At 36.1% G+C, this 118195-nt stretch overlaps 9 protein-coding genes and 3 pseudogenes across 9 annotated transcripts; 7 read left to right on the top strand and 5 right to left on the bottom strand.

Moving 5' to 3' along the window:
- Positions 1–687: 687 nt before the first annotated feature.
- On the bottom strand, positions 688–5091 carry LOC138323525 (large ribosomal subunit protein bL12-like). Its single transcript, XM_069268181.1, has 5 exons — positions 4954–5091; positions 3064–3238; positions 2900–2968; positions 1153–1284; positions 688–892 (listed from the first exon to the last, which is right to left on the bottom strand). The coding sequence occupies exons 1-5, from the start codon at positions 5010–5012 to the stop codon at positions 776–778; spliced, it is 552 nt and encodes a 183-aa protein (XP_069124282.1). The 5' UTR covers positions 5013–5091; the 3' UTR covers positions 688–775.
- A 64-nt stretch (positions 5092–5155) lies between these two features.
- LOC138323524 (translation machinery-associated protein 16-like) lies at positions 5156–8981 on the top strand. Its single transcript, XM_069268180.1, has 2 exons — positions 5156–5301; positions 8359–8981. The coding sequence occupies exon 2, from the start codon at positions 8372–8374 to the stop codon at positions 8945–8947; it is 576 nt and encodes a 191-aa protein (XP_069124281.1). The 5' UTR covers positions 5156–5301; positions 8359–8371; the 3' UTR covers positions 8948–8981.
- Positions 8982–12471: 3490 nt separating this feature from the next.
- On the bottom strand, positions 12472–15704 carry LOC138323527 (proliferating cell nuclear antigen-like). The gene is made up of 6 exons (XM_069268182.1): positions 15287–15704; positions 14768–14865; positions 14226–14293; positions 13626–13770; positions 13261–13434; positions 12472–12916 (listed from the first exon to the last, which is right to left on the bottom strand). The coding sequence occupies exons 1-6, from the start codon at positions 15505–15507 to the stop codon at positions 12840–12842; spliced, it is 783 nt and encodes a 260-aa protein (XP_069124283.1). The 5' UTR covers positions 15508–15704; the 3' UTR covers positions 12472–12839.
- Positions 15705–15728: 24 nt separating this feature from the next.
- LOC138323526 (calcium uptake protein 1, mitochondrial-like) lies at positions 15729–33274 on the top strand (annotated as a pseudogene).
- A 4974-nt stretch (positions 33275–38248) lies between these two features.
- LOC138323528 (calcium uptake protein 1 homolog, mitochondrial-like) lies at positions 38249–43205 on the top strand. Its single transcript, XM_069268183.1, has 6 exons — positions 38249–38340; positions 38603–38797; positions 39588–39728; positions 40311–40419; positions 41998–42087; positions 42679–43205. Exons 1-6 carry the CDS (start codon positions 38290–38292, stop codon positions 42828–42830), a joined length of 738 nt encoding a protein of 245 aa, XP_069124284.1. The 5' UTR covers positions 38249–38289; the 3' UTR covers positions 42831–43205.
- Positions 43206–45865: 2660 nt separating this feature from the next.
- On the bottom strand, positions 45866–55659 carry LOC138323529 (heterogeneous nuclear ribonucleoprotein H3-like). The gene is made up of 10 exons (XM_069268184.1): positions 55532–55659; positions 54023–54107; positions 53434–53592; positions 53059–53202; positions 51843–51981; positions 50203–50426; positions 48523–48812; positions 47955–48090; positions 46734–47012; positions 45866–46310 (listed from the first exon to the last, which is right to left on the bottom strand). Exons 2-10 carry the CDS (start codon positions 54105–54107, stop codon positions 46126–46128), a joined length of 1641 nt encoding a protein of 546 aa, XP_069124285.1. The 5' UTR covers positions 55532–55659; the 3' UTR covers positions 45866–46125.
- A 115-nt stretch (positions 55660–55774) lies between these two features.
- LOC138323530 (MOB kinase activator 1B) lies at positions 55775–61507 on the top strand. Its single transcript, XM_069268185.1, has 4 exons — positions 55775–55958; positions 58321–58487; positions 58837–59064; positions 59668–61507. Exons 1-4 carry the CDS (start codon positions 55945–55947, stop codon positions 59907–59909), a joined length of 651 nt encoding a protein of 216 aa, XP_069124286.1. The 5' UTR covers positions 55775–55944; the 3' UTR covers positions 59910–61507.
- Positions 61508–67700: 6193 nt separating this feature from the next.
- LOC138324380 (lipase lipl-3-like) lies at positions 67701–77906 on the top strand (annotated as a pseudogene).
- A 2004-nt stretch (positions 77907–79910) lies between these two features.
- On the top strand, positions 79911–84705 carry LOC138323531 (lysosomal acid lipase/cholesteryl ester hydrolase-like; annotated as a pseudogene).
- Positions 84706–86208: 1503 nt separating this feature from the next.
- Positions 86209–93005, top strand: LOC138323532 (lysosomal acid lipase/cholesteryl ester hydrolase-like). The gene is made up of 8 exons (XM_069268186.1): positions 86209–86618; positions 87461–87575; positions 89650–89863; positions 89969–90209; positions 90458–90613; positions 90804–90875; positions 91397–91468; positions 92699–93005. The coding sequence occupies exons 1-8, from the start codon at positions 86511–86513 to the stop codon at positions 92951–92953; spliced, it is 1233 nt and encodes a 410-aa protein (XP_069124287.1). The 5' UTR covers positions 86209–86510; the 3' UTR covers positions 92954–93005.
- Positions 93006–98344: 5339 nt separating this feature from the next.
- LOC138323533 (histone H2A.V) lies at positions 98345–102069 on the bottom strand. The gene is made up of 5 exons (XM_069268187.1): positions 101937–102069; positions 101714–101791; positions 101473–101586; positions 99507–99636; positions 98345–98917 (listed from the first exon to the last, which is right to left on the bottom strand). The coding sequence occupies exons 1-5, from the start codon at positions 101937–101939 to the stop codon at positions 98856–98858; spliced, it is 387 nt and encodes a 128-aa protein (XP_069124288.1). The 5' UTR covers positions 101940–102069; the 3' UTR covers positions 98345–98855.
- Positions 102070–107906: 5837 nt separating this feature from the next.
- LOC138323534 (DNA damage-inducible transcript 4-like protein) lies at positions 107907–114401 on the bottom strand. The gene is made up of 2 exons (XM_069268188.1): positions 114013–114401; positions 107907–111553 (listed from the first exon to the last, which is right to left on the bottom strand). Exons 1-2 carry the CDS (start codon positions 114242–114244, stop codon positions 111084–111086), a joined length of 702 nt encoding a protein of 233 aa, XP_069124289.1. The 5' UTR covers positions 114245–114401; the 3' UTR covers positions 107907–111083.
- Positions 114402–118195: the final 3794 nt, after the last annotated feature.

A 118195-nucleotide genomic window follows, 5' to 3' on the forward strand; every position in this document is an offset into this window, starting at 1 on the left:
TACCTAAGTGTCGCCCTTGCGTTGCAGGTGACACAAAAACAAGGTGAGCGATACTGGCCCTCTAGGCCTCTTGTTTTGTTTTATGTCCTATTGACGGCCAGGGTCATGTAATAATGTGCCAGGTTTGATGGTGGAGGAGAATCCGGAGAAAAAACCACTGACCAATTGTCAGTAACTGACAACTGCTGCATAGCCTTAAAGTGAACAGTCGGGCAAGGATGGCTAAAGTCGGTAAAAATGGTGTGAATGTATCCAGTATAATTTCTTATGAAATAGAAAAATTAAATCTCTCGCCAAAATCTGTCTGCGTACGAAGAAATTAATTTAAAGTATAGGAATCCTTAAATGTCCTCCCGGCTGACTATGTCCGTGGTTACATTTACACGCAGCCTCGCTTTCAATGCTTTCAACTTTCCTTTACTTTAATGGTCAGAACTGGGAAAGTAAGCAGAACTTGGCCGTCGTATTAATATGCAAGAACTTTTGGAAGGCCAATGAACGCATTTAGACTGGTTTTCTTTGCCCGACTATTCACTTTAATATTAATAATAAGACATTTTTCTTCTGGTTTCAAATGTCACTTTTTCAACACAAATTCCATTACTTGTATATAGACCACTCTGTTTCATTGTCCTTAAGAGTGGTCTATAAAATGACCTAGTTAGTACAAATAACCAAAAACAAATGTCACTATACAAATTAGTTTTATACACAATAATACATTTTAATACCAAAATGAAAACATATTTCAGACGTGAATATTAAATCCAGACGATTACAATACTTCCACTGAGGCTCCCACAGCCTCCAAAGCTGTTTTCATCTTCTCCGCTTCATCTTTCGAGACACCTGCTTTCACCACTTGTGGTGTAGACTCCACAAAACTCTTTGACTGAAAAATAGATATAAGAAGTACTGGGTATGATGTGCGTATAAGGAATGAGTAAATAGTACTTTTGTAATACTTTACCTTTTGACTATATCATCATAATCTATAAAATGTGCATCTTCATTATAAATCAACACCCCCCTTCCTTCCATAGGAGGAATTATTTGGAGAATAAGTTGATTACCATGCAACTTTTAATGAAATGATTCAACAGACTTAGAAGATACCTTCATGAAAGACAAACTTGCTAAATGAGCATATACCTGTACTAAATTGAGGCCACAAATGCTTTTGATTTCTTTGATAAGTGCTATCTTTTTCCCAGCATCAAAGGCTTTTAGTTTAACTTCAAATGATGTCTGTTCCCTTGTACTTTTCACTTCCTCCTCTTCTTCCTGTTTCAAATAAAATGTGTAAGATCATTATTTAGGAAGCGTAAAATTGCTGTCAATAATAACATAATTATTAGGGTTTAACCTCCTTCTACTTAGTAACAGCCAGGGTAATTTAAGGATCGCCTTTCATGTGTGCAGTATGTCTGTATGTTTTTTAGGAGGCTGCAGAATATTCATGTTGTGTATCCTTCTGATAGTGTGTTTTGGGAGGCTGCACTATATTCATGTTGTGTCTCCTTGTGATAGTGTTTTGGGAGACTGCAGTATATTCATGTTATGTCTCCTTGTGATAGTGTTTTAGAAGACTGAAGTATATTCATGTTGTGTCTCCTTGAGATAATGTGTTTTGGGAGGCTGCAGTATATTCATGTTGTCTCCTTGTGATAGTGTGTTTTGGGAGGCTGTGGTATGTTGGTTTTATGTCTCCTTGTGATAGTATGTTTTGGGAGGCTGCAGTATATTCATGTTGTTTCTTCTTGTGATAAAGTTTATTCATGTTGTGTCTCCTTGTGGTAGTGTTTTTGGAGACTGCAGTATATGCATGTTGTGTCTCCTTGTGATAGTGTTTTAGAAGGCTGAAGTATATTCATGTTGTATCTCCTTGTGGTACTGTTTTGAGAGACTGCAGTATATTCATGTTGTGTCTCCTTGAGATAATGTGTTTTGGGAGGCTGCAGTATATTCATGTTGTCTCTCCTTGTGATAGTGTGTTTTGGGAGGCTGTGGTATGTTAGTGTTATGTCTCCTTGTGATAGTATGTTTTGGGAGGCTGCAGTATAGTCATGTTGTGTCTCCTTGTGATAATGTGTTTTGGGAGGCTGCAGTATATTCATGTTGTGTCTCCTTGTGATAATGTGTTTTGGGAGGCTGCAGTATATTCATGTTGTGTCTCCTTGTGATAATGTGTTTTGGGAGGCTGCAGTATATTCATGTTGTGTCTCCTTGTGATAATGTGTTTTGGGAGGCTGCAGTATATTCATGTTATGTCTCCTTGTGATAGTGTGTTTCTGGAGGCTGCAGTATATTCATGTTGTGTCTCCTTGTGATAATGTGTTTTGGGAGGCTGCAGTATATTCATGTTGTGTCTCCTTGTAATAGTGTGTTTTGGGAGGCTGCAGTTTATTCATGTTGTCTCCTTGTGATAGTGTGTTTTGGGAGGCTGTGGTATGTTAGTGTTATGTCTCCTTGTGATAGTATGTTTTGGGAGGCTGCAGTATATTCATGTTGTTTCTTCTTATGATAGTGTATTTTGGGAGGCTGCAGTATAATCATGTTGTTTCTTCTTGTGATAGTGTGTTTTGGGAGGCTGCAGTATATTCATGTTGTGTCTTATTGTGATAGTGGAACTCTAAAATTTTGACAATACAATGCAATTCTTGTACAGAGACTTTATTTTGTATCATCTAGGTGACCCACATGTCAAGTATGAAATATCTTTTAGTATAGGAGATAATGTCTGGACAAGTTTTTTCTTAAACTGAGGTCAAAAGTAATAATATGATATCATATATTATATAATCATAGATAATTTAATGATGTGGACAGTTACAGACCACTTTTGCCTTAATCCAGAATATATGTGTAAACCCAGTTAACAACTGATAAAGCAATGTACCTTAACTGCAGGTGCTGGGGCAGCTCCAGCCATGGACATGATTGGAGCATCTTGAATCTTCAGGGTTTTCTATAATATGAAAAGAACATGTTATTTACATATTTGAAGAATTAAACTCTTAAAAAAGGATATGAAATAATTATTTCACTTTCAATCAAGATTACCTTCAACAACTCATTCAGTTCTGCTACTTCAAGTAGAGTCAATTGCCCAATGTTATCCACTAGGTTTTGGATCTTTGGAGAATAGGATTTGTCTTCATGTGGACTAGGTAATGTACACCAAGATCGGCTCTGCATGCAACTACATGCCTGAATGATTTTTTGCTGGCGACGTAATCTGCAATCAGATGTAAATATATTACTGTTAGTGTTGCGAGTCCGTTGAGACTTATGATCAGTCATTAACATCAATGTCCTATACGTTAAATATTTTTTAATGATTACATTAACAATAATATCAATATTCTGTTAGTCTATCATAATATAATATAATCCTTAACATTTTTTTTTTTTTTTTTTCTTTTTTCTTCGGTACCACATCCTTGATACTTCAGAGGTTATATCCACCTCTGGACTATCTCATAGTAAAACTTAACAGAACAGGTAATTAAATTTAGTCTTTTAATATACTGTAACATTAAAAGAGACGTATTACATGACACTGGTTGACTGTGTAGCTTTGAAGATGGGCATCATCCTCTCTGTATTCTTCAAAGGAAATCTTTGGAGGCCTGTAATTGGTTCAGATTTTTTCTCCTGAGCTGCTCTCAGTTTTACAATGAGATAGTCCAGGGGTGGATATAACATCAGTGAAAATAACCCATGGAATATCTAGGATGCTGTACCAAAGTTCATCACCATCTTACTTTGCTTTACTATGAGTCCTTCCACACAAAATCCATTTTTGTTGTGTGCTAGCATTATATACAATGTATTTAATTAAATGATATCTTTTTTTAATAACCTTTCTAAACTAACATCAACGCTCATCGTCGGAAACCGAAGTGAAGCGTAGTGTAGTGAAATCAACCATGAATCTTTGACGATGCATCCTTTATCATGAAACAGTGCTACCCGATTAATATTAGAAACTACAAGAGATCTCTAAAAATTCCAATACAAATTCGATCAACTGTATTTGTGCATCGATGTTTGCTTACTGTAAAATACATACAGGAGTTTAAAAAATAAGCATATTAATATAAAAATAATATACTTATTAAAGTTGCTCCACCGCCGACACAGTATAAATGATATTCATTATTTGAACAATAATTAGTGTTTAATCGTATATACATAAGTCTAATTAACACAAAAAATAATATAAAATAATTTATTTTGCCTTTGGGTCATGCGCAATCAGTACTTCATTTCATATAGTATATAGTGCCACGGAATTTTTTCGGGATGCAATTAATTATTTTCTTATATTTTTAACTTGAAGCAAAATTAGAAGCTCAAACTTTTCAAGGGCGGTAATGGTGTAAAGTAAGTAACTTTTGAAACTGAAGAAAAAATACTAAATCGTCTGCTGCTGTTTTTGATAGTAAAAAAATACTATTTGTCAGCGGTGGAGCATCTTTAAGTTATTTTCTGTATTCATGTCCTAGTTAAAGTATGTTATGGTCATAATTTCCAAACACCTGAGGTTTATTTTATTCGGGTTAACCACAGGCTTCTGCTTCTGGTTTTGGAGAAATACAATCACTTTCCCCTACTATATGAATAGGTAGATAATGGTTATCAATCATATTTTTTTCAAATCAGAAGCAGACGCTTGTTGGTAAAGATTTAACAGCTGTTACATAGCTTTATTGAACTAATTTTTATTACTTGTGGTATTTACACGAGAAAGTTTGATTTGTCACAATGATAACAAAGTGTAAACTCACTGCGAGTCGGTTAGTAAAATATTGTTACGTTAGGTAATGCTCAGAGGTCATCCACCCAGACATTGCAAACTGTGAGGCCACGGACTTGGATAACAAAAACTTATACCGAAATAAATACATAACGTATGTGATAAGTTGCAATGTTATTTTTAAAAACTACCTGTGTATCTGTTTTGACAGACGAGTCGACAGTGAGAGTACCCGCGATGAGATGAACATCTTCACTAGCAATTATAGTAACGATATGCAAATTGTCAATTTTATTTAAACGTTTGGCACAGGACGTGCAAAAGTCAGCTCACGCAAACATTGAAGTGATTGTGATCTCAATATCCGACCGTCCTGTAATGTAACGAGACATTTCATTGGGCATTTACATTGGAGATCTACATCCGGTAAACGCACGTGTCATGTCAGCACTACAACAACCACAAAATCACTGCAAATGAAAATTAATTAGATCTATGTGTAACATGCTTATGGAATCGATTGTTGGGTAACGTTAGAGGTAATAGCTAACTATACATATGACTTTCAATGTTTATGTTGATATGTGAATCGTCATGGTTTAAATCAATACTTTAAAATGACAAGCACAGGCCTAGGGTGTCTGCTTCTGCGTTTTGTAATCTGGGCCGTTTTCGATTATACGTTTTTTGACGGTTTGGTTGGACCTAGTTGTTCGTTTATTAATTAAAGACGGACCTGATGATTTTTATATTGTTTTCAGACGAGCATTGACAAAGCCCACACAGGCCTGTATAAAAAATGCAGGTCCGTCAGGATTTATACTTTAAATAATGACTTTAACCAACGGTCGAACCGGTTGTTCCGAATAAACGAAAACGGCCCTGGTGATTTTATATTGTTTTCAGACGAGCTTTGACAAAGCCCTCACAGGCCTGTATAAAAAAATGCAGGTCCGTCAGGATTTATACTTGAAATAAATGACCAACGGTCGAACAGGTTCCAAATAAACGAAAACGGCCCTGGTCTCGGAAACAATATTCTAACCACAGGCGTCTGCATCTGGTTTTGGAAAAATAAAATATCCTATCCACATAGGGGTAGGTTATTATATTTTTATCAAACAGAAGCAGACGCCTGTGATTCTAACTTAAGCAGGTTCATACTCCCGTATATGCATTTGAAGAACATTCCTGTATTTGAGAGTTTGAGGGATATTTTTTTATCTGAAAATTATTTCGCCCTTTTTTTATTCAAATTTTTAAATCAACTTTTTCCATTTTCATTTCACATAATCCTGCATTTGCAGGACAAAATTATCACTAAAATACAGAACTGTTACTCAAATGCAGGACTGTCCTGCATATGCGGGAATGTCCCCAACCTGTTAAGCTTACCCCTGTCAAATATATGTGATTCGATTTATACAGTACATATCGAAAGAAATTTATATACAGACCTTTCACTTCAGTGTTCAACAGCTAATATCACACCACCAACACACCACCCATAATCATTTTGCTAAAATGCACTATTGCCATAATAACACATAATAACAGACTTAATAAGTAGTACCATGTGATGTAAACAACTAGCATTCAATTTTTACATACAGTAGTAGTAATATAAGAGGAGAAAATGTAGGTAAGCAGCCAGACCGTGATTTCTAACTCATGACCTTTGAACACTAGCCAAATGCTCTAACAATGCAAGTGTATATATTTTTAGCCCACCATCATCAGATGGTGGGCTATTCAAATCAAGTGTATATATTTTTAGCCCACCATCATCAGATGGTGGGCTATTCAAATCGCTTTTCGTCCGTGGTCCGTCCTTCCTTCCGTTAACAATTCTTGTTACCGCTATTTCTCAGAAAGTACCGGTACTTAAGGAATCTTTCTCAAATTTCATATGTAGGTTTCCCTAGGGCCCTAGTTGTGCATATTGCATTTTGGGATCAATCAATCAAAATGGCCACCAGGCAGCCATCTTGGATTTTGATAGTTAAAGTTTGTTAATGCTATTTCTCAGAAACTATGGAAGGGATCTCTCTCGCATTTCACATGTAGGTTCCCCTAGGTCCCTGGTTATTCATACTGCATTTTGGGACCAATCGGTCAAAAATGGCTGCCTGGGATTTTGATTGTAAAAGTTTGTTACCGCTATTTCTCAGAAAGTGCTGAAGGGATTCTTCTTAAGTTTCACATGTGTTCCCCTCGGGCCCTAGTTGTGCATATTGCATTTTTAGACCGAACGGAGAACAAGATGGCTGACAGGCCACCATCTAGGATGTTGATAGTTGAAGCTTGTTACCACTATTTCTCAGAAAGTACTGAAGGGGATCTGTCTCAAATTCCATGTGCAGGTTCCCCTAGGTCCCTGGTTGTGCATATTGCATATTTGGACTGATCGGTCAAAAAGATGGCCAACAGGTAGCTATCTTGTTTTTTAGGTCATCTGACCTAATCTAGGTACCTACTTTCTAGGTCACAGGGGTCAAATAGGCTAAAATCTTTGAAAGACTTCTTCTCAATAACCATAAGGCCCAGAGTACTCATATTTGGCCTGTAGCATGCTGGGATGAAGGGCTACCAAAGTTGTGAAAAGTAATGACCTACTTTCAAAGTCACAGGGGTCAAATAGGCTAAAATCTTTGAATGACTTCTTCTAACTAACCAAAAGGTCCAGGGTACTCATATTTGGCCTGTGCCATGCTGGGATGAAGGGTTACCAAAGTTATTGAAATGAATGACCTTGACCAACTATCAAGGTCAGGGGGGGGTCAAATATTATAAAATCTTGAATTTTGAACTTCTCAAATTCTGCCAGTGTGATTTAGCTGATACTTGCATGAAATGATCCCTGTCATGGTCGTGACCAACTGTTTTTATATCTTATGTTGATCTGAAATCCAAGATGGACACCACTCCCGCCATCTTGAAAATATAGTTTGAACTTATTCTCAAGTTCTACCAGTGGGATTTTGCTGGAACTTGTCTGAATAATTTTAAGGATACTGACATTGTCCCAACAAAGTGTTGTTATTTGTCGGGTTGACCCGAAAACCAAGATGACCACCAAAGCCGCCATCTTGAAAACACATTTTGAACTTTATTGAAGTTCTACCCATGCAGTTTGACTGAAACTTGCATTAAATGATCCTTACATGGTCATGACCAAGTATTTTTATTTTTTAACCATGACACCATATCTAATTAATTTCCTATACAGCTATTGCCAAGGTAGTCAGATGACCGTTAAGGCCCTTGGGCCTCTTGTTGATAATTGAAGTTTGTTACTGATATATTTCTCAGAAAGTACTCCAAGGATCTTTTTCAAATTTCGTATGTAGTAATATTTCGTAAAAGTTTGAAAAGCAGAGAAAAGATCTCTCTTTCCTTTGTCAGACATAGATCATTCTTTGGTGGGTGCCAAGTTCCTTCTGGGATCTCTTGTATAATGGAATAAGTGAAACCCACTTTTCATTGTCTAGTTGTAAAGAAGATAATCCGTAATTAGAAAAGTCATAAAGAACATTGGTGCAATACAAAATTTACGTTATAGATCTATATTTCATTTTTCTTTCTTCTTTAAACAGGAATTTTAACAAAATGCCTAAAGCCCCGAAAGCAAAAGTTGGTCAGGATAAAAAGCCTATTCATCCCAACAGTAGGAAAGCTCAACAGCTGACAAGGAAGGCTTCCAGAGACCAACGACTTGGAGCAAAGAATTTAAACACACAAAGAACAGAATTGTTAGCAGACAGATTGGTGTGGTTCCAGCAAAATGTTGATGTGGAAAAGAAATGCTTGAAGAAATGTGAACTAGCCAGTCTTTGCAAGAAATATTTGTCAAGATTTGAAGATGAACTTGATCAGATAGACATTATACAGAACATTGGTAACCGACAAGGGAGACAACATGCCTCTAGGGAGGCAGCAATATCATTGACATTGGCTAAGGAGAAAGAGGAATTTGCATCAAATGGTTTAGAACTACCAGACCTTGTTAATGCAAAAAACTTTGAATATTTTAAACAGTGGAATGGAGAAATCAAATACCTGCAAAATATAAAATTAAGAAAAATAGCAGTTCAGGATTTAAAAGAAGGTGAAGATGATTGTGGAGACGATTTGGAAGACCAAGACATGCAAATGGATGAACATTATAGTGAAGATTCCGATTAATTTCAAATTGAATAAAATTATTTGATGTATTGTACATTTACCATTACTATAGCATTATTCTCTGCAGTTATTGACTACACTAACAATCAAATTGCTGCATGATGCATTGATCATCCTTAATACTCCAGGGGTTACTATAACTGTCATAATATCTACCCCTGACTATGTCAGCGAAACTGAAGGCTCTATCTGTGAAAACAATGAAGAGTTAATTTGGTCCTGTGATGGATATCAAAGAAATCGAATAATAGTACATTGTGGTTGATTTTGTTTAATGCTTTCAAGTCAGGCGTTGTCTGTAATCTGAGATTGAAATTTTTTTTTTCTTCTGAACAGCCTTCAGTCTTACTATGAGATAGTCCATTAAGTGGATATAACAATGAAAGTAACCCCTGGAGTATCAAGGATGTGAATTGCTCTTGAAAAATTTGGGTTAAGGGTTATTATGGTACCAAACCTTTGTATATTAGCAACATACCATATATTATATTGAAACAAGGCAATGTAGAAAATTCGCAGCAGGACAAAGAGAAGAGAAGGTCGCTGTTACGTAATTTAGCTTCTCCTCTAATATTGGGATTTCGAGATTGATTAGTCCTACCATCCAGTGATTATGGTGTCAACATTTGACGGGATTTTCGTGCTGTTGTAATTGCCAGAAGCTGGGACTAACCGGCGGTAAATTGTACTTTACACACATTGCTTTCAGGTCTCAAAACCCCGGTATTACATAATTTTAGTAGCCTGGCCACCTTTTAAACCGAAACTTAGAGAGTAGTAATTTTATCAACTTAGTAACCTTTTTTCAATATATCACAGATTGATGGATAACTAAGTTAAACTGCAAGTCTGGTGATGCTGGGAGATCCATCAACCGGTATTCATTATATTGTGTACAAGGCAAATGATCTTCTATCTGAAGTCTCTAGTCTATATTTTGGCACTGCATATTCATTTGAAAAACTATTTTTTAACAGTTTGGACAAATGGTTCCATTGCTGGCTCGATATTTTAACAAAGTGATCATTGATGTCATGTTTCATACCCTGCAATAACTACAAGTGCCAATTACAAACTAGGTTACTATACAATAGATCCATATTTAAAACATAAATATTAGCAAGAACATTACATATTATAAGGGTTTCTATCACTGGATTGCCATAGGAAAATTGAGGACAAAAAATGACACTGGTAGTTTTTTTTATATACCTCAAAAGAATCAAATAACTGAACTGTATGGTTTTCAAGCTGAATGTCGCTCTGTCAGCCTGCGATTGATTCAAATCTCATTTCGTCTGTGGTCCGTCCTTTAACAATTCTTTCCACTATTTCTTCAAAAGTGCTTAAGAGATCCGTCATAGGGTTTCCCTAGGGCCTAGTTGTGCATATTGAAATTTGTGACAGGTTTATCAACCAGCTGCCATCTTGGATTTTGACAGTTTAAGTTTGTTTCTGCTATTCATCAAATACTAGGAGGATTTCATAAGGGGACAGTCATAGCAATCCCGGTAATCTTGTCTCTACTTTTCTGCCATTTTCCTTTGAAAATATGTAATGCGCATCAGAAAACTACACAAAGTCTTTATATAGCAGCAACACCCTTAACAGTCAAATTCAATATGGCCACTGTATGTAACCGGTGTATGCGGGACTATGCACGCACACCATTAAAATCTCTTTGGTTTTTTCTATTAATGTTACTTATTTGACGTAGCTGCGCAACCATCGTGATAACATCACTCACACTGTGGCCAAGTTATCGAGTGTAGCGACAGCGTGCCAGGCAATAACGACAGTCCACTAATGTTTTTACCAACCAAAACCATTCAAGGTATTGCTGTCGGCTGTAAAATCCTAAATGGCTGCTTATTGGTCATGTTGTTTCTTTATCATTCACAATATGCAATTCGTAGAAAGCTAGGAACTCATGCATGAAATTTCAGGGGAACCAAATGTACAACTAGGGTCATAGGGAAATATACAAAAGCAGAGAGTTGGTGTGGTTTGTGCATAATGTAAATATGGCCTTCTCATATTGGAGCTTGTGATGTGAAGTTCTGTAAGACTGTTCCGAATATAGTTTTGCTTTTGATTTCCTTTTATGTACAAGTCTCGGAACAAAGATTTATACAAACTAAACGTTTAGGCATATTGGGGCCCCAAGGGGATCAAAGCCATGATTTATAGAAACTATGTACCTAATCAAAAAAGGATATTTCTTACCAATATATATGTAATAGTTACAATTAAATCCATTGAAAAAGAACACATATAAAGGATTTACATCTATTTCCCCTGTCCCACTAAAGCACAAGAGAAGCCTACAGACGTACATAGAATCATTTATCCAATTCAATGGCTGCCTCTTGGTCCACAGATGCCTGGCTTAAATCCTTGAATGATTTGCTATGATTTCACTACATTAGGCGGTACCTGGCTGTGGTTCAGAAAAGTAAGCCTGTAATAAAACTTCTGACTAACTTCACATTAATTTTTTTTTAATAACACAGAATGATCAATAAACACGGAAGTAATTTAGGCTATAACTAATCCGTTTCCGGTTTGCTAGAATTAGTACATTTCACAGTCTGGTAGCATGAAGTCGTGTTTCTAACGCTGATTTTCCAACCAAGAGATCTCCGATTGCTGTGAAATCATTAATTTTCGTGGATTTCGTTTTTTGACCAAAATCAACTAATTTACATCCCCACGAAAAAATATATATATATCTATACCAATGTCATGTAAGTTTATGCGTTCATACATTGTAGGATGATTATTTCCTCACTAAATAAGGTCCATGTCGGGGACAAACACGACAAATTAAAAGTTGGAAAATATTGTTGAAACAAAGATAGTGTTCAGAATTTCATAGACTTCATCAACATATACCAACAAAGACTTCATCAACATGTACCAACAAATAATTGATTGAGTATATCATGACTATCAATGTGACACGATAATTGTTTGTTGGAACACATCTGTGAAAACACTGGCTGAGTACCGACTCTAGATTGTGATTGTAACTGTGTTGTGTGGTAGAGCTTAGTTCCGCTTGAGAGATCAAACAATACAGGTGACAGTGTCGACTATGTATTTTAACGGTAATATGTAAGGTCTTCTCCACGAATTTAAGTGCCAACGAAATTGTAAAATTTTAGAATCCACAAAAATTGAGCCCAACGAAAATAAAGGATTTCACAGTACCTTGGCACTAAATTTTGCAAATATTTTTAGTTCATTGTAAACTTTTAATAAATATATGTACAAAACTTGTCCATAAAGGCCAACAACCGTAAATCAATGGTTTTTGTTAAGAAATTTGTGAGTTGTTAGTAGACATTGAGCATCCCTGCTGAAACTTTCGTAGATTTCGTAGATGCGATGGGTACCAGAGCTCATCAAAGCTGGCTGTGATATGATATTGTGTTCACACATCAAAACCACTTTGACGACTCCAGTTTCATCAATTATCGGCGCCATTTTCCCCCTGGTAAATGAGAAAATAAACAAGAACATTTTTATACATTACATATATCAATATTTATTAATTGGTTTATCTGTTGATAAACACAAGTACAAATTGTGAAAACTGGCAATGATGAATACCAAGATAATTGGTCAAAACTAGACAATATTTCAACAAAAACAATTCTTGGGCTTCGTTTTCCATAAATTTCCACTTCAATGATAAGACGGTAAGATTCAAACTCTGCAGTGAAAAGTTAAGCACTTTCACAAGTCTTATTTTTGTTCATATTTTTTCACTATAAATACAGAGTTTAAATTCTGTCAGAGAAAATCCCCCCCCTCCTCCATTAATCACAGTTCCTGTAATGTCCAATGTCCATGCATGAGTAAGTGTAACAACAGCTATTGATCACTTTCATTCATCCTGGTCCTCTATCTTTGGAGCAAGATAAAATCGGAGGTAGCCCATATCTGCTATTTTGTACTCCACCACTGAAAAAAACAAAACAAATGTCAGTGTTTTGAATAACAGAGTTCCTATCTAATTTAAATGATTACTGGATCATTAATACGTACAATAATGAGGTAATCAAACTTTAAAACAAGCTAATTTGATGAATGAAGTCCCCATGCATGTGTCTCAATTTTTATCACACTTTTACAAAAGTATTGATTCTCAAGTATGTTACACTTCATCTCTCTAGGATGGACCCACATACAAGGTATACAGGGAAGTTCTAAGACCTTATGTCAAATAAATAATTGGAAAACCAAAAGAATGCAATGCAATCCTACTCCAAAAACTTTCCCGTAGACCAACATGTAGAAAAGCATACCTAAGGGTACATCTTGTGACATTGACAACGTCACTTGTGGTGACAGTGCAGTGGCTTTTGTAAAGAAGTTTAGGTAACGCAGAGCAAACGTCAACGTAACAGCTTGGTTCATCTCTATTGTTACATTATCCTCATCTTTGTCTGCACTGGAGTTCTGTGCCAATTTCACGTTACCTGTTAAAGGAAGAATTGCAATCAAGATGATATTAAAATCAATATTGGTATCATAAAGTTGTTGCCCTTCCTCCTTCAACAATCTTATTGAACATATGATTTAGCTTTAATTGCTATATAAACCAGGGCACTTTTTCATGTCAATAAAATTCAAAACTAATTTTGTCTGAAATAGGACCTTAAAATCATACCTGTGCCTAGATCTCCACTTGCAGAGAATTTGACGCCTTCTTTTGTACAACAAATAATAATTGATTCTCCGATTTGACTCAAATCTCTGCATATTCTTTGAAATTCGGCTGAAGGAAGCTTCACAACACAGCTGTATTCTGTATCCTGTTCAAAAGGAAAAGGTTTACAAATCTTATGTTAAATTCACAGCAAGACATTATTTTTTTCATTTCGAAGGAAAATAAAACAGGCCGGCAAGTCTATTATAAAATAGTAATTTGAAGTCTTAATGAGCAGGGGTTTCAATATCAAGTAGTACCCAGTCCTTTTTGCCTGTTGAACCTGGCTGTGGTGCCGCCTGATTTGGGCTAAATTACATTAGATAACATACAGATGGTAAAGAAAAGTACTCCCTGAAATTGCAATTTTATCGTGTCTCCTAAGATAATCAAACCCCTGAATGAGTGATTAAGAATGGTCGTGAAGTTTCTTTTGCACAAAAATTCTAGTACAAAGTTAGTGAGTTGTCTCCCTTTCATTAATGATTATTGAAATATTGTTACAGCATTCATGCAATTTAAACGTGTTCTGTAGATTCAAGAATCTTTCAAAATACTTACAGGTATACCCAATTGTTCTGCATCCAAATGAAGTAACTTAAGGGCATAATCTGATACCTTTTCATTATCTGAAAACAAATTCCAAATTGAACATTTCAGACATCTGATAAAGATTTTATAACTAGAATTAATAGGACACTAGATTGCTGTACCAATAATTTAAACCCTTTACTAGTCAATCGATTGGATAATTATTTTTAAGAGAGTAAGGCTTTTAATTTTGCTTGTTTTTGGCTTTACGTTTTGTTCAAGACCCCGTCGTGCAAGGACATGACATGACGTTTAGGTGAAGGAAAGACAATGATATTAATATCTGGTGGTTATATTTTAAAATCAACACAACCTATCTTCTTGATGTATCCATTTTTTGGTGATCAATTTGATACATCACTGCTAAAATAAAACGTTGATTCATATCATTAGCCAGATATGCCACACTTCGTATCCTTACTGGAAAACCAATGATGAAATGCTGTTGGTAATAATCTCTAATTAGGCTAATTTGTCTAAACCACCAAAAACGCTGTATAACTTATACTCACTTGCCGACTCAAAGACAAACATTGCAGTATCGGGATTGTCCTCTGCTTTAACGGTGATTACATCGTCATTCCCCGAGCACTTAAGGATTTTTGACATACTGGAATAAAGAAGAAACTGTCAAGGTATGTTAAAGAAACAAACAAAACAAAGTAAACAAATTGCATATTATTGTATAATAATTTCATGTGTTAATGGAATAATAAATTCACGACTTAATATGCAATTTCAAAACAACCATTAGGCATTATTAAGTGGAACTGGATTTGATGAGATTTGTCTTCACAACGGACAACAATTACCTTGAACATTGCGCGGGAAATCCAATCTGACAAAGCGAAAGTTGCAATTCGATATTGGCGATGTAATGTGTCTGAACCTATACAATACTAGATACAGATACACAAAACAAACAAAGCTGCTGTTTAAGCTAGACATAATTCACCAAATATTCGATAATAGAACAATACAAGAATGTAGCGGGTCATGACAACTATGCTCATTGTTTACATTTTACTTACCTCGCAAGGTTCATACCCATGGACAAGTTTCTGTCGCATCGATACGTTTCGAAGCCATCTGAACGAAGGTTGAGTGACACAAGACTGACATGAGAACTGTCCATAGCTTGTAATGCTATTCCTGTACTGTTGCAGTCCCATATTGCTTCTGTGAGTAAGTCTTTTATGGCGTCAATAATTTTCTTCCAAAGAGAGCCCTGAGCAAGTCTTGCCTCAAACATTTTGAAAATCAAATTTAGTATGTAAACTTTAAAAACAAATAGTCACAAACTTCGAATAATTATTATCGCGAATAAGCTTCAGTGTTACAAGCGATGTCACGGATTAGAACTTCCACTTTATCCTGTGTCCTCCTGCTCCCTCCGTGTTGTGAAATGACCCTAGCTGGCGCCAAATTATAATGGCGGGAAATAGCTCGTTCAGCATAATTGGAAGAGAAGGTCACGTGACTAAATCTCGAAAAGTCTGTGACTTTTACGAGACTTCGAATTAGTCGCTAAAATGTTTGACAGGAAGGCGAGTTCCTGAAGTAAACAAAACTTGACAGGTTTGAGAAGGTATTACATTTTCCAGAAATCTTCTAATAATTACACGTAGATTAGCAATAATAGCACATTTAAGAATATATATACACACAGGAGATATATTTAGCCCCGCCTCTTTCTGAAATCTTGGTACAGCATTCGGGTTTCATGTCTTTGAACTCCTTCGCAGTCCCAGCAGGCTTCCATTTCTGACAAGAACACCTCTGTTCCTCGTTCAATGCAATGTTTTCATACTAGCATATATGCGGATGAAGAAATTAAGGCACATGGAGGGTCTAAAATGCAACACCTCAGAAATAAATTTTGTTTACAGAAATATTCAGAAATAGAGTTCAAACATCTTTTTTTCATTGATATAAGGTTCATGTAATGGCTTTAAACAGTGATATTTTGCCAGCCTAAAACACAGGGCCTCGTTACTATTGATGATATATATAAGATAGGTCACGTCTATTTACATACATTATGTAAATAGACGTGACCTATCTTATATATATCATCAATAGTAACGAGGCCCTGTGCCTAAAACGCATTACTGTGCTGCAATTGAACAGAACTAATTTCATTAATTGTTGGTAATATACCCTGGCTAACTGTCAGTCTTACTGTTGATAAGTAATTTGTGAAGCTGCTTGTAAATTTCAGTAAAATAAGAGAAAAATGTATATTTCTGGAGAAGACATAGAACTCGTGTGAATTGCATTGATGGCACCAAATAAACATGCTATCGTGTTCAGTTGTGAATATGCCAGGTACTCCAACAGTTTGTTTGGCAAAATCGGACCAGCAAATAGCGCAGGAGCCTAGTGTAGTAAATGCAAATGGCTGCTATTAATGGCGGATCGAAAATATCGCATATAAGAAGCCATCTCAATTGATACAAATGTTTTTATTGACACCATAAGGTACTCTGAACATAACAAGAAGACTCTTCAGGAAAAAAATAGTAATGCGTTTTAGGCTTGCAAAATATCACTGGTTAAAGCTATTCCATGAACCTTAAGTACCTTTTTTTAGTTACTGAGCCAGCAGCGATACTGTAGAACAGTAAATTGTACTCAAAAGCCCATGCAGCAATAGCCTTTCTGGTTTTATAACATACATAATGTGTTTAATAGCATTTTAGTTCGACGTCGTATTACAGATTTTTTTAACATTTCCATTATTTTCATATCTAAATATTGAGATTTAGGGAACAGAGAAAAAAATCACCAGTAATTATTTAGCAACTTTAAAGTTTTGTTCGGGGCAGTTGGGATTCAAACCAGGACCTTCTGAACACAAGCCAGAGTGGTCTACTAATTGATCTACCTGGTTGCTGGCGATCAACCTAATCCAGAAGGGGTACAGCACACTGACTCCCCTCCCATTTGGTCTTCACCTGAAGAGAAGACTCGCTATACACAACCCCCTGCTATCATGTAACCACCAATGCTTGAGACAGGACTTGGTCACAATCTTCTTGATACAGATCCTTAGTCTCCCTCCGTTTGTTAGAGGATCTGAGAACATCCCATTTGAGGTTACGTTCGGATGACATTGGTCAATCAAATTGCTACTTCAATATGCCTAGACGACACAAAATGGTGTCTAGAGCTGTCAGAATCTATTTAGTAATGATTTTGCACACAGAGCACAGTATAGCTACACGATATGCATGATATAATGTTTCTAGTAGATTATGTCAGATGGAGATCATATACTGCCCGGTATTTGAAATCAAGTACATGAAGTATAAAGGTCACCAGAGTGGGATGCTGTCAGATACTCTATTGAACAGAGTGAAACCAGTGATTTTCTTACTCAATAATTTCAAGGGCCTGTACCTTATCTTTCTTTAACATGTAACTGTTAATTTGGGTATCTCTTTGTACTGTGCTTCTTCAAAACCAAATCTTTCAACATAACATTTTAGAGAATTTTTCTCTATTTGGGAAAATATTTACCAAACAATTGTGAACATACAGCAAAATTTCTCTAGAGGAAGCAGCCTTTATTTTGCCCAAAATGTACCTAAAAAAGTCACTGGAGACTAAGTATCTGTATTTCAATCAGATTGAGATTGGTCACAAATGATCAATCCCAATCCAGAACCATTGCAGAAATGCAAAATAAAAAAATCTCAATCAAATTTGGTAGATTGATGTTATGTTTTCTATATATCTATTTTCAGAACAAGCTATGCCTTAAAACAACTTTATAGCTAAAGCAAACAAATCAAGATGATGAGGTCTGAAGTGCTAAGATATTGTGTGAAAGCATTGCGAGGGCCACTTTCTCATCATTCATCCAAAGCAAGTACTACACGTAGATATTTTTCCAGCAAACGATGGCATCAAATAGTTTATTCTCAAAACAGAATGATACTGGGGCGCTGTGGCAGAAGCACATCACTCAGAAACATGTTACATTCAAGAGGTATAGCAACTACATGTATCAAGTGTTCAAAAGATGGAACGTCGGCTCACAGTGAGTTTGGACAAGTCCCACCCTCAGAGAAAACTGCAAGCCAAAGATTGGGACGGATCCTGGGAGTTTTGGTTGGAATTGCTTCCTTCATTCTTATATCTCGTCCGTAAGTATTAAATATAGTGCAAATATGCAAATGATTAACAGTATTCGACCCAGTAAGCACCCAGGGCATTTGAAAATTGAGAAAAAGAAATGAAAAAGTGCTTAATAAGACAAAGTTATTGCAAACTTATAAAGTTTTGGTGATTTTGTTATGCCCAGACAATTGAAATTTAGGCCTCAAAAGCGGGAGGGGTGCTTCTAGGGACATGAGCGCTTATTGGGTCAAATATGGTATGTGTTGTTTTAGATAAAATGATCCTGAAAGCATGCATATACAACAGTGATGTTGTGTTTTGAAATTTTCGTTCTTTATCAGGGTTCTCGTTAAAAGTTGGTTGCCGGCAAAAACAGACGTGTATTTCCTTGTTTACAAATGGCTATTTTTGTCAGAAATAAGTATTGGCCCCATTTAGGCTTGTGGCCCTCAACTACCTATTATAAATTTTCAACCATCTATTCAAAAACTTAGTGAGAACCCTGTTTATTGTTCTAGATTTTCATCACTAAAAACCACAGTTTACGCCTCCACTGGAGAAGTTGAAAAACAGGAATCAGGGGAAGTAGTAGAAACAAAGGAAGAAGATGAGGAGGAAGAAGGTGAAAGACAGAAAAGAAAAAGAAGAAAAAGATTGGTTTCAGGGACCGCAGGGTAGTTATTTTATAGACATATTTGTTGTCTTTTTCCAGTTGTGAAAAAAAACAAACAAAACATTGACACATTTATATTATATTTGTATAACAGTATTAATTTTGGTGAAAATGAATAACAATATCGTTAATCACATTTGCTCTTTCATCAGATTTGAAATATGCATTGACCAAGCTGTTATACTCATGAAGAATCAAGGTGGCCAAGCAATAAGGTTCCCAATATTCTTTAATAAGCCTCCAATTCCTTGGCTTTTGTTTGTTAGAGTTTTACGGCCCATCAACAACTAAGGTCATTTAGGGCCAAAATACAAATCAGGCATTAATATCAGGATATAAACAATGATTGCATCTAAAAGATCAGGATAAGTAAATATAAGTAAGAACTAAAACACAGATTTCCTGGGCATGTTGGCATGAGTCAGAGTGGTGTTCTATCAACAACCATTAATTTCTTGGACATTTAGTATGAGTAGTTCAGGTGGATTGATATTCTGCTATCTGTCATCCAAATGACCCATGACTGGGAAGCAAGCTTGTGAACTTATGTGGGTTTTTGTCTGGAATTACAAGTTTTATGAACTATCAAACTGGGTATGTTCTTGAATAGACAGAAATTTAGAAAGAAAATAGCATAAATTATAGATACCCCAGAAAAAAGGGATGTAGAAAGTATTGTATATTAAAAGTCAGTTATAACGAACCTCTAGGGACCAATGACATCACTTCGTTATAAACATAGTTTGTTATACACATATTAAAAATAATACAAACATGGTATAGTAACATTTATGCGGAATGAAAATTACTACAAATGTTCGTTATAAATGTGCTTTACTGTATAATTCTTGTAAGTTCACTGCATCTATGTAAAGAGTAATGAAAATGATACTGTATATTTGGTATTGCAGATTATAGAATATGAAAATCGTATACGTGCTTACTCGACACCAGATAAGATATTTCGCTATTTTGCCACACTGAAAGTACACCAAGAACATGGAGACTGGGAGGTATTTATGACACCTGAGGACTTTGTTCGCTCCATAACACCTGGAATGAAACAACCTGAAGGTAATTATCCCACAATACCTTAACATTTGGCGTAGCGCCCAATAATGGCCGCCATCTTAAAAACACATTTTGAAAATCTTCTGAAGTTCTTGTATGATTTCTATGAAACTTGAATGAAATAATCCTAAGATGGTCTCGATCAAGTGTTTGGATTTTTGACCTCAATGGATGCCATCTTAAAAAAACCACATGTTCTTCTGCTCAGTTTTTGTGCTGAAAATGTGTATGAATTTAAAAGTGTTTAAAGGACAGTTGTCTCTGAAAATCGATTAATATGAATCAAGAGGCATGTTGGAGACAATCAATTTAAACCTTGTCTTTATTGATAGTTCAAAATGATAAAGGATTTACATTTAAATTGTCGGTATAACTTGATTCAATTAGGTTGATATAACACTATATTAACCTCAACAAAGGTTTGTAATTATAAGATATTGTGAATATATATGTTCTTTTTGGCAGGTTTGGGGCTGGATCAGTTCCTGAAGTTTGATCCCCAGGTATGTACCAGCAGACTTAGAGTTATAGAGAGCTGCTATATATAGGCTGTGGTGACTGTCGGTTAGCACACTGATGTACCAACACATCAACTCTGATACATTTACGTCAGAAACAAACTTTTTCACTGCAAAATCAAACAAATCATACAAAAACTATTGTCTTCATTCAAACTTTCTGATGTCATAAATTTTGTTTTAATTTCACTATTTTTGTTTTCTTTTTATTCTTTTGTTTATAAAAGTTTTTCAAAGCATCAAGTAAAGACTATTGTATTGTTGTGTGGTAGGTGTATATCAGTGGTGTTAAATCTAGACTATATACTGCTACTAAACAATCTAATCCTGTACAACACTTACATTCAAACAGCTTATCACATCATGTAAGATCAAAGGAGATAATCAAAACATCCATAGACATAAGTTCAAATTGATCAAAATTGTTTTGTAATAAAAGAGAAACTTTGAAATCTTTTATTTCAAGAGTTAGGAAAGAGTAGTTCATTGGCCAATGATGACAAGTTGATTAAACCTAGAAAGTTGCTGTTAGGTTCTCTTCAAATGGTGGTTGCTTTTATGAACTTGTAGCAGACTTCCAATACCTGTATAACAACTGTGACGTGAAATTCAAGCCTTTGAATGATCCGGATTTTAAAAATATCATCACTTCAAGGAATAAACCAGGCTTCTACTTGAATAATAAACTTATTTCAAGATGAATATTAATTCTATTAATGAATTATAATATAAATACATGTACATACAGTTTACTTGAATGTGTGCCTGTTGTGAGGAAAATCTATACTTATGTCCCCTGACTATGGCTTAAAGAATGGATAACAATACATTCAGGGTATTTGGTTTGCCAGTTCTTCACTTAGGTAGAAGTTAGAGAGCTTGTAAAATTTTACTGAGCCAAAACTTCAGTTAACAAGCTAGGATTTTAGTGAGCTTGAGCTAGGAGTTGGTGAGCTAGGATTTCATTGAATTATATCATCATTGAGCTTGAACTTTAGTGAGGTAGAAGTTTGTGAGCTAGGATTTCAGTGCGCTTGAACTTCATTAAGCTTGAACTTCATTAGCTTGAACTTCAGTGAGACAACTTTTAAGTAAGCTAGAACTACAATGAGATCAAACTTAAGTGAGGTAAAACTTAATTGAAGTGTAACTTCAATGAGCCAGGCAGAATATGTGGGAGGTAAGATTGTGCTATCAGATAGACAATAGTGCTACTTAACCTCTATCACAAGGAGATTAACACCACAACAGTTTTCCCAAACAGTCCAACATTATGAGATATTTCAAATCATTCCATTTGGAGGCTATTATTAAATTATGATAGTCATATATTAGACATTCAATAAAATAAATCCAAGCTTAGAAAAACTAGAGAATGTAGAAACTAGAATCCAGTCAGTAGAGTAGAAGTATAGCAGGATGCATCCTCGATATTCCAGGGGGTTACTATCACTGTCACTATAGCCATCCTTGGACTAGGTATGTCTAAGCAAAACTGCAGGCATTTCTGCAGGAAAAAACTGACCAATTACAGACCTACATAGACTTCCTTTGAAGATTTCAGAGAGTGATGCCCAAGTTCAAAGCTGTACCGCTATTCGATTCTTTCGTTGTTGTACATCAAAGGACCAAACTACCTGTTTCATCTATTGTCGCACACACAGAACCTTCAGTCTATGATCTAGTTCATGGGTGGATGTCACAACACTGATAGTAACCCCTAGAATAACGAGGATGAGCAGGCTGTAGGCTTGTGTGTACTTACTGACCTTGATATTTACTCTCTATCTACCACCCCTGCCTGTAGAAGGACGATGTACACAGCTTGGTAAGTGGCGATTGGTGACTGTAGCCTATAAATTACTAATCAAATGATTCTTCTTAAAACCTACAGTATATTTATACTAACTTATATCGCTTTTCTCCTTATTTATATTTGTTTGCATTTTTATTACAAAAAATTATTATTATTTTTAACTTCAAATGTAAACAAATATCAGAGTAATATTTTTTCTTGCTGTATTTGTATCTTTGTGTATATATTTATACATAATTTGTTTTTCTTTGAGACTTTAGCATTATCAGCTGTAGATAGGAAGCAGTGCCAAACTTGAGTTATTATTAGATTTAGGTTTGCCTATCATTTAAATAGATTTTAAATAGATTTTACAGTCAATTTTATAGTGTCATTTCACTATTTAGATTTTTGCATCACTTTATAAAAACATCTGCAGTGACATTTTGTTTCAGACAACACAGTTTAATAAGAATATGGAGAAATTGGGTTATCGGGTAACGTTATTTGAACTAGGGATAGCAAGAATCATGTTGAAATTTTCCCTCAATTAATTCCTATTTTAACTAATGTAGCTATGTATGTACTGAGTATCTTGATGACATTTTTGTGTGTTTTATTTCCTCAAAAGCTGATATTACTACATATATGTTCCACCCACCAAGTTTACAAAAAAGCATGGATAAATATATGGATCTAATAATATCATTGAATGTTGTACAAATAAACTGAACAAAGATATTCAATTTGTATACTAGATATTTCAATGTTGTACAAATGAACGGAACAAAGATAAACAATCTGTATACCAAATATTTGTGGGATTTTAATTTTTACTGCCCAATTATTGATACATACGTATTTAATATTTATTTAATACACCCCCCTCCCCCTCTCTCTCTCCCACCTTCCCGGAAACAAAGGTAATGTTCTATTGTGTTTCATGTTCATTTTAACACACGGTGCTAAACAAGAATTTCTTAAAATGTTTTTCCGTGGAAACGAATAGGAAACTGACATGTTGTGTTTTGTTAATTTTATTCAGGGGTCAAAGGTGAGTTGTTGACACCGAGTTAGTGATCAATACTAAAATCAGAGTGGTCATTTGGCTAACCCCGTTGATGCAATAATTTGTCATTCTCACATTTAAGTTGGTTTTGATATTCTATTTATATTATCCTATTTATTACTCAATGTTCTTGAAATGTTACCTATTGTTGTTCATGTGTTTTTAATCAGAATTTATTGTATTTAATACACACATATATATATTAAATTAATTATCATCTTACAGCTTAAAGTGACTTTTGAGTATATTGTTTATGGCACAGACAAGGTTTTTCTTATGTGCTTTTTTTTACCAGAATGATATTATTTACATACATCAATCAATCTGATTCAGTACTTACATATTTAAGGCCTTCAGCCTACATTACATGTATAGTGATATGATATTGCATTTTAATATATATATATATTTTTTTTTTAATAAATACCGTAATTAAATAAGTAGATCAATGGCAAGTTAAGCTAGTAACACAATAAATGGAAATAAATTTACCTGCTGGTGGGGAAACAAATTTTAATGTGAAAGAAGTTCTTTTGTTTTTTTGGAGGGGGGGGGGGTTGGGGGGGAGTGATGTATTGAGGTAGAAAACAGTGATGTTCATAGATATTAGAAGTTTTGAACATATAATCTAGCTGAAACATACATTATATTTACTATTTTTGCAATTATGTACCGTAGTAGAACTGTACAAACACTTGTGGATATGGATCCTGAAATCAGAAGAAAATAGTAAATTATATATAAAAATATGTTCTTTAATACTCTTTACAAGTGAAAATCACATTTTTTTCTTTAAAAATATCGTGCTACACAATGATGACATGTATGTGTATGCATATGTATACATTTTAAGTATATGTATGTCATTGCTAATAACTGATATGAGTCACCATGCTGTTGTACAGAAACACACTTACTTTAGGCAATTTAAATCTGGACATGTAAGAAACAAGACATTGAACCGTATTCTTTGACATGCTTTTTGTCCTGACAACTGTAATAGAACATACATGTATTGAAAAACCTGTTGTGGCTTGTTAAAATTTTGACCTGACCAATAGACTATGTATCAGTAACATGCTACTGTGGCCAAGTGTATACGTAATAGACTGTGTATTAAAACATGCCACGATGGCCAGGTGGTCCAACATAACATATTAGCCTTACACCTATTGACTACTAGTTCAAAACTAGTTGAGGTTAGAAAGTTTTAAAGCCCCAGTTTAACAAGCATTCAATAAGTTAAAAAAAAAAAACTTAAAAAAAAAAAAAAAAAACTCTTCAAATGATAACATTTCCATTAGGAATATTTGTATGTGAAACTTGACCCATGTACTGACCACAGATCAGTGGTTATTTCCTGGCTTTGCTCCACCTAAACCTGGCATGTCCTTGAATGACCTTGACTGTTAATTGGACAAATTGAACTTAATCCCTTATCCTAAACCCAATCCTGTATAGAGAAGGAGTGCGTTTTTTGTCTGAAAAATCTTACCAGTTGACCCAACAAACATAATTTTCAAACCCAAGTTTTTTTGCCCTGACCAATCTATCTGTTGATTACTTCTCTATCTCTATATCATTGTTGTTGTTGCTTCAACCCATTACTACACTGGGTTGTGAAGGGAGTATATTTTTATCATCATTCTCCCATGCTGCTTTGTAGATAGCACTTTTTACTACATATTCTTATTCTGGGAATGACAGATTTCCATCAGTAAACAGTAAATAAACTTAAAAGAGTAGGATTCATTTGATGAAAGTAAATTTGTTATCCTTTAACACTATCTTGGCAATGCTTAGCTGAAATGTTTCCAAAAATAGCAAATTGTTCGGAAATTAATCAATGTCTGTCATTCCCACGTTTTAATTATTGCATGATCGCACATTTTTTTGATATTTTTTCTTATTCATAAGTGTAATGCCATTTCAAACTGTTTTACAAACAGTTCAGTACCAGCTAGTATCTTGGTTGTTTTACATAGATAAAATTTTGTTCCCGTAATGAGTATGTCAAGTTTCCTCTCATCATCACACTTTGTAGATAGACATACAGATCTTCTCACCTCTGTTCTATAGACAAATGTACACCAATGTAGAAATTTCACTAACCTAATTTTAAATAGTTTAGTACTGAAACAGCAGATAATCTACGCTATTTGGATGTAATCAACTACCATATGTAGTTTCATCTTTGTGTTTAGAGATATCAAGATGAATTTCCTTAATCTCTTAAAAAATTATTTAAAAGAAAGGTTCAGCCATTTCTCTAATAAGATTAAGCTTGAATTTTTTCATTTTGTGTTTTTGGCTTAAACCTACTCATAATTAAGATATTTGGCAACGTTTGTGGGAAAACCATGAGAGAATAGAGTTACATGTAGTACATACAGTACTTTGAATTTTGCATAACAGAGTGGGTTTTTTTTGCATTTATGAATGCAAAAGAACACTATTATACAAAACGACATATATGAAAATACCAATTTGTTACCTCTGAAAAACAGAACAGCAGCACTTTTTGTGATACATTACATGATTTGTTTCTTCTTTACTGTGAACCCTTTCGTTTCCTTGTTCACAAGTGTAAAACTTATCCATATACATATATGTAGCTTTCCTTAAGTTGCCTTTGAAGTACTCATGAAAATCATTTTCTGGTCCTCGTCCTTAAACCCTGTTCATGCATACCTCAATCCTGTGATACTGAATGATACTAAATCTTGGACAACTTTCTCTTGTGACACCAAAGAACATTACTGACAGTTAAGAACTCCTCAAAACATCAAATATGTGACAGGTTGAACCTTATTTTAGCCTGTTCAGTAGACATACAAGTGCATGTACCGGTATTTGTGGCTGGACAGCATTAGGCTTGCCGTATACTAACCAGCCACTCTCTTGCTCAAGAGTTCAGAAAGCTAAGCTACAAAAAACAACTTGTGGTTTGATCATTTTTTATTGAGAGTCAACAATCATGTCTTCTAAAATTGAGTTGACGTTTTTATGTTTGTCTTACCTGGTACCACCTTAGGACCGCGGTGGCTGAGTGGTTAAGATGTTCCGACATATTACCAAAAGCCCTCCACCTCTGGATGTAGGTTCAAATCCCATGTGTGGGGAGTTGCCAGGTACTGACTGCTGGCCGGTGGTTTTCTCCGGGTACTCCGGCTTTCCTCCACCAACAAACCTGGCACATCCTTACATGACCCTGGCTGTTAATAGGACGTAAAACTAAACAAACACCTGGTACATGTAGTTATGTGACATGGTGAAGTTTGCTGCTATAGTCTTCTGATAAGCAGTATCAATGTGTACGACAGCTGTCAATCTCCACCACATTTGACATGTGTTAATCCTCTCCAAACAACAACATTACAACTCAATGGAGTAAATTTGTTTTCTCATACAATTTATACCATATTTTACTCATTCACTCCTGTCAACACATTTGAACACTTTTAATTCAAAGACTGGCACAGTTTATTATGAATTTTTAGGGGTGAACGATTTAGCCAATCGAATGACTATCATTGCTGAACAATGGTGTGTTTTTTATTTTTTTTTCCAATGTTGATTTCAATTAATTGTTCCTATTGCTCATTTTCATTTTTGAAATGGTGATTTAATGAATTGAAAAAAATTTTGCATTAATTTACCATGATACAAAATCTAACAACGTTTTTGTGGAAACCGTTCTCCCTCGTCCCCGTTTAACGTCCGTGACATCACTTGTTTTGGGATGACAAAAAGACTGTGTGTGATTCACCTTGTGTGTTATTGGTGTTTTTGTTAAATTAATTCAGTGTTCAAAAATCTGCAAGTCTTTGTCGCCATACTCTCATAAATGGCTTTAGTGATGTGAAAGAGTATTGATAAGAATAATTAAATAATGATGTTAAAAAAAATTTTCATCAGTTGCATCAAACAAAATGAAATTTTTCTGTACTGTCATTTGAAGACCAATAAATAAGGTCGAGAATCAACATAAGAAATTCCTTGAAGATTCATAAATGTTGATTGCTTTATTAACTTTTTACCACATTGTCCCATCCTGAAGATAGATATACTTTAATTCTCTTACCTGTTTGACAAATACAGCACAACAAGGCCGAGTGGAAGATGGGAGAGGATAGTATCTTTTATCAGCTTGGGGAGAGTGGCCTGATTTCTTTCTCCGACTACATCTTCCTCCTCACAGTGCTGTCAAGTAAGTATTGGGTAGTAGGAACAAACAATGCATGGATAGACAGGGATTCAAACCTAGGACACTTGCCAGAATGCTCTACCAATTGAGATACCTGGCCAAACAAACTTTATATTTCTCCTAAAGATATATTGGAATTGCATAATATTCTCAGTAAATATCAATTTTGTTTAAGGGTGCGCTCTATGGTTTCTTAGATAAACACCCAAAAACTCAAAATTTCCACAGTTTTATAATTTACAAAGATTTGGCTGATTACCACGACAACTACAGCTGAAAAAATTAGAAAACATTGTCATTACACAACAGTAGAATTGGGGATGTATGTACATGTACTAAATATTTCAAATACAACAATTTAAAAAACAGTTTTGAAAATTTGACATACATTATTGTGTTTAGGGGCCAAAAAAAGGGCCCAAACCATGCATAGTCATTTTACTGAAAGAGTTTAGGTAAAATACATTAATACATTTTGTATTTGATAGCGGAAAGCATTATTAACTGGACATTGATCCGATGGTTTGAGTTACAGGAGCTTGAGCAATTTGGTTATTTTGTACAAGTTCAATTTTAGTTGTACCTTTAATTTCTACAAATGTATTTCTTTTTATTGTCACAGCACCACCAAGGAATTTCCAAATTGCTTTCCGTATGTTCGATCTGGATGGAGACGGCAATGTGGACGTGGAAGAGTTCCACAAGGTAGATAATAAGTGTAGAGTTAGATAATGACTCTCGGTTTTGAGTCCCTTTCATATGCCTTAAAGGCCCACTACGTTTTTGTAACAAAAATTAAACAGACCCATGTAAGATTTTCCTGTCTCACTCTCAGAGGGCTGAAAAAAGACTCGCTAGCCAAGGCTTCAGATTAGATTACACTCCAAGAAGATGAGATAGACTGTTTTTCCTGGTCGTACACAATATCTAGCTGGACTACACAGATATGTCACATTTTGTATCTAGGTTCATCAAATCATCCGTAACCAGACAAGCATTGGTATGCGGCACCGCGACCACGCAGTGACTGGTAATGTAATGAAGGGTGTTAGCTCAGCATTGGTCACTTACTTTTTTGGGACGGAGGGAAAGAAGAAACTGACTGTGCCAGTGTTCTTAGCCTTCCAGCAGCAAGTCCAGAATGAAGTGCTCAGAATTGAGGTATTTACCCAACCTGGAAACATCTTCAATGAAGACTGTATTGATAAATTTGATGAATAATTATACAAACTCAAAGACTGTATTGGACCCTATTACCGCCTAGGAACCATAAAAATCAAAAGAAATAAGGGGGCGCTTATAGAACCAAAATTCGTTACTAGCCTTTCATAAAGGAATTTGCTCAAAATAAGTTATAATCAATTTTCAAAAGAAATCAGTAAAGAAACCTACACAATTTTCATATTTTCAATCTGCATTTAATTTACGGTAAATGAAATTAAGGTATTAAAAGGGGGAAGGGCATTTATAGGAATGGCACTTATTGGGCCGAAACCGGAATACATCAAAAGAAGAAAAAAAGTTTATTTTAAGTGTTTTGATGGTGCCATTAACACTTTCACTACACAGGTATTCCCATAAATTTAACCGATATACTGGGATAACTCAAAGTGTTACCATGGACCTGTTGACTTTGAGTTAGAGAGGTTTTTAACTGTATGTGTGATTCACACTATTTGAATTGACGCAAGGCGAACTCACTTTGAGTAGGATTTGTTTGTTCAACCCTACAAGGAAAGGAAATATTGATAACATCTCCATTATTGCCTTAATCAGTTTCTTTAACTTGTTCACCCCTGACGACACATTTAGGCTCTTCTTAATCAAAGACTAGACCAGTCCATTATGGAATTTCAAGGGGTGAAAGAGTTAACCTGTAGTAAGGATGAAAAGAACAGTGGACCTGTCTGACATGGCCAGTATGTTATTTTTATGGTTATCTAGTTTGACCGTTATGACCCTGAGGATGGAAAGATCCTGGAAAAAGATTTTGGAAGAATTCTACTGACATATGCAGGCTACCCAGACAAAAAGAAGACCCGCATGCTGAAAAGGGTTATCAAGAAGTTTAAAGAAGAACCACAGGTACATGGAAGTTCTCATGTTATTATTTATTTTTCTTCTGATTCTGCAAATAATGAGTGTAATGGTTTTCAGTGCCAAAACTTTCAAGCTCTTTAAATTTGAACCCAGGTAAATTTAAAAATCAAAGTTCTATTTAAGATATTGTGAAAACAGCGCCCTCTAATGAGTAATTGTGGCCTTGCCTTATGATGTACTGAATGGCGGTATCAGACATTTGTTAAAACATAGAGGACAAAAATGTTAAAAAAAAGGTTTTGTTCAATTTTCATCAGGAAAAAGTTGAATAAACATACAATAATAGTAAAGTTGTAATCAAGTCTGTAATCCAATCTAACTAAGCAACAGAATAGATATTTAAACAGAAGTTGAGCACTATATAATTAATAGTGGCATCAACAAAATAGAATTGGTATTTCATTTAATACATCTTTTTTTTTTGTTTTTTGTTACATATATAAGACTTAGAGGTACGTAGACAAATGTGTAATCATTCTATACCTGGTATTTCAAGCCTTCAGAGTTCTTCACATCCATTCTGCTAGTAGTTCATGGTCTCACATTACTAAAATGGTTCTTTATACAGGGTATCACATTTGAGGAATACACCAACTTCTGGCGTTTCCTGAAGAGCATCAATGATGTTGACACTGCTTTGAGTTTTTACCATCTGGCTGGAGTCTCCATTGACGAAGGTAGGAAGTCAGAAAATACTCTATTACACCTACTGAATCTGTAATATAATACATCGATATCATGGGATTGCACGACATGCGTGACATTGTAAAATGACATCTTCTAAATCTGTGATAATAGTAAAATGAAGTCTTCTGGTCTTTGACATTGTAAAATGACTTCTACTGAATGTTACATTGTGAAATTACATTATCTGATCTGTGACATTGTAAAATGACATCTTCTATTAGATTATGTGACATTGCACAAAATATCTACTGAATCTGACATTCTACTACGACATTTTTTGGGTAAGTGATATGGTACATTGATATCCTCTGAATCTGTGACATTGCACAAAATATCTACTGAATGTGGCATTGTACTATGACATTTTTATCTTCTGATCCGCGAAATTGTACGATGACATTGTCTGATCCCTGACATTGTACAGTGACATTGTCTGATCTGTGACATTGTATGATGACATTGTCTGATCTGTGACATTGTACGGTGACATCGTCTGATCTGTGACATTGTACGGTGACATCGTCTGATCTGTGACATTGTACAATGACATTGTCTGATCTGTGACATCGTACAATGACATTGTCTGATCTGTGACATTGTACAATGACATTGTCTGATCTGTGACATTGTACAATGACATTGTCTGATCTGTGACATTGTACAATGACATTGTCTGATCTTCTGACATTGTACAATGACATTGTCTGATCTGTGACATTGTACAATGATATCATCTGATCTGTGACATTGTACAATGACATTGTCTGATCTGTGACATTGTACATGATTGTACATTGTTGATCTGTGACATTGTACAATGAGCATTGTCTGATCTGTGACATTGTACAATGACATTGTCTGATCTGTGACATTGTACAATGAAATTGTCTGATCTGTGACATTGTACAATGACATTGTCTGATCTGTGACATTGTACAATGACATTGTCTGATCTGTGACATTGTACAATGAAGACATTGTCTGATCTGTGACATTGTACAATGACATTGTCTGATCTGTGACATTGTACAATGACATTGTCTGATCTGTGACATTGTACAATGACATTGTCTGATCTGTGACATTGTACAATGACATTGTCTGATCTGTGACATCGTACAATGAAATTGTCTGATCTGTGACATCGTACAATGACATTGTCTGATCTGTGACATTGTACAATGACATTGTCTGATCTGTGACATTGTACAATGACATTGTCTGATCTGTGACATTGTACAATGACATTGTCTGATCTGTGACATTGTACAATGACATTGTCTGATCTGTGACATTGTACAATGACATTGTCTGATCTGTGACATTGTACAATGACAACTACTGAACCTGTCACATTTGAAAATATTTTGCTGATTATGTGACATTGCTCAAATGACATCTTCTGAATTTGACATTACCATGATTACCAAATGATGTCGTCTTAATTCATTACATTGCACAATGAAATCATATGTGATATTTTTAGATGTCATGTGATAGAACTCTCTTTATCATTCAGATGTATTGTATACCAGTAAGATTTTCTGTATTAAATGTTCACAGAGACCCTAAAACACGTAGCCAAGACTGTGGCCCATGTCCATCTCACTGACCACGTGGTCAATGTGGTGTTCACTCTTTTTGATGAAAACAGTAAGTACTATCGCACCTTCAGTGACATTTAAATCACATCATTATGTCTGTAAGGCTGAATTAAAGTTGTTCAACAAAATTAACATGGTAATGAAACACCAGTGTTTTGTAAAGTTTGTGTCATGTAAAGAAATCTAGATAAATCATCAGATATGGTATACAGTTTAAGCATGTTAGCTCGAAATTATAAGGTAATTTCATCCTCCCATAGTTTAATATTTTGAGGATTGACAATGTTTAGGAATTCCTCATTCATGAAAAATTTAACAATTACCAACAGTTTTCCAATGTAACAAATCTTAAACACCTATCAGATATTATTTTACGTGCAGAACCACATATAACTGTATACAGGGTATATATATATAATACCTGAAAAATTTCGTTAATTACTGTTTTTAACATATTCACTGTGGTTTATTTTTGCGAATCACCTTTTAAACGCCATTCAATTGATGATGTACAACCATGATATTTACACCATTTCACGAGTGCAGCAAGTTTAATCCGCAAATATAACAAAATTAAAGCTTGTGCTTATATTAGCAACTACATGGTATACAGTAAATTAATGATTCCACTTTTTTTCAGACGATGGTCAACTGAGTAATCGAGAGTTTGTGTCGGTTATGAAACAGAGAGTTATGAGAGGTTTGGAGAAACCTAAAGACACTGGATTTATCAAACTCATCAATGCAACCTGGAAGTGTACCAAGTCGCAGACCTCCTCATTCCTGGAGTAGACCCAAGACTTTCATAAAATTAACGATCTCTTTTCAGACATTCGTGTAATTGTCATTACCTTTTTTCCGGTATATTTTATAGGAGAGTTACTTATTTAATAGTACACCATATGTAGTTATTTAATAGTACACCATATGTAGAATAGCCATAGGATTTGGTTATTTTCTCTTTGTAGATCAAACTTATTAACCTTTCTAATATATTTTATTTTATATGAAAATTGAATATTTATCCTGTTTTATTTGTCTGTTACTCTAGTGGTTAATTGTACATGTTTCCGTCTTTACACAAATATATATTCTTTAACTTGAATATTGACATAATTATTTCAGATTTATTTGGCTCTTGAATGAATAAATCAGTTTCATAAAACTCTATCAGTCTTGATTTATTCAAATGCAAAGATGACAGAATCATTAATTTCTATGCAAGCCATGGATTAAGATATAAATACTGTATTTGTCGTAATTAGCGCCTATCCCCTTTTCTGAAGAATGAGTTAACGCCCCAATTCCATAGATTTAGCGATGTTTTACAACATGTGATGCCTTTAACATAGCATTCTATCCCATGTTACATGCATGTGAATCACCACATAATAATAAATCTCAAAAGTAAAAGGCATATGTATGTTTACACTCACAGATAAATGTGTCATGGGTACAGAAAGAGTTAAAATATGGCCAAATTTTTTCGTCCACAACTTATATTTTGTCTCGGGGTAGTTAAAATTTTGTAAGCACATGATTACAGCATATAAGGTATGTTTTATGAGTGATGCTCTGAGAGCAGTTCCAGTTTGCATACACATTTCTAATTTATTAAATTCATGCACTGCATAATACATTGCCAAAAAAACCATTGATAGTAAGATCTTGATGCAATTATGAATTGGACAAAGATGGATTATCATAAATGTTGAAGCTTTGTTGTCAACAAAAACTAATATAATCTGGCATTGGTTTGTCTTCGAGATTGGATTACTCTATTTGTAGGACTGAACCTATGTCGCCAATACCCAGGTTACAATATACAAAACCATCGAAACTTACACATCTCAACCCATGTGAAATATTTTGGCAAGACATCACAAGGCTCGTCGAGTGCTGGAGTGAAGAAAATCTTCCAACAAGGGTTGATACATCCCTATCCGCGTTAGTCCCATGTTTATTTTATTTGCTATACTAAAATTAAAGGAATAAACTGTCCATGTTTCACGGTTCAGTAGAAATTTTGCCAGACCACCATCACATACATCAGACCAACTAACCAACAAAATTGATGATGTGATCGACAATGTATGCCATGGTTGCAATTGAGGCACTGAAATGCTATTGTCGGAGTCATGATGTTATGGTCACTGTTTTACCCTTATTGTAAAAATGGATAACTTTGTCTTAAGAGTGAAGGATTCTTCTGTAAGGACCAAGAAAACTGATCATAATTTGGTCATGTTCAATTTGGCAAGTGAAGATTTTTACCACATTACCTCGGAAACTATTGGAAAAACAATCTTTGCCTTTAGATTAATTGAACTGCAGGTCCATTTGGTTCCTGGTTAGTGAAAATACCAGAAGTCATTTTGAAGTACATTTTGTAATTTGAAATTTTGATGAAATAAGTTTTGTTAGCTGTATTTCTCCAAAAGTGTCTTTATGAGTTTGTTATTAGTATTCACAAAGTCAAATTTGCTATACAAGCTAGAATAGAAAATAAATTTATCATACAATAGTCAGTTGGAAGAGTCTATCCCTATGCTCTCAGAATTGTCATCATTTTGATTTGTTTTTAAATCTTGTTTTATTTTAGAGATCAAGTGGGTTCAAGTTAACCGTTTTATTTGTGAGATGTGGGTTTTGATCGGCTAGAAAACTACAGCAATATGACAAGACATACAGATACTACCAGTTTTTCCAGGCCTTTTTGGACTAATGCATCATTTGGTTGTATAGCATCCTCGATACTGAAGAGGTTACTTTCACCGTCGTTATATCCATCCCTGGAATATGTAATCATGAAACAGAAGGCAACTTTGGTTATTTGATATACAGTATACTGTGGTTGACTACATGGCTTTGAAGTCAGGCGTTGTTCTCTTTGCAATCTTGAAAGAAGTCTCTGCAGAGAGTTGGATAGGTCAGTTGTTTTTTCCTGTCCTGCCTCCAGTTTTACTATGGGATAGTCCAGAGGTGGATATATAAGTCAGCCATAGTAACCTCTTGAGCATTGAGGATGGTTGTATGGATGTTCTTTGATCACATCCAGGAGAGCTAGAAGAAATGTTGGATCAACTACACTCTGACTCATGGTTGCAAACAAGCAAAATTAGCTGCTGCTCATTTTCATAAACAATTATTTTGCATTATTTTACTAACAGTACCCAATAAATTCAAAACTATCATTATATAGGGTATTTCTTGACAGATTACAGAGCCAAAACAACCATCTATCTTTTCAAAATAACATTGGATGTACAATATGTGGATCATATATACCCTTAAGGCCATATATAAAAATTTCAAATCACTAAAATGTCATTTTCTTGTTCTGGTATTAGTAATTAGGAAAGTGAAAATTTTGACTCGTATATACACTGTATATATACAATATTGGTTTTTCTTTTAGCCATTCTTGACAAAAATTGCACAATATGAAATGTTTGAGCCTAATAAGGAACTTACTAGTGGCCAAATATACTTGCACAAGACCTTTGAAAAACCACCAATAATTTCTTATGCTTGTATATTGAATTATTGTGCTGGGTTTGCTACAACTGTAAACCAAAGTTCAACTTTCTCTTGTATGCGATTTACTTTTGTGAATTTTGCGATTCAAAAAAGTTAACTTTACAAAAGTTTGTCTCTGCAAATAAGCATCTACATTATTGATACTGATTTTGATTTCCAGTCATTTTTTAAACACACAAATGTCAATCTTCGCAAACTTTTTTTGAAATGAAATCACAAAATTAAGTTGCCACGGAAGAAAGCTGGTTCACGTAATACTTTGGCACAGAAAAACAGAAGAAAGAAAGTTTAAGGTTATTTGAAGTTTTATTTCACAGTGATTGATGACATCTATGCCGAGAGATTAGATCCACGATGAAGTTGATGATGATGATGACGATATGATGATTGATGGTATAAAAACAACACACATAATAACAAGACTGCGGATCCCATACTGAGGACACCAGGTACAGTACACATGTACATCAAAAAATGATACACAAAAATAAGATGTTTTCTCAATGAAATTACTGATCTTTTAAAAAGTCTGTCACATAGAAACTATAAGAATCAGCTGGTAAGTCAAGTTTAGAAAAGCTGTGTATGTTGGGGAATGACTCCCATAAGATTGTTATTCATAGCCTCTTCTCCTCCTCCTCCCATACCTGGTGCGCTCACCCATTCTCCCCGGTTCCATACCGCTGCCCATGCCCATTCCTCCGCCAACCTCCCATGTTGTTGCCCATTGTTACCACCTCCATAGCCGCCATGCATTTCCCATGAAGTTGTGTTCCTACAAAAGAAATAAGTATATGGTGTTAGATGTATGTCATTAAACAGAAATGGGATAGAAAAAAGTATAGACAAAATGCAGCGTAAAATAAAATATTACAACTAAAACTAAGTCATCCATGGGACGGTAACAACAGAAACGAATGTACTAATGAGAATTTAACACACTCAAATGTTTGTTTTCATCAATTTTCAAATGCATTTGTAGTAATGAATTTAAAATTCTATTATCAAGATTAAATCTGATCTTAAAACCTAGCAGCAATATGTGCCGCACAGACAATGTTATTAAAAAAATATCTTATTACATTCTAGAGGCTACACAAACAGCATATGCCATGATAAACAGACAAGGCCAGTTTTTTGAAAATGACATTTGCCATGGTAAGGGTTAATATTGCATGTGCTATGTCCTTCCTCCAATCTTAAGTATTTACCTCCATCATAACCGCCTCCGTAGCCATCTCCATCATATCCACCTCCTCCCATGTTGCCCATGTTTCCACCCATGTTGCCACCTCCCATATTTCCGCCACCCATGTTTCCACCTCCCATATTTCCGCCACTCATGTTGCCACCCATGTTGCCACCAATGTTTTCCACCCATGTTGCCACCTCCCATGTTGTTGCCCATGCCACCACCAAATCCACCTCCAGAGCCATAGTTAGTTCGTCCAGTCGGTGTGGAGTTGAGGAATAATTCAATGTATCTATGATCTGAAATAAAATGTTTTACTTTCAACAATACCATTGTACAAGAGGCCCATGGGCCTTAACGGTCATCTCACTATTAGTCCAATACAATATAGTCGTTAACAGATTTAAGCCTTTTTGACCCCCATGACCTTGAATGAAGATCAAGGTCATTCATTTGAACAAATTTTATAGTCCTTCATCCAAGCATGTCAAATGCCCAATATCAGGTCTCTATAGCTCTTAGTTATTCACAAGAAGTTGTTTAAAGATTTTAGCCTTTTTGACCCCTGTGACCTTGAATGAAGATCAAGGTCATTCATTTGAACAAACATGATAGCCCTTCATCCAAGCATGTCACATGCCCAATATCAGTTCTCTAGACCTCTTGGTTATTCACAAGAAGCTGTTTAAAGGATTATAGCCTATTTGACCCCTGTGACCTTGAATCAAGGTCAAGGTCAATCATTTGAACAAACTTGGTAGCCATTCATCCCAGCATGCTACAGGCCAAATATCAGTACCCTGGGCCTTTCAGTTATATTGAGAAGAAGTCGTTTGAATGAAAAGTTTACGCACGGTGGACGGCGCACCACGACAGACGGTGCATGACAATGGGTCATCCTGACCCTTCAGGTCAGATGACCAAAAAAAATGTATATGTCTGATGATTGGGTAGACAACAAGCACTTCAGTCATTAGCAGCTTACAGTCTAATGATGAAATTACACCAAATGCCGATATTTTAGAATTCATATTTATATATTTACAAACATTATTCAAAACATATTACACATGTTATAATGTCATGGTCAAATATTTCTAAATAAGACTAACAAGTTTTCATTCCACTATCTATAAAGGATATGCTGAAACCTTGTTTGATAGCATACTATAAAAGAAAGTGAAATGGGCATGCCAAGGTCATAACTTGTTTAACCAATTTTCTTAAGAAAGGATTCACTTAACGCATATTTTTCTTGTGATTCTTCATAGCATCAACAGCTTCTTGATGACTATCGAAGTCCACATTAGCTTCTCCTGTAGATCCGATGGTTTGAGTTACAGGAGCTTGAGCATTTTGTACAAGTTCAATTTTAGTTGTACCTTTAATTTCTACAAATGTATTTCTTTTTATTGTCACAGCACCACCAAGGAATTTCCAAATTGCTTTCCGTATGTTCGATCTGGATGGAGACGGCAATGTGGACGTGGAAGAGTTCCACAAGGTAGATAATAAGTGTAGAGTTAGATAATGACTCTCGGTTTTGAGTCCCTTTCATATGCCTTAAAGGCCCACTACGTTTTTGTAACAAAAATTAAACAGACCCATTGTAAGATTTTCCTGTCTCACTCTCAGAGGGCTGAAAAAAGACTCGCTAGCCAAGGCTTCAGATTAGATTACACTCCAAGAAGATGAGATAGACTGTTTTTCCTGGTCGTACACAATATCTAGCTGGACTACACAGATATGTCACATTTTGTATCTAGGTTCATCAAATCATCCGTAACCAGACAAGCATTGGTATGCGGCACCGCGACCACGCAGTGACTGGTAATGTAATGAAGGGTGTTAGCTCAGCATTGGTCACTTACTTTTTTGGGACGGAGGGAAAGAAGAAACTGACTGTGCCAGTGTTCTTAGCCTTCCAGCAGCAAGTCCAGAATGAAGTGCTCAGAATTGAGGTATTTACCCAACCTGGAAACATCTTCAATGAAGACTGTGATTAATAAATTTGATGAATAATTATACAAACTCAAAGACTGTATTGGACCCTATTACCGCCTAGGAACCATAAAAATCAAAAGAAATAAGGGGGCGCTTATAGAACCAAAATTCGTTACTAGCCTTTCATAAAGGAATTTGCTCAAAATAAGTTATAATCAATTTTCAAAAGAAATCAGTAAAGAAACCTACACAATTTTCATATTTTCAATCTGCATTTAATTTACGGTAAATGAAATTAAGGTATTAAAAGGGGGAAGGGCATTTATAGGAATGGCACTTATTGGGCCGAAACCGGATTACATCAAAAGAAGAAAAAAAAGTTTATTTTAAGTGTTTTGTTGGTGCCATTAACACTTTCACTACACAGGTATTCCCATAAATTTAACCGATTTACTCGGGGATAACTCAAAGTGTTACCATGGACCTGTTGACTTTGAGTTAGAGAGGTTTTTAACTGTATGTGTGATTCACACTATTTGAATTGGACGCAAGGCGAACTCACTTTGAGTAGGATTTGTTTGTTCAACCCTACAAGGAAAGGAAATATTGATAACATCTCCATTATTGCCTTAATCAGTTTCTTTAACTTGTTCACCCCTGACGACACATTTAGGCTCTTCTTAATCAAAGACTAGACCAGTCCATTATGGAATTTCAAGGGGTGAAAGAGTTAACCTGTAGTAAGGATGAAAAGAACAGTGGACCTGTCTGACATGGCCAGTATATGTTATTTTTATGGTTATCTAGTTTGACCGTTATGACCCTGAGGATGGAAAGATCCTGGAAAAAGATTTTGGAAGAATTCTACTGACATATGCAGGCTACCCAGACAAAAAGAAGACCCGCATGCTGAAAAGGGTTATCAAGAAGTTTAAAGAAGAACCACAGGTACATGGAAGTTCTCATGTTATTATTTATTTTTCTTCTGATTCTGCAAATAATGAGTGTAATGGTTTTCAGTGCCAAAACTTTCAAGCTCTTTAAATTTGAACCCAGGTAAATTTAAAAATCAAAGTTCTATTTAAATATTGTGAAAACAGCGCCCTCTAATGAGTAATTGTGGCCTTGCCTTATGATGTACTGAATGGCGGTATCAGACATTTGTTAAAACATAGAGGACAAAAATGTTTAAAAAAAAAAGGTTTTGTTCAATTTTCATCAGGAAAAAGTTGAATAAACATACAATAATAGTAAAGTTGTAATCAAGTCTGTAATCCAATCTAACTAAGCAACAGAATAGATATTTAAACAGAAGTTGAGCACTATATAATTAATAGTGGCATCAACAAAATAGAATTGGTATTTCATTTAATACATTTTTTTTTTTTTTTTTGTTACATATATAAGACTTAGAGGTACGTAGACAAATGTGTAATCATTCTATACCTGGTATTTCAAGCCTTCAGAGTTCTTCACATCCATTCTGCTAGTAGTTCATGGTCTCACATTACTAAAATTTTCTTTATACAGGGTATCACATTTGAGGAATACACCAACTTCTGGCGTTTCCTGAAGAGCATCAATGATGTTGACACTGCTTTGAGTTTTTACCATCTGGCTGGAGTCTCCATTGACGAAGGTAGGAAGTCAGAAAATACTCTATTACACCTACTGAATCTGTAATATAATACATCGATATCATGGGATTGCACGACATGCGTGACATTGTAAAATGACATCTTCTAAATCTGTGATAATAGTAAAATGAAGTCTTCTGGTCTTTGACATTGTAAAATGACTTCTACTGAATGTTACATTGTGAAATTACATTATCTGATCTGTGACATTGTAAAATGACATCTTCTATTAGATTATGTGACATTGCACAAAATATCTACTGAATCTGACATTCTACTACGACATTTTTTGGGTAAGTGATATGGTACATTGATATCCTCTGAATCTGTGACATTGCACAAAATATCTACTGAATGTGGCATTGTACTATGACATTTTTATCTTCTGATCCGCGAAATTGTACGATGACATTGTCTGATCCCTGACATTGTACAGTGACATTGTCTGATCTGTGACATTGTATGATGACATTGTCTGATCTGTGACATTGTATGTGACATTGTCTGATCTGTGACATGTACGGTGACATGTCTGATCTGTGACATTGTACAATGACATGTCTGATCTGTGACATCGTACAATGACATTGTCTGATCTGTGACATTGTACAATGACATTGTCTGATCTGTGACATCGTACAATGACATTGTCTGATCTGTGACATTGTACAATGACATTGTCTGATCTGTGACATTGTACAATGACATTGTCTGATCTGTGACATTGTACAATGACATTGTCTGATCTGTGACATTGTTGATGACATTGTCTGATCTGTGACATTGTCTGATCTGTGACATTGTACAATGACATTGTCTGATCTGTGACATTGTACAATGACATTGTCTGATCTGTGACATTGTACAATGACATTTGTCTGATCTGTGACATTGTACAATGAATCAACTGATCTGTGACATGTACAATGACATTGTCTGATCTGTGACATTGTACAATGACATTGTCTGATCTGTGACATTGTACAATGAACATTGTCTGATCTGTGACATTGTACAATGACATTGTCTGATCTGTGACATTGTACAATGACATTGTCTGATCTGTGACATTGTACAATGACATTGTCTGATCTGTGACATTGTACAATGACATTGTCTGATCTGTGACATTCGTACAATGAAATTGTCTGATCTGTGACATTGTACAATGACATTGTCTGATCTGTGACATTGTACAATGACATTGTCTGATCTGTGACATTGTACAATGACATTGTCTGATCTGTGACATTGTACAATGACATTGTCTGATCTGTGACATTGTACAATGACATTGTCTGATCTGTGACATTGTACAATGACATTGTCTGATCTGTGACATTGTACAATGACAACTACTGAACCTGTCACATTTGAAAATATTTTGCTGATTATGTGACATTGCTCAAATGACATCTTCTGAATTTGACATTACCATGATTACCAAATGATGTCGTCTTAATTCATTACATTGCACAATGAAATCATATGTGATATTTTTAGATGTCATGTGATAGAACTCTCTTTATCATTCAGATGTATTGTATACCAGTAAGATTTTCTGTATTAAATGTTCACAGAGACCCTAAAACACGTAGCCAAGACTGTGGCCCATGTCCATCTCACTGACCACGTGGTCAATGTGGTGTTCACTCTTTTTGATGAAAACAGTAAGTACTATCGCAACTTCAGTGACATTTAAATCACATCATTATGTCTGTAAGGCTGAATTAAAGTTGTTCAACAAAATTAACATGGTAATGAAACACCAGTGTTTTGTAAAGTTTGTGACATGTAAAGAAATCTAGATAAATCATCAGATATGGTATACAGTTTAAGCATGTTAGCTCGAAATTATAAGGTAATTTCATCCTCCCATAGTTTAATATTTTGAGGATTGACAATATTTAGGAATTCCTCATTCATGAAAAATTTTACAATTACCAAGTTTTCCAATGTAACAAATCTTAAACACCTATCAGATATTATTTTACCTGCAGAACCACATATAACTGTATACGGGGTATATATATATATAATACCTGAAAAATTTCGTTAATTACTGTTTGTAACATATTCACTGTGGTTTATTTTTGCGAATCACCTTTTAAACGCCATTCAATTGATGATGTACAACCATGATATTTACACCATTTCACGAGTGCAGCAAGTTTAATCCGCAAATATAACAAAATTAAAGCTTGTGCTTATATTAGCAACTACATGGTATACAGTAAATTAATGATTCCACTTTTTTTCAGACGATGGTCAACTGAGCAATCGAGAGTTTGTGTCGGTTATGAAACAGAGAGTTATGAGAGGTTTGGAGAAACCTAAAGACACAGGATTTATCAAACTCATCAATGCAACCTGGAAGTGTACCAAGTCGCAGACCTCCTCATTCCTGGAGTAGACCCAAGACTTTCATAAATTAACGATCTCTTTTCAGACATTCGTGTGATTGTCATTACCTTTTTTCCGGTATATTTTATAGGAGAGTTACTTATTTAATAGTACACCATATGTAGTTATTTAATAGTACACCATATGTAGAATAGCCGTAGGATTTGGTTATTTTCTCTTTGTAGATCAAACTTATTAACCTTTCTAATATATTTTATTTTATATGAAAATTGAATATTTATCCTGTTTTATTTGTCTGTTACTCTAGTGGTTAATTGTACATGTTTCCGTCTTTACACAAATATATATTCTTTAACTTGAATATTGACATAATTATTTCAGATTTATTTGGCTCTTGAATGAATAAATCAGTTTCATAAAACTCTATCAGTCTTGATTTATTCAAATGCCAAGATGACAGAATCATTAATTTCTATGCAAGCCATGGATTAAGATATAAATACTGTATTTGTCGTAATTAGCGCCTATCCCCTTTTCTGAAGAATGAGTTAACGCCCTAATTCCATAGATTTAGCGATGTTTTACAACATGTGATGCCTTTAACATAGCATTCTATCCCATGTTACATGCATGTGAATCACCACATAATAATAAATCTCAAAAGTCAAAGGCATATGTATGTTTACACTCACAGATAAATGTGTCATGGGTACAGAAAGAGTTAAAATATGGCCAAATTTTTTCGTCCACAACTTATATTTTGTCTCGGGGTAGTTAAAATTTTGTAAGCACATGATTACAGCATATAAGGTATGTTTTATGAGTGATGCTCTGAGAGCAGTTCCAGTTTGCATACACATTTCTAATTTATTAAATTCATGCACTGCATAATACATTGCCAAAAAAACCATTGATAGTAAGATCTTGATGCAATTATGAATTGGACAAAGATGGATTATCATAAATGTTGAAGCTTTGTTGTCAACAAAAACTAATATAATCTGGCATTGGTTTGTCTTCGAGATTGGATTACTCTATTTGTAGGACTGAACCTACGTCGCCAATACCCAGGTTACAATATACAAATCCATCGACACTTCCACATCTCAACCCATGTGAAATATTTTGGCAAGACATCACAAGGCTTGTCGAGTGCTGGAGTGAAGAAAATCTTCCAACAAGGGTTGATACATCCCTATCTGCGTTAGTCCCATGTTTATTTTAGTTGCTATACTAAAATTAAAGGAATAAACTGTCCATGTTTCACGGTTCAGTAGAAATTTTGCCAGACCACCATCACATACATCAGACCAACTAACCAACAAAATTGATGACGTGATCGACAATGTATGCCATGGTTGCAATTGAGGCACTGAAATGCTATTGTCGGAGTCATGATGTTATGGTCACTGTTTTACCCTTATTGTAAAAATGGATAACTTTGTCTTAAGAGTGAAGGATTCTTCTGTAAGGACCAAGAAATACTGATCATAATTTGGTCATGTTCAATTTGGCAAGTGAAGATTTTTACCACATCACCTCGGAAACTATTGGAAAAACAATCTTGGCCTTTAGATTAATTGAACTGCAGGTCCATTTGGTTCCTGGTTAGTGAAAATACCAGGAAGTCATTTTGAAGTACATTTTGTAATTTGAAATTTCGATGAAATAAGTTTTGTTAGCTGTATTTCTCCAAAAGTGTCTTTATGAGTTTGTTATTAGTATTCACAAAGTCAAATTTGCTATACAAGCTAGAATAGAAAATAAATTTATCCATACAATAGTCAGTTGGAAGAGTCTATCCCTATGCTCTCAGAATTGTCATCATTTTGATTTGTTTTTAAATCTTGTTTTATTTTAGAGATCAAGTGGGTTCAAGTTAACCGTTTTATTTGTGAGATGTGGGTTTTGATCGGCTAGAAAACTACAGCAATATGACAAGACATACAGATACTACCAGTTTTTCCAGGCCTTTTTGGACTAATGCATCATTTGGTATAGTTGTATAGCATCCTCGATACTGAAGAGGTTACTTTCACCGTCGTTATATCCATCCCTGGAATATGTCATCATCAAACAGAAGGCAACTTTGGTTATTTGATATACAGTATACTGTGGTTGACTACGTGGCTTTGAAGTCAGGCGTTGTTCTCTTTGCAATCTTGAAAGAAGTCTCTGCAGAGAGTTGGATAGGTTACTTGTTTTTTCCTGTCCTGCCTCCAGTTTTACTATGGGATAGTCCAGAGGTGGATATATAGTCAGCCATAGTAACCTCTTGAGCATTGAGGATGGTTGTATGGATGTTCTTTGATCACATCCAGGAGAGCTAGAAGAAATGTTGGATCAACTACACTCTGACTCATGGTTGCAAACAAGCAAATTAGCTGCTGCTCATTTTCATAAACAATTATTTTGCATTATTTTACTAACAGTACCCAATAAATTCAAAACTCATTATAAAGGGTAATTCTTGACAGATTACAGAGCCAAAACAACCATCTATCTTTTCAAAATAACATTGGATATACAATATGTGGATCATATATACCCTTAAGGCCATATATAAAAATTTCAAATCACTAAAATGTCATTTTCTTGTTCTGGTATTAGTAATTAGGAAAGTGAAAATTTTGACTCGTATATACACTGTATATATACAATATTGGTTTTTCTTTTAGCCATTCTTGACAAAAATTGCACAATATGAAATGTTTGAGCCTAATAAGGAACTTACTAGTGGCCAAATATACTTGCACAAGACCTTTGAAAAACCACCAATAATTTCTTATGCTTGTATATTGAATTATTGTGCTGGGTTTGCTACAACTGTAAACCAAAGTTCAACTTTCTCTTGTATGCGATTTACTTTTGTGAATTTTGCGATTCAAAAAAGTTAACTTTACAAAAGTTTGTCTCTGCAAATAAGCATCTACATTATTGATACTGATTTTGATTTCCAGTCATTTTTTAAACACACAAATGTCAATCTTCGCAAACTTTTTTTGAAATGAAAATCACAAAATTAAGTTGCCACGGAAGAAAGCTGGTTCACGTAATACTTTGGCACAGAAAAACAGAAGAAAGTTTAAGGTTATTTGAAGTTTTATTTCACAGTGATTGATGACATCTATGCCGAGAGATTAGATCCAAGATGAAGTTGATGATGATGATGACGATGATCATTGATGGTAAAAACAAACACAATAACAAGACTGCGGAAAGGACACCAGTACAGATACACATGTACATCAAAATTGATACAAAAATAAGATGTTTCTCAATGAAATTACTGATCTTTTAAAAAGTCTGTCACTAGAAACTAAAGATCAGCTGGTAAGTCAAGTTTAGAAAGCTGTGTAGTTGGGATTTCCCATAAGATTGTTATTCATGCCTCCTCCTCCTCCTCCTCCCATACCGCCACCCATTCCCCCTCCCATACCGCTGCCCATGCCCATTCCTCCGCCACCTCCCATGTTGTTGCCCATGTTACCACCTCCATAGCCGCCATCATTTCCCATGAAGTTGTTTCCTACAAAAGAAAAGTATATGGTGTAGATGTATTCAACAGAAATGGGATAAAAAGTAGACAAAATGCAGCGTAAAATAAAATATTACAACTAAAACTAAGTCATCCATGGGACGGTAACAACAGAAACGAATGTACTAATGAGAATTTAACACACTCAAATGTTTGTTTTCATCAATTTTCAAATGCATTTGTAGTTATGAATTTAAAATTCTATTATCAAGATTAAATCTGATCTTAAAACCTAGCAGCAATATGTGCCGCACAGACAATGTTATTAAAAAAATATCTTATTACATTCTAGAGGCTACACAAACAGCATATGCCATGATAAACAGACAAGGCCAGTTTTTTGAAAATGACATTTGCCATGGTAAGGGTTAATATTGCATGTGCTATGTCCTTCCTCCAATCTTAAGTATTTACCTCCATCATAACCGCCTCCGTAGCCATCTCCATCATATCCACCTCCTCCCATGTTGCCCATGTTTCCACCCATGTTTCCACCTCCCATATTTCCGCCACCCATGTTTCCACCTCCCATATTTCCGCCACTCATGTTGCCACCCATGTTGCCACCCATGTTTCCACCCATGTTGCCACCTCCCATGTTGTTGCCCATGCCACCACCAAATCCACCTCCAGAGCCATAGTTAGTTCGTCCAGTCGGTGTGGAGTTGAGGAATAATTCAATGTATCTATGATCTGAAATAAAATGTTTTACTTTCAACAATACCATTGTACAAGAGGCCCATGGGCCTTAACGGTCATCTCACTATTAGTCCAATACAATATAGTCGTTAACAGATTTAAGCCTTTTTGACCCCCATGACCTTGAATGAAGATCAAGGTCATTCATTTGAACAAATTTTATAGTCCTTCATCCAAGCATGTCAAATGCCCAATATCAGGTCTCTATAGCTCTTAGTTATTCACAAGAAGTTGTTTAAAGATTTTAGCCTTTTTGACCCCTGTGACCTTGAATGAAGATCAAGGTCATTCATTTGAACAAACATGATAGCCCTTCATCCAAGCATGTCACATGCCCAATATCAGGTCTCTAGACCTCTTAGTTATTCACAAGAAGCTGTTTAAAGGATTATAGCCTATTTGACCCCTGTGACCTTGAATCAAGGTCAAGGTCAATCATTTGAACAAACTTGGTAGCCATTCATCCCAGCATGCTACAGGCCAAATATCAGTACCCTGGGCCTTTCAGTTATATTGAGAAGAAGTCGTTTGAATGAAAAGTTTACGCACGGTGGACGGCGCACCACGACAGACGGTGCATGACAATGGGTCATCCTGACCCTTCAGGTCAGATGACCAAAAAAATGTATATGTCTGATGATTGGGTAGACAACAAGCACTTCAGTCATTAGCAGCTTACAGTCTAATGATGAAATTACACCAAATGCCGATATTTTAGAATTCATATTTTATATTTACAAACATTATTCAAAACATATTACACATGTTATAATGTCATGGTCAAATATTTCTAAATAAGACTAACAAGTTTTCATTCCACTATATATAAAGGATATGCTGAAACCTTGTTTGATAGCATACTATAAAAGAAAGTGAAATGGGCATGCCAAGGTCATAACTTGTTTAACCAATTTTCTTAAGAAAGGATTCACTTACGCATATTTTTCTTGTGATTCTTCATAGCATCAACAGCTTCTTGATGACTATCGAAGTCCACATTAGCTTCTCCTGTAGGTCGGCCATTGGCAGAAAACTCAAACTCAATGGAAATTGGCTTCAATGGCTTGAAAAACTGAAAATAAAATTTTAAATAAAGTTTATCATAATATTTGATAACATTATTGGATCTTAAACATTTCTCAAAGCAACTAGAATAGTGACATTCAAAACCATAATGTTTTAGTAATGGTAGTGACCTCTTCAGCTATCTTTAGTTTTCTAGAAAAAATATCTATTGATTTTCGGAAAAATCCAAATTTTTATTGTTCATCAAAATACAATTAACTATGACTAAAATTTTAAAACAATAGCCCTCAGGCTCTTGATGTTGGAGAATATTCAACGAAAGCTTGACCCAATCAAAATCATACACAAAACTCTAGCACAATTCTACAATGATTGTAAGATAAGTCCCACATAACTGTTTGTGAGAAGCCACAGTCTATACATTACCAGATACCACATCAAAATTAAATGTAAAGTATCCAATATAAAAATTTCATACCTCTGCAATATCATTTTCCAGAGCTTGGAATGGCAGACCCCGCATGTGTACAGAATGGCCAGATTTGCTGGCATATGAGCTTCCTGGAGTTGTTCCCCTTGATCTGTTGTTCATTTGCATTTGTTGCATGCCTCCTCCCATGCGTCCACCTCTCTGAGGCTGCTGTCTCATACCTCCCATTCCTCCGCCACCGCCTCCACCACTACCGCCTCTTCTGTTACCCATACCTCCGTAGCCCTGTCTCATACCATAACCACCACTGTAATCGTCAAAGTCATCTTCAAAGAATCCTGGAAATTTAACAAAAGTAGGTCTTAAAATAGTGCTATTGGATCTTCCAACATCTAAATGAATTTATATAACTTATCCAGACCTTTTATATGTATACGAAGGTAGGTCTTTAAAACAAACCTCAGTATAAAAGTTAGCAATCAAGTCATTAGCATTTCTCATTACTTTTAATATTGTTTGTTAAGATTCATTTGACTAGATACTTTCTATTACTTTTGAAAAGACTCATTAGTAGGGCTGTAACGAGTATATGAGTACTCGAGTATTCACGAATTATTGAGACAGATCTAAAACGAATATTCGTTACTCCTGATATTTGTGGATGGCGATTTTTCAAAAGCAAAAAAATAATACCTTCTTTAATGCTGTCATAGCTCAAAAATGTGAAGGAAGAAATTCTGAATATCATCGATGTTTTTACTTAGAAGTAGACCGGAAGTACACAAGAGCTGCATGAAGTAAAGCTAGCAACATGTTATTTTCGTACCCACGCTTTGATGCAATGTTGTGAATTCTTCATAAAATCATAATGATAAAAAATAATTATTGACTTCTAGAGATGTAAAAGATTATTATCAATTTCGTTTTCATTACGGGTCGGAAATATCTAAAAATACGCATATATTATATTAGGCAACTGAGTACTGTAGATGTGAACCCCATGTCAAAAACGAAAGGTAGGCTAATTATGAGTCAAAATCATAAATCACCTGATTAAAAATAAAAACTATAGGCCTAGAACCAAAGTAAATTGTAACTACTCTTATAGATTTTAAATATTTTTTTTTCTTAATTTCAACGTTTTTCTGTATTTGACCAAAATAAAAGTAACAATGAAATGTTTTGATATGGTGATTTATGCCTTACCATGATAATTTATATACAGTGTAACTATTCACAGATGGTTTGACTTTGATTTATGCTGTTATTGATGTGCAGTAGTATTTTTGAGATGACGTTATTTCAAAATTCAAATGCTTTGATTTTTTTACAGTTACAGTGCCTGAATCCTGCTGTACTTCACCTGTAACTCTATTGCTTAATGATAAGGAATGTAAAACTGCTAAAATTGGTTTTATTATCAATAAAAACAGTTTTATTTCAATTGAATCTTTTGCTTGTATCTAACTGGTGATTCGTGGTCCGATCTGTGAATCGTCAACCCTGAATCGTGGATCGGATCGGATCGCCACATGTTAGACAATCCACAGCCCTACTCATTAGTGATTTTTTAACTCTAATGAAATTGATAAGTAAGGTGTAAAGGTTAGAAAATGAGACTTCGGACTTTCATTAACGTTATTTGTAGTAATAGGAAAATCAACTGTATATATAGGCAAAGTTTCAGAAATCTTTTGGCGTCTTGAGTTTTGTATAACTTGTACTAACCTTTGACATTACGGCCTCCTCGACCCATTCCATATCCTCCCATGCCACCTCCCATTCCCATGCCGCCGCCACCACCGCCGCCACCCATACCGAAGCCGCGGTTGTTACGGTCATAGGGTCCACGCCTCTGCTGCATCCCAGAGTTCATTAAAGGACGAATCATTCTTGGCTGTCCAACTGCTTGACAAGCCTCCTGCATGCTGCTTTTGAATATTTCTATGTATCTATATTTAAAGAGGAAACAAAAAAGAATTACTTATGTGCTATAAAATCAGAAGAATAAGAAACACAAACATAGTATCAAGCAAACAATCTAAAGCCTTTTGCTCGAATACAGCATTTTTTGTCTCTTTGTTATTAAAATATTTCTGTCTTTTTGAAAAGTATAATAAATTATCATATTTTATTTGAAACTACTAAAATAATTTTACCCTATCCTTAACGTAAATGTAAACACTTACCGTAATCAAATACAATCACATCAAACAAATGGCTCAACCACAATATTTTCAATTAACTTAAATATTCTTAATCTTCTCTTTCAATTATAAGAATGTGTTGTTTTCATCTTTAAGAACAAGTTTTTTTTTATGTGAACTTGCTAGAATCTGACAACTTTTAAACAGTTTCAATCACATTGTAAAATATTTTCTTTCTGCTAGATGTTGAGGATAGCCATATCATTCTTTTGCAGTCCGGCCTACCGGTGTTATAGCAACTTTGCCACTTCGACACACTTTGGTAAAAATTACCCCGACTTTGGTGGACAAGGTTTAAAAGATGGCAGTACATTGATATTATGCCGTATACATTAGAAGATTTATTAAAAAAAATAAAGTCTTTCAACATCATTTTACTCTTCTTGTTTTTGGTGCACATAGATCACTTATGTACTTATGTACCCATTCATATTTTTTTTCCATTTTTTTTTTCAAATCCCACCAATTACCTAAAACCAATGTCCGCTTTTTTCTGAGCGTGTAGTCCAAGTATAATGTATGGTAGTTGAGCCATTTAATTCAAAACAAAAAATTAGTGAAAACAAACTTAAAATTCATTAATATCTCACAAAATTTCCAGGTATGAAAATGCTAATTTAACCAATTGATTTTCTCTTTACGTAGACTCCTTCCTATGCCCATTGTACACTGGGTTTTTTACATCTCACCTCTCCAACCGTCCCATGGTCCCATCTCCCAAAGTAGACCCGGCCATACCAAGGACATGTGTGCCAGACCCAGCCATACCTTGTTGAACCATGACCCAGCCAGAAAAGGTTACCCTAGCTTTCACCCATAGATCTCAGAACTCACATTTATATTCAAAAAGCTTTTTGGAAACATTTTTTTTAATACAATATACTGAAGCAGTATCTGTATATGATGAAAATTACTTTTGATTTCTGAAACTCTAATTTTTCGAAAAAAAAAAAAAAAAAAAAAAAAAAAGATTTACTACTCGAATCTTTTTCTTTGAAAGCCTTGATTTTATATTCCACTACAAATTTCCAAACTTTCAAAAACGTTTGACTGTTTCTAGATAAAAGAAAGTGTATTTATGATGGATAAGATGATGCGAGATCTATGGGAAAGCCCTGCGAGGAAAAATAATAAGCCCCATACAAGGCCCGTTCCTATCACCTGTGCCCCAATCGTTCCTTGTGTTTGAGCAAAGCCCTTTCCGCTATGTCTGGTTCAGCAAACTGGACATAGGCCTCCCCCGTGCTTCTCCCCTGTTGATCCTCAGGTAGCATTATCCCATTTGGTACAATCTCCAACCCTACACCCCCCAACAAAACAAGCCATCAGTCATCCATGTAAACAATTCACACACGTGTCCAAAATATAAACAATTCTGCTACTAACAACCACATATAATACCCATTTACGTATGTAATTTACCAAATTTCTTATTCGTTTACATACAAAATTTAGATAGTTTGAATTTCATACCACCAGAAAATGTATTTCCTTCGTTAAAGCCTACATCCCATCATTGTTTCCAATATATGCTAATATTGAGAAGATTTTTTCTTTTTTTTTTTCAAACAAGATATGGTTTCTTCTTTCATTTTGTTCCTTTCCTGAACTGAAAACGTCTATTGTTTGGCAAAAATTATATAGACATCCCATTTCATGTCAGAAATGTTGCAAAAACTATATTTCAATTTTGGAAATGTCGGTTCTGGGATTAATTTCCAATGGATTATTTCAGACACATATTCTGAAAAGCAGCTACAGCTGTACATTCCATATAGCAGAGTATTGTATGCCCGGGCATCTCACTAGCATAATAAACTTTCCATAAAATTTTTAATTTTTCCAGCAGATATCAGTTCATATCATTCACCTCCATGATGATTTTTCTGAATAAATATAAGAAAATAATTTACCTTCCCTGTTTTGTTCTAATGGTACAAATAGCTAGTCCTTGATTTGTTTTTGTGCATCTCACAAACAGGCTCAGAAAACGAAGAGACTAGCCCAGGTGAAATAACTACTTGATCATGGATTAGACTGGGCTATCGTAAGAGCATAAGACACTCTGCTTTTGGCAATCAACAAAAACAATATCATTGAGAGGATGTTTAAAAGCAAACTTCCATGGAAATATAAATACTTTTACTTCTATTTAACTTCATCGGAATATATTTTACATAAAATCTATCAAAAAAAGGAGCAGTATTTCATATAATGTTTCATATATCCTCAATTTGATTTAAACACAGGTCCATATAATCACTCCGGAGTGATAATGAAGATCTGCAGTTTAATCAGATTGCATATATCCTCTGTATACTTCTGACTAGGTAATCAATATTCTATTTACCACCCTGTGGTCTTTTTAATAGGTTACCTGTGAAAAATTGTGCAATTTCTTCTTTAGAACAACCAAAAGGTAAGCCTCGCAGTCTGACAACAGCCTCGTTTGATCCTGACATTTGACCTTGTCCAGCTCTCTTTATCACCCAATCCATCTCACTGGTTTTAGATCTAAACACTGAAAATGAAAGATTCTTCTTAAAATTTATTTTACAAACTTGTAGGAGTCAATGCGACATAACAGGACATATCTAATACAACCTTGTTTTTACCATTTTGAAATAACATAACAACCATTCACATAAATGTAAAATATTGTTTTTACCATTTTGAAATAACATAACAACCATTCACATAAATGTAAAATATTGGTCTTTTTGTGGTCTTGGAATTGAATAGCGTATAGTACCTTCAATATATCGATTTCCCATGTGTTGATTATGCTTTTGTAGTGACTTCTGTACGTTTTCTTCATCGACCATTTGCACAAAGGCTTCTCCACTAGGTCTTCCTTCTCTGGAGAATGTAAAATTGACTCCATTCTCGCCTCCAACAACAGCAACATCATCTGAATCATGAATTCATTACATAAGTTAAAATGATTGCAATATAGGCTAGTGTGACATACTGCTTTACTTTTAGAAGCAGCACCAACAAACTCTACCTTTGCTAACCTGGTAAGTGCACTATCTTCGTATATTACATCATGGAAGTCTCTTAGAAAGAGAATATGTAACCTGGTACATAAAATCTGAAAATTTGGTTACCTGACAACAACCCTTACAAGGACATTAGTGATAAGAATAATTTGCACTTTTTATACTAAGACAGATGGAAACCCGATTAATTATTAATATGAATCAGCTTATCGGAAATAATAATAAATAACTATTGCAAATTAATACACTACATTTTTATACACTAAAAATCTTATATTTCATACCTAAGTTTTACAGTCCACTGACAGAAAGGTTACCTATGTACGAACTAAACTTTACCTCCAAAGAATTTAAGGACTTCCTGTGCTGTTGCTGACCAAGGCAGGCCTCTCAGACGTACCACACAACCATCATCATCACCCATCTGTATAAAATAGCAACAGAAATACATTCAAGGTGTACAAGGTCATATCTACTCATGTATCCTGTAAGTCAAGTATATGGAAAGAACAGGTACCCATAGCGTTTGAAAATAAAAAAGTACCATGGTAAATTTAGATCCGATAAATTTACGTGTTAAATCTCGTGCTCATTCACATAGTAGGCGATACATGGGCGTGCACAGAAATCACAGTAACTTGGCATGGTACAGTGGGCCTACAGTTGTAGAAGAACAGGGAAAATACACATTCCTGTCGAGTGCCCCGACCAGGAATCGAACCCGGGTCTCCGGCGTGGAAATCTACGGCTCTACCGACTGAGCCAAAGAAGCATGCTCCGTCAGCTGAGTGACAGAGACCGTATTTAACACTATTTTACAAGTCACACCGACCCGCTCCTTTTACACTACTCCCCCTGTTTTTCTTGAGATTTCCTAAATCTCAACCCGAGACTCTTTAACCACCTACCATGGGTTATTTAGTTGGGCGCCAATATAGAAGAACAGGGAAAATACACATTCCTGTCGAGTGCCCCGACCAGGAATCGAACCCAGGTCTCCGGTGTGGAAATCTACGGCTCTACCGACTGAGCCAAAGAAGCATGCTCCATCAGCTGAGTGACAGAGACCGTATTTAACACGATTTACAAGTCGCACCGACCCGCTCCTTTTACACAGTACAGCCATTTTCGATATATTCCAGGGGTTCCGATCACTTACGATTTCTACACCCCTGGACTATCTCATAGTAAAACTGAAGGCAACAGAACAGTACAGGTAATTTAGTCCTTTGATGTACATCAAAAGAGCCGTATAATGGTACACTGTGGTTGACATCTTCGCTAGCCAAGGCTTTCTGATTTACGTTTACATTACACGTGTGGCATCTCTCTGTAGGCCTAGCTTCAAAGGAAATCAATTGCTAGCCTGTGATTGGTATGTTTTCCGCTGAGCTCCTTCAATTTCACTATGTGATAGTGTAGGGGTGTACCGTAGGAGATGTAAGTCCCAAGAAGTAACGAGGATGCAATCAGTAGGCCAACAATATACCTACCGAAACGACTTTTATATGATAATGTACTGAAACAACCTGTTTTTAGATACCGAACATTCCTGTACCCGTATAGTGAGAATACTATTGATCATTACACCACAGTTTACCTTATTGACAATATATTTAGTAGATCTAAATTATCATGCATGCCAATTTCCAAACGGAAATTTTAATGAGCACACACGTGCGTTATTGTTGGACACTAATCGATTTGGGCGAGAAAATAAACAAAGAATATAACCATAAAACGTTGTTAAAAATGAAATACACATTTTCGCAAAGTATCAACATCAATGAAAGAACATACTAAACACAATAAATAAATGCAGATAATTGTTTTCATCGACACACTCACGATTTTAACACGATATGGTGCACAGGACGCGGCAAGTTTCGATCAAAAAGAAAATGGCGAAAGTAGCCGGAAATGCTTCATGGGAGTTTCGTATGAAAATACCGAAAATTAAAGAAAGTAGTTTTACACATTCGAACTCCTTTTAACTTCATTTTAATTTCTTTTGAAGAAAAGTATAATATTACATTTGACTTGAAATTAAAATAATATAAACATTTGACATATATTTACTTCCGCATTTCATTGTCATTTCCGGTCTCAGAACTTTGAGAAAGGATAATAACAAAACAATACCAAAAGAAATCGGTTGTCATCGATCCATCAGATGACATTTTTATTTTGGACGTGTTAAGTATTCAATTAAGAATACACAAAGATCACTTTCTATCGCACTTGGTGCCATATCTCTCAGGATGAGCTTTCTGTTGTAAGTTTATTTTGTTTACCATCCGTGAGTTTTGTGTATATTTTGTTTATATCAACTGATAAAAGGGGGTTTGGTTGTACTTTATGTATCTGACAAGTTGTTGTCATAATAAGTCACATTTAAGAAAATATCTTTGATTATTAACATGTGATTTTACATAACCTGTTACCTCATTATTATTTGTCGTCAATCTAATAAATTGAACCCCTATCTGTTTCATTCAGTTTCGTTTCGTCTATATAGCACTCTTCTTAGGCGTAACAGGAACAACGTTTGAAGTTACTTTATGAGAAATTCATGACAAGCATAAGTATTTTCTGAACAGCATAGACTTTCTCAGTGTCGGGTATCTAATATAGTTGATTTGTTTGTCACTGTATAAAATTTTGTTGAAATGTACATAATACACTGGCATATTTGGGTACTGTACAGTACAGGAGAGATCATATTGGGGCTCGGACCTGGACCACTGAACAGTGAACACCCGATGGCCATTGATATATGCTCTACCTAATCCACTAGTAATCGATCCATGCCATTTTTCTACAATTATAATTTCATTCATGTTTCAAAATCCCCCCTTTGTTTCCGATTAATATATTACCTGGACTATCTTCTAGTCAAACTGGAGCCAGTTCAGTAGAAAAACAACTACCCAATCATAGGTCTGCAGAGACTTCCTTTGAAGATCACTGAAAGAGTATGCCCAACTTCAAAGAAACACAGTAAAGCACAGTGTATTGTTATACAATTCCTTTGATGTACAACAAAGGATCAAATTACCTGTGTCATCTGTTTCCCCCAGTTTTACTTTGAGATATACATAGCCAAGGGGTGGATATCACGTCAGTGATAGTAACCCCTGAAGTAGTAAGAAATACATGAACAAAATGTTGATGTAAGGGGCGTTTATACAACTCCAAATCTTCTCCAGAAAAGGGCAGGGGCATTTATTAGGGTGATTGGGTGCTAATTAGGGCGATTACGGTATTTATTTTTCAAAACTTACTCAAAACTTTTAAACACTCAAGTTGGACATAAACTGTTCCTGAAAAATACAGAAGATGATAGTAAAATTGACCATAGTCATGAGGTTCAGATTGACGGTGCGCCCGCGCCAATCCCGCATAGTTATTGAAAATGACGCACAATATTCCTTCTTCATGCGCCGATCGGCGCAATGCAAATATAAGCTTAAACGAAAGTAACTGCAGTCCGCAAGTTTGTGCCCATTCTGTAAAATCATGTAAACGTAGTCGGCACATGGCGAGTCTTGTCAGATAGATCCTGAAGGAACGTAATTAGTATGTATAAATTTGTCACAGAATCGGTGAGTTACTATATAGAATTTGAAAAATCTAGTGTGTTTATTATTCCTAGACATGGAGACAGAAATTAAAATAGCTGTTAGCATTATTTTAAATTTGTTTTGACAAGTGACGACTTTATCCGTCAATGCAATTATATGGGTCAGTGGCGAGAGTTTGATTCTGTTTCTATTAATGCAGCATTTAAATGGCTACATGAGTGTTGAATGAAAAGAGTTCATAAACAAAACAAAAATGATATCTAACCAACATTACAGTATCAGAATTAAAGCGTAGAGTTTCCGTGCAACAGTATATATCGACTGAAAATTGCAGCCGACTGAACTGGGGGCACCGACATGACTTATAATGAACGATGTTTACATCCAGTATACAATAAAAGTTATTGAAAAATAGATACGCATTAATATAATAATATGTGTTAATTGAATAGTTTGACAGAAAATTAAACAACAAACTGCAAATGTTAAAATAAAATCTATATAAATTTCCAAACCTTATCTAATAAGCTGCTCTTGTGTATAAATTTCCAAACCTTATCCAATAAGCTGCTCTTGCTATTGCAACACAGACACAGCAGATTGTGAAAGATCTTTCATTTCAGCGCCAAAAGTTACATTACAACATCAAAAAGAACAAGCATTTCGACAGAGACCTGTGTCAGATTGATGCTTGTTTGTAGTAACTGAGTTTGAGTTTGATAAAGCTGTATGTGTGGAAATGTAAGAAAAGAAGGGTCATTTTTTCTACTGAAACATAAACAGAATAAAAACAAGTCAAATCGGATACAAATTCTATTTCATTTTTTCATTAACATACATGTACAAAGTAACATGAGTAAACAATCACAAAAGAAGCTGGCCAATGGTTTTGAAAAATGACCCCTCTTTTTGGCTGGGATGGGCCCGATGACCCATGCTCATGCAAAATCATCTGAAGCTCTGATAGTCAGTAGCTATTGCAAGAAAACATCTAAATGTGAATCACTTAAATATTCTATGCACATGATTTGATTGCTTGCTTTTATTTCACAGTGGAAACAGAAACAATAAGACTTTTAAGCCCAAAAAGAATATACCTGAAGGGACACATCAACATGACTTGATGAAACATGCAGCTGTTACTCTGGGAAGTGGAAACCTCCGTCAGGCAGTCATGTTGCCTGAGGGGGAGGATCTCAATGAATGGGTGGCCGTAAATAGTAAGCATTACGACATTTCAGTAATCGCTACATTATGATATATTCCTTAAATATATTGATACTTAACATTTATTTCAATAACAGCTCTAGATAAAGGTCATGATCACTAGACAGAAATGTATATATATATCTTCTTGATCTAGGACATGTCATCACATAGAATTGATATAGGAATGTCACTTTTCAAAAATGGGAAGATGCAAATTAAATCCAACAGAAAATCATAATTTATATTGAGCCTAGCTGTTGCAAGTGGTCTTCTATTGTTTTAAGTAAATTGCTGACACCAAATGTCTGTTATATATTAATGGATGGATGTAAATGCAACTCTGAAACTTTTCTTTTTCAGCTGTTGATTTTTTCAACCAAATAAATATGTTATACGGCACAATTACTGAGTTTTGTACTGAAGAAACCTGTCCAGTAATGTCGGCAGGACCAAAGTATGAATACCACTGGGCCGATGGTCAAGCGGTCAAAAAGCCGATCAAATGCTCAGCACCAAAATACATTGACTACCTAATGTCCTGGGTACAAGATCAGTTGGACGATGAAAGCCTTTTTCCTTCCAAAATTGGTAAATTCTTTGTCTTGATAAAGTAATGTAGTTATCATTCAATTCTCAAAACTCCAGGGTTTATTATCACTGTCTATATATCCATCCATCCCTGGACTTTTGTTGAAGCAGAATTTTAGATATTTTAGGAGAAAAATCTGACCAATCGCAAGCCTACAGAGGGTTCTTTTAAAAATTTACAGAGAGTGATGTCCAGTTTCTGTCTCATCTGTTGCTGCATACAGAGCCTCACGTTTTGCTTTAAAGGGGTGAATATAACAACAGTGATAGTAATCACTGAAATATTGAGGATGCAATTTGATGAAAATACAGCTCCTTTTTATCACTCTGTTACATAGAGGATCTGAAAACTTGCAATTAAAGTTCATGTTCTGGTGACCTTTCAAATTGGCCAATCAAATACGGGATGTTATTAGGTCCTCTAAGAAACAGAACGATGATATTGGTTAATGGCATTTATAAACCAACTGCACATAAGACCAATTATTTAATCATGGGCCTCTTCTGTTTTAAAACTGTCATATTGAACTCATCAAACATTCACTTAACCATTAGCAGACACAACATTATTTAAATATTAACATAACTTGTCTTCCTTTGCAGGTATCCCATTTCCGAAGAATTTCCTATCATGTGCCAAAACAATACTTAAAAGACTATTCAGAGTGTATGCTCACATCTACCATCAACACTTTAAGGAAGTATGCCAGCTTGGAGAAGAAGCTCATCTCAATACTTCCTTCAAACATTTCATCTTCTTTGTGTACGAATTCAGTCTTATTGAAAAACGAGAGCTTGCCCCACTACAAGAATTGATTGACAAACTGACCAGCAAAGACAGATAGAGCTCCTAACAGGCTTTCACACTAGTCCATTCGTTTTTACTGTGTCGGAGAATTTTTCGGTTGGTGCTTCCAATGTCACATAAACTGAAAATGTATTACGGAAGTAAATTATTTTAATGCATTGTGTGATTATATTAGCAGCAACCGGCATCACCAATATCATCAGTTTGTTCTGTCCTGTTTTTAAGGTCTCATTTATTGGGTGGATTCTGGTCATATAGTGAAAGTTTTGTGTTGCGAAGTTAATAAGTAGATTTAAATATAAATGCAGGTTGATGTGATACTAAACCTTGAAATACTTTGCATGTTGCTTAGCTTCTTAAAAAACTTTTGGCACACTTCCATAAAGCACATGCTTAGTTTTAATCTGGGGAAAAAAACCAACACAGGTTTGGTATATATGCAGTGTGTTATTGATAAGAGTTTGGATGAGATTTTTTTCTTGCAAATTTTTTATTACTATACAAGGCAGAATTGTTATAAGTGTATGGCTGACCTATAATTCAACCCTTCTGTGTATGTTCTCGTTGATCTATACCAGTTATGTATCGAAAGGATTATTTTCAATTGCAATTAAATTTCATGTATTTTGCAGGCAATCAGAATTCATGAAAATTAATTGCAATAGAAAAAAATTGCAACTACAACTACAATAGAGTCATTTAACATCAAAATGCAAAATAAGTTCGCTGTATAGTAGTAGCTTGCTACCATAATATTTTTTATAAACTACAAATCTACAATACTGGCCGTCATGGTGTATTGGGTTTGATGCTGTTTTGTTGATTACTAAACTTCTACGGTTTTCAGTCTAGGTTTGACTTTGGAGGTCCCTGGGACTACAGATTTTGTATTCTCGAGTATCTTATACTGTAATGACTTGAAAAATATCAAATGCCAATTGTTGCTTGTAGTTCATTTCTATACTTGTAACTTTTCATTTTAAGTACCTTTCACAAGAGTCCCAAGGACGCCAATCATTTTATTTTATGAGTCCCCAGCCTTTTTTTTTGTGTGTCAGTGACGCAGAAAAACAGTGTTAGGGAAAACTCTGCAGAACATGATGCCAACCCCTCTGTGATCATGTTCTAAACTATGATGTTTAATACCAACTGCCTTGAAAGGCTATTAATAACTAATTATTTAAACTTTTAAGCAATTAAGTGCAATAATACTCACATGGTGGAGATCTTCTCCATCAATATGAGTTATAATTTGACATAAATACACAGATAACTAATTTATGTTTAGTCTAACTTTCCTGGGATAATCTTTGTAAAATTTGTCAGATTTATGAACGGGTCAATTTCTAGGATGAAAAAAAAAAAAAAATTATGATTACCACAATATTGGTATTTAAAGCTAAAATCAATACAAGTTTTGATCATTGCTGATCTTATGTTATGTGATACATATATGTTTTTGGATTGGCCCTCTATCAGAAATTTGTCACTAATTATGAAATCAATATCATAAAGTACAAAATGTATGTGTGTTACTTTCTACCAGACCTGTAAGGTTTGTGCCATATTATGTATTTGAAGGTGAGAGAATGTAATTTATCTCCTCGATTTTAGTTCTTACATTTGATGTGGGGGGGAAAACAGCAGCGCTGTTGTAGGACTTGGATAACTTCTTAAAAATTAGACATTAGATAATATTTATTGTATGTGGATTCTTCCGTATTTGCATATTACAGAGTTATCCGCCCATGTTGATTGTGATGTCGTGTGTTTTTGAGGGTAACCTTATACTTCTCAGAGAAATGATGTGAATTGTGCTAAACCTTATGTTGTCATAATGGATACCTACTCAAATGGGAGGTAACTCGGTAATACGAAAGACGGAATTGACAATGAAGTAGTTACAAATCTTTATAGCATAGTAGTTATTTTCTATTGAAACCACATTATCCTAAATTAGCCCTTTACCCAAGTTTGAGTGTTTGTGTTAGAAGTTGAGGAAGTGTTCATTTTGTGGAATTAAATGATTTAGATCTGCCAAAATAGATGAAAGGTGATTTTTGTGGGTAAGATTTTCTTTGAATGTGGTAAAACTTTTTCTCAATTTCTGTCTCCTTGACGATAGAACTGGTAAATGTGTTTTATGAATGTGTTACTGTTAACTTTACAGCATATTTTACCTATCTGTTTCATACCACATACATATTGTTATTGTCATAATAAGTTTATAAATATATATATATAATGTATATAAACATCTGATTGTATAAATACACTGTAAATATTTATATTACTAATACATTTCACTGATCCTTTTTGTTGGCTTCAGCAAAATAGAATTTGATAATATTGGAGGTCAAAATATCCTTGAGAAAACATGAAAATGGAGGTAGGGGGGGTCATATAGTGTTGCCTATATGTCCATCCAACCCCATAACATCCCAGTCTAATTTCATGTAGAGATGGAGACATTTACCAGTTGTGTCTTATGAAACTTCTAGTTAAGGTACGCTTTGGGCAAGTCATATTGGCTATTCACACCTGAATAAAACTGACTGCAAGGAAAAATATTACGCCATTGGCCTGGGAAACATTCAACAATATTTTATTTCTCATGGGAAACTTTGATAAACTTAAAGTATGTAACATTCCGTGCAATTCTCTAACTTTTTGGCTACCAATCCGATGTTCAATGTAAAACTCAATCTTGAACATATATTTCATTATTTTTTAAGTTTTAAAAATGTTTGCTAGTCTTTTGCTGTTAAAATGGCTAAGGAAGGTAGAAAGAAAACTCTTGTTGATATTTCTGTACTTGAAATTTGTGAGGCTTGAATACTTTTATTTCTAACGTTTTCCTGTGCGATATTCAATAATACATGTATGTCTCCCTTTTTCCTGTTAAACTTTACAATGAATATTTACTGTTTATAGACTTGTGCTGTATCATAACATAACACTTTCAGTTGTTTACTTGTTGATAATGTAATTAGAAGATTTTTTTTTTGTCTTCAAATGAAACATGGAAAATAATTCATGCTTTTTATCAGCTTTTCTCAAAAGCGATGAATATTTTAAAATGGATTCCCAAGTAATAATTCATGATTTTTCTTTTTGCATTTTAAAGGTAAACTTTACAATGCAAGGTTTGACACTTTGCTAATTAATGATTGGAAAATGAAAATTGAAGCTATGTAAAGTGTTTACTGAACTTTAGGGTATTGTGCTTGGTAGTGCTTTATTGAAACTTAACCTTGTCTAAATGTGTTAGCTGTAAAACAACCCAATAGTCGGTGATCTTGCTCGTGTGATCTTGAATAGTGTTAGCATTAAATGCTGACACTACTTGATTTTTCGCTAGAATATAAAACGCTAGTGAATTGCTACATTAACATACCATTGCTGGGTTTCGTTTATTTTGCAACCTATCCAAAATGACACTGCACTCCAACCATATTGCAAAACTAAATGCAAATAGAAACATTGACACCATTTATTGATCTGTAAAAAATTGCTTTTAGAGGATTTGTTTACTAGAAATTAAAACCCTATTATTAGGTTCTGTTTACAAGACAATGAAATATGGACCCACAGATTTAAAGCGCTATACAGTATTTGTTTACATATGTACATATTTTCCAAAAAAATCAGAAAGGTTCGAATGGCTATAATGAAAATAGATATTTTGGGACAAATTATCACAATGAAGAATTTTTGCACTAAAAAAAAAGTGTTATTTCTGACATAAGATACATTTACGACTACAAAGCAGTCTGCATGTACATTTATAGTTATGTTTAAAAAGTCTCCTTTAGCAAGGTAATTTCATTATCATTTCTCATCTATATATATATATATTTGTTCTTATGTATTCATTCTTAGATGCCAAATATCTTGAAGAAGTCTGTGTTATGTTAATCTGTTAGATGTGTGTGTTTTACATGTGTATCTGTAATTGTTAAGGACGAGTTCCCGTGTATTTTCGCTCAGTTTCTCACTCTCGGCAAGCTGATAACCTATCTATACAACACAGAAAAATATGTTTAAAAAAAATATGATAATTGAGGTGAGCGCAAATAATCTGGAACTTATCTTTAATGTTTGTTTTATCCTTTCATTGAGTCTTTCTCAGTAGAGGTCGTCAGCACTAGGTTGCTAAGTTTGTCATAAAGGTTTTTATTTTGTTGCTTGGCTATCTAGCCCAACCAAGTTGTAACATGTTTCCAGTTTGGTGTCCATCAAGATGAATTGATATTCACTGGAAGTAAATTTGAATCTGGTCGCAACTTTGTTTCTTTATTTCTTTCATTACATTTGAGTACATAGATATGTATTACAATGCTTTTGTGAGTGGTAGGTGTAATGAGAATAGCAGTAAAAGTTTTTGTTAAGATATGCTTGCAGGGTTTCTAATAGATCCAATGTCAAGAGCACAGGGACTTGGCACAAATTTCCAGCCAACGGTCAATACCCCAGGTATGTATATACCTGTATTATAGTATACTGAGGGTCAAAGAAGTAATATCAACAGGAATTTCCAGATGACACAGGATACATATATACATGTATATTGACTGTTGTTTGGAAATTCATGCCAAGTCCATATGGTCAAGAGACATAGGTTGTAAAGTCTAAATTTGTTATGTTGATTTCCATTTGCTGGAACATCTAGTGTAGCGTTTGATGAGGACCACAGGATTCTAGAATTAAATAGACTCTTTGAATTGGTAATGAATTTCATTATAAATCTTAGTTCCCTTCAGTTTTTCTTGCAGAGATTTTGAACTCGGATGATTTGCTTGTAAAGTAGATGATAACAGAGAAAATGTATTTAAATCTGGATGTTGCCTAAATTCTCATCTCACTCACAACCTTACAGAAAGGTCATCGTAGACATATCTCACATGATGAGGATCCAGCAGGTCCTGGTCAAAGCACATTGATTTGCTAAAATGTTTGGTCATTTAGATAGATAGCCAAGTTGGACAATGTTACCTAAGTTGATAAGGTATCTTTTTATTAAAATCCATGCAAGGATGTAATAAATAAAATGAATTCACAATAAACAAAATTTGTGCGTGTGTTTTTTGCTTCCTTCTAAAATTCATAGTTCTTGTTAATATTTTGCATAATTACATCAGAATTTTGACAAGCATCATCAATACTCCAGGGGTTGCTTTCACAGTTATTATATCCACTCTTGGACTATCTCAAAGCAAACCTGAAGGCAGTTCAGGAAAAAAATCTGACCAATCACAGGCCAGCAAGAAACTTCCTTTGAAGATTACAGAGAGTGACGCCAAACTTCAAAGCCAAAAAATCAACCACAATGTACTGTCATTCGATTCTTTTAATGTACATCAAATGGCCTAATTAAATGCTCATCCGTTGTCGCAGACAGGACCTTCAGTTTTGCAGTGACATAGTACAGGGGTGGATATTATGACAGTGATTGTAGTCCCTGGAATATCAAGGATGTATGAGTAGTGGTAATGTGGAAAGTGATCAAGTCCAACGTTTACCGATTTTGATCTAGACCCCGAAAACATGTAAAATAGTTTATTGACGTTTAGTGACATATTTTCAAGAACTGTATCGTTAGATTGAAACATACTTGTCTCGTTAATTCGGATGGATCATCAATTTGACATGGATTATGTACCAATCATTTTGACCTTACCAATTATTGGGTCGACCAAGTGGTCAGATGTGCCTAAATTGTATTTAAATGTGTAGTGAGTGTTACCACAGGCGTCTGCATCTGGTTTTGGAAAATAAATAGTAGGGGTAGGTTATTAAATTTGTTGCCCACCATCATCAGATGGTGGGCTATTCAAATCGCTTTTTGTCCGTGGTCCGTCCGTTAACAATTCTTGTTATCGCTATATCTCATAAAGTACTGAAGGGATCTGTCTCAAAATTCATATGTAGGTTCCTCTAGGGCCCTAGTTATGCATATTGTATTTTGGGACGGATCAGTCAACAAGATGGCCGCCAGTCGCCCATCTTGGATTTTGATAATTAAAGTTTGTTATCGCTATTTCTCAGAAAGTACTGAAGGGATCTGTCTGAAATTTCATATATAGGTTCCCCTATGGCCTTAGTTATTCATATTACGTTTTAAGACCGATCAGTCAGATTTTGATAGTTAAAGTTTGTTATCACTATTTCTCAGAAAGTACTGAAGGGTTCTGTCTCAAATTTCATATGATGGTTCCCCTAGGGCCCTAGTTGTGCATATTGTGTTTTGGGACTAATCGGTCCACAAGATGGCCGCCAGGCAGCCATCTTGGAATTTGATAGTTAAAGTTTGTTATCGCTATTTCTCAGAAAGTATTTAATGGATCTTTCTCAAATTTCACATGTAGGTTCCCCTAGGGCCCTTGTTGTGCATATTGTGATTTGGGACCGCCAGGCGCCCATCTTGGATTTTGATAGTTAAAGTTTGTTATCGCTATTTCTCAGAAAGTACTGAAGGGATCTGTCTGAAATTTCATATATAGGTTCCCCTATGGTCCTAGTTATGCATATTGCGTTTTAGGACCGATCGGTCAACAAGATGGCCGCCAGGCAGCCATCTTGGATTTTGATATTCAAAGTTTGTTATCGTTATTTCTCAGAAAGCACTGAAGGGATCTGTCTCAAATTTCATATGTAGGTTCCCCTAGGGCCTTAGTTATTCATATTACGTTTTAAGACCGATCAGTCAGATTTTGATAGTTAAAGTTTGTTATCACTATTTCTCAGAAAGTACTGAAGGGTTCTGTCTCAAATTTCATATGATGGTTCCCCTAGGGCCCTAGTTGTGCATATTGTGTTTTGGGACTAATCGGTCCACAAGATGGCCGCCAGGCAGCCATCTTGGAATTTGATAGTTAAAGTTTGTTATCGCTATTTCTCAGAAAGTATTTAATGGATCTTTCTCAAATTTCACATGTAGGTTCCCCTAGGGCCCTTGTTGTGCATATTGTGATTTGGGACCGCCAGGCGCCCATCTTGGATTTTGATAGTTAAAGTTTGTTATCGCTATTTCTCAGAAAGTACTGAAGGGATCTGTCTCAAATTTCATATATAGGTTCCCATAGGGCCCTTGTTGTACATATTGTGATTTGGGACCGATTGATCAACATGATGGCCGCCAAGGAGCCATCTTGGATTTTGATAGTTATAAAGTTTGTTATCGCTATTTTTCAGAATGTATGTAATAGATCTTTCTCAAATTTCACATGTATTTTGATAGTTAAAGTTTGTTACTGCTATTTCTCAGAAAGTACTTAAGCGATCTGCCGCAAATTTTATGTGTAGTATGTTTGAAAAAGTTGAAAAAGTAGAGAAAAGATCCATCTTTCTATAGTCAGACATAGATCATTCTTTGGTGGGCGCCAAGATCCCTCTGGGATCTCTTGTTATCAAACCAGAAGCAGACGCATCTGGTGTTACCTATGTTCGACTTGTCCGTTTTACTATATTTGTATGGACTCGGCTGTTGGACCTATATTTGTATAGACTGTCGTCTGTTTGACCTAGATTTGTATTGATTGTCATTTGTTTGACCTAGATTTGTATGGATTCGTCTGTTTGACCTGTATTTGTATAGACTGTCGTCTGTTTGACCTAGATTTGTATGGATTGTCATTTGTTTGACATAGATTAGTATGGATTCGTCTGTTTGACCTATATTTGTATAGACTGTCGTCTGTTTGACCTAGATTTGTATGGACTGTCGTCTGTTTGACCTAGGTTTGTATGGACTCGATATAGATTTGTATGTTTGACATAGATCTGTATGCATGGACTCGTCCGTTTGACCTAGATTTGTATGGACTCGTCTGGATTTGTATGGAATGTGTCACCACTGTGATTTAGATTTGTATGGACTGTGTCGCCACTGTGACCTAGATTGACTCCGATATGAAGAAGACTGATTTAACATATACTAATCTGACCTATATTTATATGGTGAGTAATCATATCATTAGTTTGACCTAAATCTGTGTGGCGAATATCGTCGATTTGACATCTAAACATAGGTGTACATCCGTTACTTAGTGCGTTTTAACTATACTTCATAGTCTAGAAAAGTGTTTACCCACAGGGATATTAATATCAATTGACTGTCCATATGCATGTGGTACAGATATAGATGTTACTCTTATGAATTTCGACCAAATGTCTGTGTATTTGACAACGAAAATTGATCACGTCTCTCCTTATCTTAGCTTCACGTGACGTTTATTTATAAATGTGGTAAGTATAGAAGTCGACAACATTCTGAAACCAATATGGAATTCTTGTTTTGGGTATTGATATTTTGCACAGCCGTACAGACTGTATTACTGGAGTATGTGGACCCACAGGGACCTGGCACGAAATTTTTTAACCAATAGTATACATATATATATATATTATAGTATAATATATGTATGTATACTGTTAGTTTCAAAAAAATCGTGCCAGGTCCCTGTGTGTGGACCCACAGATCTATATGAGAGCGATAAAGAGGTTGTTAAGACGTTTTTTAAACGCTTGCTTGGCCGTATCCTACTCATCCTTTAAACCTTTTGTACATCCTACCGTATCTTCTGTACATCACTTCCAACCTTCTGTATGGATGCCCTACCTTACCTTCCACAGGGACCTGGCACGAAAATTTTTAACCAACAGTATACATATGATACCATAGTATGTATGAATACTGTTGGTTAAACATTTTCGTGCCAGGTCCCTGTATTACCTTTTGTACACACTACCCAGCCTTCCCTCTAAACACCTATATGCCCTACCATACCTTCTGTACATGCTACCCAGCTTTCCCTCTATACACCTATATGCCCTACCCTACCTTCTGTACACCCTTCTGTATGCCCTACCCTACCTTCTGTACACCCTTCTGTATGCCCTACCCTACCTTCAGTACACCCTTCTGTATGCCCTACCCTACCTTCTGTACACCCTTCTGTATGCCCTACCCTACCTTCTGTACACCCTTCTGTATGCCCTACCCTACCTTCTGTACACCCTTCTGTATGCCCTACCCTACCTTCTGTACACCCTTCTGTATGCCCTACCCTACCTTCTGTACACCCTTCTGTATGCCCTACCCTACCTTCAGTACACCCTTCTGTATGCCCTACCCCCTACCTTCTGTACACCCTTCTGTATGCCCTACCCTACCTTCTGTACACCCTTCTGTATGGCCTACCCTACCTTCTGTACACCCTTCTGTATGCCCTACCCTACCTTCTGTACACCCTTCTGTATGCCCTACCCTACCTTCTGTACACCCTTCTGTATGCCCTACCCTACCTTCTGTACACGCTACCCAGCTTTCCCTCTATACACCTATATGCCCTACCCTACCTTCTGTACACCCTTCTGTATGCCCTACATCCTTCTGTATACCCTACCCTACCTTCTGTACACCCTTCTGTATGCCCTACCCTACCTTCTGTACACCCTTCTGTATGCCCTACCCTACCTTCTGTACACCCTTCTGTATGCCCTACTCTACCTTCTGTACACAGTCTGTGACGTTAACTTTTTTCGCTGCTAGTCATTTGGACTAGTTAATCCCAAAATTTTACAAGTCCCACTATCTAATCACTAGGCCAAATTTAATATACAGCTGTTTTGTTTCAGCACTGAAGTCATGATCAGTTTACGATTTTTGAACGCAAATTCTCGCAAAATGTTGCATCCGGACCGAATTAATCGCATACAGAATGCACTCATAATATGTTGAAATCATAGATATAGTATATTTACGGATTATAATTGGTTATGGAGCCACTAGTCCAATCAGACTAGTTCATTACAATTACCACTAGTCCGGCCATAAAATTACTAGTCGTAGGCATCGGACTAGTGCTTAAAGTCGGAGACTGACACTACCAAGCCTTCCCTCTATACTATACACCATTCCCCACCTTCTGTACACACTACCAAGCCTTCCCTCTATACACCATTCCCCACCTTCTGTACACACTACCCAGCCTTCCCTCTATACACCATTCCCCACTTTCTGTACACACTACCCAGCCTTCCCTCTATACACCATTCCCCACCTTCTGTACACACTACCCAGCCTTCCCTCTATACACCATTCCCCACCTTCTGTACACACTACCCAGCCTTCCCTCTATACACCATTCCCCACCTTCTGTACACACTACCAAGCCTTCCCTCTATACACCATTCCCCACCTTCTGTACACACTACCCAGCCTTCCCTCTATACACCATTCCCCACCTTCTGTACACACTACCCAGCCTTCCCTCTATACACCATTCCCCACCTTCTGTACACACTACCCAGCCTTCCCTCTATACGCCATTCCCTACTTTCTGTACACACTACCCAGCCTTTCCTCTATACGCCATTCCCTACTTTCTGTACACATAACCAAGCCTTTCCTCTATACACCATTCCCCACCTTCTGTACACACTAACCAGCCTTCCCTCTATACACCATTTCCCACTTTCTGTACACACTACCCAGCCTTCCCTCTATACACCATTCCCCACCTTCTGTACACACTACCCAGCCTTTCCTCTATACACCATTCCCCACCTTCTGTACACACTACCCAGCCTTCCCTCTATACGCCATTCCCCACCTTGTGTACACACTACCAAACCTTCCTTCCTATATTGCCATTCCCCACCTTCTGTACACACTACCCAGCCTTCCCTCTATACACCATTCCCCACCTTCTGTACACACTACCCAGCCTTCCCCTATACACCATTCCCCACCTTCTGTACACACTACCCAGCCTTCCCTCTATACACCATTCCCACCTTCTGTACACACTACCCAGCCTTCCCTCTATACACCATTCCCCAACTTTCTGTACACACTACCAAGCCTTTCCTCCTATACACCATTCCCCACTTTCTGTACACACTACCAACCTTCCTCTATACACCATTCCCCACCTTCTGTACACACTACCCAGCCTTCCCTCTATACACCATTCCCCACCTTCTGTACACACTACCAAGCCTTTCCTCTATACACCATTCCCCACCTTCTGTACACACTACCCAGCCTTCCCTCTATACACCATTCCCCACCTTCTGTACACACTACCCACCTTCCCTCTATACACCATTCCCCACCTTCTGTACACACTACCAAGCCTTTCTTCCTATACACCATTCCCCACCTTCTGTACACACTACCCAGCCTTCCCTCTATACACCATTCCCCACCTTCTGTACACACTACCAAGCCTTTCTTCCTATACACCATTCCCCACCTTCTGTACACACTACCCAGCCTTTCCTCTATACGCCATTCCCTACTTTCTGTACACACTACCCAGCCTTTCCTCTATACACCATTCCCCACTTTCTGTACACACTACCCAGCCTTTCCTCTATACGCCATTCCTCACCTTCTGTACACACTACCCAGCCTTCCCTCTATACACCATTCCCCACCTTCTGTACACACTACCCAGCCTTCCCTCTATACACCATTCCCCACCTTCTGTACACACTACCAAGCCTTCCCTCTATACACCATTCCCCACCTTCTGTACACACTACCAAGCCTTTCCTCTATACACCATTCCCCACCTTCTGTACACACTACCAAGCCTTCCCTCTATACACCATTCCCCACCTTCTGTACACACTACCCAGCCTTCCCTCTATACACCATTCCCCACCTTCTGTACACACTACCCAGCCTTCCCTCTATACACCATTCCCCACCTTCTGTACACACTACCCAGCCTTCCCTCTATACACCATTCCCCACCTTCTGTACACACTACCAAGCCTTTCTTCCTATACACCATTCCCCACCTTCTGTACACACTACCCAGCCTTCCCTCTATACACCATTCCCCACCTTCTGTACACACTACCAAGCCTTTCTACCTATACACCATTCCCCACCTTCTGTACACACTACCAAGCCTTTCTTCCTATACACCATTCCCCACCTTCTGTACACACTACCAAGCCTTTCTACCTATACACCATCATCCCCGATCTCTGTACACACTACCAAGCCTTTCTTCCTATACACCATTCCCCGACCTTCTTTTCACCATACAAATCATTCTGTTACCCCCATAACACACTGTCTTTACCATACCTTATGCCGTATCCAAACTACTTTACTGCAAACATGTACTTCCAATCTCTAAAACAGCAAAAATTGTCCTAAGTCTACTGCACACACAATTCCCTTTCATGGCAAACCATGATTGCATGGTCATGATAGAGGGTGGATATTTGTGCAGTCGACTGACTGTGGTAGCAAGTGCTGTTCACCTCGTACGTACCTTATGCATATGAATAACAAACTTGTAGCTAGACTAAGCTTACTTGGTCGAACATCAGCGACCAGATCAAACGGTTGAGAAACTGGCTAGTGTTCGGAGGTCTCTGGTTCAAACTCGGTCTGGTCGCTACATTTTCTCTTCTCCTGTTTTATCTAACTAAATACTATTCTTGACCATTTTACCACTCAACTTCCAGCCGGAAATGATACGATACAACGGCTATCTTGTGGAGGTCCACAATGTGACGACCAAAGACGGGTACATCTTGGAGACACATCGGATTCCGCATGGCCGAACGTCAAACAAACCAGGTACCGTATACCGGATGTTTCAATTACTATATTTCGATACTGTATGAAGTAGCACGCTAAGCCTGCCTATATTATAAGGCTCTTTTGTCTTATATATAGGAAAAAATCTCATAATATAGGGAGTCTAGCGGAAGTCCTATGTATAAAGATAATCACTATTTTGCATAATTTTCATTGATAGTCTCCAATAAACCGGTTGTACTGTTCCAACATGGCTTAAATGCCGGGTCGGTGTGTTCATCGAGAATGGGGCCAATGGGAGTTTGCCTTTTATACTGACTGACCAGGAAATGGACGTATGGTTGTCGAATAGCCGTGGAAACGTGTATGGTTTGAGGAACACCCATTTAAACAATTCACAGGACGAATTCTGGGCATGGAGGTAAAGTAAAAATATTTGTCACAATATTTTTTTAGTGCAACTTTATTTTAAAGTGAATAGTCGGGCAAAGAAAACCAGTCTTAATGCGTTCATTGGCCTTCCAAAAGTTCTCATATATAAATACGACGCTCAAGTTCTGCTTACGTTTACCAGTTCTGACCATTGAAATAAAGAAAAGTTGAAAGCATTGAAAGCGAGGCTGCGTGGAAATGTAACCACGGACATAGTCAGCCGGGAGGACGTTTTAGCATTCGTATACTTTAAATAAATTTCTACGTACGCAGACAGATTTTGACGAGAAAATTTATTTTTCTATTCCATAAGAAATTATACTGGATACATTCACACCATTTTTACCGACTTCAGCCATCCTTGCTCGACTGTTCACTTTAAATAAGTAAGCATGGCGATGAAATCGCACATGATCACGATAATTGCTATACCTTTGTATTAGCAATATAGAGAAATGCGCTAAAATATAATTTACCGCTAAATACGCGCGTACGGGATATGAATGTTTATGATAATGGTCAAGATATATACTAATAACCGAAATTTATCTGTCCGTAGTTGGGACGAAATGGCGTCACGTGACCTACCGGCGGTGGTTGACCATGTCCTTACTGTGACCAATGTGTCCCAGCTGTATTACGTAGGCCACTCACACGGCACCACATCCATGTTCGCCCAGCTCAGCCAAGACCCCGAGTTCGCCAAAAAGATCAAATTGTTCGTCGCTTTTGCACCTATTGGTAAGCTTGGCTGGCCACATTAAAGGGATACTTAAGGTTCATGTAAAGGCTTTAAACAGTGATATTTTGCAAGCCTAAAACTCATTACTGTGCTGCAATTGAATAGAACTAATTTCATTAATTGTTGGTATATACCCTGGCTAACTGTCAATCTTACTGTTGATATGTATTTTGTGAAGCTGCTTGTAAAACTCAGTAAAATATGAGAAAAATGTATATTTCTGGAGAAGACATAGAACTCGTGTGAATTGCAATGATGGAACCAAATAATCAAGCCATCGTGTTCAGTTGTGAATATGCCAAGTACTCCAACAGTTTGTTTGGCAAAATCGGACCAGCAAATAGCGCAGGAGCCTATTGTAGTAAATGCAAATGGCTGCTATAAATGGCGGATCACAAATATCGCATATAAGAAGCCATCTCAATTGATACAAATGGTCTTATAGGCACCATAAGGTACTCTGAACATGACAAGAAGTTCAACCGATCTGTTTGGGGCGAAAAATGCAAATTTCCGGAAAGAGCCTCAAAGTCCACATTTTAACTATTTTTTCGTAAGTAGTCTTCTTGTCATGTTCAGAGTACCTTATAGTGTATATAAGAGCACTTGTATCAATTAAAATGTCTTCTTATATGCTATATTTGTGATCCGCCATTTAAAGCAGCCATTTGCATTTACAACAATAGGCTCCTACGCTATTCGCTGGTCCGATTTTGCCAAACAAACTGTTGGAGTACCTGGCATAGTCACTACTGAACACGATAGCATGCTTATTTGGTGCCATCAATGCAATTCACACGAGTTCTATGTCTTCTCCAGAAATATACATTTTTGTCTTATTTTACTGAAATTTACAAGCAGCTTCACAAATTACATATCCACAGTAAGACTGACAGTTAGCCAGGGTACATACCAACAATTAATGAAGTTAGTTTTGTTCAATTGCAGCACAGTAATGAGTTATAGGCTTGCAAAATATCACTGGTTAAAGCCTTTAAAGGGATACTAAAGCTAATAGCAGACATCACGCCGAATGCCTCCGTAAGTATTCTGTATAATTATGCTTAATTAAAGGAAAGGGGTTTCTTTTGCTAATTATATCACCATCGGCACATGGACAAGTGGTTCTAAAGAGTCCTCTCCCTTCAAAGCGAACCATGCATTTCAATATGATTGCCGCCTTTCAAATAGAAGCGTTTGACACGACCCTCTACACGTCTTCAAAGAAAACATTTCAAATGACCACTGTCCTTTAAAATTTCAAAGCAAAAACGTAAACATTATAGCTCCTACATCCAGATGACTACCATATATTTACTATAACACCCATGTCCAGTCCTGTTCTTTGGTAATGCAGCAATATATTGGTGTCCATATATCTGAAGAGTCAAAACCCAGAGGACTCCTAACTCAGCAATATGATTCATTGGGAAAAGAGAAAGAAAACGTTGAAAGTAAAATTGTCTGAAACAACATGACTACTAAGTATATGAAATTGAAATTATCTCTTAAAATTAGCCTGTTTGTCTGAATAATTTGAACTATGATCTATAGGAGCTAACAGGTAACAGTTTATGAGATTTATCGTGGTTTTCAGGACGTGTATGAGTTATTCGGCCGGAAGTCCTTCATGATGAACTCCTCTTTCGCGACGTTCCTTGCCGCCAAAGTGTGTAACGAACAGCAAGTCACATTCATCTGCATAGTTGCCTCAAGTATAACGGGATTGGACATCCGACAGACTAACTGGGTAACCATCACCTGAAAATAACACATAAATTCATAAGGTAGCGTTAATTTACAAAAGAAACAAAAGAAAGGGTTCGCGGTGGCCGAGATGTCCTGACATATTACCACAAGCCCTCCGACAATGGGTTGACAGTTGCAAAATACTGACCGCTGGTCGATAGTTTTCTCCGGATACTCCGGCTTACCTCAACCAACAAACCTGGCACCTCCTTAAATGACACTAACTGTTAATAGGAGTTAAACTAATAAACAAAAACAAAGAAGGACATGAATTGCTATCCTTTTGTATGTGCTTTATATGTGGTTATTTACAAACCCAAACATGTAATCAAATGCCATCTAACATTATTTACTATTACTGTTACTACAGACAAGAGTACCGAGGTACCTGGCACACGCCGCCGAAGGAACATCGGTCCAGAACATGGTTCATTACATTCAGGTTAGTGTTGGATGGTTTACCATAGCAGCTGCAGCGGCAACTATACACATCATCATACCTATTGTACTCCATATTTGAAATTCAACAATTGAATCCCTAAATACACTGTAACAGGTTTGAATTTGACAGATTTGGGGACCACAAAAGGACACAAATCATACTTCCTGTAAAACTACAAAACTATCACGTGTAATATACTGAGCGCCGATGAAAACGCAACACTTTTTAATTGAATATTTTTCAATTAAATTTTTTGTTCATATCAAACAAATTAATAATGTAAAACTTTGAGCACCTTACCTATGTATACAATAATGATTCGCATGACTGAACTTGCTCTCGGGCCGTGAAGCAGTCGATTGTCGAAAAAGTACCTATCTGCATGTGCACTCGGTATCAATGCGCGCTTGGTTTACCCATTACATGTGTACAGTCCATGTGGATAGGAAGACTGTTTTCCACATTCAGATTTTGAAATCGCCGTTTAGTTTGGAAAACGATGCCACGACTTACGGATACCCAGCGTCACGAAGTTAGGGGTATGTTTGCAGGCGGTCTTCCGCGGCGTGAAATTGCGCGTAGAATGAGATGTTCGCCTTCTACTATTGTGAGACTTCATCAGCAGTACGTTCAAACGGGTTCTTTGAATGATAGAACGCGCCCTGGGAGGCAACGAGTGACGTCGGATCGACAGGACCGTTACATTCGGGTCACCCATCTCCGTGACCGCTTCCAAACTGTCTCCCAAACGGCCAGAACAACGATCGGTATCAATGGAAAATGAATTTCGGTTTCTACTGTCCGTCGACGTTTGCGTAGCGCCGGTTTGAAAGCCTGTATACCCTTCCGTGGAAAAATGTTGACACAACGTCGACGTCAAAATCGCCTGACGTGGACCCGGAGGCATCGACGTTGGCTCATGCGCCAATGGAGACGCGTACTGTTCACGGATGAATCCCGCTTCCATCACCGTAATAGTGACGGTAGAATTCGCGTGTGGAGACGACGGGGAGAGCGTTACGTCGATTCGTGCGTCCTCGAATGTGACCGTTGGGATGGTGGAAATGTCATGGTGTCGGGCGCGATATCCTTCGACCGCAAGACGCCCCTTGTTATCGTGGACGGTAATCTGACGGCACGGCGTTACATCGACGAAGTCATACAAACTACCGTTGTACCCTTCTTTCGTAATCACCCCGACGTCGACATTCTACAGCAAGGCCATGCTCGTGCGCAATCAGCAAGGTTGACCACATTCTTCCTTTATCAACAGAACAATTCAAACACTGTCCTGGCCTGCCTTCTCCCCTGACCTTAGTCCGATTGAACACTTTTGGGACCAGTTTTAGGTCAAGCTGTGAAACAATGTTAGCCACAACCGCAAAATCGACGTGAACTTAAAATTGCCCTTCAGGAGGAGTGTAGGAACATACAGCCAGTTAGAATTGAGCGTCTGGTTCAGTCCATGTCACGTAGGTGTCTTGCTTGTGTGGAGGCAAAAGATGGTCACATCAGATATTGAAAGTGTGAAAATGAATTTGGGGGTAGTGTTGAAACATTTGTCTCATCCCCACTAACTCACTGGTAGGAAACGACTCTCGAAATGTATACCTTTGTAGTGAAATAAAGTTGGGGTTTTTTCTGTTATTGTTTTGTTACCATTAATTTTTGCATATTATAACAGTGTTGCGTTATCATCGGCGATCAGTATATATAATTATAATGTTCAATATTTGCTGGTATTGACAGGTATTCACAATAGCAAACTTGATTTTCTAAGTAAATTGTATTTAATCTCTTCTTAGGAGGTTCATTCGGATCTGTACCAGAAGTATGACTACGGATCACCCGAGCTGAACATGGCGAAATATAATCAGGAAGGGATTAAGTAGATTGACATCATGTTCAAACTTTTAAGAGTGCGCCAAAAGTTTACCGTATATTGGGTTGTTCAGTAAACCAAACTTTGTTAGGGTTACATCATCCTCGATACGATCACTGTCGTCACATTCACACACGACAGTTATAAAAGATAAAAGCCTCATTTATATTTCACTTTATCAGCCAATCAAAACACGTGTATACTGTTACACCGTGCATGGTATGCATCTGTTCAAGGTTGTAATTCAAGTTACAATGTTGGACGTCTTGTGTTTTTCAGACCACGCCACCACAGTACGTTGTCCAAAACATCAAGACACCTGTAGCTTTATATATCGGGAGCAAGGATTGGCTGGCTAATCCGACTGACGTCCCTTTCCTCGTGGACAACCTACCAAATATTATCCGAAAGAGGACATTCCCGGAATGGGACCATGTAGACTTCATACTAGCTATGGACGCTCCTAAATTATTATACCCGGAAGTGCTTCAGCTGATCAAAGACTCACATGCAAATAAATGAATTATTTTAATGTCTGCTATAAATGTTTTGTTTTACTGTTGAAGATGAACTAGCATTATATCGCTATTCTATAGTAGCTAGGGAGTTTATTTGTCTCAATTTCTCCTACCAGCCCTCCATCTATGGGTCATGGTGACGGAGTCGTTAGAGCATCATACATTCTTCCATCCACCCTCCATCCCTGGGTCGTGGTGGCTGAATCGTTCAGGTATCAGATATTATTCCACCAGCCCTCCATCCCTGGGTCATGGTGACTGAGTCGTCAATGTGTCTGACATTCTTCCATCCACCCTCCATCCCTGGGTCATGGTGACGGAGTCGTTACAGCATCATACATTCTTCCATCCACCCTCCATCCCTGGGTCGTGGTGGCTGAATCATTCAAGTATCAGACATTATTCCTGCCACCTTCCATCCCTTGGTCATACTGACCGAATAGTTAAAATTTCAGATATTCTTCCATCCACCATCCATCCATGGGTCATGATAACTGAATCGTTACAGTATCAGACATTCTTCCACCCGCCCTTCATGTCTGGGTCATGGTGATTGAATCGTTATGGTATCTGACATTCTTCCAATCGCCTTCCATGTTTCGGTCATGGTGGCTGAATCGTTACAATACCAGGCATTCTTCGACCCGTCCTCCATCGCTGAGTCACGGTTGCCGCCAAGTCGCAATAGTATCAGACATTCTTCCACACACCCCATTCCTGGGTCATGGTGACTGAATTGTTACGGCATCAGACATTCTTCCACCCGCCCTCCATCCCTGAGTCATAATGAGTGTTTTATTACGGTATCAGACATTCTTCCACCCGACCTCCATCCCCAAATGAATATTTATTACTGACATTCTTCACCGTCATCCCTAATAAGTGATTTATTACGGTATCAGACATTCTTCCACCCGCCCTCCATCCCTGAGTCAAAATGAAATGATTTATTACGTTATCAGACATTCTTCCCCCGACCTCCATCCCTGAGTCATAATGAGTGATTTATTACGGTATCAGACATTCTTCCACCCGCCCTCCATTCCTGAGTCAAAATGAAATGATTTATTACGTTATCAGACATTCTTCCACCCGACCTCCATCCCTAAGTCATAGTGACTGAATCATGACTATATCGAACAATATTCCACCCGCCCTCCATTCCTGGGTCATAATGACTGAATCACGACAGTGTCAGATATTCTTCCACCCGTCTTCCATCTCTGGGTCTTGGTGACTGAATCGTTACGGTATCTGACATTCTTCCAGCCGCCCCCTCCCCATTTCTTGGTCATGGTGGCTATTAGTTACCGTACCAGACATTCATCGACCCATCTCTGAGTCATGGTAACTGAATCATGACAGTATCAAATAATCTTCCACCCGTCCTTCATCCCCGAGTCATGGTCACGGAGTCGTTAAAGTGTCTGACATTCTTCTACAATCCTCCACCTCTGGGCCATATGTATAGGGACTGGGTTAAGGCATTTAACTGTTAGGTGGTCAATCAACCTCTAGATGGGCCAGTATGATCAGACTAAAAGGACCGACAAAATATTTTTGCCATTACCTTCCAGACGATAGCTGGTAATGGCGGATGTCAATTTTTTTTAGGTTTAGGGAAACTGAAATCTTACATGGGTTGTGTACCCCTGTATACATTACAATAGATACATATATATTACCGTATATATAATAAATAAATGTTAAATATCATTGTGATGAATTTAAATCTTAAAAAAACTAAAACAAATCTACGATCGATCTCCTAGCTTCCGCTGTTTTTCCTGAGATGTTTTATATGTATATATATATTTATGAACACACAATATCTCGGAAAAGTAGCTGTAATTTGTCGCAGAAAAAAATGTAATACGAAAATTACAATGTCTATGTGGGACGTTTAAACACTAATTACACTTACTACATGTATTTAGAAAATGCATGCACGCGTGCAAACAGTATTTCTTCACGTGAATTCCATGCATGTATTTAGAAATCGAAAATACATGCACACGTGCAGACAGTATTTCTTCACGTGAATTCCATGTGAATTTCACGTGAAATACCTGTGAAGAAATATTGCCAGTGTAGTAATTTGGAATTTTAATTGCTTCCAGTCAAAACTTATGAAAATGGTGTGAATACGTTTGATCATTTTAATTGCTTCCAGTCAAAACTTATGAAAATGGTGTGAATATGTTTGATCATCAAAACAGTAACAAAACTGATGCTAGAAAAGTCAGACCATTAGCCGAGTATCTGCACTTTAAGCCCAATCGACATAAACGTAAATCAAGTTGATAAAACAACAGTGAGAACAGGCCATGTGTGTGGTAGATAACATGTACTACTTATAAGACAATGCACTGATCAAATCAGACCACCAGAGGACCACACGGAGGTTCCATCACAATCATGGGGTTACTGCTACTAATCCTGGTTACTATGGTGACTGCTGGTCATAGTACGTCCATACGACACCCTTCTCGAATCAAATACGACCCAGAGGTTTACATGAATGTTGTAAGTAGGTATCATTTTTGCTTGCATTGAGACTGTAAAATCTTATCAGTTCGACTGACCATTGTCCATATCATTCCAATCGGTAAGTGAGATGATAAGATTGCTCAACGTTATACTGTAATGATATAAAACTTCTCATAAGTGTTCAAAAGGGAACCTAAGTTACAATGTTAATTTAATATTAACCGTCTGTGTTGGAGCAGAAACGGACAGAGACGGTTTATATTATGAATATTGTATAAAGGTATATAATATTTTTTTCGTTTTATAACTTATCAGTGAAAACTATATCTAAAATGCTGCATATGATCATCATCATTTCCATACTTTTCTCTTTTGAGGTCAAGATCCATTACCTCCAAACAGTTGCAATATCGGTTAAAAGATCAGTATCAGTTTACGACCCATGACACCCATGTAGCTGTCCTAATTGTTCACAACCTCACAACACACGATCCTCACTTGCCATGATAATGGTCTATTTTTGAGATAATCACTTTGTTCATCCTCAGTCCTCACAAGATTTGTTTTCTTTCGCGTATGTAATGTTATCCTCGTCTTAAATGCCAATAAAACTAATGCTTGTTGGTGATTGTTGCAGAGCCAGTTGATTACCAGTAAAGGCTATCCATGTCAGGAGCACCAAGTACCGACCGATGACGGTTTTATTCTCGGAGTACAGAGAATACCTCATGGCAAACTCGAGAACCAGAAAGGTACAACACTGTTTCACTATGTATCCATGACATCTGACTATTCAGTCATTAGCTTTCCCAGTATATTTTCCCTTAATAGATCAGCTCGTGGGTCTGTTCCAGCATGGACAAATGTCTATAGAGCCAAACACTCGTGGCTCAATTCCCTGGCTGCCCAGTCTTTTGTTTTCCGAGTATAGTATCCCAAGAAAGAGCAGCCCGTGGTCCTGTTGCAGCATCGTCCAATTCCCTGACTACACAGTCATAGTTTTCCTTTCCCCAGACAAGACCAGCCCATGGTCCTGTTGCAGCATCGTCTAATTCCCTGACTACACAGTCATAGTTTTCCTTTCCCCAGACAAGAACAGCCCGTGGTCTTGCTGCAGCATAGTCTAATTCCCTGACTATTCAGCCATTTTTTTTCCAGTATATTAACCCAAAGACAACCAGCCCGTGGTCCTATTGCAGCATGGCTTGCTCTCCTGCTCAGATTGCTGGGTTGATAACCTCGTGAACGAGAGTCTGGGGTTCCTAATGGCGGACAACGGCTTTGACGTTTGGTTGGGAAACAGTCGTGGAAACACTTACTCGCGGAAACATAAAACACTCAGCCCAAAGGACCCCAAGTTCTGGGAATGGAGGTATGTACAATATCCAATCCACTTCATTATTTTTCGGTCGTGTCAGTTCTTACCATTTAACTGTCGTAGTGAGACTCATAGAATCAACGCAAGCTCTAAATGACGCAGTATTCTTTTTGCCTGCTGTATTAGTTGGGACGAGATGGCTTTGCATGACTTACCGGCCATGGTTGACTACATTCTGAATGTGACCAATCGGAAGCAAATTTACTACTTAGGGCACTCACAAGGTACACAGATCGCTTTCTCCGGCCTTGGTCAGTCCTGGAACACAGATAAAGTGAAGATGTTTTTCGCGTTAGCACCTGTTACTACTCTCGGTGGTATTATCAGCCCTATCCGACTCCTGGCCCCCTTGGCTGAGCAAATACAGGTAAACATTGATGTGGTATATTGTGTAGCATGAGTGAGTGCTTGACCAATATAGATGTGCGTGTGAATTATTGTATAGCTGTACAATTTTCATATCGTTTAGAAATATAACTTACTCGTTATAACTTTATTATTTCTTTATTAACCTCCAAAATAATTTTTTTAACAATCTATGATGATGCTAAACTTTGCATAATGAATATAACCCTTCGTTTTACCGCCACATTTTGTCCAGCGCCGATTATGGCGGTATAAAGGGAGTAGTGGTGCAACGGAATTTACATTAGTAATAATTTGAAGAAACATGATGTCTATTGAATATTTGTACAATTTTTCAGACCCTTTATGAGATATTTGGAAAAGGTGAGTTTTTGCCCAGCACAGACTTCATAAAGTGGCTTGGCCGGACATCTTGTAGCAAATCTGGGATAGACTTCCTTTGTGAAAACGTATTTTTCGTCCTTGGCGGTTACGACTTCAAACATTTAAACGAAGTACGTATTTAATTGGGAAATATTTTTTTCTAAAGGCATCATACTTCATTACCAGTTCCATGCATCACTAATTAGAATGCATCACATGTGAATTTTCAATATATAATCCAAAGAAACACATATCTCGCCTGTAAGATATTAATAGTGGTAAATTGTGTTACAGAGTCGAATTCCTGTGTATGTAGCTAGTCATCCGGCCGGCACTTCAGTACAGAACATTATCCACTACGCTCAGGTCTGTTTGCATATTCATACATACATCAACCAGACGCACTTTTTATTGAACTATATTGAATAATGTAATTTCATGTTTCGCCATGTAGGTACAATGTACATGTAATATTTACCTCTACTTAAATGTATAAAAGGTCCATATTTTCCATTTTCAAAAAAGCAATGATAACATCTATTATAAAATTTATAATGATGACCGAGGAACGGAGCCCTGAAGAACTCCACATTTGGACAATATAGTGTGGGATCACAGGCACAATATTCCCTGCGTTTCTAAAAAAGCGAAGAGAGATAAGCATTTTCGCTTGACTTTAATATCCAGTCAATAAGAATCTTGGATTGTCTATTTCCTGATAAAGTTGTCCATTTTAATGACAATTCTTTCGGAAAGAAAAAATTACGTGATACATAACGGTGATAACGTTATTAAAAAGAAATGTATGGTTGCATGAATTGACACACACTTCTGTTTAAGAAAAAAATCTCTCCATTCTAGTCTGTCCGTCATAACCAGTTCTTGATGTTCGACTTTGGTTCCGAGCAGGCAAACCTCGACCATTATAACCAGGTAGACATAAGATTTTATCAGTATATATATATATATATATTTCTGTAAAGCACTTTTCATAAAGATAAAATGAACACACACACACAATAAAACAACAATTTAGACTATTGGCTGTAGGCATGTTTCAACTGCAAGCTGCGAACCGTTTTACTCTCGGTTGGCATTAAGCCTTTGATAAATGATATCAAATATTCTATTAGGTGATAGCACTTTGGAATTCGCCGATCCAATAGCGATAAAGTTACAAAGTTTCAATCCGTAATGGCTTACTTTTTGCCACATAGACTACAATTATTGTAATGATAAATGAGTGAATAAAGGGAAACATGATGTAGTAATATCTTATAAATGAATGAGAGTGTTTATAGAGACTTTTTTTTATCACATTGACTAAATGTTTGAAGCGGAAATTCAAATGACCATTTGAATCTAAAATATGGTTTACTGTGAAATAGTGGGTTATTTTGAACTAGAAAACATGTAAATATAACAATTAAAGGATTGTAGATTGCAATAATTGGAGATATAAATGCAATCTGAAAGACAGATAAATACTTATATATATTGCTTTAGTCATACCTGTGATTTTGAAGTTTGCGTTTTCTTGCAGACGACACCGCCCGCATGGAATGCGTCCCTTGTGACGACTCCAACCGTTGTATACTCCGGCTCAAAGGACTGGTTAGCTGACCCAACTGATGTTCAAACCCTCCTCCCCAAAATTACAAACTTAGTAGCCTCAAAAGTCATAGACGGATGGGAGCATCTGGACTTCCTATGGGCAATGGATGCACCCCAGCAAGCGTACAATGACGTTATTAGACTTATCCATGAACAGGAAGCAGTCGATCAAAACTCGACATAGATCCTCGCTTCACTGAATTAATAAGTACTATCAATAGCACTTCCAATTATATGCTTACGATGCATGTCATTATTGAACAAAATAAACACCACGTGACCAGAAGCCATCATGAAGTGTGTTTTATCCCAGAGGGTTCTTAGCGCCCCGAGGGAAAGAGGGAATAATCGTTTGCTTTCTCATCTTTCCATTTACTATCAAAATCCAATTAGGTCACGTGCCGGTCATCTTGTCTTCCAATCGGTCGTCCCAAAATTAAATCCAATGCGTAAGGCACGAAGGGGCGCTTATGAAATTTCAGAAACCCTTCCGTATTTTCTGAGAACTAATGCTTACACCAATGGAAACATATACTTCAACTGTCAAATATCAAGATGACTGTCGGTCGGGCATCTTGTTGACATATCAGTCCCAAAATTTCGTATAACTATAGAGCACAGATACCTACATATGACATTTGAGGGAGATCCCTTTAGTAGTTTTGATTAAATAAGTATGGACTGCAGACCACAAGGCGACTTGAACAGCCCACCATCCGATGCTTGTGGGCTAATAAAAATCATGTACGTAGACTGTTTTGCGTTTATGCGATAAATCTGCAATGACATTACAATTGGATCTAGCTTGAACTCTTTTGCAAATCGGTGCAACATCTATAGCCACAACCAGTGTTCTCTCTTAAAGTATTTTTCTCGGGACCAGCTGACCCTAAAAGTAACTGGTCCTGACTGAAAGTTACTAGTCCTTAAATAGATAATTTTTCCTTGTGGTTTATATAATTACTAGCAAAGCACTTCATGTAGTTATGCGAACAAAAGGTATCTGCATATCATGATGAGTATCGCACACTCTCAACAAAGTTGAAAACCAGAATATTACAAAAAAAATATTTTGTAGATTGATCTTCAAATTTTTCTACAATTCTACTTTTTTTGTATATCCTTTATCTGCACCAAAAAGAAGCCTGCCAAAGGACCAACTACATAGGAAAAAATGTCTAACCGACTATAAAATCACCGATCACGGGCAGACGAACAGGCTTTAATTTCGAAAGCTGACCCCAACATCTTATACTTATGTTGAATTGTAAAACTAACAAAAGCATCCTCTTGGTCAGATATTGACCTACTAGTTTTTGAAATCAGTTACCTAGAGTGAAGGTAAATGCTATTTTTAAAATACATTTTGTATCATATCCCTTTCCAGCGTGTTAGATGATTATCATGTCTAGGGTATCCAATATAATGACAGATTTTGACCCCCTCACGTATGAAATTTGATAGAGATCTCCTTAGTAATTTCCGAGAAATGGCGGCAACAAAATTCAACTATCAAAATCCAAAACGGCTGCCTGGCGGCCATCTTTTTGACCGATCAGTCCTCAAAATGCAATATGCACATCTAGCTATAGGTTCATATGAAACCTGACTACATATGAAATTTGAGAAATATTCCTTTTTCGATACTTTCTTAGAAATTGTGGTTAATCATATGGATGGATAGATTAAAGGCGATTTTAAAAGCCCCGCCATCTGATGGTGGTGGGCTAAAAACTTCTTGTTTGTTTTCATGTAATTACCAATCAATGAGTACATTTGACCAGCATCTGGTAAGTTGTTACATGTAAGAATATTGAACTTGTCATTATGTTAGTTTCGAAATATCTGAGCCTGGTTGGTTTGATCATAAAATCAGTTACAAATGCTCGTAATGTTTGCAGTGCGTGGAACTTCCGTACGACAAATCAAGCATTTGTGTTATATGCCTCACCGATATAAATAAAGTTGACAAAAATAATGTCAACAGTGAGAACTGGACACGTGTGTCGTAGATAACGAGTTCTACTTATATCTCCAAAGCTCTGGTCAAATTAGACCACCAGAGGACTAAACTGAAGTTCCATCGCTATCATGGCGTTACTGCTACTCCTCCTGGTTGCTATGGTGACTTCTGGTCATAGTACGTCCATAAGACATCCTTCCGGAATCAAATATGATCCGGAGGTCTACATGAATGTTGTAAGTAGGTATTATATTCGCTTGTATTTAGACAGGAAACCTTGTCAGTTCGACTGGTGTTCATAACTGTCCAATCGGTTAGTGAGACGATATGATGGCATAACGTTATACTATAATGGTAAATATTATGATTTTATTTCATAACTGAATACTTTCTTTGAGGTAAAAAACCATTACCTCCTAACGGCTGCAACATTGGTTTGCATACTATGGCCTATTGACGGTTGCAATGTCAGTATCAGTTTACGATCCATGATATCCATTCATACACACGATCCTCACTTACCGTGCGTTCCATTTGCAGTTGTATCGATACGAATCTGCTGTATCTAAAATGGAATGCGCTGTACCAGCAGAACTGTACCGGTACAAATGGTTCGTTTTCAGAAGCGTACCACTTGTATCCAAGAATGTTTTCTTTGTTGAACACAAGGCAGAGTATATTCATATCCGATAAAATTATATGGATTGTTTATTTCAATATATGCCGAAACTATTTAGGTATTATTTTATATCCATTTCATTGTTAACACCGAAAATACTTAGCTTTTATATTCGAATCGTATCTTTCATATGGGTGCCGCCATCATGGAAAAATCCAAACGCGTTCCATAAGGCGGTGCCGTATCACTTTAGTACAACTGGTAAGAATCCGCAAATGGAATGAACGATTAATGTCACTTGCAATATTTAGGCGACCATGATAATGGTCTCTCTTTTTGAGATAATCACTTTTGTGCCTCCTCACAACAACTTTTGTTTTCTTTCGCGTATGTAAATGACAATGAAACCTATGCCTGGTAGCAATTTTAATAGACGCCCATATAACTTGTTTGTTGCAGAGCCAGTTGATTACCAGTAAAGGCTATCCATGCGAGGAGCACGAAGTACCGACCGATGACGGTTTTATCCTTGGAGTACAGAGAATATCTCATGGCAAACTCGAGAACCAGAAAGGTACAATACTGTTTCATTGTGTAACCATGCCAACTACATCGCAACAAAGACAGTGACTCATGTCCTTACTGCGTACAGATATGTACGTTATTGTTTGAAAACTAACCCAATGCTATCAATGTGGTCGAATTGTTCTTATTATAGATGTTTCTCTGGTAAATATATGTAATACTATGTCAGACTTTTTTTCAATAACCATTCGTCAATTACATTTTAGTACTGCAAGATATGGATTTTTTGCTCTGCGTATCTGCCGTTAGGTGTTTTTTTGTGACTATCACCGTTTTTTTCCGTCGTCAGACATGCCCCACGTCCAACATCAACGTGTTGTTATGCAGTAAATGTTAGGAAATGAACACTAGCTTTATGTTAGTGAAATGAATTTTTTATTAATCTGGTATGTCCGTGGTCCTGTTGCAGCATCATCTCATTCCCTGACTACTTGGTCCAATGTCTATGAAGCCAAAAGCCTGAAGTACAATTCCCTGGCTACCCAGTCTTTTGTCTTCCCAGTATGTTACCCTAAAAAGATCAGCCCGTGGGTCTACAGCAGCACGGTCTAATTTTCAGTCGTTTGCCTTCCCAGTATACTTTCCCAAAGAAGACCAGTCCGTGGTCCTGCTGCGGCATAGTCTAATAACCTGACTATACCGACATTTTTTCCTTCCCAGTATACTACCCCACAGGAGACCAGCTCGTGGTCCTGCTACAGCATCGTTTAATTCCCTGACTAAACCGTCATTTTTCTTCCCATTATACTATCCCAAAGAAGACCATCCCGTAGTCCTCCTGCAGCAAAGTCTAATTTCCTGACTATACCGTCATATTTCCTTTCCAGTATACTATCCAAAAAAAGACCAGTCCGTGGTCCTGCTGCGGCATAGTCTGATATCCTGACTATATCGTCAGTTTTCCTTCCCAGTATACTATCCCAAAGAAGACCATCCCGTAGTCCTCCTGCAGCAGTCTAATTTCCTGACTATACCGTCATTTTTCCTTTCCAGTATACTATCCCAAAGAAGAACAGTCCGTGGTCCTGCTGCAGCATCGTCTAATTCCCTGACTAAACCGTCATTTTTCCTTTCCAGTATACTATCCCAAAGAAGAACAGTCCGTGGTCCTGCTGCAGCATCGTCTAATTCCCTGACTAATCCGTCATTTTTTTCTTCCAAGTATACTATCCCAAAGAAGACCAGCTCGTGGTCCTGCTGCAGCATTGTCACATTCCCTGACTATTTGGTCCAATGTCTATAAAGCCAAACCACTGAGGTACAAGTCTTTTGTCTTCCCAGTATGTTACCCTAAAAAGATCAGTCCGTGGGTATACAGCAGCGCGGTCTAATTTTCAGTCATTTGCCTTCCCAGTATATTTTCCCAAAGAAGACCAGTCCATGGTCCTGCTGCAGCATAGTCTAATACCCTGACTATACCGTCATTTTTTCCTTCCGTGACTACTACCCCAAAGAAGACCAGCTCGTGGTCCTGCTGCAGCATAGTCTAATAACCTGACTATACCGTCATTTTTTCCTTCCGTGACTACTACCCCAAAGAAGACCAGCTCGGGGTCCTGCTGCAGCATCGTTTAATTCCCTGACTTAACCGTCATTTTTCTTCCCAGTATACTATCCCAAAGAAGACCATCCCATAGTCCTCCTGCAGCATAGTCTAATTTCCTGACTGTACCGTCATTTTTCCTTTCCAGTATACTATCCCAAAGAAGACCAGTCCGTGGTCCTGCTGCAGCATCGTCTAATTTCCTGACTATACCGTTATTTTTCTTCCAAGTATACTATCCCAAAGAAGACCAGTCCATGGTCCTGCTGCAGCATAGTTTAATTTTCTGACTATGCCGTCATTTTTCCTTTCAGATATACTATCCTAAAGACCAGTCTGTGGTCCTGCTGCAGCATCGTCTAATTTCCTGACTTCACCGCAATTTTTCTTCCCAGTATACAATCCCAAAGAAGACCAGCACGTGTTCCTGCTGTAGCTTAGTCTAATTTCCTGACTATCCCGTCTTTGCTGCAGCATAGTCCAATTATCAGACTATACAGTCATTTTTTTTCCTTCTCAGTATACTACCCTAAAAAAGACCAACCTGTGGTCCTGCTGCAGCATGGCCTGATCTCCTGCTCTGCTTGCTGGGTTGATAACCTTGTTAACGAGAGTCTCGGGTTCCTAATGGCGGACAACGGCTTTGACGTTTGGTTGGGAAACAGTCGTGGAAATACTTACTCGCGGAAACATAAAACACTCAGCCCCAACGACCCAAAGTTCTGGGAGTGGAGGTATGTAAAAGTTTCAACCAACTTCATTATTTTTCTGTCTTGTCAGTTTATAAGAATCAACACAAGCTCTAAATGACGCAGTATTCTTTTTGTTTGCTGTTTTAGTTGGGACGAGATGGCTTTGCATGACTTACCGGCCATGGTTGACTACATTCTAAATGTGACCAATCAGAAGCAAATCTACTACTTAGGGCACTCACAAGGTACACAGATCGCTTTCTCCGGGCTTGGTCAGTCCTGGAACACAGATAAAGTGAAGATGTTTTTCGCGTTAGCACCTGTCACTACTCTCGGCGGTATCATCAGTCCTATCCGACTCCTGACCCCCTTTGCTGAGCCAATACAGGTAAACATTGACGTGGTATATTGTGTAGCGCGAGTGATTGCTTGATGCTGTTGAAATATTAAAATTGAATTGAATTAATTTATACATTATGTGTAAATCTGGTGTTTAACTCGATGAAGCTATATTGAAAGCAAATACTTCATATTTAATTAAAGTCTCGCCTTTTGCAACTGTCTCTAAACGCTACACATCTTTATATATATACAAGTATATTTGTTTGTTTGTGATTTTTTTGTAAAATTTTCCAGACCCTTTATGATATATTTGGGAAAGGTGAGTTTCTACCCAGCACAGAGGTCATTAAGTGGCTTGGCCGGACAGCTTGTAGTAAACCTGGAATTGACTTCCTTTGTGAAAACCTATTATTCGTGCTTGGCGGTTATGACTTCAAACAATTAAACGAAGTAGGTATTTAATTGAAAAGCTAATCAAATTTGGATTTTTTTTCTTTCGAAAGGTATCATCCCTCATTACGAAAAAATATCCAGTTCATTTCATGAAACGTTTGAATATTTGTTCCGATATTTAATCCAAAGAAACTCATAACTCGCCTGCAAAATAAACTATGATCTATAGCTTAAGTTTGTGTTACAGACTCGAATTCCTGTGTATGTGGCTAATCATCCAGCCGGCACTTCAGTACAGAACATTGTCCACTACGCTCAGGTTGGTTCGCACACTCACCACACTTTAATGTACATACATGTACCGCATTTGAATTATGTAATTTCTTATGTCGCCATGATGGTGTATGTAATTTGTATATCTCACAAGCTTTTGTTGGGTGCAATACCCAAATGAAGAAAGGTCCTTAACTTTCAATAATATTCATATTTCTTGATTTCTTCGGATTAAAATTATAAAAATTAATAACGATGACCTAAGTACGGAGCCCTGAAGAACTCCACATTCGAATACTATAATGTGTGGTCACAAGCACAATAAGATCTCTACGTTTCTGTAAAAACAACGAGAAATAAGACGCGACGCAGGACGTTGCACTAGCCTGACGTATTTTCATGTGATTATAATATTCCAGTCAATCAGAATAATAGAATGAATATGTTTTAAGTTGTACATTATACAATGACATTTTTTTCCGAAAGAAAAATTGATGTGAAACACAACTATGAAAACGCATGAATTTATACGAACTTCTGTTTAAGAAAAAATTCTTTCCATTCTAGTCTGTCCGTCATAACCAGTTCTTGATGTACGACTTTGGTTCTGAGCAGGCAAACCTCGACCATTACAACCAGGTAGACATACGATTTTATCAGTAAATATATTTCTGTAAAGCACGTTTGATAAAGATAAAATGAACGCACATACAATAAAACAACAATTTAGACTATTGGCTGTAGGCATGTTTCAGTTTCAAGCTGTGAACCGTTTTACTCTCAGTTGACATAAGTCGTATGATAAATGATATCAAATATTCGATTAGGCCTAGGTGATGCCACCTTGGAATTTTCGCCGATTGAATAGCAATAATCGAATATGTGAAGTCAAATAATGATATTTAAAGATTTTATCTATTAAAAACAGGAGCAGACGAATGAGATTTTTTTTAGTTACAAAAGTTACTTACTTTACACCATTACCACCTTTGAAAAGTTTGGGCATCTTCTTTTAATTCAAAATAAAAAATATAAAAAAAATAATTCATTGCTTGAGCCTTCCCGAAAAAAGTCCGTGGCACTTTGCTTTATATAATCTATATGGAATTAAGTACTGATTCCGCATGCACCCAAAGCAAACTTACTTATTTTATATGCATTTTTGTGTTCATTAGACACATATGAACACGAATAAGCTTCCGTTATAGTTCAAACGATGGGTATCGTTTACGCTGTGTCAGCGGTGGATCGTCTTGTAAAAAGTCCACGGTTCCAGAGCATGGCATACACATTAGCTTGACAGTTTTAGGTTTGATATCAGGTACCGATGGAATCGCGGGACTTGTGTTACAATATAGCAAACCACTATGGCTTATACATTTTGCCACATTGACTTCCGATGTTTTAATGATAATCATGATCTGAATTATGAGTGAATAAATGTAGACTTGGTGTGGTAATACCTATATACATGAATGTGCGTCCTGTTAACTGACACAAAGTCATTACGCATGTAGTTAAATGAACCAGATTATTTATAAAAAATCTTTTAAACACCTGGATATATTTTCGCGGATTGAATAGCAATAATCGAACATGTGAAGTCAAATATATATATATAAGATTTGTCGTCGTTTCAAATGAAGTCTAGGGACTATTTTTATTACTTTGACTAAATGATAGAATTGGGACATTTAAATGTTCACTTGTATCTAAAATATGTTTACTGTGAAATAGAAAATATCTAAAAATAGCAATTGAAGGATTGTACGATTGTAATAATTTTTGCAGATACAAGTGCATTCTGAATGGCAGATACATATTATACATAGCTTTATCATACCTGTGATTTGAATTTTTTTCTCGCAGACGACACCGCCCGCCTGGAACGAGTCCCTTGTGACGACTCCAACCGTTGTATACTCGGGCTCCAGGGACTGGCTATCTGACCCAGCTGATGTTCAAACCCTCCTCCCTAAAATTACAAACTTAGTAGCCTCAAAAGTCATGGACGAATGGGAGCACATGGACTTCATATGGGCAATGGATGCACCCCAGCAAGCGTACAATGACATCATTAGACGTATCCATGAACAGGAAGCAGCCGACCAAAACTCGACATAGATAAATATCCCCGCTTCACTTGAATTAATAAATACTAAAAGTAACGATTATATGCTAACGATACATGTCATTAATGAACAAAACAAACATCACGTGACCAGAAGCTATAGTGATACTGCTTATTGTTTGGATCCCTTTGGTCTCCCACACAGCTCGGCGACGATCAGTTTGCTCCGCCTCGGGAAATAGACAAATCTCGGAAAACCAGAAACTTGCTATATCCCTCAACCCCATACTTTGACTGTATACTGTTGGACCGGAGTGACGTCACACATACAATTCATGACGTCAATGCATTGTTTTGAGTCAATGTGTATAACAAAACAGTTATCGACTGGGTTTTCTCACACAAGCTGTTGCCCTCGGGCAACAGATTGTTTTCGGGTCCAACAAATCATCTGTTGCCCTCAAACCCAGTCAACAACTGTATATTGTGTTTTTAGGGTTGTCGCATGACGTCGTTTCCCCGATTGTTTTTTTTCACGATTTCATTATTTACATGTTAATATAGAAATAATAAACATAAGGAAAGAATACGACTTGTGAATAAAATATTTTAGCCTACTTGCATCCCCCCGTGACCTTGATTGAAGGTCAAGGTCGTTTATTTGAACAAATTGGATGGGTAGACCTTCATCCCAGCATGCCGCAGGCTAGTCCGCTTAACCTGCCTATATTATCAGGCTTTTCCAATTTTTTTTTTTTTTTACCTAATATATAGTCAGCTCGCGGTACCTCTTAAAAATGTGAAATCGTAGGACAGATTTGGCCTACGCTACGTCAGCGGTATATTTCTAATATAACGTCCATGTAATGCCGGGAAAACGTACACATACCTATTCATTGGGATCTTATGTACTCCACTGCCCCCATGTTACATCCCATTTATGAAATTTAACAACCCTGCACAATGAAATACTTCCGAGACCCTTCTATTTCACACATTTGTAATGGCCGCCGTATAGGCTACACATTAAGTAGAGCACACAGTAGCCAATCAACGTCGCTTCCGGTTTTATTTTTTTTAAAAACACCACGTGTAGTTGAAAGATAAACAAAATGCTAGCCAGTAAGAGTTTTATAGTGAAATTATGGTAGACATATACGACAAGTTGTCAAATATTCAAATTGAACACGACTATTGCTGGTACCGCATCACTTTCGCGATATTCACGTTGCATATACATGTAGCATATATATGGTAGCATTTTGTTTATCTTTCAACTACACGTGGTTTTTTAAAATAAAACCTTGCGGTTATTGAGAAGAAGTCGTTTGAATGAAAAGTTTACGCACGGCGGACGGCACACGACAAGGGACGATGCATGATGACAATAGGTCATCCTGACCTATCCTGTAATTTTTGTCCAGGGCAGTTATTGTCAGTTTAGATTGTAAACTGAAAATTCTGCTTCATATATATAAAAGTGTACCAATTTGGGTTTTTACCAATAATTAGTTTCACGTTTATTAGGCACCAAGGGAAACCTACATTTGAGTTCGAATACAGTGTTTTCCAGGAAAATAGCGATATCAAATTTCAACTATCAAAATTCAAGATGGTAGCTGTCTGTCGGCCATCTTGTTGACATATCGGTCCCAAAATGTATATATATATTAGCATCAACGGAAACCTTCATGTGAAATTTGAGGGAGATCCCTTCAGTACTTTTCGATATAATATATATAACGATAATTGTTGGACGAATGGACAACTGACCACAGGCGATTTAATAAATAGCCCCTCATCTGATGATTGTGGGCTAATAAAATCATTTACGTAGACTGTTCTGCTTTAATGCTATAAATCTCTCTTGATCTTGCAATTAGAGATAACGTGAACATATTTTGCAAATCGTTGCAACTTACTTACATCTTATACTTCTACTTATGTTGAAACAAACTTTTAACAAACATGTCCTCTCGTTCAGTGTTTTTGCAATCAGTTGCCTTGAGTGAAGATCAATGTCATTTTTAAATATTTTATTTTTTACATTACTTTTCCAGTGTGTCAATTGATTATCATATCTATAGGGTATGCAAGCTTAAGATTATTATGTTTTAAACCCTCAAATATGAAATATGATAGATCCCTTCAGTAATTCCGCGAAATGTCGGCAACAAATTTCTACTATCAAAATCCAGAACAGCTGCCTGCATTGGAGACCATCTTGTTTGACCGACAAGACCGGTCCCAAAAACGCAACGTTTGTTTTCATGAACTACAAGCTGATTGGTACATTTGACCAGAATTTGGTTAGTTGTTACATGTAATTGATATAAAGAATATTGATGGTCATGAGCAAATCCTTGAATTTCGTTTTTGACATTTTTCCATTTATTAGTAGCCTCATCCTTAGGCCTAGCTACATGCTACTGACGTAGCGCGCGGTATTGGTGACGTCGTCTCAAAATACACACATCCTTTACTTAAAGCGTGTGGTTTTCTTTTCTTTTCAAATAACTGCATCGTATTATATATCACTGAAAACGGTTTTTTAATGTACTTTGATTTTATTGGTAATAAAGGCGGAAAAGCGAATCATAAAAACATTTTAAGGGACAATTCACTCAGGCTAATTCTTTTACATAACCAAGAAGCAAAATATGACATGTATTGTTCTACATTTCTTATGAAACATATAACATAAAATATTGACAAATTCCACGTCATTGTTTAGTATTTTAATCTATACCGTTGTAATTATAAATCGTTGATCAATACGATTCAGCAGGTAAAATATGTTCGCTGTATCTATACCCGAGCCAACGTCACGCACGTTTAACAAATGAACTACATAACCACTGTGGAGGTGATAAAATGATTTTTTTAGACGAGCCAATTCACCTAATAAGGTAAACACACTATTGTCAGAGCGATTTGAGCAGTTCTAGACAAAAGTAGCATTACTCTACGAGCAAGGGACAGGGTTCGGCATACAAGAAGTTCGACCACAATGTGTAATGGCGGACAGCGAGCGAGTTTGAACACTCCACACGCATTTCACCACCATGGGCTTTTCTGGCATATTACAGTAAAACCAACTGATCTAATTTCCATTAGAACTGGTTTTTTCCGATATATGTACAAATTTTAATGTTCTTTTAGCCTGAATTGTCCCTTTAATCACGTTTAGTTTCTCCAAAACACCAAGATAACGGCATGTAACGCGTAACATTTACCGGAGTGGTCGTTTCTAAAAATGATCTAAAATCGCACTAAACATACGCAAAATTAAATGAACATGATTCAAAGATGCGTTATTATATGTCAAATGACATTTATGATCTTTCAATGGTGTTAGATAATTACGATGTGGTAAAACCGTCATTATTCGCCTTTACCAAAATGTAACGCTTAACCCAGAGAAAACGATGTTCAATTTCATAGTAATATTGAGAGAAAACTGTAAGTAATTTCAAGTATTTGAAATAATATACTATATGTGTTTTTATTGAATTTATCACACATATGATATAGCTCAGCTATAATGACACTTTCACTTAAAACAGAGAAAATGAAAAAATTCCGTAATTTGTCCACCAAGTGATTTTCTATATTACTTTTTGCAAATATAGCGATTTTAGGGGCATTTATCAGCATATTAGGAAATATTGAATATAGATATAAAATCAAATTCGCAATGTCTCCCAACTGAAAATTTTATAACACTTTTTAGTTTGATTGTGCGATCAATAATAAAAAATAATTGCGTATTTTAAAAATTCCGTAAATTGTCCACTTATAAAACGACGTAAGACCAAACGTCACGACGACGCGTTACGTAACGTCAGTTTGAAACATGTCAAATTACATCTAGGTCTAGCTAAAATCGGATTTCATAAAAACAATTACTTAACATTTGAAAACTCACTTCTACTATTAGATTTATAGAAAAAATATGCGTTGTCATACAGGTAAATGTTTCTTCTATACACAATCATTTCACTTGTAAAGAGATCTAGAATGTATACAAAATTGCCACGCGCGTGATGCATGCTGGAAAATGTCCTTGTGACTGCATATCTGGTGCGACCTAACGGTGTAGTTTGCCAGTGAACATTTATTCAATTTAACGTAAAAATTATTTTTGATTATCCGAATGTAAGTGGCCTTGAAGAAGATAAACCTTAGGAGTCTGTAGTTGAAAACTAGAAATGTGTTAAACTCTAGAAAAAGACTGCGAACAAAAAGAGTATATTTTAGCGTCCAATGCATAACACAGGGATCTGAGATATAGTTACAGTTATTACATACATATATTTAGACACACCAGAGTGTCCACACTCCCTTTTTAGATGTGTTGGAGTATAGATAAAAATCAGGAAATTTCATTCTCTTCGTGGTGTATTATACAGTGTACATGTAGAATACGAATTTTACCGATTTTTATCTAGATAAATGATATATGGACACTCTGTTAGGTCCAAATTGATATACATTGTACACTGTACTGTTTCTCAGACCCCTGCGATTCATAACTTCAGGCACGCCATTTAAAAAGTGTGATTAGAAATCGATCTGCAATAAAATAGAAAGAAAATTATCAATATCGGTCATAAGTGCGTTAATATTTATAGTCAAATCCGTGACGACGACGCGATGATATTACAGGTATGTCCCGATCGGTACACCTTAACCACTCGGTCATCATGGCTGCGCAAGTTCCAGTAAGCCTCAATAAAAATAGTGAACATAGTCATGAGGAAATTGAAATTCACTCCTACATGTATATGCATAGCCTAGCCTGTACATGTTCGTTATTAATAATAGTGTATCATTCTTTTATTAATGGTACATGTATATTTTGGATAACGGTAATACATGAATTATAATGATAACTTATCAGAAAAACACCGTCAAAACGACGTCATTTATGTGTTACGCAATATGTCACCAACATCGCGTGTTACATCATAATTGCTTTATGCTACTGTCTTTCATAAAAATGCAAGATATTGATAAGGACATTTGCATTGCAGCTTCTCCAATTTGAAAATTACTGACCCTTGGCCATGGCCTGGTCACTCATCAGGTCTCCCGACATACTTATACATAGTTTCCATCTTATGATCCAGAGTGAAGACATTGTATATTTATGTATACAAGTATTGATACTTATAAGGACATATCTACCAATCCATCATTTGTCCACCTACGTATTCTACCACTAGCTAATAGCCTTTCACTTATATCTAGGTCAAGTTATACACCTTAATATTTTCTCTTTAAACCTATATACCCATTATCCCAAATCAGTGAGGCATGTATTATGATATGCATGATCTATATATGCATCCAGTGGTAAATGATCATGAGCAACAGTGCAATTTTTAATTTTTTGTGGAGGACTACTGCATATCAACCGAGGGAAAACACACACCATATACTCCTTTATGATATAAATTTATTACAATGTTAAATGATAGACATGAAAATATTAAAACCAAGGGGGAAATGAACACATACATTTAAAACCAAATACACATTTAATCTATCATAATTCCAGTCTGGTGACCATCTATGAACCTACATGTATACAAGTCGAGAAGAGGAAGGACAGAAAAGATGGAAATATTTGTCAAGCTTTATAAGTATTTGTTCCCAATTGATCTGCTTCCATGCATTTTCCTGTCACTAATAAATCCACTTGCACACTGACAAGGATACATCACAACTGGTCAGTCAACAGCTGCCCAAGAAAAGTTCACATGTTATTTTTTACATGAATAGTCAAAATGAAAATTTCCAGACTGGCAATGCATGGGTTAAAATCCAATGGCTTGATGATGAAGTCAAATGAGAAATGAATTGAACGTCCATTCGTGAAGCTTGATGGTGCACACTTGACACGACATCCTAATACACTAGACAGCAAACATACAGAAGGAGACGGACAGATTACGTAGGTTTCTGTGATCCCTTCTTTCCGATGAGGGACTTGTGGATGTGAGGAATGACACCTGAAACGTAGACAAACCAAGCATTACCAATTTGTAAACAATTTAAAAGAAAAGTTGAATTCATACAACAGAGGATCATCAAAATAACTGTTTTGTTTTATAATTATATATTTTACAAGATACAAGCATGGCTTTCAACAAATACTTGTCAAAATTAAGTCTCATTCAACCAATTGTTATAACTGTTGGTAAAGATTTACGACTCAACTCCTGGCAGAACCAATCAGATGAAGATTTGACAATTGATGAATTATTCATGATACTGCAGCAATATCATTAAAATTAGACTTGTAATTCCGCTCTACTCTAATCAGTGTTTCGTATATGAAATCTTTATTGTGATTGAATGTCTCGAAAGTATGAACAGCTACTAGTATGTCCAGAGATGTTCCCATTCAAGGCTAGGGGGTCATGCTTAGGTAGCCCGGAAGGAATGAAGAGTTGTTAGATTTTGTATTGGAGCCGATTTTAGAGCTCTCTGAACTGCAGCAAATTTGGTCTACATACCCATGATGGGTAAACACAATTTGTGATTTCAACATTGGATTGAGGATGCTGACAATGTATTCGAGGTGTACAATATACATACCACCACCAGCAATTGTAGCTTTAATAAGGGAATCCAATTCTTCATCTCCACGGATGGCCAACTGCAAGTGACGGGGTGTGATACGCTTTACTTTCAGATCCTTACTGGCGTTTCCTGCCAATTCCAGTACCTGTGAAGTTCAATTGTTGTTAAGTATACATCTAAAATAGTGACAAAATCAGGATACACAATGCATTAATTCCATTGGTGAATAGACTGGGTCTGAGGGTTTGCAACAAAATTTATCCTCACCATCACATACTTCAATTGTATTGATCATGCACAAATTTTCAGATAAATGTATGTGGAAAAATACTGGAAATCAACATGGTAGTGTTCCATCAGAAGATTCAAGGATTTATAAGCGAGAAGGATTCGTGACCGTGTCTTTACATTACTAAACACCACGCGAGACGCCTATGAAGCGGGAATAAAAACCATTTTTCTCAACAAATACTTGTCTTATCAAGTCAAAGGCAACACCAATGTAAAGTTTATCAAATTTCACAACGTTTACTACTTGCTTAAAGGACAGAATATTTAGAGGATATGTCTTAATTTTTCGTTAAAAAAATATGTAAGCTCATGAAATGACGGCCAGTTTCAGAAAGTAAGACTATAACCCTCGCAACCGCAAAATCCGTCGTCGTCCAACGTCACAGTCAGTGAACAAATACAAAAGCTCCTGCCTTGTACTTCCCCAAAACCCAGTGTGACTAATCCTTCTAATATACGTCCTTGGAAGATTACTTAATTTACAACTATTTGTGTGTATTTTAAACAGTACAAATACAATGTATTGTAATGGCGAGAATGGGTAAGTCTGGGGTTAGTTGTCCACTGGCAGGCAACTAATTCTCACCATTACATGTGCATATGAATGGTTGAACACAAATTTTCCTAAAATAAAGTCATATTCTGATAGTTGCTTTCATGCAGGTTTTCAGTGGGTTTTTTTTCACCAGTCCATGCCTTTTCAATTGGGAAAATAACCGAATTTGGAAAAAATTTCAAGAGTATAAATTTTTTTCAAAAAGCACTACCCTTGGGCAAGTAGAGCCCAATAATTTCCTTGCAGTGGTCCGAAATTAAATTGTTTTTATCAGCTTGAATGGCTGTAAAACGTCTCTGAATTGGAGATGCACCTAGCGACCTATTTATGCTCATTTCGTTTTTGTTTTCATTTTTTGAAATAAAAATTATTTCTAATCCCAAATTGTTTGTCTTTGGTAATGTAGACGATATCAGGCCTATTTTGTGTTTTGTTTTGAAGATTACATTTACAATATTTAATAATATCAACTGGACGATTTATAACCCTTACAGCATTCACTATGTACACATAATTTGGAAACATTTATTTCCTATTATCGTCCCCGAAGGACCCCAACAAAATCATCGAAACATTTCATATGAGGATAGCATTGCAAAATTCCTCGACTCAACTGCATTTACTTTAATAGTGACTGTCAAATTTAGACGCATATCTCTTATATTCCGCAAAATTCGATAGATATTTGCCGCCTTAAAAATTAAATGAAATGGTAAATCACACTGGATCATTTTTGATACCAGGTATGCTAGCTGAAATGTACACAACAATAGATTTCATCAATCGAAGGGAGATAACATCAAAATCGATCATGGCGGTTGGTCCGCCATTTTGACTGCCCGCGAAATTCTAACTAATGTAAACAATAACACTTATTGTGTTGTTTTGTACCGTGGATCAACCATTTAAGAGTGAAACATTATTAGATTTATTCAAAGATTGTATACAAACAGAAAGACCATATACAAAATGAACAAATCAACACGGTTTGTAAATGTAAACATTGCTAAATCGGCATTCACTACACAACTGTACTGTACAGTATAGACAACGGAAACGTATCTATTGCATCATTAATTTCAGTTTGAAAGCAACTATCTAATTTGGGATTTCTTATACAATATCAATACTTACTTCAGCGGTCAAGTATTCCAAAATTGCAGCACTGTACACAGCGGCTGTTGCACCGACACGGCCATGGCTTGTTGTTCTGTTTTTCAAATGTCGATGAATACGACCTACTGGAAACTGTAACGGAACGATTTGAATGATAGTATCGTGTGCTGAATACATGCATTATTTCAAATAGTTTATAAACAAAATATTTCTTCGTCGATAACATATCCGGGTAAACAAACTCGATATCAATATTTACCTGGAGTCCAGCCCTTGCAGAACGAGATACTGCCTTTGCCTTCGCCTTTCCAGAGTCTTTTCCTGCTTTACCACCTGCCTATAAATTTAAAATAAAAATATTTCTGAACATTTTTTCCAAAAAATTAAATTAAAAATGTATTAATGAAATATCTAGCTATCAAAATACCAATAATTTAACATCCGATGACAAACGATTAATTAGATTTTTAACCGATACATACCATCTTTCTTCTGATAGTTCTCTCGTCCTGTTGACTGACTGACGCTCACACTGTAAAACCGCCAAATTACAGCGTATACACAGAGAGTCACGTGACGCTATTAACCAATAGTAGGCGTGCTCTCACGGACAAAGAATAGTTGTAAATCTATGCTCAATGGGGTACCATTGGCTTACTTGGCAGAAATGATGTAATTAGACTTATTCATTTTTGAGCAATAGATATCAAATCGATTTGGAGACATTTGATTTTGACATGACATCGGAAAATCTGATTTAATAATGTTGAAGTTATTTTGTGGAAGATGGATATTAACCCAGAACTCGATCGTTTTATCAATTAATTATATTGACGATTTAAACTATCCTTTTAGAACGTAGTATGTTAATTAATATATCAAATCATATTGTATAATATCAAACTTTCAAATGTCAACACTCACACACACACACACACACATATATATACCATTTATATATATTTACAATTTATATATATATGTAATTTTAAAATGATTATATTCTCTAGGGAAATGTGCAGTATAGACACTTATAAATACATAATGTACATGTAATATACTGTAATACATGTACATGTATTTCCATTTTATTATAACAGCAGCATCAAAAATGTATGAATTCAGAGGGAAACGCTATTTATTTTATATTTCAGATATAGGCCTGTTTCAATAAAAAAATGTACACTGTATAATATACATTTATTATTGACCCATACATTTATTATAGCTATATTCTAGGGAATATATACGGTATGTATTATAACGGTCTTTGAAATGAATTACATATACATATAGGCCCACTTTTTGTATTGACAGTTCAAATTATATTAACAGATATAAAACAATTTGAATCGATCGAAATGAATCTCCCTTCATATATACATTATGTAATTATGTTTCTGATATTTCACAAAGAAACGTACGTATACAATCTGTGGTTTAATTAAAACCATTGAATTTTGTGTAATTAAGCCAGCAGGAAGACATATACGGGTGTCGTTTTGAGGTCGATTGGAACGAGGCGTTTTTTAACTAGCCTTTGAAATACCATAAATATCAAATAATTCAGATTGGTCGCGTTTTTGTTGAACCTTGCTCGAGGCATACATTTGCGTAATAGTAGTTGGCATAATTGGACGAAACAGCTGGACTTCCTGCCTGACCAATACAAAAGGCGCCCAATTAAACTCACCATGCTTCATGTGTTTACCGCCGAAGCTGATAGATACCACCTAATTATATTAGAATCAATCAGTTAGCCGTAGGTTCCATATTTCTCTGTCTTTTAACAGATATTGTGCACATGCGCTTATCAGATTTTAAATATAGCACCAAAACGAACAACTTAAATTGTGTGCAGAATAAGATACAAGAATGTTTTAATAAGTATGGACATGTATATCGCAAACATCTAAATATTGTATGTTTTCTGAGCATATATAAATATACATATATATAACAAGGACGTAGACGATTTAATTTTTTCTTCTTAAAAATCCATTATATATAGCGAAGAATTTGAAACAGGGATTTATATGTGATCATAAATTTTTGCTTTGAACAGAAACATATATTATATTATAAATATATGTTTCTGCTTTGAACTTGAGAGGAGAAAAGGGTATTGATTTTTCATGTAGAAGTCGGGTTTCGTTACAAATACAACTTCTGTCGATCTTAAACAGAATTCTATATCCAAAATGCTTACAGAGTAAAACGTTAAAAGTAAATACGTGTATGAGTAAATTCATAAATAAACTGCTTTTGTTATTCCTTGATCACACCAATATACAATACTACAGTCGAACATTGGGGTGTCATTCAAACGGGGCTGTAATTTGCAAGACTTAATGATTTCATTGTCAGTGCCATTCGCATGCTAATTGTCAAAAATTAAATGTCTAAATAAGTTTGTGTCAAAAACGTTGTTGTGACTCCATGCGCTGCAGGGGTCGTTCCTGGGGACTGAGTTAGGTGTGACACAGGGATAGCCCCTGCAGCCAAAATATATAGATAATGACATGTGGACGTTATTTCGGAAATCTATGATCTCATTAGGTGAAAATGTCAAACTATTACGCTGCCACGAAAAATTGATGGGTATTGGAGATAAACGTGTAAATAATTAATTCTGTGACAATGTAATTTTATCTAATTTTCTATTTTTGTCAATGTCCAATTTTTGCAAATAATTTAGGAAATCAATTATGCAATTACATACAAGTGTGCTACACAGTAACAATACTTTTTTGTACCGTTAAAACCAGTTCTCACAACAAATTGTGGACTCGAGCTGCCACAATTTGTAAAATTTTGTTTACTTTTAAAAGTTTTTTTAACTTCAAAGGTATCATTTACAAATACCAAATCATATAATGAAAAATATCTTGTGGTAACTGAATTTTTGTGTTTAACTTATTTCAAGAATTATATTAAAGATTATAAGACATATTGTATTTTGTTATTTCAAATCACTTTATATAAGTTTTCACATCTTACCATCATTGACAAAGAATGTGTTTCTCTATAAACACAACATACATAACATTTCTTGAAATTGATTTCATTCCGAAAAAAAGCCGTTTCGATTATATGTATAATTCCATGTTCTTATATTTTCGTTTTAAGGCCTAGATCTGGTTAATTTACCTAATATTAAACGTTTGATTCTTTAAGCGATATCGAGTTTAGATTTTCAGTGATTGAAGTCGTTAGTTTGTCGATTACCATGGACACGTTATAAAGCGGAACTTCATTAAACCAGCACATGGAATATATACAGGACATAAGCCCCTCCGGACAAAAGCCTCTCTGGACAAAAGCCCCTCTGGACAATAGCCCCTGTGGACAAAAGCCCGCCCTTCTTTATAATATATAATGTATTTTCTTCTTACATCCTTCCGGATGATAGGGTTGATTTAGACCGAGATTGGCTGATCAATATGTTGTTCTCCGGAGTAAAATATTATATTTATAATGCAATTAAAGATGTTCCATCGTCAAACAAGACTTTTTTCTCAATAAAAGACAGGAGACGAATGAGTATTTTTTCTTCATTAAAAACTTACTTACTATACATCATTACCACTCTTTAAAAATTTGAGCTTCTAATCTTACTTCAAGAATAATAACAATGATATTAATTGCATCCCGAAAAAAATCCGTGGCACTATGTTTTAAATTAGGTACAAGTGTATATGACCCAGTTATGCTCTGTCAGTGGGGGTTTGTACCGAGATAGAAATCGGAGTTAACTCCCTTTGGCCATAGATTGGCATATAGTTCACATTCGGTACATGTTTTCGAATGCCCGACCAATTCTCAGTATTAGATGTATCTGTGTTTTATTTCTTGGACGAAAAAATATAATAATTAACAAATTATCACGGTGGCTATAGTCAAGGATTTGTAATTCATATACGTCCTTCATATAACTTATTTTTTTTTGCATATCAAGATTAGAGATATTTATATCCCAGACTATGCCAAGTTTTCGGCATAATGATTTCTTCTAGGAACCCAATCAATCACTATCAATTCTTTTATTCCTTAAAGATGAGATTAACAAAACAAAAGAATTTACAAAATATTTTACAATGCCTGTATCTTACATTAAATGTTATTTATATTTTATGTGTAAATGGTAGATTGGTACTGGCATTCTCTAATTAAGGTTTGTTGTAGAGAATCACTTTTTGTGTTTTTAAAACTTTCTAGATGTGATTTCCAAAAATTCTGCGCTGTCATTTAAGAAAAGTTCGTATTCCTCATGTGATTGTAGCTTATTCTTGAATGCTTCACAATCCATTCCAAGTAGTATTCTCAAAGAATGTTCATGTGAAGATTATCTATTTACTGTAGTACATAGTTCGGGTCCATATGTTGCGAGAATCTTTACAATGAAATTAATTTTGTCCGCTTTTGTAAAATGGCACTTAGATGTGAAATGGAGTATGGGATCGATATACAGTTCCTCGCAGATTTTACATACAATGTACTTCCTCATTCCATGATGGAGTATAAGTAACATTTTGGTTACATATCGTGTTGTATGCGTGCAGGGTATTTTCCACAGTATAAGCGATGAATTGTACGTACAGTGTATATTTGGGAAGCGAAGAAAATCTCCACCAGCAAGCATTCGGTCCCTTACGGTAACATATTTCCATAGTGATATATCGACGAATTTACCAGTCTTTCCCACACAATTTTGGAGGTAAATTGTGCTGTCTTGACATATTTAATCAAATGTTTTTGAAGATTATAATCTTTTAAAGTCTTAATAATATTGGGTATAAATCCAGGATGTACAGATGAATGATCAAGATACTGGTATAAACGAGACAAAAATATCTGCTTGGTTAAAGTTTTTGGCGGCAAGGCAATTAGCTATAGAGAAAAAAGAGTTTCTTTTTGTCTATCTCCGTACCAATTCGTAGTATTCCGAGCAATGGCTCTGCAATGTCTGAACGAGTACGTTTCTGAAAACACTGAATTCTTTTTACAGTTTCGTGTTGGAATATATTGAGTTTATCTTTATGAATTGTATTGTTCCAAAATTGCGACAATATAGAGCCGATTCTCTTACTACTAGAAGAAAGAGAATCGGACTAATACCCTTGGCTAGCGAAGTTGGTCCAAACCTTGTCATAAGATTGAATGATTTCCGTTCTTTTTGACATCCGTTTTTATTGTGTTACCGACACTAGTTATCAGCATTCCAACATGTTTGTACGATTTTTGCATAGTTATGCTGGCTCTATCCAAGGTCCAATTGGAGTTTAGGTTGGTATTTGGTTTTCCGAAAAATTATAATTGCGCTCTTGCTTGCATTGTATTCGAACTTCCATATTTTCGAGTTCTGATCACATACATTTAAAAGTACTTGTAATGACGCAGGATGTAGCCAATAGGGCGAGGTAAAAAAAAAAATCGTCTATACAATCAAATGGCAGTCCCAGAGCTTTTAAAACGTGTGAACGGTTCTCAAAAAATCATGTGGTGCTAAAATTAGAATATTTCTAATTTTGACTTTACAGATTATTTAAATGATGGTCTATACCCATCACAACAATTACATTCTAAAATTATTGTATAAATCAATATCAGTTGTTACGGATTACAGCATTTCAACACTTGCACCAACCTTCCGACGTCAACGCCAGGGTGCTTCCATAAGCCCCCTCTTGTTGAGAGGCGATCAAAAAACTCTGCCACTATTTCATACCGGAATGCAATTATGAGTACAGTACATACGAAATATCTTCAACATGTTATTTTTTTTTGTAAAATTATAACCCATCTTTCTTCAAAAAATAAACTTATTTTTGTCCTGACTTAGGATCATGCCGAAACCATAATTTTTAGACAATTTAATTTTGCAATTGATAATTCAAACATTTCTGCAGCAATTATATTTTGCAAATTCTTTTGAAGTCAAATAAATTTGTTTACAATATGTGTTTTGCGTCCATTGGATAGCTTTTGCCACATCAGCACAAACCAGATTTTGGTGGTCTCTGGGAAACAATACTTTTGGTTTGTACCTTTTAACTGCCATACTTGGCCTCCATCTTGCAACACAAAAATTAATAGTTAGAATGTCCACAAATTCCATCCACTAGGTCCTGGCATCCATTTTTATTACCGTAATCAACCCAATAAGCACATTTGAGGCTTAAAAAGTGAAATAAATAAAGCACTTTATAGAACCAAATTTAGACTAGCCTTTCATATATATTGCACAAAGTAAGCAAAAATCCAATTTGCAAAAGAAATTAAAAGACACCTATATTTACATAGGACAGTTTTCATATTTTCAGTCTGCATTGAATTTGATGTAATTTAAGTGCTTATAAATGGAGGTTGGGGGTGAAGGCATGCTTATAATGGATCAAATAGGTATGTATCCTCCTGGTTACTTGTTCAAATGAATTCATTCAACAACAAAATACTGAAATACAGATAACAACATTTTTATTGCACAAAAATATCTACATTTGTTCCATTTGTTTCTATTACAAAACAGTAGAACATGTACACATTTCATATCACAAGAAATCATCACAAATATTTACTTGTAGTTTGTAACAAGGTTTCATTGATAAAACAGTAGCTATATCCTTGTCTTAATTTATTTACGTAACAGAACACACTATAACTAGGATTTTAACACTGAAACGTATAAATATAACCCATGGAAGTCGCATCAAAATAGTACCACATCTTAAAAAAAAAATTGCTCTAACTTGCAATTGTATTTAGTTTCATTTCAGTCTGTGGCCATGGTCTGTATTACCCTGCTGTTCTATGAGACATTCATTGGCTCAAGGCCTATATAAAAAGGATATATAGAATGGCAGAATAATTTGAACTAGTATGGTCACTGGTTACTTTTTTCCTCTTGATAACTTTATCTTCAGGTTTTAGTGCATTTATCAAACGATTGGTCAGGAAGAAAGAAGTGGTACACCAGCTAAACCAATCATATCACAGGATTTAAGATTGTATACATTTTTTTAGCTATTTTTATAGATATGTTTGCATATTATGTGCAAAATAATTGTTACATTGGCTAGACTAGAACACATGTATTGTAATTATCTATGAAATAAACATCACAGTAAGGCATTTTAAACTGAAACTAGACACTGTATTTGCTGTAATTAGCGTCGAAGGCGAATAAAATACTGTAACAAAGAGTTAAGATATGGATGACTTAAAAAAGAAAAAGAAAAAAAAGGCTTACATTTTTTATATCTATTAAGTTACAACTGTAACTTAATAGATAACGAAAATGTGAAATTTATTTTTCTTTTTCTTTTTAAGTCATCCATATTTTAACTCTTTCATCAGACACAGTAAACCCTGATATGCCTTCTTCCTATTGACACGTATAACTACCTCATGATAAACATAACACAGTTGTAAGATAACGTTTGATCCATGGGATGGGGAGCATTTAATATATTTCCAACACCTCTAGCGCTAATAACGGCAAATACCGAAACTATCTTTGCAGATGCAAAACCCTTGACAATCTATCAACCACATATTACGCGGACGGTAAACAAAATCTCATTGAACGATAATGCAGGGGGAAAACTTTTGATCATTATCCATGGAATAGGCATCTAGACCAATTCATTGAAATTGGGGCATTCGATAGGATAACAAAAGCTGAATGGAACACTATTTTGACAATAGGCCTTATATCTATAATTTCAATTCTTTACAGAAGCGGAGATATGTGTAGTAATTATAGTAAGTTCTTAAATTTCAATATCATATTATGTTGATCACTATAATATCAATATTATATAAATAATGAAACATTTTCATTTGTGTAGTACTTGAAAAATCACATTTGTCATTCATTTAAAAACTTCCAACTTAATAAGCACAAAATGATCATATTAGGTCACCAAAATCCAAGATTCAATTTATTAACAAATCTTCTTTTCTACAAATTGATTATAGATCATTATTCTCCATAAAGCATGGTGTAATTGAGCACAACAGTACATAGAGAATGTTATACAGTTGAATTGGAAAACAAAGGAAATTAATTTATTCTTTATCTCCATTTTCAAAATCATGTTGGAATATTAAGTGATCCACAAAAAGTTAACACACTTCAATCTTCAGTGTGCACTTAAAAATTTGTTATACCTGGAATAATTCACCTTTGGCACGGCATAAAATATTATAGGTAATATACAAAAATGCATATATGAATATATTGATCAGATCAACCATGCAAATGAGTTTCATCGTAATTTTCACCAATGATAAAATAAGCACCAATTGATAACAATTTTCAAATTTCAAGTCACACCTAATCCATGTTTTAAAGATTGAGATTTAGTACCAATATTAAAAGTTTTGTACCATATTTGATCCAATAAGAGCCCTCAGTGCTATTGATATATGTATACTTTTTTTCTCCAAGAATTTTTTTATCTTTCACAAAAAATATAACACAAAATTAACTAGAAATGTGTTTGAAAATGAAACCAAAAATGAAACTAATTTGTTGTAATTATCAGTCATTATTACCGTAAATAAAGATTAAAATTCAGTTATTGAACTTCAACTAGGCAGAGAGTGTTTCCAGATGGGGCCCTAATTGGGTCAAATACAGTATTTTGGTACATTTGTTGAAAGCACTAAGTGGACATAATAAGGTGGCATTTATTAAAATTTGATAACAATTGTCTGGCATAACTTTCACTAAGCTTTATATCTTGCCAAGCTCTTTGTCAAAATAAAGATCTAAATCACATCATTCTTGCATCAAAATCACTCTATCCAACTTTCATACAGCCAATTCACCAGACTCTTTTTTTCTTGTTGATTATTCAATAAGGTACCTCTAATCCCTCCATTCTCAAGTGTGCATGGTAAATGTTGAAACATCTCTCTCACTAGACGGGCAAGTCAAAATTTGGTATAGAACATTATGCCATACAGTGAAATCTACCACTGACCGACAGACAAGGGTACATATATACCCTACACAAGCCGATCTCTTACAAAATATATCACATCCTCTCATACACACACACAGATACACAATATCATCTCTTATTCTTGTAAGCCTTGGGACATTCAAATTGTCAATAGCTGCAAAATTTTGACTTCTCAGTCTAAAATTGTTGAATCTCTCAGGGCACATTCCACTATGTACTAACAGTAACCTCTCAGCTCTCAACAAGATCACTTCTCTGCATGTATCACATGTATATCAACCCATTTAGCACACTTTTTTGCATCATTTTTAATTTGTATGATAGCCAATTGGACTAGGAACACTAATAATAAGTTGATTCACAGGCGTTTGACTTTATAGATAGTTTTCTCTGTATGTGTAATACTGTCAATTATATATCTGTATGTAGAGAAAAATATCTAGAGAGTCAAATGCCTGTGGTTGAATCACATCACATGACTGATATGTATATATATATTGCTGTCATTTTCAAAATAAAAAAAGACAAAAGAAATCAACTTGGCTGCTTGGCTGCTGACACAGCATGCATAGAATGCATAGAAAAAAAAACCCCAAAAAAAACCCCCAAAAAAAGAGTATGGAATGTAACAGAGTTTTTCAGGCCTTTTTGAACACCTCAGTTATTTAGCCTATAGAGCTTCTTCTTCTCCAGTTCATATCCAGAACACAATAGCTTCAGATCTAAAGTTGTCTTTTTGTCCAGGTACCCACTCATGAAAATGAAGAACTTTTTTAACATGCACCATCCTCGTGTGTCCTCCTTCAAAGTCAAGTACAGTTCAAATGTTGATACAGTGGCTGGGTCACAGTCCAGTTTCACCAGGTTCTGGCACTTACTTTTGTCCTGTAGGTTTATAAACAGTACACATCCCCGAAGTCCACATGGTTCATTCCGAGCTGAAGCCATAATGTCCCTTGCTATACGCATCACCAGACCACATGGAATGAGCATCTCGTACCCAAATTTATCGTCCCTCACAGATGAAAGCGCATGTTTGATGAGGCCTACGAGATCTTTCCATTGGTTCTTTTCCATCATGTTCTCAAATAGGTTCGGAGAAGTGAAGTGAGAAAGGTCTGCTTCGTCTGTAACAGCAAAAAAGAAAATTCTGATTTTACATGCTGAAATAACAGAGTAAATTATATATTTCCTGTCTGATGGCCGAGTGGTAATGATATCTCTATATACTATACTACAAGCCCTCCACCTCTGGGTAAAGAGTTTGAATCCCATGAGGGGCAGTGGGTTTTTTCCAGGTATTCCGGCATTCCTTTACCAACAAACCTGGCAAGTCCTTGCATGACCCTGGCGTTAAACTAATAAAACCACTTGTTCTAAAATGAAGATATTTCTAGAATCATCAAGTTTCCATAACATTATCAGTTGTTAATTACTAGAATACAATGCACTGTGTTTATTATTTTATTTGTAAACTTGTGTCTCATTGGGTAGATTATCTCCCCTTTGACTATCTATGGTGATATACTAGTATAGAAAGCAGCAGATTGTCTCCCCCTAGATAGATGCTTGTAAGAACAGATTGTCTCCCCTTCTTTGTATGACACCTATTACACAAATTATTACAACTGTATTGAATTTAATAATTTTATAAATTGTATACACATTGAATTAAATGAAATGCAGTTATATAAAGTGAATTGGCAAAAAAAGTTTAAAATACATTCATTGACCTTCCAAAAGTCCTTAAATATTAAAGCAACGGCCAAGTTCTGCTTACATTGTCCAGATTTGACTAGTAAAATTACAGAAAAGCCTAGTGTAAACTAAGCATAGTTCTAAAAATAAATTTACTTAACTCTTTGGAAGTAAAGTTGCGTGGAAATTTGAACATGAACAAAGCCAGTAGAAAACTGGTAGACTAGGAATTAAAAGAATGTCCAAGAATAAAATCCATTTTCGAGAATTAATTTGCTTAGAGATTCAAAATATTCAATTTTCATTGCCAAAGAGACCCATATTCAACCTAAGAACCCTGTTAATTAAAAATGGTAAATCTATTTATTTGTGGTTTACAATTACATAAAGTTTTATGCAAGATTTTGCTAAAGATTGATCTGAATTTGTTCATATCTAATTTACACACTTGGATATTTCCGCCATATATATTTAAATGCATTTGACCATTTCAATTGATTTTACAGCTTTGCCTATTAACAGACTTTATTGAATACACATATACTGGTAGAGAATTCTTTGCCTTATCGGTATAAATTATTTTGAAACAAACTTTAACTTGAAATCGAAAAAAACCAACTTTTACCAATAAATTTTGTACTAAAGGCCCACTACTATCCCAAAGTGATGGCTTTACATTTCAAAACAAGAATGTTAAATGATATATAATTTTGCAGAGTCGCAAAAGTTATTAGCTTACCGTTAATACAACATCACTTATTACATTCTGTAACTTTTTTTTATAAAAATTAAACAAATGTTAATTTTCATAATTCTGGTAATCTTATGTTTCCCGTCGTTGTCCCAATTACTGCATGCTAATTGCCTTATCATTTCATCAAAACAGATCACAAAACAGCAAAATGAATCTTCACCATTAACATAGATTACTCAGGAAATCATCACTTTTTTTTAACTAATTGTAACCTAATCTAAGGCAATAAAAATCTATTTTTTTGTTCTTAAATCTAATAAGGTATTAAAAAAATAATCTTTTCTTAATTTTTTAGTTGTTTCGGAAAGGTATAAGGCCTTTAATGAGCTCATAGCTGTGTCTAGATTTTAAAAAAATATATAAAAGTCTGTGAAATTTCAATATAAATATTAATACAATATTAATCTTGTTTTACATTTCCATTTTAAAAATTAAAAGCTGTTCCGGAAAGGTACCTAGTGACCCTATTTAATTTACCCGGTATTTTAATCAAAATTTATTATGTTTATACTGATAATGCGGTCCTCTTATGCTCATCATTAACATAGGTTACAGTGATTGTTGCATATTTTTGACTAAGATGAAGCGAGTTTACAACACCACTTTTGATTTTTTTTTTAATTTTATCTTGGTATAGCTAGGAGTTAATTAATTAAAAAAGAGTTGAAGTCTCCAAAAGGCCTGAACAATATTTATTTTTTACAGTAAAATAATAATCATAATGGAATTTGTTCTTTTTTTGTTTTGTTTATTATGTAAATGAAAGCAGTTAATTGCTATACTGCGCATCAACCATCATCTTTCAATATGTTCCAGAAAAGAAAAGAAAAACATTGTGACCAAAACCTAAATTTGATTTGAACATCTTTCTTGAACAAAGAAAAGTTTGAAGTCTTCATAAACAAAGAAAGGAAATATTCCCACTTTTAATTGCTGCTTATAGCTGTGTAAACAGATTTCTTAATCGGTTAATGGCATAAAATAATTATTCATCTGACTCATTGAGATTTATTTTTAAAGATGAGTTGGCTTAGTCAGCTTTTCAGTGACAAACTTAAGTTATGTTCGTTCACTCACCAATGCATTCTCGTGTGAAGTAATTCCCAAAGATAGCCAGAATTTTGTCATACTCACCCATACTCTCGTCGTGTTGTTCTTGGGCATGTTTTACTGTTGGTGAATCTGTTGCCGGTGAATTTCGTTGTCCCTTTATTTTTGTCAATCCTTTCACAGCGGTCGACTTTAACTTGTGTAGCATACGTTGAACTTTCGTCTGCCTATTCGAACTCCCAGATTCGAACACTGCGTCTGATTTCTTGTTCGTAACTGCACACAGGTTGTGGTAATTTGCTTTTGTTTCAACCATTTCGTTTCAGGAAGATGTTGATTTTGAAAGAAATGTGCAAACTGATCGAATATGCACTCATATATTTCTCAGAAACAAAATGTCTCCGAGAACTTTTCCTTCTATTCGACCAGACGTCAACCAACCTTCTGCGCTCTGTCAGCGAAATCAGCTGACTACCATACACGAGGTCGTGACCTTTACGTCACTTTTCCAAATAAGGAAAACAGGGTTGAGTCTTACTTCGGTGTCAACCAATCAGGTTAGAGTATTGATCGATCGCATACCCTTATGTTACCCGGCTTGTCAAAGCAGGCTTTTAACATTGTAATATAAATAGACATTCTGTAATAACACGAAGACTTGCAAGTAAATGGCTTTTAAAATTAACTTTATAAATTATAAGTGCTCGTCATTCATTACCCTGCAAGTTTCACATACATCGGCCTTGAACATGTTTCTGTATAGATTTTTTTTCTTTTTAGTGAATCAGTTTGTTCCCTTCACTATCCAGACACACAGATTGTGTATTAATGGTGTACATCTATAAAATTATGTAAGTACGTATATCAATAAAACATGTTTAAGATTAGCAGATATTTACAATAAATTTTACTGCTTTTTATTAGCCTACATACATGTATTCTGTATCTCAATTAAGGATTTTTTTCTCGTATACGTCCCTGATCCAATGCATATCTTTCAAAATATGTTACTTGGTTTTTGCAAGGATTTATAAGTGATCGACGTCCTTGGAGTTTTTATTTTAGCGGTAGGCCATATAAGGTAATCTGAAATATTTTATTACCTTTATCAGGGAACGACCATCTCTTTTAACAACTTTAACGATCCAACAAAAGTGGCATGGCCATTGTCAAAGTAATCGGTTCCGTCTGTCTGTCTATGTCCCTACCAACTGGCGAGGCGGCTGCTATTTGATCTCATATCGCGATCAAAGCCACATACATTACTCCTACAGTGTTTTGACAACATTTGCTAATTGTATTGACAAAAGTTTTTCTCACACAACTGATAAAGAATATAAATACAGACGAAAAGCAAATCAGGAAATTTCGAACTTCAAACAGATTCTCGCGAACCTAGATCCACTAGTGCATATTCTTTTATTCAAAAGCTTGGTTATTATATATAACTGTTTTAAAAAGCAACAATAAAACAAACTATTTTATTGACTTGCATAATTTCATGCATTTGGATAAATTTTTAATTGGGTTTGAAGATACCATTTGTTCTTGTTACATGAAGGAAAATTGTTATAAATAATTCAATATGGTTTTAATTTAGAACATTTTTTGTTTGTTTAGTTTTTTTAAAAATATGTTATTATATGGTAAGAGCTACAATGTGGTGAAGGTAAGTGCATAGATTGGGTAAGTGCATGAAGGCATCTGAATTAAAAAATGCAGACCAGCGGGGTTAAGAATCATACATTTGCAATCGACGATTACTTTTTCTCTATTTCTAAATTCATTAACAATAACCTGTCTGTTCCCCAGTTAAGTATTTGAAAATTGACAATCTTTTGTCATTTTAACTAAGGAAATGTGATTTTACTATAAGAATCACTTTTAAACGAGGAAGATAAAATGGCGTCCCGAATTTCACATATATTCTTTTGATGTATCAAGCAAAACTTGTACGAAGAATTTAAGACGTCTTAGTAGTTGGAACTCATTAAATTAGATGCAAGAGATATAACAGAATTACAAAAGGTGTTTTTAACAGCGATTTTGAAATATTGTGTTTTCTTGTACTAATGTTTCTCTAATGAAGATTTTATTCATGAATTGAGAATCGATTTATAATTGACATTGTTTCCATCTGCAATAAATGAACATAATGTAAGCAATAAGCTAAATTGAAACTTGTAATAAACTAGGTCCCGTAAAATCTTGTAAATTGTATGGCTCAAATCACAGGCGTTTGCATATATAAAGCTGTCAAAAAACTAACCCATTAAGTGTATTGGTAATTTTATAGGGTTATAGATTCTCTAAAATCCCCTGTTTCGTTAATCTTTAAGAGAACTTTATAAAATACAAGCGCCTGTGTCTCAAAATGGACTGAATGGACGTCATCATATGGATTGGTTCTTTGGGCAAAAGGTGTAGAAATTGAGCGTGGTTTCTTTGGACCAATGATGTAGAAACTGAGTGTTGTTCCCTGAGGCCAAAGAATAGCCAATGGTGAAGAAACAGAGGTGGTTCCTTGGGGCCAAGGGATAGCCAATGGTGTAGAAACAGAGTGTTGTTTCTTGGGGCCAAAGGATAGTCAATGGCGTAGAAACAGAGGTGGTTACTTGAGGCCAAAGGATAGCGAATGGTGTAGAAATGGAGTGTGGCTCCTTGGGGCCAAAGGATAGCCTATGGTGTAGAAATAGAGTGTGGCTCCTTGGGGCCAAAGGATAGCCAATGGCGTAGACATGGAGTGTGGTTGCTTGGGGCCAAAGAATAATGGTGTAGAAATGGAGTGTGGGTCCTTGGGGCCAAAGGATAGCCAATTTTGTAGAAACGGAGTGTGGCTTCTTGGGGCTAAAGTATAGCAAATGGTGTAGAAATGGAGTGTGGCTTCTTGGGGCCAAAGGATAGCCAATGGTGTAGTCATGGAGTGTGGTTCCTTGGGGCCAAAGGATAGCCAATGGTGTAGAAATGGAGTGTGGTTCCTTGGGGCCAAAGGATAGCCAATGGCGTAGACATGGAGTGTGGTTCCTTGGGGCCAAAGAATAACCAATGGTGTAGAAACAGAGTGTGGTTCCTTGAGGACAAAGGATAGCCAATGGTGTAGAAATGGAGTGTGGCTCCTTGGGGCCAAAGGATAGCCGATGGTGTAGAAATTGAGTGTGGCTCCTTGGGGCCAAAGGATAGCCAATGGCGTAGACATGGAGTGAGGTTGCTTGGGGCCAAAGAATAACCAAGGGTGTAGAAATGGAGTATGAGTCCTTGGGGCCAAAGGATAGCCAATTTTGTAGAAACGGAGTGTGGCTTCTTGTGGCTAAAGTATAGCGAATGGTGTAGAAATGGAGTGTGGCTTCTTGTGGCTAAAGTATAGCAAATGGTGTAGAAATGGAGTGTGGCTTCTTGGGGCCAAAGGATAGCCGATGGTGTAGAAATGGAGTGTGGCTCCTTGGGGCCAAAGGATAGCCAATTTTGTAGAAACGGAGTGTGGCTTCTTGGGGCTAAAGTATAGCAAATAGTGTAGAAATGAAGTGTGGCTTCTTGGGGCTAAAGTATAGCAAATGGTGTAGAAATGGAGTGTGGCTTCTTGGGGCCAAAGGATAGCGTATGGTGTAGAAATGGAGTGTGGCTTCTTGGGGCCAAAGGATAGCGAATGGTGTAGAAATGGTGTGGGCTTCTTGGGGCCAAAGGATAGCGAATGGTGTAGAAACAGAATGTGGTGGATCATTGGGGTCAAAGAATAACCAATGGTGTAGAAACGGAGTGTGGATCCTTGGGGCCAAAGAATAGCGAATGCTGTAGAAACAATGTTTTGCTCCTTGGGGCCAAAGGTCATGAATTTTGTGTACGTCACTCCAGAAGCCTAATTATTTGGTATGTGTCTTGAACTACTGAATGGAATTTGATAAAATTTTGTCTGGAGCACACTGATAATGTGAATGAACGAAAAGGATGTTTTTTCCTTAATAGAGGATAAGTGGTTTCCTGGGGAGGAGAAGCAGCGTTTGATGATAGGTTTCAAAACAACTTGGGCCCATTTGAAGCAAGTTACCTTGTACAAATGTAATAGCTGGTGGCTATTTACCTAGATACTGTAAATGTACTTATTTTAGCAGTAGTTTTATTTTAGTGTTTTACGCTGTCTATGAAGCAATAATTCATGTACAGCAGTACATTTTGCAAACAGGTATTTTTTGGTATTGAACCACCAATTTGCGCTAATTTATATTCGCATTAATATTTAAAATAATAATTTACATTTTTTTGCATTGATGCT

The sequence above is a fragment of the Argopecten irradians genome, chromosome 5 (genome assembly GCF_041381155.1).
Source record: "Argopecten irradians isolate NY chromosome 5, Ai_NY, whole genome shotgun sequence".
Lineage (NCBI taxonomy): Eukaryota > Metazoa > Mollusca > Bivalvia > Pectinida > Pectinidae > Argopecten > Argopecten irradians.

What these genes read in the sequence shown, in the direction of transcription:
- LOC138323532 (XM_069268186.1), top strand. Translation starts at nt 86,511, where the DNA reads ATGGCGTTACTGCTACTCCTCCTGGTTGCTATGGTGACTTCTGGTCAT. An exon ending in CAAACTCGAGAACCAGAAAG is followed by an intron (nt 87,576 to 89,649) that starts GTACAATACTGT and finishes TTTCCTTCTCAG; the next exon opens with TATACTACCCTAAAAAAGAC. An exon ending in ACCTCGACCATTACAACCAG is followed by an intron (nt 91,469 to 92,698) that starts GTAGACATACGA and finishes TTTTTCTCGCAG; the next exon opens with ACGACACCGCCCGCCTGGAA.
- LOC138323533 (XM_069268187.1), bottom strand. An exon ending in TGGAATACTTGACCGCTGAA is followed by an intron (nt 99,637 to 101,472) that starts GTAAGTATTGAT and finishes TGAACTTCACAG; the next exon opens with GTACTGGAATTGGCAGGAAA. An exon ending in AGCTACAATTGCTGGTGGTG is followed by an intron (nt 98,918 to 99,506) that starts GTATGTATATTG and finishes TCTACGTTTCAG; the next exon opens with GTGTCATTCCTCACATCCAC.
- LOC138323524 (XM_069268180.1), top strand. Translation starts at nt 8,372, where the DNA reads ATGCCTAAAGCCCCGAAAGCAAAAGTTGGTCAGGATAAAAAGCCTATT.
- LOC138323525 (XM_069268181.1), bottom strand. Translation starts at nt 5,012, where the DNA reads ATGTTCATCTCATCGCGGGTACTCTCACTGTCGACTCGTCTGTCAAAA. An exon ending in AACTGAATGAGTTGTTGAAG is followed by an intron (nt 2,969 to 3,063) that starts GTAATCTTGATT and finishes TTCATATTATAG; the next exon opens with AAAACCCTGAAGATTCAAGA. An exon ending in GTGGCCTCAATTTAGTACAG is followed by an intron (nt 893 to 1,152) that starts GTATATGCTCAT and finishes TCTATTTTTCAG; the next exon opens with TCAAAGAGTTTTGTGGAGTC.
- LOC138323527 (XM_069268182.1), bottom strand. Translation starts at nt 15,507, where the DNA reads ATGTTTGAGGCAAGACTTGCTCAGGGCTCTCTTTGGAAGAAAATTATT. An exon ending in ATGGGTATGAACCTTGCGAG is followed by an intron (nt 14,866 to 15,286) that starts GTAAGTAAAATG and finishes TCTTTATTCCAG; the next exon opens with TATGTCAAAAATCCTTAAGT. An exon ending in GTCACAAGATGTACCCTTAG is followed by an intron (nt 12,917 to 13,260) that starts GTATGCTTTTCT and finishes TGTTTTTTTCAG; the next exon opens with TGGTGGAGTACAAAATAGCA.
- LOC138323530 (XM_069268185.1), top strand. An exon ending in TGAATGGGTGGCCGTAAATA is followed by an intron (nt 58,488 to 58,836) that starts GTAAGCATTACG and finishes TTTCTTTTTCAG; the next exon opens with CTGTTGATTTTTTCAACCAA. An exon ending in CCTTTTTCCTTCCAAAATTG is followed by an intron (nt 59,065 to 59,667) that starts GTAAATTCTTTG and finishes CTTCCTTTGCAG; the next exon opens with GTATCCCATTTCCGAAGAAT.
- LOC138323534 (XM_069268188.1), bottom strand. Translation starts at nt 114,244, where the DNA reads ATGGTTGAAACAAAAGCAAATTACCACAACCTGTGTGCAGTTACGAAC. An exon ending in ACAACACGACGAGAGTATGG is followed by an intron (nt 111,554 to 114,012) that starts GTGAGTATGACA and finishes TTGCTGTTACAG; the next exon opens with ACGAAGCAGACCTTTCTCAC.
- LOC138323528 (XM_069268183.1), top strand. Translation starts at nt 38,290, where the DNA reads ATGTTCGATCTGGATGGAGACGGCAATGTGGACGTGGAAGAGTTCCAC. An exon ending in ACGTGGAAGAGTTCCACAAG is followed by an intron (nt 38,341 to 38,602) that starts GTAGATAATAAG and finishes TTTTGTATCTAG; the next exon opens with GTTCATCAAATCATCCGTAA. An exon ending in TGGAGTCTCCATTGACGAAG is followed by an intron (nt 40,420 to 41,997) that starts GTAGGAAGTCAG and finishes AAATGTTCACAG; the next exon opens with AGACCCTAAAACACGTAGCC.
- LOC138323529 (XM_069268184.1), bottom strand. Translation starts at nt 54,107, where the DNA reads ATGGGTGATGATGATGGTTGTGTGGTACGTCTGAGAGGCCTGCCTTGG. An exon ending in AATTGCACAATTTTTCACAG is followed by an intron (nt 51,982 to 53,058) that starts GTAACCTATTAA and finishes TGGGGGGTGTAG; the next exon opens with GGTTGGAGATTGTACCAAAT. An exon ending in CGGAGGCGGTTATGATGGAG is followed by an intron (nt 46,311 to 46,733) that starts GTAAATACTTAA and finishes TTTCTTTTGTAG; the next exon opens with GAAACAACTTCATGGGAAAT.